This window comes from Dama dama, chromosome 20, assembly GCF_033118175.1.
Source record: "Dama dama isolate Ldn47 chromosome 20, ASM3311817v1, whole genome shotgun sequence".
Classification (NCBI taxonomy): Eukaryota; Metazoa; Chordata; class Mammalia; order Artiodactyla; family Cervidae; genus Dama; species Dama dama.
In genome coordinates, this window is record NC_083700.1 from 11,359,498 (window position 1) to 11,496,135 (window position 136,638).

Consider the following 136,638-nt stretch of genomic DNA (forward strand, 5'->3'; position numbering starts at 1 on the left):
AGGTTTTGCTCCTGTTTTAGAGTAATCATATAATTTACCCTACAAACCAGGATACTTTCTAAGAGTGAAAAGGGACATAATTAATAATTAGCCCAGGACTGCAGACTTAAACTTGGGTTGTCCCAGGAAAGCTGGACACAGAGTCACTGCATCTGTTTCAAACTTTGTCCTGCCCTTGACACATACACTTCAGCCTTCAGTATCAGCAGGTAACTTTGCCTCTGTACCTTTGCCTTGGTGCTTGCCAAGGGCTTTTACCTCTGAACCCTGAGCTGCTGCAGCTGCTGGACTTTGACACTCCCTGAAGGGAGTTCACGTGGGGAATGAGGCACTCAGTGCTCCAGGGAAACTGGTGGAACAGGCCTTTAGATAGATATTTTCAGGAACTGATTTCATGATCCCAATCCTTGCATCTCCTCATAGGTAGAAAATCACTAAATCCCTTCATGATGACATCAGCTCCTCCTGACTAGCAGAAAACGTTTTGTAAAATGAGTGCTTGATTGCATTGAACTCCCCCTTCACCAAAATCTTGTATGTTGACCTTCCCCCACTACCTCTTTGGAGAGCTTCTCAGAGCTCTCTGAGGTGCTGTTTCCCGGGCTACAGCCCTCAGGCGTGCGTGCTAAGTCGCTTCAGTTGTGCGACTCTTTTCCACCCTATGGACTGTGAGCCGCTAGGCTCCTCTGTCCATGGGATTCTCCAGGCAAGGATACTGGAGTGGGTTGCTGTGCCCTCCTCCAGGGGATCTTTCCCACCCAGGGATTGAACCTGCTTCTCATGTCTCCTGCTTTGGCAGGCACGCTCTTTACTACTGGTACCACCTGGGAAGCCCTCAGCCCTCATTTTGCCCCAAGAAAAACTTAACTCTCAGCTCTCACGTGGTGCATCTTTTTCAGTTGACACCTTCACTTTACAGAGAAAACGGAAACCGCCAGACAGGACTCCCCTTCACTTCTTGCCATAGACAAACCTACCTGCGTCTCTGGTCCTCTTTTCTTAGTATAAAGAAGGACCATTCTGCAGTCTAAGGCTGGTTCTTTCCTCTGGGTTCCCTGTCATATTCTGGGGTCAGTGGGGCAGCCCAGCTCCAGTGACCATCTCCTTTCTTTTCTGTAACTCCACTCCCCACTTTCTTCTCTTCTCAGCATTTAAGTATGTTCATATATCTCCCATTTAAAAAAAAAGTCAATAGCATAAACAACAAGGTCCTACTGTACCACACAGGAAGCATTCAATACCCTGTGGTAAACCATCATGGAAAAGAATATGAAAAAGAATGCATGTGTAGGTATAACTGAATCACTTCGCTATACAGCAGAAAATAACACAACACTGTAAGTCAATGCTAGCAATCAAGTTTTCCCTCTACCCTCTTTTCCCTTCCCCTCTACCCTTTATTTCTCCTACCTGTCAAAGTAAGCTTCTTGAGAGAGTGTGATTTCTAAGCTCTTGAGCAGGTCTGTGAAGCTCTAAGTGAGCTGTCTCCAGGGTGCCTCCGTGGCCCCCCCTCTGCCCTTCGCCCCCTCACCCTTGCCCCGACCTGGTCAGGGTGCTCTGCTCCGCTCTCTCCCACCCCAGAGATCCTGCCCAGGCTGGTCCCGCAAAAGGGACACTCTTTTCTCTTCTGGGTCACAGTGGCTCCTCTGGCTGCCCTCCAACAGTTTTCGGACTGTTGTGGTTCTCTCCAGCCACCTTCAAATGAATAATCTTTTAACCCTGACATTTAAAACCATCGCTGACTCAATGGACATGAGTCTGAGCAAACTCGGGGAGACAGTGAAGGACAGGGAAGCCTGGTGTGCTGCAGTTCATGGGATCGCAAAGACTCAGACATGACTTAGTGACTGAACAGCCACAGCAACAAATTTTAAAAGGTAAATATTGTATCAAGCACACAGGCAGCTCCCTTGATGGAACAGAAGACACACGTAGGTCTCAATGTGCTTTGCTGTGAGAGGAATTTATCTGCTAATGGCTCTGCTGTGTGGGTCCTAGTCTTTCCAGATCTGATGAGAAGCTAAGAGAAAGCCTGATCAAAGGTTTGACCCTTTATTATCCCCCCATCCTTTCATCAGAGCAGGACCAGCTTTTCACCAGTCCATGCTTTCCCAAGGCTGTTACATCAAGAGAATTGGGATAGGAGGCTTATTTCTCATTAACTTATTTCCTCTAAAGACCCAGGCAGAGGAGACAGGGCATTTAAGTTTGACTGCCTCAACTACTTTATCATATATAATTGTATAACAACCGAGGTTCAACCAAAATGGGACCTTTGGCAAGAACTTGGGTGGAGGTAGTCTTTCTGGGAGACCATCCAGGAAGCCAATATGAAAGAATGAGGAACATGAGATGGGGAAGGGAGAAAAGCCCACAAAAGTTGTGTTCGTGGTTGGTTATTGCTGTGGGCTGAAAAACCCTGAAAGAACAAGCCTCAGGATTATCCAATGGAAGGACAGGGAGGCTGGGGCATTTATCCATCAGCTCAGTGTTCCACTGAGTCCAGAGGTTACCTCTGGGGTCTGTGCATGCCCCTGCACTTTTTGGCCACATTGCACCTGGGCTAATGCAATTCCACTGCAGAGAAAACCCTGAAACAGAAAAGCAAAGGCGAAAACTTCAGGGTGGAGGGCACAGTCCTGGAACTGTCCACCACTGTGCTGCAGAAATCAGCTGGGTCAAAGACTGAGATAGGGGGTCCTCTGTGTTAGCTGGAACTCTCCCTGCCGTGGTTCACTGAGGTGTCCCTGGGACAGGAAAGGAGACATGAAAGGCAACATGGGGGGACCTCCCTCTGAAATTTACAACCAGGATGAAGGAGAACCTGGGTCACTGCTCTCGGAAACTCCCTCATCCATGGAGTGAGGAGCTCAGAAAGAGGTTTCCTTTTTTTCTATTTTATTATTATTATTGGCTGCACCACATGGCTGGTGGGATCTTAGATCCCCAACCAGGGATGGAACCTCTGCCCTCAGCGATGGAAGTGCAGAGTCCTCATTACTGGACCGCCAGGGAGTGCCAGAAAGAGATTTCTTTAGAAATAACTTTTCATTGTCATTCTGCATCTCATGGGCTTCTCAGACGGCTCAGTAGTAAAGAATCTGTCCACCAATGTAGGAGCTGCAGGAGACGCAGGTTTGATCCCTGGGTGGGAAAGATCCTCTGGAGGAGGAAATGGCAATTCACTCCAGTATTCTTGCTGGGATAATCCCATGGACAGAGCAACCTGGTGACTTACAGTCAGTGGGTTGCAAAGAGTCAGACACGACTGAATGAGTGAGCATGCACACACCCCACCTTATCCCCCAAAGGATAGACAATGCTATGTCTGACCACCAGCCAGAGGAGGGGTCTTCAGGGAAAGGACACCGAGAACTTTGATGTGCATGCCTGCAGGTGAAGAATTAAACCAGCTGTGGAGTGAGATGGGACTCCCATGAGGCAGCCAGGAGGGTGTGCTGTGCTATAGATCTCAGAATCTGTCAAGGCTAGGAATGTTTTGGTGGGCAACTGAGGACCACCGATGAGACACAGCCTACTGCTTGGTTGGCCTGAATGCCATACAATGGGGACAGCTGAAGGGGCGACGGGTGGAGATGAGATGTACAGCCAGATGTCCAGGGGCTGAGGAAAGACTTTCAAAGGATGACTCAGAATAGAGACGCATCCTTCCTGGGTCAAGAATAGAGAGAAGGAACCAGCAGAAACATGTAAAAACCCACAAAACTGCTCCTCAATGGAGTCCTTCTTAACCATCTGCCAGACCCACAGAGCACAAAGACGCCCAGCCAGATGAGAACGATTCCACCGCCTCCCCTCCCTGCCCGCCCTCCTGGAGATGGGGAACATGAATTGGGGGGGCAAGTTGAGGAGAGCAGAGGGAGGGGGAAGCTGAGCAGAGCAGGCTTCTCCCACTCTCCTGTGTAAGCTTTCAGCCTGAAACAGACATAAGCCAGGGCAAGCGGAGGCTGCTCAATTCTATGTAAGTTTGGAATTTTGTATATTACATGGGAAAGAAGTTCTCATTTCTGAACTGAGAGCAGAAAACCAAAGCCAAGGTTCTCATCGGTCACAGGGGAAGATCACCCCACTGAATAAGATTGAAGAGGAGTGAGAGATGGAGATGGAGCTGCATTTGGGTTGCAATCCATGAGCCAGAATGAAAAATCAGACTTCTGGAGCACTTGAAAATCATGTTTGGAGAAGGGCTTTCTCCACACTGAACTTGGAGGGCTTAGTGAGGGTGGGCTGGGGGTGGGAGGACGTGATGGAAATTATTTCTGTCTGCTCAATAAGTATAATGTACCGTTTATGGAGACAGGTTTAATCAGTCTGCCCATAGTTACCTTTTGTCTGATCAGCATATTCACTGTAGTGGCCATGAAGGTGCCCCTGAATCTCCTTTGAAGAGAGAACTCGTCTTCAGCTTCGAGGGGTGCAGTTAGCTGGCAGCCTCCAGCTGCAGCCCCTGTGGGACCCACGAGAGACCCATGCCCTTCCTGGGCAGCCCCAGCCAAAGGCTGTGCACAGTGAGGGTGCGGGAGCCCCACTCCAGGGCTCTCTGCTCAGCATCATGGTCCCAGGCCCTCCTTGCTCATTTCTGCTTCCTTCCACTTTTATCTTTTATGTTACCCTCACCCTCCCTCGCCCACACAGATTAAACCTCTTTCACTCCTAACTCCATCATCTGCTTCTCAGAGAACCTAACTCATATGCTCATCTTTCCAACTGAATTTTTTTCTTCTTTGCTTTAATACTATTTTTAAATGAGATTATGTTAAAAAAGTTTTCATACTCAGACTGAGACCTGATTTACCTTTTCAAAAAACCCCAACTCCCAAGATTTGATTATTATATAAATTGAACTTTAAGAACTGTCTACTTCATTCTTGTCTTCCCTTAGCAGATCTTACTCATCCTTGAGGTCTTAGCTTAAATATCATTTCTCCTCGAAAGCTTTTCCCCAACCCTCCTGACTTCAGCTTTGGTAAATCTCTTTGTCACAGGTTCCCCCAGTTACCCTTTGGTAAGACTCATCAAACTTGCGGTTACTTGGCTGTGGTCAGTTGTTGGCCTCTGCTATCCATAAAGCCATGATCTAAAATTCTTGGTCACTGCTAATCACGTAGGACTGTGCCTGGGCCATAGAAGCTACTCAGTAAACACCTAGCTGAGTGTCAAATCTGATAATCTAAGGTATGGGGTGTTGGCACATATCTGCCTCTACTGTGCCCTTCATCTGGAGGGCATCACTCTTGCTCCTGGTTACAGCAAGACTCATAGAATTGAGTATTAGAAGAAACTTAAAGATTATCCTTCTGAGCACCCATGGATGTCAGACATGTTGTAGAACATCCAACAATCCAAGACTGTCCATTCTTAGTTTGAATACGAGGGACAGAAATTACCTTCAAAGGCTACCCATTGTGTCCTGGATAGCTGTGATCATCAGATTTCCTAGCGCTTTAGTTCATTTCATATTCTCACAGAATGATTTCATATTTTTTTATAATATTGACAACATAGATGGGCTTTCCGGTCTAAACTGAGTGTTAGTCACTCAGTTGTGTTTGACTCTTTGCAACCTCATGGAACTGGGGGTTGGGGCAAAGAGTCAAAATTTCTCTTCCTATGAATAGTCTCTCAAATGGGAACCTAGCTAACTTGAAATAGAAAGACTTCATTTGTTCTTACATGCCAAAAGTATCAGTTGGGTGCTAAATGTGTCTAGCATAGGAATCAGCATCAGTAGGACATAGAGAGATGTTCCAAAATATGGGGTCTGCCTGGGGGAGAAAAAGATGTTTATAAGATCAAATGATCACAGCAACATAGGAACTGCCAAGGGAGATCTCAGAGTATCCTGAGAGCCAGATGACAGGGTTGGATAGAAAGCGCTTGAAGAGCTTGGGGAAGGTGGTATGTCTGGGAAGCCTGGGAATACAGGGGGCAGGGATCTAGGAAGGGCTCATTTAGAAAGTGGGATTTCAACTGAGTACTATGGACAGGAGACATGAGACAGTGGGTAAACCATCTTGCCAATCAGGCTCAAGAGAGGTGTCTTCCCAGAATGGACAGGGAGGGGCTTAGTGAGATGGAGGAAGTAAGAGGGCCGCGAGCTGGGTGAGAATCATTTCCTTCTCCCCAGGACTGGCGCTCTGGCTCCAGCAGCATCCTGTCGCTGTCTTCCTTATCGCCGTCAGGGCTGCCCAGGTCACACCTCCCAGGACCCAGGCCGCTGGCATGGGAGCACTGCCGTGGCTGCTCCTCCTCTTGCTGTCCCAGGAAGGTGAGACAGACTGGCAGCCCCAGGACAGGAGGATCTCGTTTCCTCTCTGTGCGCCTGTTCTGCTGGGCCTCGGGCTAGCAAGTCACTGCCTTCGGGCCTGAGTCCTTCAGCTCTTCTGGAGTAAAGAGGACGAGGGTGTGACTTTAGTGCAGGAAAAGAGAGATGAGGAAACCTGTGGATACAGAAGGGGAGCAACCCCAAGGACAGCAAATGGAGAAGAGAAAATTTGGAGGGTGAGGTGCAGACAGAAACCTTGGTAAGTGCTCAGAGTCAGGTGCAGCGAAGAGCTAGAGCTGGAAGAGGCAGTTGGAGGATGAGACGGAGTGTGGGCCACAGAAACTACTCAGCTGAGATCGAGACCACGGCCCCACTGCCAGTCTCAGCAGCCCAGAGACACCACCGGGGTTTTTTCCATCTTTTTGAAGTTTTATTTATTTATTTACTTACTCGGCTATATGGGGTCTTAGCTGCAGGACATGGGATTTTCACTGCAAGTCATGCAGATCTTTTGCTGAGGTGCACGAATTATCTCTAGTGGTGGCGTATGGGCTCAGTAGTTGTGGTACTCAGGCTTAGTTGTTCCCCAGCATGGGGGATCTCAGTTCCCAGACCAGGGATCGAACCTGCATCCCCTGCATTGCAAGGCAGATCCTTAACTGCTGGACCACCAGGGAAGTTCTAATCTTTTCTTTCTCTATCTGTAGCTGAAGGGTACTCTGGAGATGGTGTGGATCCTGAGGAAGTGGTTGGGATCCTTCATGAGTCCATCAGCCTCCCCCTGGAAATGCCATTTAATGAGGAGGTTGAGAACATCATCTGGTCCTCCCACACAAGTCTTGCCATTGTGGTGCCAGAGAAAGAGGGACGTCCGGCTACCATCATGGTGACCAACCCTCGCTATGCGGGCCGAGTAAACTTTCTGGAGCCCACCTACTCCCTCCATATCCAAAATCTGAGCTGGGAGGACTCGGGATCTTACCAAGCTCAAGTCAACCTGAGGACGTCCCAGGTCTCCACCATGCAGCAGTACAATCTACGCATCTATCGTGAGTTTACTGGGAACCATAGCGCTGCTTTTTCTGACTCTCCTGAGATTCCTACACAAAGGACCAAGGGTCTTAGGACTGGGGGTTATGGCTTGAGGGCCTGGGACTGGAAAGCAGTCTGTCTCCAGCGTGTCTGACCTCAGTGTTCAGCTGCAAGTAAAGTCACCTGGAGTAGCAAGGCCCTGGACTCTGAGCAGTGTCTGTGGATGTGTTGTGAAAGGGGTCAGGGGCTTTGCCTATAGACATCTTAGGAAGCCTTTCTGTTCCTATGAGATTTTGCATCCTGGGCATGAATGCCACCTCTCTCTATATATATTTTTAGGCTGCACTGGGTCTTCATGGCGATGAGCAGGGGCTTCTCTTGTTGCAGAACAGGGCTCTAGAACGCGGGCTCAGTAGTGCCCTGGTGCCCTGGCTTAGCTGCCACGCATCATGCGGGACCTTAGTTCCCCAATCAGGGATAAAACTCAAGTCCCCGGCATTGGAAGGTGGATTCTTAACCACTGGACAACCAGGGAAGTCCTGCCACCTCCATTCCTGAGCCTTTTATCCTCCTCTTTGATTTGAGGGCTAGTAATCAGGGTATCCTCTCTACTTGAACCCAAATTTCCTCTTAATGCTTATGACATTGACTAATATTCTACCTTGAATCGTGCATACACTGATTAAACTATAAGTGCCCTCAGGAGGGTGATAATATTTTCTAGGATCAAAGAGGCAGGACAGAGTTTGAAGGAAGGTGGGGTGCAAAGGTAAGAGAGAGAAGGCAAGGCTTTGGGGAAGGTAGAAGATGCCAGCAGCAGCTCCTTCATCTTGGCAGCTGCCTTGGGAACCACAGGTTGGATGGTGGCTGGATCTTGTTAGTTTGGCTCCTTCCTCATTTAGGTGAAGCAGGTCTCAACGGGCAGTATCAGTACCCCCGTGTTGAAGAATTTAGGAAAACGGACCTGGCCCTTGATTACTTAGAGGGTCTTTGTGTTTGTCCCTCATCTAGGACGTCTGTCACAGCCTCACATGACAGTGAACTTTGAGATCCCTGGGGAAGAAGGCACCTGTAATATGTCCCTGATATGCTCTGTAGAGAATGCGGGCTTGGACGTGACCTACACTTGGATATCCTGGGAAGACGGCGCTGATACAGCCCATGAAGGCTCCATCCTCAGAGCGTTCTGGAGGCCTGGGGACAAGGTCGCCTCTTACACCTGCAGGGCCAGCAACCCTGTCAGCAACATCACTTCCCGTCCCATCCAAGCTGGGTCCTTCTGTGCAGGTACCGGAGTCCCAGAGACAGCCCCTGAGCCGCTGCAGGGTCTCAGGGTTACCACACCCTTAGAGCCTAACCCCTCCCGTAGAGACTTCACCCCTGGATTGGGGAGGGGCCTCCCTTTTCCTCATGCTCCCAGCTTCCAAAGGTCCCTTCTAGTCCCTTCTAGGTTGAGATTACTCCCCAGATCACAATCTCTGAGATTCTGTGAATAGAATATACATTTCCTGAGATACTTGCCAAGGAACATCAACTGACAGTGAATCTGAGACCTCCTCCGGGGAATTTGGGGTGGGTGTCTTCCCCTAAATCCAGACCTTCCCTCTGGTGAGCCCCTCTCCTTGCCTTCCCTGCCCCAGATCCTGGCGACCCTTTGGAGAAGGCCTCTACTTCCTTTTGTCTTCTGGCCAAGGGACTGCTCATCCCCTTGCTTTTTGGAACACTGGCTGTGGGCTTCTGGTTCATCCGAGTCCAGACAAGAGGCAAAGTGCCGAGAATGAAGAAACTCAAGAGAAACAGAATGAGATTGAGAAAGAAGGGGCAGCCTGGCCCCAGCCTGAACTGAGGGCCCCTGGGGGACCCCTGTCCTGAGCATTGCTTCTTCTCAGCCCCAGGGAAACCTTCCTCTCCTCCCCAGGTGCATCTCTTTCCAGGGGATCAAGGGGTGGGTATCTCAAGGGCGTGCTCCATGCCGCATGCTTCCCACAACTGCTTTTGGAAAAGAAAGTGAGTCTAAAAGACCTCCTCACAATGCGGTGTTGGTATGTTATTATTCACGCCTAACCCATTCCCCACCAACACACATAACATTTACACTTCAGTAAGAATGGGGAGAGATTCCTTCTAATCTAAATGAAGCTGTGACTCCTGAATGGGAGATTTCAGGCACCAAGAACTCTGCATGAGAGTGGTATTATTCCGCTCTCAGAACAAGCCAATTCTTCTGCTTTCATACCCTCCTTCCACCCTGGCCGATGAGATCACTAAGTGACTCACCCACCCGACGTCAGTCTGGTGGCTGTCCTGCACGGGGAGCTATGAAGCACCCAGTGCAGTCTTATTCTGGGTCTCACTTGAGCCTGGTGACCTTTCCATCATCTCCCTGATGCCTGTTGCTCTGGGCCTCCAGTGCCTGCCCCCACAGAGATGGCAACTCAGTTGGATTAATAGCGTAGGTCTGGATACTTCCCTGGTGATCCAGTGGCTAAGACTCCATGCTCCCAGTGCAGGGGGTCCAGGGTTGATCCCTGGTCAGGGAACTTAGATCCCACATGCTGCAACTAACGGTTTGCAAGCCGCAACTAAAGATCTGGCATCCTTCAATGAAGATCAAAGATCTCATGTGTGGCAACTAAGATCTGGTGCAACCAAATAATTCAATAAAATAAAAATAAATATTTTTAAAAAACAGCAGAGGTCGAGACTCCTGACCTCTGTTTGTAATTGGTATTAGAGTCCTGTCTATTCCTTATCCATAGATTTCCATGTGTCACACCTTCTCTCTGGACTGTTGTCCTGGGTTAATGCCTGCCCCCTACACATATATTACCCTCTCTGCCCCCTGCTCTCCTGGTAAAGACCTTTAATTTTAGGTTCTTGCTCTTTCCCAAACCCAGTGATCAGTATGAATTCCTCACCCTATGCTTAAGTCTTGGTCATCCTCCCCAGATCAGATCTTGTGAAAGCTATTTAATGTAGCTGCCGTGGCAGGGTGCGGAGTGGGGGGTGAAATGGGGAGGGAACTGAAAGCCGCTCAGGCCACAGGATGTGCTGAGGGAGTGAGTGACCGGGAGGAGGGTGGTGTGGGATACTGCAGTGTCATGGTCTTCTTAGACCGGGACCTGGGGATTGGAGTCGACGAGAAGAAGGACGCAGGGGACCCAAGTCTCGAGTGAAACAGGGTCCTTTATTTGCAGAAATGCATGCTTATATATCTTCAATAAAATGATTACTCAGCCATTAAAAAGAATGAAACTCCACCAGTTGCAACAAAACAGATAATCCTAAAAGGTCACTAAAGGGAGACACTGAAGGGAATCCAAGCAGGTGCTCTTTCTCCTGATCTCAGTCCTGAGAACTGCATGCAGCTCGGCTCGTTCCTGTTTTCCGGGAACTGATAAGGAACAGAGTCCTTGAGAAATGGTACACAAAGGAAGAAAACAACATATTGGACCCCTTAAAGTTGAACGTCCCCTGACACCGTAGGGAGAGCCCTGGGTAGGATCCCAGGCGATCTGGGCCGTGCTCTGCCACTGGCCTCTGGCTTGGGACATGTGGTCCAGCAGATGTCCATGGAGGCACTGTTCCTTTCAACTAGAAACACGCCCTTTGAAGAGAGCAGGCATAGGTACAGCTGAATGGTGCTCCAAGGCTAAGGGAACGCCTTGCCTCCGACAGGGGCGGGATGGGCTAGGAGCCCCAGGGAATTTTAGAGGAGGGACTGAAGGGTAAAGACAGGGCTGTGGGGCAGAAGCCAAGCCGGACACCTCTCTGCGTTTCGCTTTCCCCTGTTAGTGAGGAGAAGGATACTGACCTCCACAGTGTGTCCCGAGAAAAAGGACGCTGAGACTGTGGAGGGGCAGAGGGACTCAGGGGGACCGTAGGGACCAAGGATGGCTTTAGGGAAAATGGGACACAGGGGACTTCCCGGGTGGGCTGGTGGCTAAGACTCCATGCTCCCAAAGCAGGGGGCCTGGGTTCCATCCCTGGTCGGGGAAGGAGATGCTACATGCCTCAGCAGTGCACATGGACCAGGCACTGGGGCACCCCAAGAGGAAGCCTCCAGCAAGGGGCATGGAGGAAACCAAGAGCCAGGGCTTCCAGGGGTGGAAAGGAAGCAGAACCAGGAGGTAAGCGGGGCTTCCTGTCTCGATTACTGGGCAGGAGATGGAGCCCTGTAGGGCTTGGGGAGGAGGTGGTGAGGTTGGGAAAAGAAAAAGAAAAAAGCAGAGTTTAGTTTCTAAGTCCACTCCCCAAAGAGTTCCTAAGACTAGCAACAGATCCACTCTATTCCCTGAGGGCCTGAGTCCTCGTCCCTCTGGAAGGCAGTCCCTGGCCTGAGTCTGGTTCTCTGTGCCTTGCTTTGGGCTGAGCAGTTCCATCCCCCAAAAGGCATGAAGATCTAGGACCAAACCTGCAGCCCCCAACTCCTCTAATTTCTTTAATACCTTTCTGGAAACTGAGTGGAAAAGGCCAATGGCCATCTTGCATACACGGGGGCAGGTCTTTTGTGGATTTCAGAGTCTGGCACAGGACATCAATAAGGGAATGAATGGTCCCTGTACAGTCAGCTGATGGCCTTCCCAAAAATACAGGGGAGCACCTCTCACACCCAGTCCGAACGGAGAAAGGCTGAGGTCCCCAACCAGCCCAGAGCACCTGGATGTAGAACATTCAGAAAGACTCGGGCCTCTCCCTCTACAGAAAACAAGGATAATAATCACCTGATAACACTTTGCTTTTTGCAAAGTTTGCTCTGTTGAAGCAGGTGAAAAGCAAACTGAGGATAATATTTAAGCACCGAAGTGTGAGGCACTGGGCCTGCTCTGGAGAGGCGGAAAAGATACTCTCTGCCCTTGGAACTCTTCGTGGGGTGTGTTAGATGTAATTACAATGAGGTGTGACAAGAACTACAGCTGAAGGTGAAGGCGTGATGGGAGTTGTCAGCAATGGTGTCCTGGAGGGAAGAGGAATAGAATTTTGACCTGTGACTACTAGTGAGTTCCCAGGGCAGGGAGAAAAAGGACTTTGTAGCCAGACAGAAGATAAGAAGAAAGCCATTGATAAGTGAACAAGCACCATGAATTCAAGGGACTAGGAGGCCACACGCTGCCGCCCTGTGATGAATGGGTCGTCTGGAGAGGCAGGCAGGTCTCCTCTGATAGGCTAAGAGCTGAGGTGTGGGGGCGGGGATTTAGGGATGAAACAAGACCAGCTCCACACCCTCATGGAGCTCCGGTCTCACTGGGTTAGAAAACAGGCACGCCAACAGCCACGAAACAAACAAAAAATGAATGGAAACTCTTTCCTGATCGGGTGACAGGACCAGTGTTCATAGCATACCGTCAGCAAAGTCGCTGGAATTGACAACATTGTCTAGTATTCCTGTCAACAAGTTGAAAATATGTGGGCTGGTTTAAGCTTTGGTAGAGTGATGCTAGGTAGAATCCTAGCAGACTGAACAAATTTTCCCAGAGAGTAATAATTATGGATAGGACTTTTTTTTCAAACCAACTTTCACTTCTGGCATGGTGAAGGAGCAAGTTAGGGTCAGGTTCCTTTTCTTACCAGAAAGCTGACAAGATGCATCTGAATCAGAGCAAAATGGTGATAATAATAAAATACAAAATTAGCATCCCTCCCAAAAGAGAAAAGACTATCTTAAACTTAAAAAAATTGAAAACCATTTCAAATCCCAATTTTACAAAAAGTTATTTTAATGTCCAAACAAAATTAACTTATCCTCAAGAAAATACTGGAGACAGTGGAATTGAAACCTTTGAACCAGAGATGGAGCCCATTCTAACACAGGGGAAAGAGATCTTTTGTATTAGTTGGTGAGGGCCCAAGATATAACAAACGTCACACTCCTCCACCATCTTTCCTAGGCATTGTACTGGCCTTGCTTTCCTGTTGCATTCACTCACATGTTTTCATTAGAGTCTCAGCACTGTTAGGTCAGTCTGCTACACTGTAACATTTGAAGCTGCCAGTTTGACTTTGCTGGAGGGATAGTGAGAGAAATCATTCCATTGCTCTTGCCTGCTCCCCTCCTTCACTCCCTTCCCACATTTTCATCTCAGGTGGCGAAAAGCACCTAGATCTTTACACCTGTAGAACTTTCCAGCAGTCAAGTCCCTGAAGATGGAATGAATTACTACAAGGGGTGGTAAGCTTCTTGGCCCAGAATGTAGTCAGAAAGGGAGGATGTGGAAGGGATACTGGTGTGAGCTGTGGTCAGACCCATCCTATTGGGTCTTCTTGGTGCCGAGGGTACGACTGGGAATCAAATGTCTGGTGCACTCTATGGGAGGCAGGAGTTCAGACTGGGGTGAGATTAGCATGCTGCTTTTAGGGAAGGCTTCCAGGGGAGCACCAGGACAGGCTTTTGTTGTTTAGTTGCTCAGTCGTGTCCAACTCTTTGCAACCCCATGGACTGCAGCACACCAGGCTTCCCTGTCCTTCACCATCTCCCAGAGTTTGCTCAAACTCATGTCCACTGGGACAGTGACTCCATCCAACTATCTCGTCCTCTGTTACCCGCTTCTCCTCCTGCCTTCAATCTTTCCCAGCATCAGGGTCTTTTCCAGTGAATTAGCTCTTCACATCAGGTGGAGCTTCAGCTTCAGCATCAGTCTTTCCAGTGAATAGTCAGGACTGATTTCCTTTACGATTGACTGGTTTGATCTCTTTGCAGTCCAAGGGACTCTCAAGAGTCTTCTCCAACACAGCAGGTAGAAAGCGTCAATTCTTTGGCGCTCAACCTTCTTCATGGTCCAACTCTCACATCTGTAGATGACTACTGGAAAAACCATAACTTGGACTATCCAGACCTTTGCCGGCAAAGTGATAACTCTGCTTTCACGCTGTCTAGGTTGGTCATAGCTTTTCTTCCAAGGAGCAAGCACCTTTAAATTTCAGATTTCTGGTAGGGAAGGAGTCATGACCCTGCATGCCCAAGACTGCACCAAGTTGAGGAAGCAGAGAAGGCTGCGAGGCTGACATGGAAGATGTGTTTCTGCCTGAGTTTGAAGTCCCCAAGGTGGGTGGGTTTGATGGAGCCTGGGCTGGGTTTCACTCCAGCTCTGCTCTGTGCTCTTGGGCAGGTTACTGAACCCTGTAGAACCTCAGTTTTCTTATTAGTCACACGGAGTTTTACCTACTTTACAGAGTTTCCGTACAGGTTACATAGGAGTCCTGAAGCATGTAGTCCAGGATCTGGCTCCCTGCAGGGGATCAGGAAGTGATCACTGATTTCATTCCTCCTCTCTTTCCCTCCGGACCCGTTTCTCTGGGTGGTTGGTGCTGGGATCTGACTTGGCAACCTCAGTCTGGGAGCGCTGCCTTCCCCTCCGCACACAGTGGGAGGCGCCTGGGCAAGATTTGGGAGCTCGCCAGTGCAGACAGGTATTTCCAGTCCGGCCAGAGAAGAATGTGTGGAGGTGGAGGTGGCGATGGGGATGGGGGAGGAGATCAGAGGGGCGGGGTGGATCCCCTGGGAGGAGGGCGGGGAGTCCTGCTCACTGCCTGGTGCTTCTGCCCCTCAGGCTCGGGTTTCAACCCTAGCTGCCGCATCTGCGGTTAAGCCCGTTAGGCGAAGGGAGAACATCTAAAGGTGGCTTACACAGGAAGCAGAGTGTGCAAAGAACCAGCTACGGGTCAGCTCCTGCGACCCCTGGAGCCCGGGCCTTGACCCGCTTAGCCTCTCAAGCTTGCAGCGGGAAGCGGCCGACCGATCCGTCTTTCCACGCTTCGTTGTATCGAGCTCCACCAGGGGGCGACCCGGGCCCACGTGCCACCGAGCCCTGCTCTTCCGAAACTACAACTCCCAGGCCGCTCGGGGGTCGCGCCCGCCTCGCCTCGCCTTCTGCTAGCTCCAATTGGCCGCCGCGGGAGGGGGGATTGGCGGTCTCCAGGGCGACGGGAGGCGCTCGGGGCATCCGAGGCGGGGAGGCGGGTCCGCCCCCTATTGTGTAGCTGGAAGAGTGAGGCCGAGCGGTGCGGAGCAGGTGAGGGCGGGGGTGATCTGGGGGCAATGGAATGGGGGTGCCCGCGAGGGGATGAACAGTGCGGGAGTTATGGGGGACAGGAGGAAGCGGGGGAATTGTGGAATTCTTTGGGGAGCAGAACTAGGGGAGTTCTGGGGAGTGAAGTGGAATTCTTGGTGGGTGGATGGGGACTCCGCGGAACTGGGGGAGTTCGGAAGTACTGTATGTGTGTGTGGAGGTGGGGGGGGCGGGGTTCGTTCTTGGTGGGTTCCAGACGCAAGGAGGAGTTCCAGGGGTCCGGAGACGGCAAGGGAGAAGAGAATTGAGGGCGGGGTATCAGAAGTGTATTGTGGGCCGAGGCAGGAGAATTCCAGGGAGGGAAATTCCAGGGAGGAGAGGATGGGAGAAGTGGGTGGGTGGCGATTCTGGGGGAGACCGGGAGTTCCTTGAAGCACGGAGGACCTGGTGCAATTGGAGATCAGGTGCAAAGAATGGGAATTGTGGAGGGGGGAGGGTGGGGAAGGTTGTAAGAAGTGGGGATAACTGGGATGGGAGAATGAGACAGTGCTGGGTGGGGAGATCAGGTGAAGACGTAGTGGCGGCAGAAGAGTTGGAAAGCTCTTAGGAAAAACAGAGGAATTCTGGGCAAACCTGGGTTTGCTAGGGTTTTCAGAACACTGAGCCAGGAGGGAACTGGGAGTTCTTATGCATTTAGAAAAAGATGTGTCTGTGACGTTTGGGAGAACTGGGGGCAGTGGGAAGCCAGGGGGATGCTTGCTGGTGAGTTATCAGGAGTTAGAGGTGCAGGGCCACTCAGTAGAGGCAGGGATCAGGATGGGGGACATGGGGGAGGTTTTATAGCCGGTCTTGACCTGTGAGGCCAGGAGCGGGGTGGAGGCCCATAGAGCAGAGTCCACTTGGGTCCACCAGGTCCAAGGCAGCACCACCCCACTGTGACTTCCCTAGGTGCTCAGGCCCTGGGGTTGTCAGGACCTCCTCCCCTCCAGGCTCCAAGGCTCACTTTGTACACCCTAGGGACTCTTGGGCTTTTTTAGCTTCACATGGGCCATGCCTCTGGGGTTGGGGAAGGGAAAGCCTGGCAAACCTTGGACCCCCAGGATGCCGGAGGGAGAGAAAATGGGAGGAACTTGGGTCATGGTGTCTGGCAAGACGGAGGGCTGCCTTGGCAGCATCAGGAAGAGGAAGTGGCACCAGGCGCCAGCCCACAAGCCCCGGGACTTGCCCAGACCTGGAGAATGCTGCCTGGGCCCCCCATACCAGCAGAGGGAGAGGGAGCTCCTCTCTCAAGTGTCTGACGCATTCACGGCTAAAGCAATACTGGGAAGGTTGAGTGGAGAAAGAGGTACAGGATTCCCAGCTTGCAGGGTTCACAGAGGCTGCAGAAATGAGGCAAGGATCTGTGTGGGCACTTTCTGGGGGTTTTCAACCCAACTTTGCCTTTGACTGACTGTGTACACCTGAGCAGGGTTCTCTGAGATCCTCATTGTCCTTATATGTGGAGGCCATAATACTGGTTCTACCTTGCTCTCTACTGCCTTATTAGCATCACGGCTAAGGAAAGAGGACAGAGAGGAAGCTGGGCCATGGGGGCTCTGTGTCTCCCATACTTAACTGACAAGTCCTTTTCCAACTACAGAGGAACCCCAGTTCCCTCGTGGCGCACATTTCCAAGAGCCTGAGTAAACAGGGTATCCCCAGAATTCCTCTGCTTTTCCTAAGATCTTTCCAGTCCTCTGCTTCCCACAGGTCCTTACCTGTCTGGTCTCCCCACACCAGCACTCCCTCACCCTTCCTCCACTCATCTGCGCTCCTCTTCCCTTTCTCTACCTTTGCTCACCTCCGGCTTTTCTCTAACTCTGGGAGGGGGGAGCGGTTCTTCTGCTTTCCAACATTGGCCCACTTTGCATGTTGCGTTGCATTTTGCATCTAGATCTGGTGGTGCTCCAGAGAACGGCTTCCTCAGGTGTGACGTGATCCAAGCCCTAACTGTCCAGAAGAGTGAGCGCTGATCCCTGTGACCTGATCAGAAGGACTGAGGGGCTTGCTGGGCTCTGCACGTCCCCGGGCCCCTCCATCTGGGCCCCTGTGGAGAGGAGGGGCCGGGCAAGCAGGCAGCTGGGCTATGGTTTGGTGCCTCGGTCTGGCCATCCTCAGCCTGATCATCAGCCAGGGGGCTGACGGTGAGCCGGACTCCCTGGGCTCCAGAACCCCCTGTTGACCTCGGGGTAGGGGGGTCCCCCTGGGGTTCTCTGTGAGGTCAGAGGAGGGGAGGAGCAGCTCGGGTTCTGCCAACATCAAAGATTCCCTCAACCCCTTCACTGAGGCCTGGGGAGCCCACCGAGATAGAGAGGGTGTCTCCCCTCCCAGTCCTGATTCTGGGTCCCTGCTGTGTCCTCATGCCCCCCCGTCTGCCCGCCCTGCAGGTCGAGGGAAGCCTGAGGTGGTCTCGGTGGTGGGCCGGGCCGGGGAGAGCGCGGTGCTGGGCTGTGACCTGCTGCCCCCGGCTGGCCGGCCCCCTCTGCATGTCATCGAGTGGCTGCGCTTTGGATTCCTGCTTCCCATCTTCATCCAGTTTGGCCTCTACTCTCCCCGCATCGACCCTGATTACGTGGGTAAGACTTGTCCTCCGCTGAGAGGTCGGGAGGTGTCTCCAACAAAGGTGGGCTGGGTAGAGTGGGAACAAGTCCTCTTCTTAACAGCTCTGTCCCTGCCCCAACCTCATCTCCAGTTTCCCTGCCTGAATGCTCCATAACAAGCATGGCTCTGCTCCCAAGCAATGTTCATTCACTGAAGGACTCATTCATTTACACACACACACACACACACACACACACACACACACACACACACACGGTCTGTTTAGAACTCCACATGGCCTGTTCCAAAGGAGATCCTGCAGCCCTGTTCCAAGTGTCCATCCTAATTCCCTAATCCCTCTTTCTAGAGCTCATCATGAGCCTCCCAGGCTCAGTCCTCTCTGGTCTGCCCCTACTTGGCCCTCTCCTGGCCCCTGGCTCTGCTATCTTCTCACTCCCTTGCCCTCCTCCTCTCCTACTTTCTTAAATGCTGGTTTGGGGGTTCTAGGTTTCTAGGGAGTGGACTGATGGGGCAGCAGGGTCAGGGGGGTCTCCGATCTGTCTGCTTCTCCATTGCGTCTGATTCTGAGTCCAGCAGACCTCATGCACAGCAGGGCTGGAGGGAACCAGGCTCCCCGAAAGATCAGCAAACAGATGGGGCTGGGCTGGGTCCCTGCTTCAGCTGGCTCCAACATGGACTTAAAATAGTGTATAGGCCTCCCTGGGGGCCTTCTTCTGCGCCCCAGCTGCTCCCTGAAAAGGCTCAGCTTCCTCCTAATCTCCGGGGAGCCTTAATCTGAGTGGTTTAGGGCGGGTCTCTGAGGGCAGAGTGTGCGAGAACCTGGGCTGGTGAGAGAGTCTGGCTGCCTCCTCATAGGGGAAGCCCAGGAAAGGCCACCTGGGCAGCGTCAATGGGGGCAGGGGGACCCCCTCCCTCTTCCCTCTTTCGTTTGAATCCTGGGAGAAGCCACAGGATTGGCTGAGCTGTCATCGCGGGGCAGGCTGAGCAGAGAGGGGAGGAGGCTCAGGCAGGTGGTGCAGAGGGAAGGGTTTATTTTCAAACTGGGGGCAGCTGTTGGCAAACAGCCTGGTGGGAGTGTATGTGTCTGCACAAGCCTGGGGGGAACCGCTTGGGAAAACTGATGAAAGTGGGGCGCACTTAGGACCAGTGGAGAGACAATGACCGGCCCCCCCCCCCCCCCCACCCCATGCTCCTGGCCTCTGCCGGCTGGGCTGGGGAGGGGCTGGGCTGAGGCTCACGCTGGGCTGAGGCTCACGGATGCAGACCGCTGCCCCACTGAGGGCAGGGTACGGGGCGGCTTTTCCTGGACCTCCTCTGGGTGGGGGTGGGAGTGGGGGAGTTGGGGGTGTTGATGTGCAACTCTCCTTCCTGCCCTCCCTCCACCCCCTTGTCTGGAAGGTAGCAACTCTCCTGTGGGTTTTCTTTTTGTCTCTGTGCTGCTCCTCTGAGCTGCACGGGCTGTGAGCAGTAACCTCAGGGGCTTTCTTCCTACCCCTGCCCTTCATGCCCACCCCTCCCCTGGGTCTGAAGCTTCTGGTCAGGCAGAGCTAGTCTGGGGAGTCAGGGCCCCGGGGAGAGGCCCCTGTACCCATTAACCCTTTTACTGCCTCCCAGTGTGGTTGGGCCTCTCAGCCTTTGTGCAGGGGACTCCGAACTGCAGTTGCTAGGCAACGGGAGGTGGAGGTTGCTAAGGACAATGCTGTCCTGTCATAAACCCTCTGGGCAAACGAAGGGGAGATGGCCTGGGACTGTGTGAGGCCCGTGGCCTAGAATGTGGGAGGAACCACGAGAGAGACTGTTTGGAGCCTTCAGGGATTACACTGAAGGAAAGGCTTCCTATCTTTGATGACTTTAGAATCATCTAGCTGAGGAGACTGGATTTATGGACTAGTGCAAAAGTAGTAAAAACAGTATAAAACAAACCAGGACTAAATCCTAGAATGAAATTAGCTGCTGTGTGTAAAGAACCCCAGACAGCGCCTGCATGGTGTGAAACCCTAGGTGTGAAGAGAAAAGAGGTCCACTTCCTCTATACCAGCTTTCCTGGGGGGGTGGATCTTAGATTAGCTCTTCCAATTCATGGGACCAGCTTTTGGTCTGTGACTTTCCTGCTGTATTTCTTGAGAGATTCAAGATACCCCCCATGGCAGAAGGGACACGAGTTTTCTCTCTGTCCTGAGTTTGATAAAAATCAGTTATCTCAAGGACTTCCCTAGTGGTCCAGTGGTTGAGACTCCATGCTTCCAGTGCAGGGAGCACAGGTTAGATCCCTGGTCAGGGAACTAAAATCTCACTTGATGAGCAGCCAAAAAAGAAATCCGTTTTCTCATCCTCCATTTAGAAGAGCCCCGCTCCCTCGAGTCCTCTCCCCTCACCACCTTTTATCCTTGCATCCCCTGGGCTTCCCCGGTGGCTGAGACGGTAAGGAATCCGCCTGCAGTGCAGGAGACTCAGGTTTGATCTCTGGGTTGGGAAGATCCCCTGGAGTAGGGCATGGCTACCCATTCCAGTGTTCTTACCTGGAGAATCCCATGGACAGAAGAGCCTGGTGGGCTGCAGTCCATGGGGTTGCAAAGAGTCGGACAGGACTGAGCGACTAACGATGTAACTCTCACTCTCTGCAGACTCGCCTCTTCCTGGAAACCTTCTGTCCACTTCTTGCTTCTTTGTTTCTTGGACTTCTGTGTGTGTGAACTTGCATTTGTACATGAGTGTGGTTTCTCTGCCTTTGGAGAGCTTGCAAGAGTGGGGACTGTGTCTCTTCCTTCATCTACATACCGCTGCGTGTGGAGAGGTCTGAAGACACTCACTTTGTCTCTACTGTAGGTAGAGGGTGGGCCTCCGGAAGGGGGACCCAGGACTCAGGAGGGCACAGGAACACCTGTTGCTGGCTAGCTTCCTGTTCTTCTGTGACACTTCCAGTCTAGCCATCCATACCTCACAGAGAAGTTAGGACATACGGCGTGCTTTACTGAGTAGTCTGATCAACGCACATTTGGAGCTGTTACCAACACACCCCGAGTGAGAATATACTGGCTAAGCTCAGGGATGAGTGCCCTGACCATCACTGGGTCCTCAGACCAGTGTGCAGTGGAGAGTATACTGCATCATGAGAAAGCAGGCCTGCCTGTATGGCAGAATAGCCATGTGATTTTGGAAAGAAGCTTAACATCAGTTCCTTTAATGGAATTCTTGAGAGGATTAAGTATGACATTGCCTGATATCCCAAACTCGATTTTCCTTCCATCTTCTTCCTTCTTTGTGGCACTTGAAGATCACTATAATGAAAAGTTACCATCGCATGGGACTTAGAAGAGGGCGCAGTGGGGTCTGCGGGGTTCCATGGCCTGGCAGGTTAGGGTTCCTGAGGAATTCCACTGGTGGGAGGAAGGGTGGGATCATGTTCATTGTTTACCTGAGAGACCCAGGCTTATCTAGGTGGGGATTTAGGCACCCAGCCCTTTAAGCAGCTCCACCCTTTCTGGAGAATCCCCACCCCTGCACCTTGTTCTTGGAAGAAAAAGGGCCCTTGCCTAAGATCCCGGAGCCAGCCTCTGCCTGATACTTCTCTCATTCCCCGGTGGCTTCAGGGCCCCCCAGGTTTTGATTCTATTTTAGAAAGATGACCCTAGAGGCAGAAAGTAAGCAGGTTAGAGGGGGTGAGTGCACCAACAGCTTCAGATGGTCTGGTACTAGGAAGGGCTAAGTAAAAGCACAGTCTGGTTTCATCTGTTTTGCATAACCCAGAATATTTAGAAAATGTTATTTGTCCTTATCAAAAGTCAAGGTGGGGTGGGCCGCTGATGAACATGGAGGCAGTGGGACCTCTTTGTGGGTTGTTGGCATAACCCAGGTGAGAGATGCAATCAGTTCAGTTCAGTTCAGTCGCTCAGTTGTGTCTGACTCTTTGTGACCTCCCTGTCCATCACCAACTCCCAGAGTTTACCCAAACTCATGTCCATTGAGTCTGTGATGCCATCCAACCATCTCATCCTCTGTCGTCCCCTTCTCCTCCTGCCTTCAATCTTTCCCAACATCAGGGTCTTTTCAAATGAGTCAGCTCTTTGCATCACATGGCCAAAATATTGGAGTTTCAGCTTCAACATCAGTCCTTCCAATGAATACCCAGGACTGATCTCTTTTAGGATGGACTGGTTGGATCTCCTTGGAGTCCAAGGGACTCTCAAGAGTCTTCTTCAACACCACAGTTCAAAAGCATCAATTCTTCTGTGCTCAGCTTTCCTTATAGTCCAGCTCTCACATCCATATATGACTACTGGAAAAACCATAGCCTTGAATAGACGGACCTTTGTTGACCAAGTAATGCCTCTGCTTCTTAATATGCCATCTAGGTTGGTCATAACTTTCCTTCCAAGGAGTAAGCATCTTTTAATTTCATGGCTGCAATCACCATCTGCAGTGATTTTGGAGCCCCGCAAAATAAAGTCAGCCACTGTTTCCCCATCTATTTGCCATGAAGTGATCGGACCAGATGCCATGATCTTAGTCTTCTGAATGTTGACCTTTAAGCCAACTTTTTCACTCTCCTCTTTCACTTTCATCAAGAGGCTCTTTAGTTCTTCACTTTCTGCCATGAGGGTGGTGTCATCTGCATATCTGAGGTTATTGATATTTTTCCCGGCAACCTTGATTCCAGCTTGTGCTTCCTCCTGCCCAGCGTTTCTCATGATGTACTCTGCATATGGGACTAAACTGAAGTGAAGGTGATAGAGAGGGAAACAGTATTTAGGAGGTAGAATCTGAAAGGTTTACTGAACAAGCTGATGTGAGAGTAAAGAAGATGACACCAGGTTTCTGGACATGTGTGATGGCGCTATTCACTGACACAGGGGAGAAGGGGTAGATGGCATGTCGTCAGGTGAAGGATGGAGCCAATTTCAAATCTTGAGCTCATTCATTGTTCAGCCATTTTATTTAAGCATCGTGCTGCCTGCCTTCCATCTACCCCACTTGGATTTTTTTTCTCTCTCTCATTTTGTAGATGAAGAAGCAGATGTTGAGAGAGAGGTTTAAGTGGTGTAGCCAAGAGGGTATATACCAGAGCTGGACGCTAGGTCTCTCTGGCTCCAGTGTGTGCCTTGCTCACGGGGCTGCACTGCCAGGGACCCACGAGGCTGTCAGTGGTGCAGGACTCTGCCAGGAGAGAATGCTGAGGGTGGGAGGGCGCTGTCTGCTTGCCCTGGGGCTGGGTGCATTGTGGAGCTCTATGAAGTCTGTCGGCCCCAGCCTGGATGCCCTGGAGCGTGAGGGGATGGGGTGAAGAGGCTGCTGACCTTGCTGCCTGGCTGGGCTGGACTCTGGCCACCCTAAGGCGCTTAGGCCGCTGATAATAACCCTGGCGGATTAGGGGCTTTGGTAGGCGAGGTCTGGATCCCTGCTCGGGCCCCAAACACTGCTGTGGCTTCCGGGGACAGAGTCCTCTGGCAGGAGCACTCCCAGAAGTCCCTTACAAAAAGAGCTGAAGGATGGGTAGATTCTGTATGAATCCAGAGGAAACTAAGTGCTGATTCTCTAAGCCCCTTCCCCAAAAGCCCAGGAAGCTGGGTGTCATTCAGCGCGGTGCCTTGTCCACCTGCTGCCGCTTTGGTTTCTCTTTGTTTAAGCTGGGTCCCAGCTGCTGAAAGACCGGAATGACCCGAGGGGCTGAAGGGAGGGATCTGCCCTCTGTGACCCCAACCCCATCTGTGCCTCTCTGGACCCCACTCTAGCAGGGTGACTGGGAGAGGCTGAGCCTGTTCTTCATGTCTGAGAATGACCAGTGTGATCAGGGGCTTAGGGCTCCCGTGCGGTCCCTTCAGCACCCTTGATCCAGGGCTGTTTCCTCAGGGCGTGTCCGGCTTCAGAAGGGGGCATCTCTCCAGATCGAGGGGCTCCGGGTTGAAGACCAGGGCTGGTACGAGTGCCGCGTGCTCTTCCTAGACCAGCACAGCCCCGGGGACGACTCTGCCAACGGCTCCTGGGTGCATCTCACCGTCAACTGTAGGAAGCTGGGGGCCGCTGGTGGAGGGGGGAGGCGGGTGGGAGGGGGAGGGCAGGAGAGTCAGCCCCACTCTGCTGACACCCCTTGTTTACATCCTACCCTGCCCGCCCCACTCCTGCCTTTTCCATTCTTCACATCTGAAACCGGTCAGCCTCCGTGGCTCTGCTGGGAACTTCCTCTCTCTTCCCTGCTCCTGCTTCCCTGCCCAGGGGAGCATAATGGATAGGGGATAAGGGCTAATTGAGCCCCGAGTGAAACAGTGCTCACATATATACAATATTTTGTTTTATCAAAAACCCCTTTTAACCCAGTACCTCATGTATTCTGTCTCAACCCTAAGAAGGAAGGAGGTCGTAATTACTCCCATTTCATAGAGGAGGAAACTGGGTGTGCCACTGATGAGTGGCAGAGACTAGAACCCAGGCCTCCCGACTCTGGAGGGCACCTAGCTGTCTCCCAGCTCTGAACACCCATCCTGCGCGCCGCTCCCTTGCCAGCTCTGCAGGCTGGTGCAGGGATGGGCCGGTGCGTCCTCACTGGGCCCTGGGTGCCGCAGGCAGCGTGGCCGAGGGCTGGGGATTCCCCTGAAGGTGGTCAGGCTGATGAGCCGCGGGCTGCAGCCCTGATCTGTCTCTCTGGTCCTGGGATGCAGCTCTTCGGGCTGGTGGCCCCCCCTGCATCCTCCGATGCCTCTCTCCTCACAGCGCCCCCTCAGTTCCTGGAGACGCCTCCCCAGGTGCTGGAAGTGCGGGAACTGGAGCCGGTCACCCTGCGGTGTGTGGCCCAAGGCAACCCCCAACCCCGGGTGACTTGGAAGCTCCGAGGACAGGACCTCGGCCAGGGCCAGAGTCAAGTGCAGGTGAGTCCTGCGGCTGGACAGTGTGGGGCAGCTGATGGCCTGGGAACAGACAGCAGGACAGAGGGGGTGAGGCCAGGCTGGGAGACCCGCCAGAGGAGGGGCTTGGCCCGGGCTTCTCCGAGCCTGGCCTGCTGCCTCCCTCTGCTGGCTGGCCTCGGAAGTGCAGGGGGGGGGGCGGTCTGCGGCCCGCTGTGGGCGAGGAGATGCCTGGGTCCCCCATCACTGACTCCTACTCTAGGTGCTGAACGGAACGCTGCGGATCCGGAGGGTGGAGCGGAGCAGCGCCGGGGTCTACACCTGCCAAGCCTCCAGCACTGAGGGCAGCACCACCCACGCCACCCAGCTGCTGGTGCTAGGTGCCGTCTCGGGGGAGGGCCGGGAAACTGGACGTACGCGTGAGAGGACTGGCCTGTGGCTGGGGATGCACACAGCTTGGGGGGCGGGCTTGGGCCTGAGGCAGGGGCCCTGGAGAGGGAGGGAGCTCCCAGTGCCTCTAAAACCAGCATCTTGCCTGTAAAAGAATCAGTGAGTGGAGATACTTAGTGCCTAGCAATGTGGTACAGCGGGAAGGGCATGGGTGCTGGTGTCAGACTATGAGCCATGGAACCCCCTTGACCCCTAGCTTCCTCATCTATACAGAGAAGTTCCTTTCTGCCTCTCAGGATTGTGGCAAGACTTAGGTTCAGCCGAGCACAGGAATTTGTGGTCAAGCCCTTCCCTTCAGAAGGAAAGCTGAAAAGTAGACTCTGCCTTCATAGAGCCCCCTATCGACCTGGGGAATGAGATGCAGAGGTGAAGCCCTGCTGTCCTGGGTGCTGTCGGGGAGGCAGTGCTGAGCAGTGGTGCCGGGTGAAGTCTGGCGTCGGGAAGGCCTGATGTGAATTTGCCTTCCCACTGATCGGGGGCAAGTCGCCTTACAATCTGTCTGCCTCTGAGCCTCCATGTCTTCATCGATGAAGTGAAGACAATAATTTCTAGCACAAAAGGCTCCTACGAGGATTAAATGAGACGGTGCAGGTCAGGTCAGTCACACCTGGCGTGCCTGTAGGTGTTTTGCAGTCCAGCTGGTATCATTACCGCTTATGCCTGACCACTCCTGCAGTGGGAGCCTGGACAAGAGAGACAGAAGTGGAGTCACGAGATGGCTTGGCGGGGCCTCTGTGGCCTAGTCAGGCTCTCGGGGAAGAGCATTCAAGGCTGCCTGGCATGGGCCCAGTGAGCTCCCATACTGACCTGAAGGAGTATGGAAGGCTTGATGTGTGAAAAGATGGCTGGCCAGGTGGGGTCACAAGGGCCCGCAGGGCTGGGTCAGGAAGTTTGAGCTGAATGTGCTGGGAGCCGGGAGCTGCTGTGGATTCTTGAGCAGAAGTGTTCTGTGGCCACAGTGGGCGGGCAGAGACGTTTTTGCATGAATGGCCGTGAATGGGGTCAGGGATTGCTGCAGCCTTCTGGGTTAAGGTATTGGGTACCTGGATTAGGGTAGGAGACACAGAGGTGATGTAGATGGTGTAGATAGATGGGGGGTGGAAAAGGTCATGGTGTAAAGGGTGAGCAGAGGATTAAAACCGATTCTGCCGCCCCCTGAACACACACACACACACACACACACATACATGGAAACTGGCTGAATGTGGCTGTCCCTGGTAGGAAAGCGAGCTAGCTGCAGCAGAGGAGGCACTTGTATTAAATAAAAGGGTTAGGGCCTGTTTCCATTCCTGAGGCCCTGTAGCAACCAGCCCTGTATTCTGGAGGGCAGACTGGGGAGAAAGGCGGAAGTGACCTCAGGGTTCCTGGGAAACTGGGCTGAGGCCCCTCTTTCCCCTGTGCTTCCCCCTTCCCAGGACCCCCAGTCATCGTGGTGCCCCCCAAGAACAGCACGGTCAATGCCTCCCAGGATGTTTCCCTGGCCTGCCGGGCTGAGGCATACCCTGCTAACCTCACCTACAGCTGGTTCCAGGACAGCACCAATGTCTTCCACATTAGGTGGGGCTCAGGGTGTGGTAGGGTGTGGTGAGGTGGGGTGTGGTGGGGTGTGGTGAGGTGGGGTGGGGGTGGGGACTGGTGGGCAGTCTGAGGAGCCCCTTGGCTGAGCAAGGCCTGGACCCCTCTGCCCCCGTGCCATACTGCAGCCGCCTGCAGCCCCGAGTGCGGATCCTGGTGGACGGCAGCTTGCGGCTGCAGGCCGCCCAGCCTGATGATGCCGGCCGCTACACCTGTGTGCCCAGCAATGGCCTCCCGCGCTCGCCCTCCGCCTCTGCCTACCTCACTGTGCTCTGTAAGCCCCACCCAGCTCCCTGGACAGACTGCTTCACTTCCTTGGGCCAGGCCCAGCTCCTCCCCTACAACTTGCCACTGCTTCCTCCAGACCCAGCGCAGGTGACCGCCATGCCTCCTGAGACGCCCTTGCCCGTGGGCATGCGGGGGGTGATCCGATGCCCCGTTCGTGCCAACCCCCCACTGCTCTTTGTCAGCTGGACCAAGGATGGGCAGGCCCTGCAGCTGGACAAGGTACAAGCCTGGGGCAGGGGAGAGAGGGCTTAGCTTGGGGTTATTCTAGTCAGGACAGCTGGGGTAGCATTTGATTCATTCAGTGACTGGAGAACATACACCTCTTTTTTTTTTAATTGGAGTATAATCACATTGTAATGTGTTGGTTTCTGCCGTACAACAAAGTGAATCAGCTCTATATATACATATATCCCCTCCCACTGGAGCTTCCCTCGAACCCCACCCCCCCATCCCACCCTTCTAGGTCATCACAGAGCACCGAGCTGAGTTCCCTGTGCTTTAGCGCAGGTTCCTACTAGCCATCTGTTTGAGAGAGAAACAAGTACTGTATATCCACACATATGTATGGAACCTAGAGAAATGGTACAGGTGAACCTGTCTGCGGGGCAAGAACAGAGATGCAGTCCTGAGACACGGGGGAAGCAGGGGAGGGTGGGACAACTTGGGAAAGTACTAAGGACATCCATTGTTATCAGGTGCTGTGAGGGGTGACTGGTAGGGAACCGGAGCAAAGAGACATCCATGCCTCGAGGGGGTAGCATGGCCACATGGACACTCTGCTGGAAGGCTAGCGAGGCAGGAGGCAGCGAGCACCTTCCTCTTAGGGCTGGTTGAGGACAGATCAGCAACAGCTTCTGGGATGCTAATGATGGCCTTGAAGGGCAGAGAGACATTCCATGCAGAAACCAGGGCCCAGAGGCAGGAAACAGTATAGTGCGTTTATGGCATAATGAGTCCTCCAGCTGGGTGGGATCCACAATTCCTGTGGGGACATGACTGATGCAGAGAATCTGGAAAGACAGGTTTGGGACCAAAAGGAGGAATATGGATGCCAAGTTAATATTACCTCATTCCAAGGTGATTGAGATTTTTTGTTTGTCTGCAGAGACAATAAATTCCTTGTGGGTTAGTATTGCATCTTTTAATCCTAGTCACCCCAGGGCTTCTGCAACTGTAGTAGTACTCAATAAATTTTTCCAAAGGTTAAAAAAAAAGTCAAAAGGCATTTGGAACCAGTGAAATTGCTTGAGCAATGGTGTGATAGCATCAGCGTGTCCATGCGAGCGTGCTCCCATGCTTCAATCATGTCCAACTCTATGGACTGTAGCCCACCAGGCTCCTCTGTCCATGGAATCCTCCAGGCAAGAATTCTGGAGTGGGTTGCTATGCCCTCCTCCAGGGGACCTTCCCCATCCAGGGATCAAACCCGCAGATTTTTTACCGCTGAGCCACCAGGAACGCTTATATGATAGCGTCAGGGCTGTGAGCAATTGAGTTTGTCAGAGAAATGAAGGGGAAGAGAGTGGACATTTGTGGTGCAGAGGCTGCTGAAATGAGAGTGTGGGGGAGAGGTTATGAGGCCTGAGTTAGAGGAAGAAGTGAAGATGGATGGAACAAAAGGCCTTCCCAGGAGGACAGAGGTGGGGCGTGAGACAGAGTAAGGAGTCAGATGTTCGCCTTTAACTGTACTAGGGAAGCCAGGAAGAAGAGCTGAGGTGGGGTGTAAGATAGGGAATGTAATCGTGGAGGGCTAGGAAGACAGCAGGCAGAGAACCTCACACGACTCAACCCCACGGGGTGCCATTCACACCAGATTCCCTGCAAGTGGCTCCCCTGGAGTTCCTCCCCTGGAGGAATCGAGTCAGACTCCATTCCTCTGACAAACTCCATTGCTCACAGCCCTAACACTATCATACAGGCTGCCTTCACACCCACTGGTAGTGGCCTCTCTGCAGGAAAGAAAATGGAAGGGTGGAATTCAGAGAGAGGCCCAGCCTAGGGGTAGGTTGTGGCAGCCTCTGTGTAGACATGGGTCTCTCCCGTCCACTGCTTCTCTCCATCTCTGGTCTGGCCTCAGCTGAGCTTCTCTTTCTGGCTGTCATCTCCTCTTGCTTCCAGTTCCCCGGCTGGTCCCAGGGCCCAGAAGGCTCCCTGATCATCGCCCTGGGGAACGAGGATGCACTGGGAGAATACTCCTGCACCCCCTACAACAGTCTTGGCACTGCAGGGCCCTCCCCAGTCACCCGTGTTCTGCTCAAGGTGCGGCTTGGGGTGGGGTTTGGGTGGGTAGCGGCAGCAGGTCAGGTGGCTGAAGATGCAAGGCTGGTACTGACACCAGGCTGACGGAGGTGGGTGGGACAGACACGTGGGGAGCGGGGCTTCCACATGTGTTTGCCATGGTGGCGGCAGCCGTCAGATGCCACAGTGGAGGAAGGTACCCTGCCCGCCCCAGCCCTTTAACAGGCTGCCTCCCTCTCTGGAGTGAAGAGAGTAGGAAGCAAAGGGGAGGGTGAAGGGTATTCTCTAGAGGTTTGTACATCTTCAGAGAGGCCTCTGCCCACCAGCCCTGGTCTCTCCCACAATGTCCTTCCAGCCCCCTTGCTGGGAACAGAGACGAGCTAGAGAGACACTGAGAGATGGAGACAGATGGGGGCCCCAGAGAAGGGGAGGAATGATCCTTAGACGGCAGTGTGAGAGGGCCCCACCCAATGCCAGATGTGGGTTGCAGGCTCCCCCAGCCTTTCTAGAACGTCCCAAAGAAGAATATTTCCAAGAAGTAGGGCGAGAACTCCTTATCCCCTGCTCTGCCCGGGGAGACCCTTCGCCTACTATCTCTTGGGCCAAGGTAAGGCTCCTGACCCCACTCCACCTGTATGCACACCTGTTTTCACACTCGCCACGCCCCTGCCTCTCTGTGCCTCTGGATGTTTGGGGGGAGAGGGGCGGTGGGGAGGAGGTGAGGAAGAGAGGGCTGGGTGGGGAGGAAAGCGGAGCTGCCCGGAGAGCTGAGTGGCGCCCTTGGTGAGGGGTGGCTGCGTGTGTCCTCAGGGCTGACCAGTGCTTCTGTAGGTGGGCCGGGGGCTGCAGGGCCAGGCCCAGGTGGACAGCAACAGTAGCCTCATCCTGCGACCACTGACCAAGGAGGCCCACGGACGCTGGGAGTGCACGGCCAGCAATGCTGTGGCCCGAGTGGCCGCCTCCACGAATGTCTACGTGCTGGGTTAGTGGCTGAGGAGCAGGCTTGAGGCAGCCGTGTGGGGAAAACGCAGGGGAAAGAATCGTTTTGGGGGCCCCCATGGGGATCTTAGGCGGGGAGCCCCTGGGATGATGGGTGGTGAGCGGAAGGCTTGGATCCCCTGAATTCGCCCTCCCTCGGGACCCGGACCATCATCCCTCCACTCCCCCCACCCAGGCACCAGTCCGCACGTTGTCACCAATGTGTCCGTGGCACCTTTGCCCAAGGGTGCCAACGTCTCCTGGGAGCCTGGCTTTGACGGCGGCTATCTGCAGAGATTCAGTGTCTGGTACACCCCACTGTGAGTGACCTGCCCCTGCCGTCCCTCTTCCCCCTCACCCGGATTCCTTCTGGCTCCCCTGACTCTTTCTCCCACTTCTCTGTGCCAGCCCTGCCCTGACTCAGCTGTCCGATTTTCAGAGAATCTCAGGGGCTCAAGGCGCAGGTCCTGAGACCTGGGGTGGTTGAGGAGACAGGAGAGGTCAGCTCTCTGGACTCCAACCTTCCTCCTCTTCCGAGTGCATGAAATGCCCCCCCCCCCCCACCCCCTTTCCTCCAGGGCAAAGCGTCCTGACCGAGCCCACCACGACTGGGTGTCCCTGGCAGTGCCCGTGGGCGCGGCCTTCCTCCTCGTGCCTGGCCTGCAGCCCCACACACAGTACCAGTTCAGTGTCCTCGCTCAGAACAAGCTGGGGAGCGGGCCCTTCAGCGAGATTGTCTTGTCTGCCCCTGAAGGTGAGAGAGCTCTTACCCAGAGCCGCAGACAAGGATGGGGAAGGGCTGCGGGGCAAGTCCAGATGCGGGCGGGCTGGGTGGGAGTGGCCAGAAGGGTTTGTGGAAGATGATCCAGACTTGACTTTAGGGGCTCTGGGAGAATAGCTGGGCACCAGGGGTTTGTGGAAGGACTTCCCTGGTGGCTCAGATGGTAAAGAATCCACCTGCAATGTGGAAGACCAGGTTCGATCCCTGGGTTGGGAGGATACCCTGGAGAAGGAAATGGCAACCCACTCCAGTATTCTTGCCTGGAGAATTCCAGGGACAGAGGAGCCTGGTGAGCTGCAGTCCATGGGGAACACTTCCATTTCCAGGGGATGTGGAGCAGCAGGGGAGGGGCACTGGGAATGCAATCTTTACATGCCTCTGTGTCCCCTTCAGGGCTTCCTACCACACCAGCTGCCCCCAGTCCTCCCCCGACAGAGATGTCGCCTCCCCTGTCCCCTCCACGAGGGCTGGTGGCAGTGAGGACGCCGCGGGGGGTACTCCTGCACTGGGATCCCCCGGAACTGGTCCCTAAGAGGCTGGATGGCTACATCCTGGAGGGACGGCAGGGCTCCCAGGGCTGGGAGGTGTTGGATCGGGCCGTGGCAGGCACTGAAATGCAGCTGGTGGTGCCAGGACTTATCAAGGTAGGTGTGGCGGGTGGGCACAGGGGCGGGGGGTGTCCTGCCAGTGGCCCTCCAGTCCCCTGCTACACTCCCCAAACCTGGGCTCACCCTGATTTGACCATCCTCAACTCCGCTTGGCTTTCTACTTCACCCGTACCTTCCAACTGCAAAGTCTTTCCAAATGGGCTTGGGGCGGGCAGTGCTGAGCCTTGACCCCCTCCTTGGACCCCGATCCCCAGGACGTTCTCTACGAATTCCGCCTCGTGGCCTTCTCCGGTAGCTATGTCAGTGATCCCAGCAACACAGCCAACGTCTCCACTTCTGGTGAGAACCCGGGAGCAGGGCAGAGCCCTGGGGACTGGGGGGCCCGGATCCCCTTGTGTCCATAGACACCGACCCTCCCTCGTGTCCCCTTGCCCAGGCCTGGAGGTTTACCCCTCGCGCACGCAGCTGCCAGGCCTGCTGCCCCAGCCCGTGCTGGCCGGCGTGGTGGGCGGGGTCTGCTTTCTGGGCGTGGCCGTGCTCGTGAGCATCCTGGCCGCCTGCCTCATGAACCGGCGCCGAGCTGCCCGTCGCCGCCGCAAACGCCTCCGCCAAGGTAGGTCACTTGTGGCCCCGCCCTCTGTAAGCACCTCCTCGGAGAAATTCCAACCCCCTGCAAGGGCCAGGTGTGTTCCCCTGCTCCCCACTTTCCCGGGCAGACGGGGTTGGCGTCTGGTGTTGAGTGAGGTCTGCGCCCTGGGCCCTGGTGGGGCTTGGTTTTTCTGTCACCTCTTGGCCTCTTACTCTTACAGATCCACCTCTTATCTTCTCTCCCGCCGGAAAGTCAGCTCCCCAGTAAGTGCCTCCGCTTCCTTGGCTCTCTTCTGCCTTCTGTGAGCACCTTCCTTTTCTGCACCGTGGGGAGGGGCAGGAGGGGTGGAACAGAGTGAGAGGGAGGTGAGGATGGAAGTGCAGAGGCCTCAGCCCGGGGCCGGCCCCCCCGTCGCCTGTGCCTTCCCTCCACCCCTCCACCATGTGGGTCCTTCTCTCCCTTGCTCTCCCTAGCCCTGCTCTGTTCTGCATCAAACCTCTCAAGGCCTGACGCTGGCTCCTGGGAGGGGGACTGGCCCCCTACCACAGACCCTGATCTCCTGTCCTTCCCCAGCTCTGCTCCGGGCTCGGGCAGTCCTGACAGCGTGGCGAAGCTGAAGCTCCAGGGTTCCCCAGTCCCCAGCCTGCGCCAGAGTCTGCTCTGGGGGGAACCCGTTGGACCCCCCAGCCCCCCTCTGGATCCTCCACCTAGCCGGGGGCCCTTACCCCTGGAGCCCATTTGCCGGGGACCAGATGGGCGCTTTGTGATGGGACCCCAGGTGGGGACCTCCCGAGAAAAGTCAGGCCTTGAGCAGTCTGAGCCTCTGACCCCAGCTCGGCGTCAGGCCAGGTCCTATGACTGCAGCAGCAGCAGCCCCAGTGGGATGCCCCAGCCCCTCTGCATTGCAGACATCAGCCCTGTGGGGCCCCCTCGACCGGCCCCACCCAGTCCTCTGCCAGGTCCAGGGCCCCTGCTCCAGTACCTGAGCCTGCCCTTCTTCAGGGAGATGAACGTAGATGGGGACTGGCTCCCCTTGGAGGAACCCCGGCCTGCTCCACCCCCAGATTACATGGATACCCGGCCCTGCCCCACCTCATCTAACCTCCAGCCCCTGGACTGCCACTCTGAGTCCCCCAGGGCAGCGCTTCCTGGGGCCATGGTCGGGGTCGGGGCCGCCCCAGAGCCCCCGTACACAGCCCTGGTTGACTGGACGCTGAGGGAACGGCTGCTGCCAAGCCTCCTCCCTGCTGCCCCTCGGGGCAGCCTCACAAGCCAGAGCAGTGGGCGGGGCAGCGCCTCCTTCCTCCGGCCCCCCTCCACCGCCCCCTCTGCAGGAGGCAGCTACCTCAGCCCCGCTCCTGGAGACACCAGCAGCTGGGCCAGTGGCCCTGAGAGGTGGCCCCGAAGGGAGCATGTGGTGACGGTCAGCAAGAGGTGAGGGCAGTCCCGGCCGAGCCCTGCCTGCCTTGTACAGATTCTCCCCACCCCTCTCCCATGCCCTCTGCCTTCCTGGCTCCATTCCCACCTTGGGACCAGGAGAGCCTGTCTCCTTTTGGAAGCTTTTGCTGAGGGCCAGGGATCTTCAGAGGAAAGCCGTGGCCCACCCTCAGCTTGGGGTCACCAGTTCAGGCTTTTCCGGCTGCCCTCTATTCCTCCACCCACACCACACACTTGTCTCATTTCACAGGAGGAACACATCTGTGGATGAGAACTATGAGTGGGACTCAGAATTCCCAGGGGACATGGAGTTGCTGGAAACTCTGCACTTGGGCTTGGCTGGCCCTCGATCCCGACTTGAAGCTGAGCCAGAGCTAGGTGTGAGAGCCTTCCAGAAAGGCAGGCACCCCTGGCCTCACTGTCCTACACCCCCAGCCTTAGGACTCAGCCTGTTCCCAGCCAGGCCCTCTCCTCTGACCGCCTCTCCTCTGACCTCCTCTGCACTGGCAGGCCCTAGAGAGCTTCGTGGTACTGGTGAACCCCAAGAGTTCACCCAGGGGACCTTAAGACATCTTCCTTTTGTCCTTCGTTTTGCAGGTGTGAAGACTCCAGAGGAGGGCTGCCTCCTGAGTGCTGCCCATGCTCCTGGCCCTGAGGCCCGCTGTGCTGCCCTTCGGGAGGAATTCCTGGCCTTCCGCCGGCGCCGAGATGCCGCTAGGTCTCGGCTACCAGCCTATCGACAGCCCATCTTCCACCCTGAACAGGCCACTCTGCTGTGAATGCCCTAATGTGAGACAGGGTGAAGGCACACGGACCCTGCAGGGGAAGCCCCCAGCAAGATCTTTCTCCAGCCGGGGATGCTGCCCCTGCCCCTTTGGTGCTGTCATAGACCCTGACAGTGGGCTTGCTGAGGGGTGTATGGACTGAGGCCCTTGAGTCTGGGGACTACCACAGTGATCTTAGGTCTACCTGTGTGTGTGTGTGTGTGTGTGTGTGGGTGTGTGGTGTTTGTGGTGTGGGTGAGGTTTTTTTTACAGGTAAATAAAGTGAAAAATCTTTCCATGTGTCATCTGCTTTGAATCTGAGAGGGAAGTAGGAAAAAAATCCCTAAACCCTAAAAAGTAAGGGGACTCTGTGAAAGAATGGAGATACCTTCAAGATCCATTCCCAAAGCATTTATTAAGTGCCTACTGAGGTCAGCTGCTGAAGACCAGCCATTGAGCTAGGAGCTGAGAAAGTACAAAGTTCACAAGACATCTTTGCTCTTGGGGGAATTCTTTCTAGTCAGTGAAGCAGGGAAATAAAGAAATAGTTACAGTGTGCTGTGATAAGTTCTGCGATAAAGCCGTCTGTTGGTTATTAAGGAAGCGTGAAGGAAGGAGTCTGCAAACAGTGAATGCTTACAGCTTGTGCTGGGACAGGCATGTCACAGGAAGTGAGAACAATAGCCAGGCACTGCCCTAAATTTTGTACGTGTACCGTTGAATTCTCTACCACTCTGTGGTAGGTAGTACTATTAGCTCTATTTTATAGACTAGGTGACTGAGGTGTTCAGTGCTTTAGTAGTCTGCCCCAAAGCCACAAAGTTGGTGACCGGTAGAGCAGTGAGAAGTCAGTCATCGGAGGGAGAGCATCTCAGGCAGAGGAACAGACTGTGTGGAGGTAGGGAGGAGTGAAAACACTTGGCATCCCAGGGAATCACCGGAATATAGGGGTAGGGAGGGCTGGGCAAGAGAGAATGGAAAAGAGAAAGCACTGGTTGTTGATGCGCTTGAAAACAAGTTTCAATGGGGGCTTCTATCATATATGAAGAACTCCACTGATGGGTATAAGCAGCGACTCCACCCCAGAGGGACTGCTCAACAGAAGCCTGAAAACAGGTGGGGGCATTCTTTTAACCCCCAAAGGATGCTCTTCTCCATCCTCAGAGACAGAAGAACTGCTAGTCTCCACTGAAGGCTCTTCTGATCCCTCCAGGATTAAGCAGAGGTGCCAGGTCACAGGGGAGGAAATGAAGGAGAAAGAAGTCAAGTCTGAACCCTGGGTCCCAAAGCGGATCACGCCCCTTGGGCCCTGGGCGAGGAATGACCTCACTGTTAGTTTCTGCCCAGGCTTGAAGAAGGTGGGGAGCAAGACCATGTGCGGGAGCTGTCCTGGCCTGCTAGTTCCACTCCTGCCACACCCTAGTCACTTGTGTCGGGGGAGTGTTTTCCTGTGCCTCCATTTACCTAACCACCCTATGTAAGCCAAAAGGATTCTTCCCACATAAAAACGCCCACAGTCGTGCGCTAACCTAGGCAGACAGTTTCCCACTGGGGCACACGTTTAAGGGCTCTGGGGTAGGGGTGGAGGTTCTCAAGGGTTGAGGCCACAGACTCCAGGCCCTTTAACTCAGGTTCTGATCCACCGCCCCTCTTTTAAGCACTGCCCTCCGCAGCTGCACTGCGGCGCCTTTAAACCCTCCCGGCCCTTGCCCCGCCCCTGGTCCGCCCCGTCCGAGGCGGGAGCAGGCTGAAAACCCCCGGCCCCGCCCGGGCGCTCCACTCGCGCTGCGGCCCCCGCCTCGAGTGCGCAACTCTCCGACCCACGTGAACCGTAAGCTGGAGGGAAGGGTCCTTGAGGGCGTGGGGGTGTGCGCGATCTCTAGAAAGCAAGAATCCCGAGCCTGCGGCTTGCTCCAGTGGGCTTGCGGATCGAGGGCTGGCAGGCAAGGGTCCGGTGACTGCCCTGCCCCGCCCTGGGCTGTCAGGTCCTTCCCCAGGCTCTGACCCCGCATTGTTGAGCGATGAGGTCAGGCGGTGTTGCTAGTGCTTAGACGGGGCGTTCGTTGGGATCGGAGACTCTGGGACTGCGCTCCGCTAGCCGGCTCCAGTCCCGGGTCTCGCTGGGGCGAGAAAAGGAGGGGGTCACGAATTACACGGCTGGCCCAGAGTGATGCAGGGTACAGGGTCCCGGCGCCCACCCTTGGCCAGCTCCGCGCCGCCGGGGCTTCCCAGGCGACCCTTCATTTCCTGGTTCCAGGAGCACGTGTGGGTGCTGCCTGCCCTCTTCGTTCCTGAAGCTCGTTTTTCTGGGACTGGCTGTCGCGAGTTGGGGCGAGGGGGCGCCCTGCTCGGGTCCCGCCGTGGCCTGGCCTTCTCGGATTTGGGCGGGGACTTGAAGTTCCAGTCCTCTCCAGGAGGGTCCCTCGACCTCAAGCATCTGGAAGGTGGCAGCCCAGACAGCGCCTCGGGGTGCGCTGCCTGTAGGAGGCGGTGTTGGGGGAGGGCGGCTGCTTTCCAGGCCTCCAGCCTCTACGGGAGCCGACGCCCCCACCTCTTGCCCCCTGCTGCTGGGAAAGTCGGTGGTGGCCGCGGGCGGGCAGGCGGGCTGCCCAGACCGCTGCGTCACCCCAGCGGCGGGCGGGGGGTGATTCATCCCAGTAACGGCCTAGGGTGTGGCGAGTGGGGGCGACTGTGGGGGGCGGACCAGCAGGACCGGAAATCGACTGCCGCAGACCTCCCCCACCCCCCTGGCCCGCGCGCTCTGCTGGCCTCCTTGAGTCTCCTGGAGCCCCTAAGGGTGATGTTCTGGGGAAGCTTGGTATCTGCGAGCAGAAAGAAGCAGGGTAGAAGTGAGAATGGACTGGTGTGGGGATCCGGGGCAGGAGACCCGTGGTCCTCCTAGTTTAGTGACTGCAGAGCACCAGACAGAGGGACAGCTCCCGGCCCACTTGCAATTTCTCCTTCCTAGTCCACAGGGAAGATTTCAAACTGCAGAGGAGGCCAAGGTAGGATGAGGCCAGCAGGGCCCTGCCCTTCCAGAATCAACAAATAAGCCCGTCCAAGTGCAATTCTTCCCCCACACCCCAGCCCCGCTGGGGACTGGCCTCTAATCCTCCCCGCCACCCCACCCCATCCCTTCTCCCCCCAGGATTTTCAGATATGGAGCTCTCTAGTTCAGAATGGGCCTTCTGTTGCCAGGATATTTCTTCTGAACTATTTCCTTGAATCTACATGTCCACCCCAACGCTTGTAACTTCCCTTCTCCACATGCTTCCCTTCCCTCCACAGCTGCTTCCCTGAGGAAGCGCTTGCACCTGTCTGTACCTGTGAAGTGACCCCTTCCCAAGGATCCCACTTCTGCTCCCCCTGCCCTGCCTCTGACCCCGCTGAGCGCCTCCTGACCACTTCTGCGCTGAGTGGATGTTTCTGCCCCGTGCCCCCACCCTGCCCCATGCCTGTGTTTGGTACACAGAAGCCATGGCAACGGCCCCCCCACACCCCTCCTCCCCTGCAAGCCTTGTGGCTTCCTGTTTGTGGAGCTTCAGCTTTCTCTTCTGCTCCCTGACTCTGAGAGCAAGGGGGCTGCCCCAAGGGGGCCCCTCAGTCGTAGGTCTCCCACCGCCCCAGCTCCCTGCGGCACTTCACTTTAGAGGCAAGGGATCCCACTTCGCTTTTTCAGGATAGTCTAAATGCCAGTTCTGGGTTGGGAAGTCCCCCTGTGTCCTCTCTGCACAATGAATGGAGAGTCCCTTTGTCTTCACAATTCAACACCCCAGCCCGGAGCCCTGGAATCCTCCCGCCCCACCCCACCCCCGCGTCCTCGGTGGGGTGAGGTAAGCGTCCCTGGTCCAGCCAGGGTCTGGGTGCGGCTGAGGGCTGGAGTGCCTTCTGCAGCCCCTCCCTTCTCCCAGCTGTTGTGACCTCGTGGGTGGGGGTGCGGGCTGTTCCCACTGCTGTCTGGAGCACCTCTGGAGTTCACCTTACTCACTGCCAACCCACCCCCCAAGCTGTGCGGCTGTCGTCTTCCCTTTGGACCCCCAGCTCTGGGCATTTCCCACACAGCTTCTCCCCACTCCAGCAGGCAGCTGGCTACCTTCCCTCCTTTAAGGGCGAGGCCGGGTGTCACTCGGGTGGGCCACTGCAGTCCCAGCCCCACGGCTCCTCGGAGGAGGCGGTCTGCTCGTGGGGGCGGGGGAGCACAGCTGTGGGCAGGCGGCCTCATGGCTCTGGCACCGCAGGGTCCGGGGCAGAGGCCCCGAGTGGAGCTGAGACACTGCAGCTGGAGCCCGTGACCTTGCCAGCTGTGTCCAGGCTCCAGCATTTAGGAGGGCTCTCAACGTCCACCCAGAGGTGGGCCTGGGGGGCTGAGTCTGTCCTACCCCTCCACAGGCAACAGCAGAAGGGTCAGGCTTTGGCCCTGCTCTCCCTTCGTAACCCTGGTGTCCGGGTTAATCATTCTCCTGTCCTTTCCTGGCCATAGTGATCGCTGGGCCTCAGGCCAGTTGGCTCCATGGAGACCCAGCCCTGAGGCCCAGGTGACCGCAGTGAAGCTGCTCCCAGAAGTGAGGTCTGGACAAGGGGCTGGGACAAGGGGACTTCCTGGTGGCAGCAGCTTCTGCCCCCTCTCCTTGCTTCCAAGCCTTCCTGTGCGGCAGGGGTCACAGACTCGCAGAGACAGTTGGGGCTGGGCTGGGGGCAGGGAATCTTGTCTGCTCTCTCCGCAGACCTCAGCCACTCAGCCGGCCTGCCCTTCCCCAGCCAAGTGTGTGTGTGGATGGTGTGTGGGTCAGGGCCCAGACTGATATTTATCTGGCCGGGCTTTCAGGCTGGGTGAAGTGGGGGTGGGTTGCTCTTAATGAGGTTTAAAAATAGCTGATTTATGGGGAGGATCTCTGCTGGAAATGGCAGCCCCATAAGTTGGAGGCAGAAAGGGCAGCCCTGTTGGAGTGTGGGGAGGGGAGGCTTGAGCTGGCCCCCGCAGGGACTGAGAAGTGTGAGGGGGTTTGAGGCAGCTGCTGTCCTTGTGACCTGCCCGGAGGGCCAGGGAGGAGGCCGTAGGATAGCTCAACCTGCTGTGTGCCTGACTCCATCCCTCAAGTCTGACCTGGCCTGGGGCCAGGCTGGGGAGCGGGAGTGTCTCCCTTCCCTCCCCTCCAATTTAGGTGCCTGGTCTGGGGCATCCTCTGTTCTGTACAGGCAGCCAGCTCTATTTCAGAGCAGAAAGAAAGGCCCATGGGGAGGAGACAGGGGCAGGAAACTGAGTCTCATCCCACTCTGGTCCTGGCCCCCCTTGACATGTGGCGTTCCAGGACAGGGCTCTGACTTAGGCAGCGAGGTGGCCGGTGGGGACAGACCGCCCACTACGAGGTGCGGTGCTGTCAACTCAGGCCAGTGGTCAGGAAACCAGCCCCCCTCCCCGTTCCTCCTGATTGAGGTCCTCAAACTAATACCACCCAAGGCTCCTGAATTAGGTCTTATTCCTGCTATAACAAATTATCACTAATTTTGTGACTTAAAGCAACATACATTTAGTATCTTGCGGTGCTAGGTCTCTCTGGCTAAAATCAAGATGTTGGCAGGGCTGCATTCTTTCTAGGGGTGCCTAGGGGAGACTCCACGCCTTGCTTTTCCTAGCTTCTTGAAGCCACTTGTATTGCTTGGTTCATGGCCCTGTGAAACTCCATCATTGACTTCCTTCTCATTCTCCCACTTTGACTCAGCTGCCTTCCTCTTTCACTTATGAAGGCCCTTGTTGTGAGTACATTGGGCCCCGCTGGATGACCCAGGGTACTTTCCCTATCTCAGGATCCTTAATTCAGTCACACCTGCAAAATCCCTTTTGCAGTATAAGGTAACATGTGCAGGTTCTGGGAATTGGGACATAGGCACCTTTGCAGGAGCTATTCTGCCTCCCACTCCTTCTAGAAAGGAAAAGTAGAATCAAGTAATACCTGATTTCTCATGGAAAGTCCCATTGCCTAGTGAAATCTGTTAAGGGCCCACTCAGACCTACGTCTCCAGGAAGCCCTCCAGGCTGCTTCTGTCCATACTCCTCCCTTAATTACTGCAGCAAACGGGCTTCCCTGCTGGCTCAGTAGGAAAGAATCCGCCTGCAGTGCAGGAGATTTGGGTTTGATCCCTGGGTCAGGAAGATCCCCTGGAGGAGGACATGGCAACCCACTCTGATATTCTTGCCTGGGGAGTCCCACGGACAGAGGAACCTGGTGGGCTACAGTCCATGTTGTTGGAAAAGAGTGGAGATGACCTAGCAACGTGATCTGTGTAGTTTAATATTCATCCTGTACAGCTCTTGTACTTAGTATGAGCTGCCTCTGTCTCTCGGATGGCATTATGTGCAACTTTAGAATCAACGATTTCTGTCTCTTCTGCAAGCCCCAGCGCAAATAGTGGGTGCTCAATGAAAGTGTTAGTAGCTCAGTCGTGTCTGACTTTTTGCGACCCCATGGGCTGTAGCCCGCCAGGCTCCTCTGTCCATGGGATTTTCCAGGCAAGAGTACTGGGGTGGGTTGCCATTTCCTTCTCCAGGGAATCTTCCCAACCCAGAGATCAAACCCACGTCTCTTGCATCTCCTGCTTTGGCAGGTGTATTCTTTACCGTTAGTGCCACCTGGGAAGCTCAATGAAAACCCAGTGGCTAATTGAGGGTAGATCTGTCTAGTCCTCTTAACTCCTGGCAGAGGTTCCCAAGCCACTCCATATTCTTTCCAAATCATTCTCCTTCCCAGACTGGAAAAGGCACAGTTGGGGTTAGAATGACCAGTTTGCCTTTGCTAAAGCTGACCACCCCTAATGAGGGGCTGAGCCGCCAATCCTGGCCTCATTTACCCTATGTTCTATTCCAGTGGGTTTTATACTTCACTGTAGAAGTGGAACCATTCAAATGAAATCTAATGGGAAGCCTCAATATAGTAGACAGGTCTGGTCATAAGGGTGGGAGAACCCACAGGGGCCAAGGTGAGACGCTCTCATTTGGCAGCTGTTCTCCCCTCTGGGACCCACCTGAGGGATATGGTGTGTGTCCCCGGGGCAGAGTCCCCCACTCCGCAGGCTGCAGAGTGCTCACCGCAGGTCTGGTTGTGTCCTCTCCCCAGCCCCCCACAGCCACTGCCGCCACCCTTCGGAATGGCCAACAGGGGACCTGCCTACGGCCTGAGCCGGGAGGTACAGCAGAAGATCGAGAAACAATACGATGCGGACCTGGAGCAAATCCTGATCCAGTGGATCACCACCCAGTGCCGCAAGGATGTGGGCCGGCCCCAGCCTGGGCGCGAGAACTTCCAGAACTGGCTCAAGGATGGCACGGTGAGAGCAGGGCGCTCCGGGAGAGCGAGAGTGGGCTGGGCCTGGGGGAGCAGGGATGGTCTCAGCTGAAGAAAGGAGTGCAACCCGGTCCCCACCTTTCCTGAGCCCGGGGGTCTCCATCATGCAGAGGCCCTCCTGTTTTCCTCCCTCCTACCAAGGGAAGTGGAAGCCTTAGGTAGCAGGAAGGAGGAGGAGCTCCAGGGGAAGAGCTGGGGGAGGTGTGTTCTAGTCAGTGATCCTTGAATAGCATGGTTCACTTTCTGGGCTCAGAGGCAGGGGCTGGGCAGGAAGGAGCCCGAGGCTTTCTCCAGGTGGAGTCAGAACTGTCCTCAGGTAGGAGAGGCACCTCTGTCGTTCTCTGGAGCTGAGGGTGGTGCACTGTGATCTGTGGTGGGCACGGCCTCACCTCTGCAACCTGCTGTCCTCCCCCAGGTGCTGTGTGAGCTCATTAATGGGCTGTACCCCGAGGGGCAGGCCCCAGTGAAGAAGATCCAGGCCTCCACCATGGCCTTCAAGCAGATGGAGCAGATCTCCCAGTTCCTGCAAGCAGCCGAGCGCTACGGCATCAACACCACTGACATCTTCCAGACCGTGGACCTCTGGGAAGGTGGGCCAAGGCCAGGGTCAGGGCACTGTTGTCCAGAAGAGCAGAGGTTGGCCTGAGCCATCTCCTCCAGGGAGAAGGGGCAGGTTTCTGGCACCCCAAGGACAGAGGGGAGTGTGGATGTGTGTGCATGCTCATTTCTTTGTGTTTTTATAGAGGAGTTGACCATGTGGGACGTTGGAATGGAGAAGAATAGGGAGATCAAGAGTCAAAGAACTTGGGGGCTGGGCCTGCTGACTTAGTGATAGAGATGGAAGCCTGGCTTTCAGGACCCTGGCCCTGTGGAGGCTAATACAGCCCCTCCTCCTTCCCAGGAAAGAACATGGCCTGTGTGCAGCGGACGCTGATGAATCTGGGCGGGCTGGCAGTAGCCCGGAACGATGGGCTCTTCTCCGGGGATCCTAACTGGTTTCCCAAGTGAGTATGTTGGGCAGCCCCAGCTCGGGCCAGCATGGCGATCATGCTCACTCCTGTCCCTGGGAAATGCCCATTACAAAGCACTTCCACATCCCTTGTCTCTATCCTCCCAACTTTCCTGGGATGGCAAGGGACAGCCCCTTTTGAGAGATGAGGGGGTGACTTCAGAGAGCTCAGTGCTCTCTGAGGCAGAGCGGGCACCAGCACTTAAGCCAAAGAAAGCCTGTGCTCTGCCCTGGGAGGGCACTTACTGGGGCAGCCTCCACCCCCCTCCTAACCAGCATTCACTTCCCACCCAGGAAATCCAAGGAGAACCCTCGGTACTTCTCGGACAACCAGCTGCAGGAGGGCAAGAATGTGATTGGCTTACAGATGGGAACTAACCGCGGGGCTTCTCAGGCAGGCATGACCGGCTATGGGATGCCACGCCAGATCCTCTGATTGGCTCTGCAGCCCTGCCCCTGCCCTCCGTGAATGCTTAATATATATGTGTTTTTTTTTTTTTTTTTTTTAGCATTGACATTCCCTGAGAGCCCCCGGGAGCTTTCATGCTTCCTTCTGCCAGGGTGGGGGCCTGACCTGTCTCCTCCGGGGGTGCCCGACAGTGGCCTCCCCCTTATGCTTACTAATACATTCCCTTCTCCAAACCCACAAAACTGGACCAACTGGCCTCTTTTCCCTTGGGACCAAGATTCGGGGGGGTGACCTCACCCCCTCTCTGCACCATACCTCTTCTCTTTCCTCTGGCCTCTTCCCTCTGAGCCCTGGGCCCTAACCCATTCCTTAGCTGGGAATCAAGGATGCTGCCTGACGGCCTTCTCCCCCAACAAGTATGCCTTGCCCACAGCTGTGGCTGCAGGGACTTAATTTATAGGGAGTGGCCTGTGGCCGCCGCCACCCCAGCCCCAGCTGGACTGCACTCACCACACTTCGGAGGCAGCCTGCCCTGGCAGAGGCCCCCAGGCTTCTCATTTTCCATTCCTTTCTGTGGCTAAGGGGTGGGGGTGAGGGGGCCTGGGAGGGAAGGCTGCTCACCATGGGCTGGGGCTTGAAGAATCTGAGTTTGCTGATTTAAATAAAGAATCTCTTTTTTTTTTTTTGGATGGATTCTGGCTGTGTCTGGGGCCATTGAACCAACTGTGGGGAAGGGAGGGATGTGGGGGAAGTATAGGCACTGCCTCCAGGGAAGAGGTTTTTGAGATGGAAGGTCACAAGTGTCCCCCCATCTTTGACTTCCTTCCCGTTCTTTTTCTGACTTGTTTAGGTGAGGGGTTGAGAAGGGACAGGCCCTCCCTGCTGTCTTCAAGTTAGGAGTCATGATACAGGATATGTGGGTAGTGTCCAGAGGGAGGGGGCCCCTGACCTAGCTGGGCCCTTCCCACAAGCAGAACGGCTGTCAGTCACCGCAGGAAGGTGGGGCCGACTGTCCCTACAGTCTTGAGTCCTGACAAGTGTCTGGGTTGGAGTTCCCTCCCACAGGCTTGATGCCAGCTCTGTTGGAGCTGGCCAGACCAGCGTGGGGGGTGGGGTTGCAGTGGTGAGGGTCTGGTGAACAGGGGCATGAGTGAGCTGGAAGGAGTTGGTGGTGACTGGAGGGAGAAAGCCTTGTTGATCAGACACTTGTGAGCTGCATGTTCTCGAGAGCCTAGCAGCATCTTCTGGATGGGTGGCCTTGGACCACAATTGTAAAATTTTGGGGTCGGGTTGTCCTGACTCCTACCCCTGACCTGGGCAAGAATGTTCCACCTGTAGTTTCCAACCCCACGGCCTTCCCATCAGATCTGGCATCTCCCTTGAGGCCCTGGGCCAGCCCTCCCCACTTCAGCTCCCACCCCCATCAGTCAGCCTGGCCTCCATTGTCCCTCTCTCCACTTTTGCTACCATTTATCTTTGTTTTCCTGAGGCGGGAGAAAGCTACAGCATTGTGCCTAAGGTGACAGAATGTGCAGTGGTAGATATCCAGAGACCTTCCATTCTCCTTCCTCCCACCCCACTGCGGCTCCCTCTGTCAAGAAGCACCTACTGTGTGCCAGGCCCTCCCTCTGCCAGGAAGCACCTACTGTGTGCCAGGCCCCAGGCCACTGCTGTGCATTAGCCATTAGCTCCGGGACTCTCCGCCTCATCCAAGGCCCAGCCATGGGTGAGCTAGTATTTGCTTGCCTGCTGCACTCCCTTGGGTTGTGGCACAGATAAGATAGGCTGCCGCCTATGTGCAAATTCCCAGGGAGTTAGCTCTCACTCCACCCCATTATCTCCCAGTTATCTCCCATTCAGGAAGGCTTTGTGGAATGCCAGTAAGGAAGAATGATGTCATTGCAGAGACATTGAATTCACTGATATTTAAACTGAAAAACCATTTGCGCTCTTCTCTGATTTAACTATTAATAGCTACAAATTATTGGCCACCAGCCTCACGCCTTTCTGGGACCAGCACACCACAGAGCCAAGACTGAGAACAACTGTGTTCTCCCAGCAGATTCCCATGATAGTCCATGAAGTGGATATTACTCTATTATTCCTTCATTTTGTTCCCAGATGAACACACTGGATCTCAGGACCAAGACCACATAAAGAGTTAGTGGAGGGACCGGGGTTTTGAGGGCTTCTCTGGTGGCTCAGGAAAAGATTCCATCTGCCAATGCAGGAGATTCAAGAGATACAGGTTCGATCCCTGGGTTGGGAAGATCCCCGGGAGAAGGGAATGCAACCCACCCCGGTATTCATGCCTGGAAAATCCCACAGACAGAGGAGCTGGCAGGCTATAGTTCATGGGGTTGCAAAATAGTCGGACACAACTTAGGGACTAAACAACCAGCAGTTTTGAATCCAGATCATCCTGGCTGGGCGCTTGCTGAGGGCTGCTCCAGCTGGGACTGAACTTTGAGAGGTGCTCAGCCTCCCTCCTGGCTGCAACCCCTACCCGCCAATAAGCTGTGTGAGGCCCTTCCATGTCTCTGCTTAATCCATCTCACTCTAGGTTCAGCTCCTTCCTTCTGGAAATGACCTCCACTGACAACTCAACACTTTGGTTTTCTGATGGCTTCATTCCAGCATTTTGTTCTATTTGAGGTCACAGTTTCATCCCTAATCCGGCCCCTCATACTTCCTGCTTCTCCATCAGGCCCTGGAGGCCAGAATGGGTCCCAGCCCTGGGACTGGAAGGAAGAACTTCTCTGAATGGCACCCCCTTTCCCTGCCATCTCCTAGCAGTTCATTCCCCATGGCTCTCCACACTGGTGTTCCCCAACACCATGTGCCTGAGGGTCTGTTCTGCTGCCCTGAACAATCTCCCCTCCCAGATGTTACCGCGGCTCCCTTCTCTCATTCGTTTTTGTTCAAATGTCACCTTCCAAGTACTGCCTTCCCTGGCCACCCTATTTAAAACTACACACTCCACCCTCAACCTGCACCCCATCATCCTTCCCTGCTTTCTCCTATCACCACCTGATATCCAATCAATTTTACTTATTTTATTTTCTGGCTCCACCCACAGAATGCATAGTCTGTAAGAGCAGGTTTGTGTTGGTTTTGTTGATACAGAGTAGTGCCAGGCATGTTGTAGGTGCTGGATAAATATTTGTTGAATGAATAAAGGAATGAATGAGTGAATATCACAAGGCCCTCATGCTCCCGAATCCCATGGCATGGTACCCAGTCAGCCTAGCGTCCCAGCAACCAACACAGCCTGTCATTGGATCTGAAATGGAACCAGCCTGTCTCTCAATTTCTGATGCTTCCTCATTGTTCATTTCCAAAAGGTAAAACCTGAGAAGGCAGTCCTCCCTACAAGCAGAGGAGTGGTGGTTGGGAAGGGGATGGAGAGTGATTTGTGTGCTCTGGGCAAATGGAAGGTGCACGGAGGACTTGGCAAGAAAAAAATGGGAGGAGGGCAGGGGGAAGGGGGAAGAGTCAACTTTGGTTCATTTACTCCTTGTGTTCAGCCTTGAAGTGGAAAACCACTGTGTAGGTAAAAGGAAAGTAGGCTTGGCCTGTGGTGGCTGACGGGAAGGAGAGCTGGAGCAGGGAGGCAGGGAGTAGGGGAAGGAGGAGCAGGAGATGGAGAAGGGGGAGGAAGAGAGACAGTGTGGCTGACCTGTGTGGAAATAACTCAGTTCTGCATGGTCTGTTCCCGTGTACTGAGTGTGCATCCAGGTGTGAGAATTCGCAGCACAAGGGCTCACAGGGTGACCGTGTGTGGAGGCTGCCAGTGAGCAGGTGTTTACCAAGGCCTGGGGACTAGAGGTGCGGAGAGGTGTGTGCAGGCAGAGTGTAAGCATCTGAGCCCTGGTGCATGGCTCCGCGGGCAACAGTAGGCCCGTTCTTGCCTGTGCAGCCCAGGGCGGCCTCTGAGAGCTTGACAAAAGTCCCAAGGATCGGAGAAACAGGGGAAGGGCTGGACAGTAGGGCCCCAGGGAGGGAGCAATAAAGGGCCTGGGATTAAATTTGTTGAAGAGAAGGCTAAAGGTAAATTAGTAATCGGCTCCTTGCAAAGAAGTGAGTTTGAGTCCCAGTGGCTGGGGAGGTAGATTAAAAGCAAATGCACTGAAGTTGCACAGAGAGAAATTAGTTTAAACAAGGAAAAATGATCCTCTTGACTCAGGTGTTTTAGCCTCTGGATTCTCTTAAGGGTCAGGAGGAATGCCTTCAATAATAGTACAAATCTCATCATTTTCTTTTTTTTTTTAGTTCTACCAGTTTGTTGCTACCAACCCATCTCCCTCCACCCTCTGCACGCATGCTCAGTCATGTAACCCCATGGACTGCAGCCTTCTGTCCATGGACTTTTCCAGGCAAGAATACTGGAGTGGGTTGCCATTTCCTTCTTCACAAATCGCATCTTCTTAACGTGGAAAATGGGCAATTCCGTCTGGAAACACTCATATATAAGCCATTTTTTTCATTCATGTATTCATTCCTTCAACAGTGCTTGGGGTTCTACCCTATGCCAGGCATAGGAGATATGAAGATTATTAGCACATGATCTCTTTGCTCAGAAAGTGCAGCCCTGTAGGGGAGATAAAACATGGAGATGAGCCAAGGTAATTCAGAAAGCCAGTGATGAGTGCCTTTGGAAAAATGCCAGTAGGGCTCTCTGGGAGGATCACTGGCCAGCCTCCCACCGTCCTGGATCATTTCTGGAGTGGAGGCTGGTGGCGACACCGCGGTGAGCTGAGGCTGTGTGTCTCAGGGACCCTCTCCCTGATCTGTCCGGAGGAGCGGGGCTGCTGCTTGCGGTTTGGGGGGGCAGTTGCCCCTCCAGAAAAAGGAGCTGTCAGTAGCTCTGTGGTGAGAAGTCAAGTCTCAGTGGAGGGTGAAGGTGCTGTTCTTTTCCCGCCTGGAATGGGGGTGGGCAAAGAGGTCCGAGTCAGGGTGAGGACCAGGGATTGGACCGGCACAGATCAGCATCACTGGTGGGGGGTGGGTGTGCAGGGGGGTCACACAAATGTTGCCCCAGGCCCTGGGGCTGTCACACCATTTCACCCCACTGTTGGCAGGCCTGAGTTTGGAGCTCTGTTTCCATGAGAGCTCGGTGTGGGGCTGAACCATCACAGTGGTGATGAGGACTCTGATTCACTACCGTTTTTCTGCTAGTCGCTGTGCTAAGGATTTAAGCTGTGTATTATATTTGTCCTTTCACTATTTCAAAAAATATTTATTGAGCACCTATTCAGGGCAAGGCATCTATGGATGGTGGAGGATACAGCAGTCAACAAGGCAGGTGTAGTCTGTGCCCTCGTGGGAGGAGCTAGAAGAGCAGAGCTGGTTGTAATATAATGGGATTTGTGGTGGGCTAAGGGGAGTCTAGGTGAGAAGCCAGGGGAGGGGACTTAGCATAGCCTCACGGGGAGGGACATCAGTGAAGATTTCTGGAAGGTGAGGTGTGAACTGAGGATTTAAGGATAACTAGAAGCATAAGGGAGAGGCCAGCAGTGATGAGGAGGGTGGTGATCTCAGCCAGGCTGCAGCATGGGCATGAGCTGGAGATGGGAATGTGCAGGACCAGACAGTAGAATGGGCGTGTTTAGAGGTGGGAGGGGTGGGTGCTGAGAAACGCACAATATCAGAGGGGCTTCAGTGTCAATGAATAATGTTGGACCTTTCATTAAGGGCAAGGGGGAGACACTGAAGGATTTTAAGCAGGAGGATGAGATGAGAGTTGGGTTTTAATTTAGCCAAATTCCTTAGGCTGCAGGGTAGAGAATGACCTAGGAAGGGTAGAGAATTGTCTAGAATTATCTAGTCAGTGAGGCAGGTTGACTCCAGGAGGTTACTGCAGCAGTCCAGATGGAAGTGAGAGCAGCTGGGTAAGGAAGGCCAGTGAAGATGGAAAGAAGAGACTGGATTTCCACATTGCTTAGTACTCTGTGCAGAGTGAAGGGGAAGAGGGAGCCAGAAAGACAGGCTTCTGGCTTCAGCCACTAAGCAAATGGTGTCTGGATCTGGGTCACGAAATACTATGGGCTGCCCTGGTGGCTCAGATGGTAAAGGATCTGTCTGCAATGCAGGAGATCTGGATTCGATCCCTGGGTTGGGAAGATCCCCTGGTAAAGGGAATGGCTACCCACTCCAGTTTTCTTGCCTGGAGAATTCCATGAACAGGAGAGCCTGGCGGGCTACAGTCCATGGGGTCACAAAGAGTCGGACACAACTGAGTGACTAACACACATGGAATATTATTCTCTCCCATTTTACAGATGGGGAATCTGTAACTTGCAGAACCCAGCAGGTGGCTGAACTGGGACTTAGTGGCAGAAGAAGTCCAAGTTAACTGCTCCCCCCATGATGGTTTGGTGGCTGACACTGGGGAGGGATTTCACTTGCAGCCGGCATGAACTGTGGTTTTTCTGTGGGTGGCAGCTGGGGCCACAGTGAGGAAGGGAGAGGTCAGGCTTAGGAAGAGTGCAGAAAGTTCAACTCTCTAGCAGTCACCTCTCGAAGGCAAATGAAGAACTGGCAGAACTGGCAGCTATAAAAAAGGAACTAACGGAGAGACCTCAAGGCCCAGCCCCTGATCCTGTAACTTGGGGTTTCTGTCCTCAAGGCTCCTTGATTTTTTTGGAGCCCACTGACAGCTTAGCTTTTCCCTCCAGCAAGAAAAACTACCACAACCACCAGGACAATATCTGAAAGTTGTGCTTTCAAGGCACTTCCATATCTATGAATTCCAGGGACAGGGAGCCTTGTCACCACTTGGGAAGGCTTGGATATTTTTATACCCTTTGGGGAGAAGAGAGAAACTGAAACCTAGAGACTGTAAGTGATGGTCCAGCGTCCCAGGGATTTTGAGAATAGAAATCACACCTCAAGTGTCTTTAGATGACTCCTGGTTCTCAGAACAGTAGTACCAGGCCCAGAAGGAGCTCATCCCAAGTTCATGGTTTTGAACTGGTTCTGCTTGCACTAGAATCCAGGTCTTCGGACTCCTGGTCACTCACCAGGTGTTGAAAATACCCATGTCAAGCATCCCTGGGGATGGGACTGACTGGAGAGTCCAGCAGACCCACAGGATGGTTGGAATGCCTCAGGGCCCATCCAGGATCTTCCCCAACTCTGCCACCCTCTAAGAATTGAAATTCCCTGGGGTACTGGTTGGAAATGCAAATTCTAGTTAGTTCTGTTAGGCCAGGAATCTGTGGTGAAGGCAGTGGGGGTGGTGCTCTGAATTTACAGTTTAAACTGGCTCCCCCTGTAATTCTTAGGCAGCAGCACTGTCCTAGGTGATTCAGAGAGAGAAGTTTCTCCAACAAGAAAACTGAGGTCTGAGCCAGCCCTGGCTGTGCCTTGAACTGGAGTTGCCTCCACCCCGCCCCCCGCCCTGTACTGTTTGGCGACTGTGGCTGGGTTGCCAGGGGAACCAGGCTGTGTAACTTCCTGGCTTTGGCGGTTTTCCCCTCCTTGGCCTTATCTCAGCGTCCGCCACCCAGTCCGGGCCCGTGCTGGTCACGTAGGAGGGGAAGCTGGTGCCAGGCATGTGGAGGCATACCCAGGGCACCAGGGCAAGGCTGACCCAAGAACGTGGGGGCAGGCAGGAGGGTGGAGATGAGATTTTTGAAGTTGGGAAGCCTGCAGATTTATTGACGACTTTCTTCTTGGCCTGAGAGTTGTCTGCCAGGGGGAATGTGGCCAGGTAGGGAGGTTAAGGGAATCGGGAGGGATGACCAGCATGAGGCTCTCTCTGGCACTGTTCTGCCCAGGGCGGGGAAGGCACCAATGTCAGAGGGTGATATTGCCCTACTGGCCTGTACCCTCTCATCTTTCCCTCCCCTCTTCTAGACCCAAGGACTCCAACCAGCCACAGGCATCACCCAGCAGTTCTCACTTCCGTTCTCCCCCTAACCATCTTCTTCCCCTAGTCTCACTCCACCACACTCCTGCCTTGGGGCTCACAGCCTTTCTCCTTGGCCCCAGATTACTTCTTGTCAAACTCTCTCCCCTGTCCCTGTCCCTCTCCCTCACCTGGTCTCTCAGGCTGTAGCAGGAGGGCTCTACAGTTTTTAAGAATGGAAAAGAGAGAGTTTTGAAGAAAGCAGGAAGGCAGTAAATTCCTGGTGGAAAATAATTCATGCATTTAAGTATTTATTTATGTTTTAAGCCATACTTTGTTTTAGAAAGACTTGAGGCAATTTTGAGAGTTCAAATATTCCAGGAAGAAAGGGGTTGTTAAACAGTCTCTCAGGCTTCCTTGCAGCTTAGAGGATTTACAGTCTGATTCCTTGTCGTGTTTTTACGACACTGAGGACAAAAGACATTCCTTCCTCCCCCGATATCCTCCTCCTTTGTGAGAAAGGGAAGAAAGCCACGGGCAGTATGCAAACTGACTTTTGAACCTGGTTTGCCCTTCACAGCCCCTCTCTTCTGGGCTATTATCCATCTCATAGATGAGGAAACAAGACTCGGGTGGTTGGGCAGGTCGCCTAAGGCCTCTCAGCTATAAGCGGCCGTGCTGGGAGTCAAACTCTGCCCGTCTGGCTCCCAAAACTTAGTCACCACTATCCTTCTTCACTGTGCTGCCTCAGGAGCACAAGTAATGGGGGAGAGCTCCCTCTAGGCTGCCCTAGATAGAACTGGGGGCTCTGAACAGCCTAGGAAACAGTCTTGCTTTAGCGAGACCGGAGTGGGCGTCCTAGAATTCCCTTCACAGGCAGGTGTTACCCCTAAGAATGGAGAAGCTGCCGCCACAGGAGGCAGGTCCAGAGGAGGGAAGTGGGGTCCTGGAGAAACGCCAGAATGTGCGCATATAGCAAAGGAGTTCAGAGAGAACAGGAGTGTAGCAGACGACCACTAACCCACAACTCCATGCACTGAACACAAAAGCTTCTATAGGAATGCAGAAGCCCCATCTTTTTTGCCCATTGTACATGTGTGGCCCTGCTCCCCACTATCCCTTGTCTAGAGCTGACAACTCTGATCCCTGTGCTCAGAAGTACAGGTTCCTAAATGCATTTCAAAGAGACAGAGAAAGAATCAGAGTCTCCTTTCTCAGGCTTTTAGGCAGGAGACACGTTCCACTGAGAGGCCAGACTTTTCATTTTAACCAAATGGCTCCCCTGGGTCCTGTCTCCCAGGCTCCTCCCATTTAAATGTGCTGATTCATCACAGAGTCAAAATTCTTATCCCTCTTGCCTCAGCCGACATGGGAGCATCTCAGGAGACTAGCCGGATGGGGCCTGCCTAATCCAGCACCCCAAGGCCCTGTGGGGTGAGGAGGAGCTACGGGAGCCAGCCCAGGTCTTGGGCTTTGCTCCCAGCCCCGAGGCACCCAGCAAATCTCTCAGCTCTGGGCTCCTGGCCAACAATCCAGGGTTTACTCTGAGACTTCACTGGGAGTGGCGATTGGTAGGAAGGGTCAGGCAGCCAGAGGTGGGGCTAGGATTGAGCAGAGAATCCGGACCTGCCCTCTTCCTCAGGCGATTGCAGCCAGCCGTTTCCCATTGTTCTCACCCCTCGGCTTGCTGGCCATGAGAATGCTGGACTCGGGCAGAGATGAGGAGGAGAGTGAAAAGAGAGCTTGGGGGCTGGAGTAGAAGGAGGAAAATCCCAAAGATGCACAGCAAGCAGAGAAGAGAGGAAGAAAAGGAAGGGAACAGGGGAGAAGGTGGAGGAGGGCAGTGAGGGAGGGGCTGGCAGAGCAGCTGAGGTTGGGAGGGGAGCGCAAGGGCACCTGCCCCAGTCCCATCGGACATGGATGGGCATTTGAGCCAAGTTTTGCTGAGAAGGGAAAGGTTGCCTCCCACTTATCAGGGGTGGGACTGCTGGGTTTTGTGAGGCCTGAAGTCTTGGAAGCCCCTTTTAAGAAAAATGATACAAAATTAATTAGAGAAGTAAACAATTAGAATAGTCACAGCAAATTATACATTTTTTAAAAAATCTGGCAAATACTGTAAGCATCATGACATCTGGAAGAATGACATAAGATTCGTATGAATTTCTCAACCACAAATTGACTCTTGCCATGGGTGCCTGCCATCCATTTCTGCAAGGATTAAATCACGTGCTGCTGCTGCAGCTGCTGACCCTCAACACCCCCCAGAAGGAGTTCAGGGCGGAGAGCAGAAATAAGGCACTCTGTGCTCCTGGAAAACTGGCAGGACAGGTCTTTAGATAGATATTCTCAGGAGTTGATTTTATGAGTCCAGTTCTTCTATCCCCTCATATCTAGAAAAACACTAAAATCCTTCTCAGTGTTGACTGTTTCCTGTGACTAGCAGAACCTTTCTGCAAAATAAACGGGCTTGACTGCATGTGTTTCTCCTTTCCCAAGATCACACACACATGACCTTCCCCTCTTCCTCTTTGGAGCAGGCTCTTGGAGCTCTCTGAGGTGTTGTCTCCTGGGCGGCAGTCCTCATTTTGCCCCCAGTAAAACTTAACTCACGATTCTCACATTGTACACTTTTTTTAAGTCAACAAATTCGCTGCCTGAAACAAGTGTAAAAGAGTTTTCGCCTTTACCTTTTTGTGGCTGCTTATTTTTTGTCCCTCCACATGTCAATGATTTTATAATATGAATATTACTTTTTATAGAGAATGGGCTTCCCTGGTAGCTCAGCCAAGACCTACCAGTTTTTCCTCTGGCCTGATTTTGATCAGCCCTTTCATTATTGACAGATTAGAATGTTTCATTCATTTCAGTTTCTTGTTGTATCAGTTTTTTGATTGCTGTCAAATTTGAGAAATCTGTGAAATTTCTTATATAAGTTGTAGGATTTGAGGAGATTGTTCAGTAAGTAATCTTAAATATTCTTTGAGTTGATGGCACTCATTGACCAGACTGTCATAAGTCCTCATTTTAGTGTACGAATGGGAATTTTATGCAGTCTCCATCAGTGCCAATCTTTTATGTCAAACCAACAAGAAATTTAATATTTCACCAATATATTCACATGATTTCCCCCCCTGGTTAGCTGGATTATTAAACAATCCAAGCACTTGTTTATTCTGTTCAAAATTTTTTTATTCCTCTTATTCCCAGGTGACTCAGAAGGTGAAGAATCTGCCTGCAATGGAGGAGACCCAGGTTTGATTCCTGGATTGGAAAGATTCCCTGGAGAAGGGAATGGCTACCCACTCCAGTATTCTTACCTGGAGAATCCTATGGACAGAGGTGCCTGGTGGGCTACAGTCCATGGGGTCAGGAAGAGTTGGACAACTGAGTGACTACCATTTGTTGGATTGCCTTTTTTGATAATCTGAAAATTTTTGTTTCAATTTGCTTCTCAATTTCAAAATAATTTCTACTGATTTCATGGTTCATTTTTATTACTTTTGTTTCATAAATCCATTAATTTCTTTTATTGAAATATAATTATATAACATTGTGTTAGTTTCAGGAGTACACTACAGTGATTCCATATTTGTATTTATCATGTATTTATCATTTGTATTTACCACAACAATTCATCACCACGTATAGTTATAATTTTTTTCCTAGGATGAGAACTTTTAAGATCTTTAACTTTCAAATATACAATACAATATTACTAATGATAGGCACCATGCTGTACATTATATCTCCAGGACGTTTATTATTTTTTTGGCCATGCTGCATGGCGAATGGGATCTTAGTTCCCCAATCAGGGATGGAACCCATGCCCCCTGCAGTGGAAATGTGGAGTCTTGACTACTGGACAGCCCGGGAAGTCCCAGGACTTATAACTGGAAGTTTGTATTTTTTTACCCCCTATTCTGTCTCTGACGTCACCAATCTGTTCTTTGTACCTATGAGTTCTTTATTTTTTAGATTCCACATATAAGTGACACCATATTGTATTTGTTTTTCTCTATTTGACTTATTTCACTTAGCATGATGCCCTCAAGGATGACCCATGTTGTTGCAAATAGCAAGATTTCAGTCTTTTTAAAAAAAATAATTGAATAATATTCCATTGTATATATACACACACCATATTTTCTTTATACATTGATGGATATTTAGGTTGCTTCCATGTCTTGGCTATTGCTGTAGTGAACATGGGGTTCATATATCCTTTTAAGTACTGTTTTCATTTCCTTTGGATAAATACTCATAAGTGGAATTGCTGGATCATGTGGTAGTTATATTTTAAATTTTTTGAGGAACCTCTATACTGTTTTCCAGGAGACAGGGATCAAAACCATCCACAAGGAAAAGAAATGCAAAAAGGCGGTTGTCTGAGGAGGCCTTACAAATAGCTGTGAAAAGAAGAGAAGCAAAAAGCAAAGGAGAAAAGAAAAGATATTCCCATTTGAATGCGAGTTTCAAAGAATAGCCAGGAGAGATAAGAAAGCCTTCCTCAGCGATCAATGCAAAGAAATAGAGGAAAACAACAGAATGGGAAAGACTAGAGATCTCTTCAAGAAAATTAGAGATATCAAGCAAACATTTCAGGCAAAGATGGGTTCGATAAAGGACAGAAATGGTAGGGACCTAACAGAAGCAGAAGATATTAAGAAGAGGTGGCAAGAATACACAGAAGAACTGTACAAAAAAGATCTTCACGAGCTAGATAATCACAATGGTGTGATCACTCACCTCGAGCCAGACATCCTGGAATGTGAAGTCAAGTGGGCCTTAGAAAGCATCACTATGAACAAAGCTAGTGGATGTGATGGAATTCCAGTTGAGCTATTTCAAATTCTGAAAGATGATGCTGTGAAAGTGCTGCACTCAATATGCCAGCAAATTTGGAAAACTCAGCAGTGGCCACAAGACTGGAAAAGGTCAGTTTTCATTCCAATCCCAAAGAAAGGCAATCCCAAAGAATGCTCAAACTACCGCACAATTGCACTCATCTCACACGCTAGTAAAGTAATGCTCAAAATTCTCCAAGCCATGCTTCAGCAATACGTGAACCGAGAACTTCCAGATGTTCAAGCTGATTTTAGAAAAGGCAGAGGAACCAGAGATCAAATTGCCAATATCCGCTGGATGATCAAAAAAGCAAGAGAGTTCCAGAAAAACATCTATTTCTGCTTTATTGACTATGCCAAAGCCTTCGACTGTGTGGAGCACAATAAACTGTGGAAAATTCTGAAAGAGATGGGAATACCAGACCACCTGACCTGCCTCTTGAGAAACCTGTATGGAGGTCAGGATGCAACAGTTAGAACTGGCCATGGAACAACAGACTGGTTCCAAATAGGAAAAGGAGTACATCAAGGCTGTATATTGTCACCTTGCTTATTTAACTTATATGCAGAGTACATCATGAGAAATGCTGAGCTGGAAGAAGCACAAGCTGGAATCAAGATTGCCGGGAGAAATATCAATAACCTCAGATATGCAGATGACACCACCCTTATGGCAGAGTGAAGAGGAACTGAAAAGCCTCTTGATGAAAGTAAAAGAGAAGAGTGAAAAAGTTGGTTTAAAGCTTAACATCAGAAAACTAAGATCATGGCATCTGGTCCCATCACCTCATGGGAAATAGATGGGGAGACAGTAGAAACAGTGGCTAACTTTATTTTTTTGGGCTCCAAAATCACTGCAGATGGTGACTGCAGCCATGAAATTAAAAGACGCTTACTCCTTGGAAGGAAAGTGATGACCAACCGAGATAGCATATTAAAAAGCAGAGACATTACTTTGCCAACAAAGGTACGTCTGGTCAAGGCTATGGTTTTTCCAGTGGTCATGTACGGATGTGAGAGTTGGACTATGAAGAAAGCTGAGTGCCGAAAAATTGATGCTTTTGAACTGTGGTGTTGGAGAAGACTCTTGAGAGTCCCTTGGACTGCAAGGAGATCCAACCAGTCCATCCTAAAGGAGATCAGTCCTGGGCGTTCATTGGAAGGACTGATGCTGAAGCTGAAACTGCAATACTTTGGCCACCTCATGCGAAAAGTTGACTCATTGGAAAAGACCCTGATGCTGGGAGGGATTGGGGGCAGGAGGAGAAGGGGACGACAGAGGATGAGATGGCTGGATGGCATCACCGACTCGATGGGCATGAGTTTGGGTAAACTCCGGGAGTTTGTGATGGACAAACTGGCGTGCTGTGATTCATGGGGTCGCAAAGAGTCGGACACGACTGAGCGACTGAACTGAAGTGATACTGTTTTCCAGAGAGGCTGTACCAATTTCCATTCCCACCAACAGTGAACAAGGATTCCCTTTTCTCCACATCCCCAGCAACACTTATTGTCTCTTGTCTTTTTTTTTAAATTAATTTATTTTTTATTGAAGGATAATTGCTTTACTAGCTCTTGTCTTTTTGATAATAGCCATTCTAACATGTGTGAGGTGATATCTCATTGTGGTTTTGATTTGCGTTTTCCTGATAGTGATATTGAGCGCCTTTTCATGTACCTGTTGGCTGTTGTATGTCTTCTCTGGAAAAACATTGATTCAGATCCTCTGTCCCTTTTTCAATCAATTTTTTTTTGACTGGGCTGTGTGGCATGCAGGATCTTAGTTCCCAGACCAGGAATCAAACCCATGCCCCTTCAGTGGAAACTCCGAGTCCTGATCACTGGAATATCAGGGAATTCCCTCAAATTTCTTTTGAAACTGCGTTCATGCTAAGTCGCTTCAGTCATGTCTGACTCTTTGTGACCCCAGGGACTGTAGCCCACCAGGCTCCTCTGTCCATGGGATTCTCCAGGCAAGAATACTGGAGTGGGTTGCCATTTCTCCTCCAGGGGATCTTCCTGACCCAGGGTTCCAACCGGCATCTCCTGCATTGCAGGCAGATTCTTTTTTTTTTTTTTTTTTTTTTGCTTTATAGTACTTTTTTAAAAAAAATTTTTTTTTTTTATTAGTTGGAGGCTAATTACTTCACTACATTTCAGTGGGTTTTGTCATACATTGATATGAATCAGCCATAGAGTTACACATATTCCCCATCCCGATCCCCCTTCCCACCTCCCTCTCCACCCGATTCCTCGGGGTCTTCCTAGTGCACCAGGCCCGAGCACTTGTCTCATGCATCCCACCTGGGCTGGTGATCTGTTTCACCATAGATAATATACATGCTGTTCTTTTGAAACATCCCACCCTCACCTTCTCCCACAGAGTTCAAAAGTCTGTTCTGTATTTCTGTGTCTCTTTTTCTGTTTTGCATATAGGGTTATCGTTACCATCTTTCTAAATTCCATATATATGTGTTAGTATGCTGTAATGTTCTTTATCTTTCTGGCTTACTTCACTCTGTATAAGGGGCTCCAGTTTCATCCATCTCATTAGGACTGATTCAAATGAATTCTTTTTAACGGCTGAGTAATATTCCATGCTGTATATGTACCACAGCTTCCTTATCCATTCATCTGCTGATGGGCATCTAGGTTGCTTCCATGTCCTGGCTATTGTAAACAGTGTGCAGGCAGATTCTTTACCATCTGAGCCACCAGGGACAAAAGCCTTTACCCTGCATTCCTTCGTCCCCCTTCTTCCTGAGTCAACCTCACACCTTTTCCTCAGAGAGGCAGCCTGGGTTGAGAAAAGAACACTAACTTTTGAGCTCGGACAGTTATCTCTCTTGGCCTTTAGTCTCCTCTTTGGTGACGGGGATAATAACCACCTCCATATAGATGTGGCTGTGAGAACTGGGTGGAAAATGTAGAGGAAGTATCCCAATCCACAGGGGACTGGTTACTTCATCTTCCTTCCTCTCTGGGCTCCAGGGAAGAGGCTGGGGAAGGAAGGGTGCCAGCAATAGGAAAGCCCAAACCCTTCCCCCACCACCCCTGGAGCTGGGAGGATTGTTGCTGGGAGGACAGCTACTCTTGCCTTCCCCTCCCTCTGATCTCACCTCCAACATTTTCAGCCTGCTCCACTCCCTCAATTTGTCCCGAGGATCCCAAAGAAACTAAGGTTGGGAAATCTGGGGAAGGAATGTGAAGCTTGCCAGAGTTGAGTCCTTTTAAAAACAGCAGGGTGGAGTGAACTCCAGAAACGTGGGCTGTGGAGAGATGTCTAGGGGTGGGGAAGTGGCTCATCGCACTGCAGTCACCACTTCTGTTTGGTCCAGGAGTTCAGTTTTATCAGTACTTGGTCGGATGGAAAGGATTTTTTGAGGCTAGGAGCAGGTATGGCTGGGGGGACCAGCTCAATTCTCTCCCTGCAGGTTGGGAGGGGGTAGGGTTTAGTCACTAAATCCTGTCTGACTCTTGCGACCCTATGCACTGTAGCCCACCAGGCTCCTCTGTCTATGAGATTCTCTAGGCAAGAATACTGGAGTGGGTTGACGGTTCTGTCTCCAGGGAATCTTCCCGACCCAGGAAATGAACAGGGGTCTCCTGCATTGCAGACAGATTGGGAGGCAGAGGTGCCAAACCAAACTGCGAAAATCGTAAAACTCCTAAAAAGCTTTCCAGAACAGTTCATACAAACAGGGAAGCGTTAAAAGGCGGGTTCCCAAAGCCAGGTCCATAGATTTCGATTTTAGATAGTCTGGTAGAGTCTACATTTTATTTTGAATAAACTCTCCCAGGTAATTCTGAGCTGGAGGTCTGAAGTCAACATTTTAAGGACCTGCTCCTTAAACTACATACATATCCTCACTGCTGGAAGTCCTTTCTTTGGTCAGACTAGACTCTGCTGTTTTGAAAGTTGTTTCGGGGGATCCTGCTTGCTTCTCTGCAGACTAAATTCTCATCAGGGTTTGGCTAAGCTCCTCACACTGGGGCAACGGTAACCATGGTAACCTAAATGGGGAGTAGGGGAAAAATCGTGAACCTGGGCCTGGCTCCTGGAGGCGCTGGCGGCAGTTAGACCCGGACCCATGCTAGGCCCTTGACAATTTGGATCCTGACCTAAGAGTTCAGCCAAAGCAAAGTGAAGAGCGGGGCGCACCAGAGAGGATCATTCTTTCAGAGATACGGTTCCCTGCTTCAGCGCCGGCGGGAATGGACACAGGCAGAGGTTCGGGTTCCTGAAGCCACTGCGCTCGCCCCTCCGCCAAACTGGAGCGGAGAGGCGGGGCCCGGCCGGGCCGGGGGCGGGGCCTGGACGTGGAGCGCGCGTTCTTGGTTACTATGGTAACACGTCAACACCCTGCGCGGAAGTGGTGTTGTGGGCGGCAGACGCGGTGGAGGCGCCGAGTTAGGGCGTGCGGCTGAGATGGTGAGGTCCCGGGTATGCAGGAGAACCTCGGATGGGGACCTCACGTGTTTTCAATTGTGTTGGGGTTCTGAGCGGGGACAATGAGGATCTGAGAGGGGGAGAGAAGTTGGGTGTGGGGGTCAGAAGGCCCAGGAACAAGGATGACAGTCCTAGAAGAGGCTAGGGAAGTCCGGAGGGGGATCCAAAAGAGAAATAAGGAGTGGGGTCGATCACGATTGGAAATGTAATCTGGGGCTGAGCCGAGGAGGTGGAAAAGTGCTGTCGCAATCCTCATCCCCCTCCCATCTGGCTGGGGATTGTGGGATGTGACGTGGGAAAACCACTGGTGAGGAGGCCAGATAACAGGTTACATTCTGCCTGTATGAACCTATGTGCAAAAGAGACACTGGATCCCCGGGTGGAGAGCACACCCAGGAAAAGGACAAGCCTTCGTCTTTGTTCAGTTGACAGGTGTTAGAGTTAAGTCAGGGAAACTCCACACCGCCCTGTGCCCACCCTGTTCCAGCCGCGTTCCAGCTCTGTCTTGTTGGATTTGAGCAGAACATCCAGGATCTCAGGACATCTGGCGCTGCAGTTTTTTAAGCGCTGCACTGTCTGTGTTCAAAGTCAGGGCACCATGTCTGACTAGTAGTGCCACAATGCGTAAGTCACCTAATGTCCCTGAACCTCAGTTTTCTCTTGTTAATGGGGCTCTGGGTCACTCACAGGTACTCAACAAACATTTGCAAGCCAATAAGTGAATGAATGAATAGGGTACCAGATTTGAAAGTCCCTGGAAAGGGATTGGGGCTTCCCTGATAGTTCAGTTGGTAAAGAATCCACCTGCAATGCAGGAGACCCCAGTTGGAGGGATTGAGACTGGTCTAGCAGGCCTGCAGTTCCCTGGGGTGGACAGGATGACAGGAGGGTTTGAAAGGACAGCATGCCTGGGAGAAGATAAGAAAGTAATGTCTGGGATCCAGGGAGGATGGTGTGGTCCCTGAGGGATAAGTGAGATGGGGCAGAGGGTAGGTGTTGGAGCCTTGGGTTCCTGGAAATAACCTTAGAATTTCTGGGTGCACACACGATGGCAAAGGTAGCTCCTTCAGTGTACTTGTGGACACACTTCATGCTCAGAGGTTACTCTGCTTTTCTGGGACTAAGTGGTTCAAATTCAGGGTCCCCAAGTTGGAGTTTCTAGAAGAGCTTTGTTAATGATAAAAGAAACAAATCTCCAGAGGAGAGCAGTTCCCAACTTCTGAGGACTTTCTGCAATGTTGCAGCGGGTGTCTCCTTTCACTTATGCTTTTTATGATGCATATTTATCCCTGGATCTCCATATTTATCTCCACCCGGGGATCTAGTGTCTCTTTTGCACATAGGTTTATGGTCCTGGTGCTGTGTCTGTGAGGTCCTAGCATCGCACTTGGCATCTAAGGGCTTACAGGAAGTGTTAGTTCTCTTTTTCTCCTCTTTTGAAAATGTCTTATCTCCAAGTCAAATGAATGAGTGAGTTGCACCTGGGTTAGACTTGTGGGCTTCAGCTCACCCAAATCAGGGACTCCCCATCCAAAGGCCACTCAGAGTGGGGCTTTGGTTTGTTGACTGAACCCTTCTGAAATCCCTTGGACAGGACAGGGCATATGGGTACCTTTGAGAAGTAGTGGGTCAAGTTAGTGATCTCTGACCTTTGGCAGGCTAGGGATGTGTGTGTGTGTGTGTGTGTGTGGTGCTACTTACTAGCTTTTCAGATTGGAGAAGTGGGGAGAGGTGATGGTTTGAGACAGGGTCACAGTTAGGCACACCTCTAGGACCCTTACAAAAACAATAAATAACATCCCCCAGAAAGAGGGACAGGGCCTTGGTGTTGAGTAAGATGTTGTCTTCAAATGGCAACCCACAGATGGCCAACCTGGTCATATTTGAGGAGAGAGATGACCTGAGTGAAAGGCAAGATGCCTGGTACATGGGCACCCCCACGTTCTTCGTAACCAAAGTCTACGGAAAAGGAGGTAGAATCAGGTCAAGAGCATGAAGCCTGTGGTGAACCTATGTGCGAAAGAAACTCTCGATCCCTGGGTGGAGAGCACACCCAGGAAAGGACAAGTCTTGGTCTTTGTTCAGTTGACAGGTGTTACAGTTCCATCAGGGAAACTCCACACTGCTCTGTTCCAGTCCCGTTCTAGCTCTGTCTTGTTGGAATTGAGCTGAACATCCCCGATCTCAGGACATCTGGCACTGTAGCTGTTTAAGGGCTGCAATCTCTGTGTTCAGAGTCAGGGCAGCAGGTCTACTGCTTTGTTTTGTAAAAACAGTGCCCCCTTCCCCTGTCTCAGCCATAAAAAGAGTTACCTTTTCAATGCAGATCATTATTCAATATGAGAAATACCTTAAGATGCTAATGCTCCCCTGAAGTTACTGTTAAACATTTTTGTGAACTTTCTTTCAGTGATACATTTTGGTTTCATAGGAGTGTTTTTATTGCAGTATTTGCTTATTTCTTATAATCTGCTTTCTTTCAAACTTGATACATTAGGGAGATCATCCTGTATCTATAATGATGTGAAAATCATATTCTGGTTAACCAGTTAATCTTTCTGCATCAGAGTCTCTCCCGGAGCCCCGAGAAGGGGCTGAATTCTTACAGACCTAGGATGGGATGCTATTTGAAGAGATAAGGAGTCAGCTAGGTCACCAAAAGAAAAATACAAACGTAGGGCTGGCATCTTTTTCTGTCCCAATCCTCATCTTCCCCAGTCATCCTTGTCTCTTCAAAGGTCTTTCCTTCCCTACCAGAGATGCCTTCCCTCAAGGGAGATGAGCACCCTAGGCACAGCTCAGCTTCTTGGGCATATTTATAATTTGTCAAGTCATGCAAGAAATAAAACCAGCCCCTCACCTCCTGGAAGAACCTCTTGGCTACTGCCTCTGGCCCCAGAGTGATCTAACTTTCCATTTCTGCTTGTTTCTTCATTTTTTCTAGTACTTTTACACAGTGACCTCCCTAATCCTTCTTGTTGCTTTTGGCAAAACTGGTTATTCTAACCCTGGTGTAAGCCTTGTGGCTTCAAAGTCAGCATTTCCCCAGTGAGGTTTCTCAGCCACCCAACCCCAGAGCTCAACGCTTCCTTCTGCTCTGCCCAGCGGCTGCTTTTCTGTGGTCATCATCTATTTTCCTTCCTCTGTTCTGACTTCGAGGCTCAGGAAGTCGAGTATTTCTTGTGTGACTTCCTCTTGACCTGGGTACCAAGGGCGCAGGAGGGAGGTGACACAGTCCCAGCCCTGGAGGATCCTACATTCTGGTGGACACCCGGGCCTAAAGGGAAGGCTGCAGGAGCCCTTGAAAAGAAACAGGAAAACAAATACAAAACAACAATAATGCTTTCCATCTGTGCTCCAAAGCCCTTTCACATACGTGATTTTCCCTGGCGCAGACCACATACGTGATGTGGAAAACGTGGGGTGGTGGTATATTCTGGAAAGGCTACCGTCTCAGTCTGGTCTGCAGGTCCCAAGAGGTTGTCTTGCTTGGTTTCATTCATTCATTCTTTATCAAATGCATATCGAGGTCCTACTACATGCCAGACTCTGCACCTTTCCCCTTAGAACTGACGCCATCTCTTTTGATCCTATGCTTTCCATCTTTTCAGGTTATTCCTAATGCTTTGCCTCAGTCCCACCTATTGTGGTTTCTATTCATTTCTTCTTCTTCTATTTTTGGTGGGAAGGAGAGCTGTTGCGCCCCTCTCTCCATATAATAACCCTTCAGAGTCTGTTATCAGGCATCGTTAGGGCTCCTGTATTTACCTTTTCATGAATTCAAGCTTTTCTGCTCTGCTGTATTGGGGCTGACAGAGCCTGTAAAGCAAGGCTCCCTCTGTGAGCCTTTTGTTGGCTGTGCCAAGCTGGGACGGAAGGGCACACACAACCCTGCTTGTATGGAATGGAGCCAGCCGGAGAATAATCTCCCGATTTGGTGCGAAAAGCTGACACAGGTGGAACAGGTGCTGCAGGGAGTTCTATGTGGTCACGGCAGATTAGAGGGAGCATTCAAAACACATCGTCCAGTGTTTCTTGACCTGGAATGCATGGTCATTTCCCTGTCCTCCCTGTCCCCTTGACGGCTGCTCATTCCCAGGCTTCGTAGACCTGACGCGTCCAGCCCTTTGCATCAAGGTCTTCCAGCTCCAAGAACTGCAGGACATGTGGGCTCCTCCAGAATGAGGTTTAGGGTAAGCCTGGTGTTGTCCCACAGTCCTCACAGAAACTGCCCCCTGGAGACAGACTTCTCTTTAGGCTGACCTTGGGGAATGGAGGTTGTATTAGTCAGGGTTCTTGGTTATAAACAACAGAGCCAGAACTCCAATTTAGAGAGAAGGGAATGTATGGAGAGAATTTTGGAGAGTGCACAGAACTCATGCCAAGGCTGGGCAGCTAGGCTTGGAAAATGAAAACACACAGGAACCGCAGCCAGAACTGAGGCCCAAATCACAACCCAGCACTGGCCTGGCAAAGACCCTTGATGCCACCCCCAGGGCTGGCACCTTCATCATGGCAGCTGCTCCTGGTGCCCTTATCAGCCTTGCCCCAGACACAGGGTGTGACCGCCACTGCTGCCTTTGTCAGAAGGGGTTTCCACGTTCCCCTTCTTACATCATTAGTTCCCTATTCATTGTCAGGCTTGGGGATCTGATGGCTCACCTACGTCCTTTACCCAGGCTTGGAAAGCAGCTATCTGATGTTTTCAGCCTCTACACTCAGAGATGATCCCTGTCTCCTTCAGCTCATTAGATGGGAGAGACAAGGCTCAAACCTAGAATAATACTGGATGGCTAAATACTGATTCGTGCATGTTGAAGGGGCTTCCCCAGTGCTCATTGGTAAAGAATCTGCCTGCAGTGTGGGAGAGGTGGGTTCAATCACTGGGTCAGGAAGTTTCCCTGGAGGAGGGCATGGCAACCCACTCCAATATTCTTGCCAGGAACATCGACTGTAGCCTGGCGGGCTACAGTCCATGGGGTCGCAAAGAGTCGAATATGAGTGAAGTGACTGAGCATGCGTGCATGCACATGCACATTCAAGCAGTCCTGGGAGTGCAAGAGCCTCGTGGTGGACACAGCTTCAGGGTGAACCTGGTTGCCTGATTGTGGCCGGCAGTCGTTCATCCACTGAAGTTTATCAGGCATCAACCGTGCCGGCTGTGTGCTAGGTACTTTTCAGCGTTAGTGTCCTCGGGTCCCTACGTAACCTTGTGAGATGTGGGGACACGGAGGAGGTCAGCTGTGAAGGGGGCTTGGTGTTCAGATGAGGAGGCTGGGGGTGATGAGGACCCTGTGCATTTCTGGAGAGGAGAGCCCCTGTGGCCTCACAAAAGACTGTGCTTGGGGGGAACGAGAACGGGGCTGACGCTGAATCATCCTCCTGCCATCCTGTGTCCTTCCGCCTTCCTTCCCTGCTGTGCAATGGCTTGGACTTCTTCAGCTCAGAAACCTCAGAAGTCCTCCTTCTTGCTGGGCTGGTGTCCAGGGAAGCCACTGCCCCTGTAGGGCATCTCCTGTGTTTCAGGATTTACCCAGGTGCTTTCCCATACTCCGACCCCACCTTCCCTCCGCAGGGGCTGGTGAAGCGTCTGCCTTGCCCGGGGTGCAGATGGCGGTCGGTACTGATGAGCCCAAATTTCTGCCTCTCCTTGCAGCCATTAAGCACAGCTGGCGTGCTGAGCTCCGCCTCTACTGCTTCCAACAGGTCAAGGAATAGGTCCCGCTATCGGACCAAAGCCCTGAGCTCCGAGGTGGATGAGAGCCTTTTTGGAGCTATCAAGGTAAGCCTCACTCAGTCCCGCCAGGGAGCTGTCCCCTGGAGGCGGTGACCTAACTGGCTAATGTTGCTCAGGACAAAGCTAGCCCTGGACAGGTCACCCCCTCTCCCAGGGAACTCTCAGACTGAAGGCAGTGGGGTCTGAGGCTCCAGTGGACAAGCTCAGACACCGTGTGGGGCCCATGTAAACAGGCCACTTGGTTTCCTCCACCCCTGAGGTCTTCACATCTGTGCAGCTTTTGAAGATCTGTTATAATGCTGAAGGGAGGCTCAACTGCTGAGCACTCGGTGTTTGCTATTTGCTCAGCGAAAGCCCTGTGATGGAAACTTTTAATAGTGCAGAGTAGAACCCAAATCATCCTTCTTTCCCAGTTGCTCAGCTAAAACAGTTACTTTGCTTTGGAAAACAAGCAAGTTAAGTATTTATTTGTAAATATCACCCAGTCTAAGAGGTTGATGACTAGAGGAGAGCCAGAGAGTTACCTGGAGTGATCTTGGTTACACATGACATTCAGAAAGTGGGAAGGGAGGAGAGAGAGAGAGTGAGACGTGGAGAGAAGAGCGCTGAGAGACTGAGAAAGAAGAGGGACCCTGGAGTTGTTAAGAGAGTAAATCCTAAGAGTTCTCAGCACAGAAAAATTTTGTCTGTTTTTTAAATTTTGTATCGATATAAGATGATGGCTCTTCTCTAAACTTACTGTGATTATCACTTCACGATGGCAAATCAAATAGATATGCTATACCTTAAACCTAAAACAGTAGGGTCGTCTAATCAAGGCTATGGTTTTTCCAGTAGTCATGTATGGATGTGAGAGTTGGACTATAACAAAAGCTGAGCACAGAAGAATTGATGCTTTTGAACTGTGGTGTTGGAGAAGACTCTTGAGAGTCCCTTGGACTGCAAGGAGATCCAACCAGTCCATCCTAAAGGAGATCAGTCCTGGGTGTTCATTGGAAGAACTGATGTTGAAGCTGAAACTCCAATCCTTTGGCCACCTGATGCGAAGAGCTGACTCATTTGAAAAGAACCTGATGTCGGGAAAGATTAAGGCAGGAGGAGAAGGGGATGACAGAGGATGAGGTGGTTGGATGGCATCACCGACTCAATGGACATGAGTTTGGGTAAACTCCGGGAGCTGGTGATGGACAGGGAGGCCTGGCGTGCTGTGGTTCATGGCGTCACAAAGAGTCAGACACGACTGAGCGACTTAACTAAACTGAAACAGTAGGTCAACTATGTCCCGATAAGACTGGAAGGAAAAAAAAAGTAGAGAAAAGGGAAAAAGAAGAAAGACACCAGTAGTGGTTTAAGTACTGGTGTGAATACCACTGGCTGCAGGTGGACCAGGGAGAGAAGAGTTGATGTCCACCCTTTGTTGCTGTGTTATGTCCAGTTCTTTGTGACTCCATGGACTGCAGCACACCAGGCTTCTTTGTCCTTTACTATCTCTGGGCGTTTGCTCAAACCCATGTCCATTGAGTCAGTGATGCCATCAACCATCTCATCCTCTGTTGCCTCCTACTCCTGCCCTCAATCTTTCACAGCATCAGGGTCTTTTTGATGTCTACCCTTACCCTTCACTCTTCTCACTGTGAATCAAAAAGGACTTTCCAGATTGTTCCAGATGGGAATCATTCTGCCTTTAGAAGCTGTTTCCTATTGACAAGGGAAAGAATCAAAGCAATTCAATTTCGCTTACAGTCATGTTGTTTATTTGTTTTGAGTCTATGGGGACTCTTCTAGCTAAAGTGAAGACAGGTTTGGAAATGGCCGACTTCTCCAGATTTAGTTCTGCTGGCTTGCCAAAGGGGGCGGGTGACACATCGCTTGTTCCCGGCTGTCTTTTGGGCTTATTGTTGGACCAGAGTCTCGGAAGCCTCCCAGCCGGCAGTAGGGGGCAGAAGTGGCCTGTGGCCTGACTGAGCTGAGCTGCTTGGAAGCAGAGATGGGCGCCAGGTGGCAGCAGAACTCCGGGAACGGGTATGCAAAGTGACGGTCTCCAGACAGGAGGGACCTCCACCTACGCCATGCCCCTGCCTCTACTCAGGATCCCAGATACTGTGTTCATGATAAATGAAATCCTCTCCTGTGTCAACAATTCCCTGAAACAGATGATTTCGTTTCCTTGTTATCTAACTCCTTCATGGTCAGAAAGTTTAAAAAATCTCATGTATCTAATTTGTGTTTTCCTTGCTGAATTCTAACTCACTGACTGCCTCACTATATTAGATTTAAGGGCAGATCCACCAGGCCATATTTCTAACTTCCCCCATAGGGCCTTTTTTGGGGGGGATCAAAGTATATGAATAATTTAAAAGGATTAAAAATAACAAATATCATAGATTGAATGTGTCTGTAAGCAGCTGTATGCTTAAGACCCTCAATGTGGTCCAAGAGAGCTAATTAGTTTTTCTTTTGTAAATGATGGAGGGAGAAGAACCAAGAGACCCCAGATTTTCCTCCCTGATGGTTTTAGGTTAGGAATGGACGCACACTCACAAACCTCTCCCTGGGCCCCCATCCCGCTGGGGGTATCTGCACGAGTTGTAGAGAAGCCTTGCTCTCAGGAGAGCCGGTTGGTACAGAGCACATCTGGCCACCACGCTGCTTGCTCAGTGCCCTGGCTTCTCCGGGTGGTCCTGCAGTCTGGGCTCCAGCTGCCTTCCCCTGACACTGGATGGGGTGGAGAGGCCACCGTCCACTAACCAGCCAGAAGTGGGGTGACCAGCTTCTAAGCTGTCCTTCCTGACCCCCCAGCCCCTGACCCAGAGTGACAGCCCCATCGTGCTGCTCCGAGATAAGCATGCCATTCGGAAAACTCTCACAGCCCTGGGCTTGGACCACAAGCCGGAGACCATCCAGCTCATCACCCGGGACATGGTCCGGGAGCTGATGTGAGTACCCAGGGCACGGAGCCCTTCTCCTGAGGACCTGTGTGGGGAGATGGGGAGCCCACCTGGTCTCATCCTGTCCCTGTGGACCCCACCTCTTTCCTATTCATTTCCTGTCTTTTGTTTCGTGGCTCCCATTTCTTCTCCATTTTGACCTGCTTCTCCCCGCCTGTATCTATTCCTGCCACTGCCCTCGAGTCCCAGCCTCTTTCTTCTGGCTGCTGTGGGTCCTATGGGGCTGGTAGAGGGTAGGTGCTTGGGGGAGGGGGTCCCTTCTGAGCCCTGAATAGTGCACTTGGTCGGGGAAATGTCCAGATGAGTCACTTCCTTCTGGCCGCGTCAAGAATCTGAAGCAAAGGAAAAACTGACCAGATGCCTAATTAGTCCCAGGGCTTCTTCCCAGGCTCTGAGGCCAGAAGAGGAAATTCCCCACAGCTCTGGGGTTCCTTTGGGATTAGCTCAGCACAGCTTCCTGACTGGAGCAGCCCCCTTGCTTGGGCCCCTCGCGTGGGGTTATGCCCAGCTCAGTCACATGAAGGGAGCCAGCCCTGTCCCTCAGAGGTTTAGCTCTTCTGCTGGCGCTCCATGCTCTAAATCGTTCTTGCAACGATGGCTCCACTCACTAAACACTTGAATTCTCAGAAAATGCATCCTGTGTCATGATCTGGGGAGGCACGGCTGGTCCACAGGTCCAAGAGCACTGTCTGGTCCGCTCTGGCATTGAAGGGCCAGATGCCGTAGTGGCCCTGCAGACACGCTGGTGGCCCCAGAAAGGGCTCCTTCTCTTTATTTATTTATTTGTGTACTTAGCTGTATCGGGTGTTGGTAGGGGCACACGGGACCTTCCTTGAGTCCTGAGGGATGTCAGGCTCCAGCGTGTACAGGCTCAGTAGATGCCGTGTGCCGGCTTAGTTGCTCTGCCAAATGTGGGATCGTAGTTCCCAACCAGGGAAGGAACCAGCGTCCCCTGCATTGCAAGGCGGAGTCTTTTTTTTTTTTTTTTTAAATTTATTTGTAATTGAAAGATAATTGCTTTACAGTATTGCACTGGTTTCTACCAAACATCAACATGAATCAGCCATAGGTTTACACATGGCCCCTCCCATTGAACATCCCTCCCACCTCTCTCCCCATCCCACCCCTCTAGGTTGTTACTAAGCCAAAGCAAATTCTTAATCACTGGACGACCAGAGAAGTCCCAAGGGCTCCTTCTTGGACCGGTCCAGTCCTAAAAACACGTTGGAGGCGAAGTCTCGGGTAACTTGTCAGGGTTCTGAGAATAGCATGAGATGCTGTCTCAGATTCACATCATTCCTGGTCATTCCAGATCCCAGGCTGCTTGGGGCCACAGCACCTAGGGAAACACACGGTCTTGGCTAAGCCTCAAGTCCACTTACTCGTTTGTCCACCTCCTGGACACCTCCCCCCAACCAGTTTTATGGGATGAGGTTTCACTTCCTGCCTCAGACCATCTGCGTCTCTTTGCCGTGTGCCTGTTAAACCACCTCACCCAGAAGCAGCTTTATTCCCACTCCCCTGCTCCATCTTTAATGTATGTCATCTGTTTGTAATCATTATAATTACCTATTGGTTTGTTGAATGCGTTGGGCAGCTAGAAAAGTCTGTAGACATGTCTCTGGCTATTGTTGATCAGAGATTTTAATTAATATTTAGGGTTCAAAGCTTCCCTCTGGGCTGGAGGCACAGGGATGTTTTTATTTCTCCCTGGCCTCTACTTCATCCTCGTCCAGCGTCCCCTTGCCCTTTTTATGTCATTCTTGAGGAATCATCTATTTTAAAAGTTCAGTTCGGCAGCTTTATTTTGAGTCCTCACTCTGTGCCCAGTGCCGGGCCAGAGACTGGGCTGCCCGTGGGGTTAGGACAGAGCCTGAATCCCGAAGGAGCTTGTGATCTAGCAAGGGAGACAGACGTTGCCCACAACACAGGCAGGGACAGCGGAGGGGAGGAGGGGGACTGTGCATGTGTACATGGGGGCCGGTGCAGAGCAGGTAACGCATGAACTTAAAATGTTCCTTTTTCAGCCGGTGATGCTGCTCTGCCCTTGCCTGAGACTGCTTCTCCCCAGTGGACCCGTTCTGCTGTCTCTCCTGCCCCATTCTCTGAGGCAGGATGGGCAGTGATGGGAGTGAGGTAGAGAGCTGAGCAGCCTGCAGAGTAGTGCTAAGAGCTCCCCACCCCACCCCCTGCCTAATTTTATTCATTCTTTCTGTCAGCATTCCCACCAAGGACCCTTCCGGGCAGTCCCTCATCATAAGCCCTGAGGAGTTTGAGCGGATCAAATGGGCATCCCACGTCCTGACTAGAGAAGAACTCGAGGCCAGGGAGCAGGCCTTCAAGAAGGAGAAGGAAGCCATTGTGGTAGCTACCCCCAACCCCATCTTTGCAGAGTGGGGGTTGAAGAGAAGGGCTGGGGAGAGGCCGGCCTCCCCCAAGACTGGGAGCTTTAGTTAGGGGACCCATGTGCTAAAGAAGATGTGTTCCAGAATAAAGATCTGGCGGGAGCAACTGTGGGGCCAGGAGAGGGGTGAGGACGCCAGGCTGGGAAACCTCTGGGCTATGGCAGTGTGACGGGGTGATGTGAAACTCATCTGAGGTCACCCATGGCAGCCAGGCTCATGCCCAGGGCACGGAGCCCTGGAGTAAGTCCCCGCTGACTGCAGTGTGGCTCCCGCAGGACACAGTGACCACACGCAAGAAGATCATGAAGCAGAAGGAAATGGTTTGGAGGAACAACAGGAAGCTCAGCGACCTGGAGGAGGTCGCCAAGGAGAGGGCCCAGAACCTTCTGCAGAGAGCCAACCAGCTGCGGATGGAGCAGGAGGAAGAGCTGAAGGATATGAAAAAGGTGGGCTCTCCGTTCTCCTTCCCTCATCTCTCTCTCTCTCTCTTTTTTTTTTTTTGACCTTGCCACTCAGTTTGCGGGATCTTAGTTCTCCAACCAGGGACTGAATTCATGCCTTGTGCAGTGGAAGAACAGAGTCCTAAGCACTGGACCACCAGGGAGTGCCTCCCTCCTCTTGTCTCTTATTCACACACCTGAAAGCATGGGCTAGAGACAGGCTGCAGGGTTGAAAGGTGAGGGGCTGGCCTTGGCCGGCGAGTGGGGTAGACTGGGTCAGGGAGAGCTGTGCCTCCCAAGTGCCGCTGTGTGACCTTCAGCTGGTCACTTGCACTCCCTAAGCCCAAGTTTCTTCTTTTGTGAAATGACGGTGGTGAAACGACTAAGCAGCATTATGAGGACGAAATATGCTAGTATATGGGAGATACTTTGTGAACTGTGGACTGAAAAATACATATTACTTGTATGTATCTGAGGTCACCCATGGCAGCCAGGCTCGTGCCCAGGGCACGGAGCCCTTTAGCCGGGATTCAAAGTATCTTTATCCTGCTAGTTCAATTCTGGCCACAGACGGTGGTGCAGACAACGGGGTTCTTTTTGTTGTGCTCAAAGTGCTTCCTTTAGCCGAGAGCATAAAGACCAGAGGCCCATTTGAATTCTGTTGTGTTACTCATTGGCATGTGGTTCACTTCCTGGCCAAATGAAACATGCTGACTCCCCAACCTCTTCATCTAGAGTTTCTGTTTCTCAGGTAAATCGTCTCTCCTTAATGCTTCCTTTTATTTTCCAAAGCTTTTACTCCACAGCTCTTATTGATGGCTCGTGAGTTTTTCATCTCCTTATGTGTCAGGTTGGGCTCTTCTAGCTTAAAAATCTAGTGGCTTGGCCTCTGCAAGAATGTTTATTTTCCCGAAGAGTAGAATGGGAGGAGCCTTCATTTGAGGTTCAGGGGTCCCTAAGGGTACCATGAACTTCTAAAGTTTTATGGAAATTTTGTGTGTATAGATGTAAGTGAATTTTATGGAGGAGAAGACCCATAACTTTCATCTTATTCCCAAAGAGTGATCCATGACCATTCCTCCTCTGCCCCAAACACTAGACCCAATACCCTGAAAGATGCTATTGCTTTTCTGGGCTTGTGAGCACACTTAATAGGATTCTGCTCCCATTTCTCCACACTCCAGCTTCCACATCCCTGTGGTGCATCACCACCGCCCCCCATCCCCATCCTTACTCCCAGACCGAGTACCACAAGTTCGATTCCCCTCTCCAGATCATCCTCAATGCTAAGTGCCATGCCATCCGGGATGCCCAAATTCTGGAGAAGCAGCTGATCCAAAAAGAACTGGATGCAGAGGAGAAGCGGTTGGATCAGATGATGGAGGTGGAGCGGCAGAAATCGGTTCAAAGGCAGGAGGAGCTAGACAGAAAGAGGAGGGAGGAGAGAATCCGGTAAAGAGGTGGTTTTGGCATTTCCCTCTCTAAGTCTTTTCCATATGTCTTTAGGTCCATATAGCCTTGCAGAAATGGAGGGCGTGAGAAATGGTCATTATCATCCTTTGTTATTATCACAAAACTTTTATGGAATGATTCAGAAAGCCACAGAACTTCTTTTTTTTTAAAAAAAAAAAACCTTTTTTTTTATTGTGTATTGGAGTATAGCCAAATAACAATGTTGTGATAGTTTCAGGGGAACCACAAAGGGACTCAGCCATACATATACATGTATTCATTCTCCCCTAAACTCTCCTTGCGTCCAGGCTGCCACATAACACCGAGCAGACTTCCATGTGCTATACGGTCGGTCCTTGTTGGTTATCCATTTTAAACACCGCAGTGTGTACATGTCCAATCCCAAACAACTATAGAACGTCTTAAGGCTTGTTTCTAAGATCACAACAGGTCTTTCACAATATGGCCTGATTCACCCTCATTTTGCATCATTTCTTGCCATCCATTCTAGGAGGCTTTCCTTCATGTCCCCCAGCATGCGAGGTCTTCATATAACCTCATTATTTTTCTGTTGTTCCCTCGGCTTTGAATACCCTCTCTTTCCTTTCTTCCTCTCCCACCCTGGAAAATGCTCTCTCTTCCTTCATAACGTGGCCTTGCTATCCCCTCCCCTGAGCAACCTCCCTGACCTCACTGGGCAAACTTCGAGCCTCCCTTCTCTGGGCCCTCTGCCCCGTGTTTATGGTCTGACACTCCCTTCCTTGTGCTGCGGCTCCCTGGCCCTCACCAGGCTGTATGCTCACTGAGGACAGGGCCCCTGTCTTCTTTCCGTAGCTTCTGACCTACCAGGATGTTTGGACTGTAGTAAATGCCTAATACAAGTTAGAATGAATCAATTCAATCCCCTCCATTTTGCAGGAAAGGACAAGTCCCGAAGCAGGTAAATTATAGAATCATAGTGTCCCAGATTTAGAATGCCAACCGTATAAAACAGGAATTACCCCTATAAATAGTCCTTGTTAAAAAAAAAAGTCCTTGTACCACACTGAATGACAGTTCTTTCTCCCCATTTGTATTCTGTTCTCTTGTGCCATTCATCTCTGTACTTCTAGCAGGTACCTGGTACACTACAATAGGCTCCCATGAAAAGTTTATTTCATGGCTAAATGGCTCTTCGTCTTTTGCATGAATAGTTCCAATAAGGGGAAATCCCTGCCTTTTTAGGCAGCTCTAATAATTTGACCTGGTCCTTATGTTGAGTCTAAACCTGCTTCCATGGAACTCTTTTTGCTCGTTGGTCCAGTGTATTTCACCTGGAGTCATGAAGCCGTTCAACAGTTCTATCTGAATGTCAATGTCATACTCCTTCCCATAGATGCTTGTCCTAACCTGTGTCTTCTCCCACTCTCCCAGCCTTTACTCATATATCATGGGATCTCGATGCTTCCAAGGTTGTTGACATCCCAATAACACAGAGGGAGTCACTGGCTGCACTGACTCTAGAATCTGGTTTCTCTGCTTTCTATTGTTGAGCAAGGGTGCTCCTGAGTGTAGAGAATTCCTCAGACTCAGCCCTGTACACCAGCAGCCGATGGTCTTAAAAGATGAGATTGGATCTAAGAAGGACAGTTAACTAACTAGGCATAGTAGATGGAGTGGGACAAAAAGATACATTGGGTGAGAGCAGATGCTCCGGAGAAAGGAGTTACTGTGGGCTTCTTGACTCTGGGGAATCAGCTTGGGAAGGTCGTTCCCTCTGATTACTCTGGGAAGTTTTGGGAGGTGGTAGGCTTTCAGAAGATCTCAGGTACTGAAAGGAAAAGGCGTCTTACGATATGGGCACACTCTTGGACAAACAAATGAAGGGAGGGAGTCTCAGGAAGGGTGAGCCCCAGTGTGAGGAGCTCGGAAGAGAAAGGACTGACCCTGCTCATGAAACATAGTGGTATTTAGGGGGCACTCGTCACGTTGTCCCTGCAACGCCTCCCGTCGTGGGTGTCATTTGGGTGGAGGTTAGAACAGAGACCTGGACTCCTGGTTTCTAAGACACTGTGGCACTGTTTCTTCCCAGAGGAAGACGGCACATTGTGGAACAGATGGAAAAGAACCAGGAGGAGCGATCGCTGCTTGCTGAGCAGCGGGAGCAGGAGAAGGAGCAGATGCTGGAATACATGGAAAAGCTCCAAGAGGAGGATCTAAGGGTAACAGGGCTGCACAGATCAGGCCAAGTTCTGCCAGCAACGGCAACAAAGCCCTCCGACACTGTGGGGTTGGAGGGTGTGGGCTGATGTTCCGTCAGACACATGCTCGTTTCACAACATCATCGCCATCAACTTTTTATTGCCATATGAGACACTTGTTTGGCTGAGGCCTCATGGGGATGAGCAGTGATTTGGGTACTGTCCCTGCCTTCCTGGGACTTGGGGTCCAGGACTGACATATCTATGTGACTGGACACACCAAGGAAAGATATTGCTGCATGCTCTGCACAAATAAACATAGGGATGTTTTATTGTCTTCCCTCAATTATCTTGGGATGTTGTACACTTTGTCCATGAACAGCAGCTGTCTTTTAGTTCCAGGCTCCCTGCTGTTGCCTCACCCAAGGTACGTTGCATCCCAGTGTCATTAATTGTGTGGACAAGCCAAACCTTTTTTCCTGTTAGCCTAACTAAAATTAGTAGGCATCTCCATTGCATAAGAAATGAATAACATACCTACTCAAACCAAGTAGGCTTAAAAAAAAGTCTTCTTCTATTGGGGACTTATTGGATCTTTTGCAATATATGAAAGCCCCTGGCTCAGAGAGGAGGTACAGTGGCCAGCATTTGGAGCATTTGTTCTTTTCCCCCTCAATTTTTTACTTTTGAAAAATTTTGCACACGTAGACAAGTTGAAAGAACTGTACCACACCCATCAGTGCTTCACCTATATTTAACGATTATTAATTCCATGGAGTTGCTTGTCTCTTTTAGATGTATATACATATTTTGTTATTATTAAGCTATTTGAAAGCAAGTTTCCCATATCTTGACACTTTGCCTAAATGCTTCCACTTGTATCTCTGAAGAACAAAGACATTGGCTTACTTGTCAGCAGTACCATTATCACATCCCCCCATCAAAATTTCGAGCCCGACGAAATTTACAATACATTTAATACAATATCATTTAATATTTAATCTACATTTGAATTTACTCAGTTGTTCCAAAAATGTGTTTTCCATGGTTTTCTCTCTTCCAAACCAGGATTCAGTCAGGGATTGAATCAATCAGGATTCACACACTGTATTCACCTAAGTCTCTGTTGATCTGGAAGAGTTTCCTTATCCATTCATTAATTTTAATAACACTGATATTTTGAGGTACTCAGGCCAGCTGATTTGAAGAATGTCCCATGTTCTGATTTGCCAGGTTATTGCCTAATGGTGCATTTACCTCATGGAACATGTATTCTTTTATTGTTCTCCTCTTCCCCCCTATTTATGATGACTGAGTCGTCATCTCCCAGTGCATTTGATGGTGAGGAGTGACAGGGGGCCTGGATGGGTCTCATGGGGACCTCATAATTATGAAGGCTTCTCAGAGCACCTGCAGTCTAAGGTACAGTGTGAGAAGTGGGAGGCAGATCACTGGATGGCTAGGGAAGATGAGGGGGCAGGCAGCTTTGTGAGCTGCTTGAGAAGGGGACCCACAAGGCCAAGAAGACAGACAAGACCTGGCCAAGCTCCTGGTTCAGGAAAGGGCCAGAAAGGACAGGTCTGGGGTAGACATGCCGAATACTGGAGAATCCAAATTCATTGTGGGGTATGGACATGGGTGGGCTCATTGAGGGGGCTTTCCAGATGGCTCAGTGGTAAAGAATCCACCTGCGATGCAGAAGATGCAAGTGACGCCACAGGTTCGATCCCTGGGTTGGGAAAATCCCTTGGAGGAGGGCATGGCAACCCACTCCAATATTCTTGCCTTGGAGAATCCCATGGACAGAGGAACCTGGTGGGCCACAGTCTATAGGGTCGCACAGAGTCGGACACAGCTAAAGCCACTGGGGACACACGCACGGGCTCACTGAGAGAGCTCCAGGTCTCACTGGGCCAACGGTTACTCAGGTGTTATGTCATTGTCCTTCTCCTGTCCTCCTAGGCACTCCCTGCGTCTCCAGGAAGTATTGTGGGGCAGAGCTAGAAGCCCCTGCCTCACCAATTTAGAATTGCATCAACTCTTTGCAAACAGTGCATGGAATTCTCCAGGCCAGAATACTAGAGTGGGTAGCCTTTCCCTTCTCCAGGGGATCTTCCTAACCCGGGGGTCAAACCCAGGTCTCCCGTGTTGCAGGTGGATTCTTTACCAGCTGAGCCAACAGGGAAGCTCCATGGTGGTGCAGGGGCAGTTTTTCCCACCTTGCTAGCAAGATGGAGAGAGTGTTGGGAGTCTATGTGGGGTTGCTTTGCAATGGCTTCAAACATGAGAAACAGGGAAAGTTCTCTGGTTTCTTGAAAATGAACCCGCAAAAACAAACCAAAAAAAGTCAATAAGCAAAAAAGTAAGTAAATGAATACATGATTATATGTATGTCATAGATTAGAAGTCAGCAGCTTTTCTAGCTTTGAGGGTCAGTGGGTTTAAATACTGCTTTAGATGGTAAAGAACCCACCTGCCAATGCAGGTAGACCTAAGAGACACGGGTTCGATCCCTGAATTGGGAAGATGCCCTGGAGAAGGGAATGGAAACCCACTCCAGGAATCTTGCCTGGATAATCCCACAGACAGAGGAGCCTGGTGGGCTACAGTCCATGGAATTGCAAGAGTCAGACGAAGGATGAACACTTTTGCTTTCACTTTGAATACCAATGTCAGGCCTGAAACTGATGGGGGAAAAAAAGGTAGGAAGGAAAGGAAGAAAGGGAGATGAGGAAGAAAGGCTGTGGAGCTGGAGCAGCAGGAGAGGGACTGTGGAGTGAGCCCGGAGGCTGGCGCGTGGAGACTGAGGGAATGCTTGCGGTCATGACTCGGGCGCCACACGGCCCTGGCGGGAGGCGGACGGCATTGTGCTTTGCTGTCCAGGAGGCTCCCTGGAGGAGGGGCCCTGAACAGGGCAGTGAGCCACTCTGGGGGAGGGCCGGCAGCGTCGCCTGGGATGCATTAGGGCAGAAGCTGGGCTGACAGGACTGGAAGACTAGTGGGGGTTAGTCTTTGAAGGAGTGGAGGCATCTGGGAGCAGTGTGGGAGGTGGGGTGAGTTGATGGGTAGGAGAATTTGAAGCAAGGAGTCCAAGCTTGAGAGGATAGGGAGGACCCAGCACAAGATCCCAGTGCCTCTCTGCATCAGGGCCTGGGGATGTGCTCAGCAGTGGTCTGACCCCCGGGGCTTTCAAAGGCTCCGGCTCATTTCTTCGAAGGGATCTCATCACTCATGTTGATGAGGACTCTGACCTCCATTACTCATTGCGCTTCTGAGATTTTTTTTTTTTTCTCTTTCTCACTTGCCTCTCACCCTTTTCCCCATCCTCCGTGCCTCATTATTGAGTATTTGCTGTTTTCCTCTCAGTATTGGGAAAGAGAAGACGTGTGACACGTAGTCCCTGTCCTCTGGCTGGGACAGAATGAACACTCAGGAAGTGGGTGGGACCCACAAAGCAGCATATAATCAAATCTCAGGAGGTATATCACCATCCTAGGTGCAAAGGAAGTTCAGGAATGCAGAGAGAATGAAAACTTGGGGCAATCAAGTCAGAGTTCCAGAGACAGTTGGAACTTTAATTAAGATAGACCGGGTTCCGAAATTCTGGGCTCTGGAGTCTATTAGCTCTATGGTCCTGGGTGAGCCACTTAAACTCTGGGCCTCAGTTTTTCCATTTGCATGAGAACGATAACAAGACCTAATTTTCAGGGTTTGGGGGTAGGTTTAGGTGTTAGAGGTAGGTTATATAAAGTTATATAAAGTACTTTCTGTTCATAAGAATAGACTTCCCTGAGATGTCCCTGGTGGTTCAGTGGTTAAGACTCTGCACTTCTACTACAGGGGACAAGGTTTCCACCCCTGGACGGGAAACTAGGATAATGTGGCATGGCCAAAAAAAGGTACTCAATTAGTGTAATACTTTATTGTTTTAATTATCACTATTGAACGCAGACCAAAAGTTTGGGTTAGATTAGGAGAAGGGAGTTGAAGGCAGGAGGAAAACATTATGAACGAGTGATAGGATTTTGTCTGACATGTGGGAGACCCTGGGTAGAATTTTAAGAGCCTTTGCTCCTTGAGACTGAACAGAGATCAACAGTGTCAAGGCTGCCACAAAGTCAAGGTGGATGAAGATTGCCAAGGCTAGACTGTTTGGCTAGAAGAGGTCGTTGATGACCCTGGAAAGAATAGTTTGAATCAAGGGCAGTAATGAGAGCTAGACTGCAGAGCATGCATCTCTCTCCCTGCCTCCATCCATGTCTCTCCATCTTGGTAGGCCAGTATCTTTCTGTCTCTCTTCTTCTTCTCTGAGGCTCTCTCCCTTTGGTGGCAGGACCTGGAACAGAGGCACCAGCAAAAGCTGAAGATGCAGGCTGAGATCAAACGCATCAATGATGAAAGCCAGAGGCAGAAAGCAGAGCTGCTGGCTCAGGAGAAGCTGGCCGACCAGATGGTGATGGAGTTCACCAAGAAGAAGATGGTAGGGACCCGCCTTCTGATGCCTGGGACTTCTGAGCAGGAATGGAATGTCTGTCTCAGGGAGGGGCAGGCGTGAGTCCCAAGTGAACGCAACAGAAGGCAGCCCTGTCATCAGCCTGAAAATTCACGTCGTTAGTTCAAGGGCCTGGCTTCTTTTTCCCTTTCTACTTGGCCAGTCTCCTTGTTCATTACCAGAGAATAGCCTGCAAAGGACACCCTAATTACGGTGTTATTATCCTTGTTAACACCTTTGATTGGAAGTTGAGATGAGGGTCAGGTTCAGGCAGGGAAGAAAATTAAAACTATTGGTGAAAGTGAAGATTTTGTGGATTCCTCATGACCTGGATAATTATATCTGCAGTAATTATGAGTCAGCTGCCCCATAAATTTCTTGTGAAAATTCCTATCTTGGGCATTCTTTACTTGGTGCTAGATTTGGAAAGCAGAGCCTTCCACCACCAGAACAAATACACTATGGAGCAGAGAGCAATGCATGAGAACAGTTCCAGGGAGATATGCAGCTCGTGAATGCATGGATTCTTTCTGGGGTGATGGCATGATTGGGGTCTATGAGGAATGGAGGGCAAAGAAAAGCTTTTAGACACGGTCTAGATGGAGTGAACATGGATTTCTGTCAGAAGAGAAGGGAGGAAAGTTACTCAGTTCCTCATGTGGTAGTCCTGTCTCCCCTCCTAGCTTTGAGCTTCTGTGATGACACCATACTTCTCTAAGGAAGTCTTACTGGGGGAGGGTGTAGATACAATTGGAAAAGGCATGTTGATATACCTCAATACTCCAAATGCAAACCACAGAAAATGAAGCTCAGCAAAGCTTATCGGTTCTGGCTTCTTCATTGAATGCCAGGTATATGCAGGCAACAGTGAGAAGGCAGGACTTGGAACATGGGTTTCTGCATAATAACGATCATACCACTACCATTTATCAGGTGCTTAGTCTGTGCACGGGGCTTCGTGTGTGTCGTCTCACCTAATCACTCACTTCTTGCAAACCTATTGACTGAGTGATGGAAAAGATCCTAAATGCCTGAGTGTCTTTCCAGTTATCAGACTAGGCTGAACGTACCTAGAATAATACCATGTACCTCATATGGATGTCAGCAACGTTCCTGAGTGGATGATGGTGGTGATAATAAGCCAATCACGTGTAGGAGTTGTGAATAGGTCTGTTGGCTGCAGCAGAGAGTCTCTGGTGGCTGTGATGGGAAGTGAGGTGGCGAGATGATGGAGAGCTGAGAGCAGTTGCTGGGGAGGCCTTGGACCTTGAGCAGAGCTGCAAGTGTGGAATGATGAGGAACTGCCCTAGATTTCTGACCAGGAGAGGACAAGGTATGACCTTCATACACAGAAAGGTCATCAGCAGAAGGAGCTGAGGGAGGTGGAGACTGGCAAAGGGATTGGGCTCTTGGGCATGACCACAACCCACCATGTCTCCAAGGATATCACAAGCCCCTCCCTGACCTCATAGTGGTCACCTCTCTTACAGCTGAGGCTGCCCCTAAAGGCTGCCCCGAAGGCAGAGATTGGTGGTGGAAGCCTCCAGAGTTCCCGTCCCTGCCATATAGGGCAACGCTGAGCAAAGAGACCAGCTTGACACACATCCAGCCATGCTCACGTCACAGCAGATAACTCACTGTGGTGCACAGAAGTCTGGACAGGTAGAACAAGGCTAAGGAACATTCCTTATGGGATGATCACATTCCCACCCAACTGAAGCCATTCGTCTTATGACTACTCCAGAATGTTGGTTGGGAAGCTGCATGTGGAAAGCTTTTAGGGATATGTCTACTCTTTCAGAGAAGTGGCAAAGGGAACTATTTTGATGGCTCACTCCTTAGGTAACTGCCAACCACTGGGGGACCGGACATCACATGGCTGGCCATTTGCCCAAGGACTAATGAGATAACTTCCACCTGCTGTACTTTATAAGACAGGCAGGAAGCCACAGTTATTATTTCTAGAAACTTGGCCCAGAGGCCTTGCAACTTGGAAATTGTGAAGTAGAGGACAGAGCATGAAGTCTGGGCTCACCTGTATGTGAATCTGTCCGGTGGTTTACAAGCTGTGCAGTCTTGGACAGGACCCTTGAATTCTATGAGTGTTAGTTTCTTCATATATAATATCTATCTCATGAGACATTGTGAGGACCCTCTGGGATATTACAGGAGAAGACATTTTGTAAGCAGTGAAGCATCTTACAAATGCTGATTAGTTTCATAGCTATGCATTGCTAGTCATGTTGCCCTACATTAAAAGGAGTCACACAATTATCCTTCAATTAAAAAGCAATTATCCTTCAATTAAAAATAAATAAATTTTAAAAAACAGAGTCAGGGAGGGGTAGGGGGCATACTGAACAGTCAGGGGCTCAGTGTCTTTCTGCAAGGCTGGGGCAGATGGGAGCCATTCTCTGAGGTCTTTTCTTCCTGGCAGGCCCGAGAAGCAGAGTTTGAGGCTGAGCAGGAGAGAATCCGGAGGGAGAAAGAGAAGGAGATCGCCCGCCTGAGGGCCATGCAGGAGAAAGCCCAGGATTACCAGGCAGAGCAGGTACCTGTTCGATCTTGGCTTCCCTCAGCCCCTCACACCCCTTAACTACTCCTTTGACAGCCTGTCAAATGGCCTCCAGGGTGAGGGTATAGAAGAGAGGATGCAAGATACCTCGACTTCAGTAGTTTGAGGATGGAGGGGTGGACCTGATCCCACACCTGTGGCAGCAAGCATTGAGGAGTGCATTACCTGCCTAACATCCAATAGAAAGTTTTTGCTGCCACATAAAGAACTTTCAACCCTAACTAACTATTGAAATGTGTCACAGGAGGAGGAAACTGTGGCATCTCCATCATTAGCAGTTTTTAAAATTAGAAGCAATTGCAGGACCGCCTGGAGGTGTTTGAGGTATAGGGGAAGAACTGGGATAAGCTGGTGGGGGGGTGGGGAGAAGGACAAGATGACCCTTCAGGGTATCTTCTGACCTGAAAATTCTATGACAGGTTTCCATTTGTTCTCTCGTAGCATAACCTTGTTGCTAGAGAAATTCCGGAGGCTTCTCGAAGCAGCCTGGGTCAGAGTCTGGAGCAGGCATCATCCTAAAGGGACCTGAGGGTGTTTTTGGTACCTTCACTGGCCTCCCCCACCCTCTCCTTTCTTAGGATGCCCTGCGGGCCAAGCGCAATCAGGAGGTCGCCGACAGAGAGTGGCGCAGAAAGGAGAAGGAAGACGCACAGAAGAAGATGGAAACGGAGGCCAAGCTGCGGAAAAGTCGGCTAGAACAGGTGGCTTTCAAGGAGCACACTCTGGCTGTTCAGGTGCAACGGGACCGGGATGAGTTCGAGAGGATTCTTCGGTAGGAGGGGCTGGGACCCTCGGCTTCCTTTCCGACCACCGTGGCAGGGATGGTCCGTAATGGGTGGACGGGTGCTTTCTTGCATGTCCATAGGCAGATGCACCGCCACCTTGACCGCGTTGGTGCGGGACATTCGACCTAGATGCGTGATTGAAATATTTCAAAGACACTTGAGCCAAGAATTTTATTAGAGAATGGAAATATATTAATAGCACCTGGAAGTGTTAAAGGAATTGGGGATTATTGGGGTTATTTACCCAGGAGCATTAAAAACATGAATAAAGATATAACTCCGGTCCCTTCTGCCATCCCCGTCTCCATGTTCCTCAGCAAGTTTGGGCAGAAACTGCAGCAGGAGAGGTTGAGGACAGAGAGAGAGAACTCACACACTCTGGGTTGCAAGTCATCAGAGCAGGGCTTTAAGGGAGGTCTTTGCCATTCATTTGATAAATATATATTAAGCATGTAAATTCAAGGCTCTGTGCTGGATGCTGTGGTCTTGATATTAGAGATGAATAAAACACCATCCTTGCCCATTCATGTAGGAAGGATGTTAAAGACTCATATCTGGATGGACTTCACCTATATGCATCCATCTTTCCTGCCTTACCAGCTTGTTATCCTTTTATTTTTGTTCTTTCTGTTGGCTCAGTGATAATTCCAGCCATAAGTGGAAGTTAAGTGTTCACATCTCTCACTGCCTCTGTCTCCCTCCTCCTCCCCTGAGGCAGCCAGCAGTCTCAGAGGCTCTACTTTCTACTAGTTAGATCTGCCACCACCAGACCGGGCCCCTGCAGTGTTCTCCTAGCTCTAACTGTTTTGGCCTAACTGGGAAAGACTCTCTTCTTACTCTGGTTCAGACTCTATAAGATTAAAAAAAGAAAAAAAAAAAATTAAAGGAAACAAACTGGGGAATTCCCTGGTGGTCCAATGGTTAGGACTCAGCACTTCGCTGCCTTGTTGGGGAATTAAGATCCTGCATGCTGCGAAGTGCGGCCAAGCTTAAACCAAAAGAAATTAAACAAATAAAGGAGACAAATGAAATTTGAATTGGGGCAGAGTGGTACAGATCACAGAAATTATGCTCAGATAGGCAGAGATTGAGTGGAGCAGCCCAGCTTTCTTGGTCTGCATGCTCTCGATCCTTCTTGCCACTGCCCCAGTTAGTTGCGTGCAAGACCAGGCCCCTGGGTCCCTGGGCAGAGACAGAACAGTCTATAGCAATTGTCGTCCTTGCCGGAGCCAAGGTCTTGGACTTGTATGGGACTGTGGACCCTCAGCCTACCTCCACTGGCTGTGATGCCCTTTGGCTTTGGAGCTCTCCTTGCCCTCAAGGGTCATGCCATGGTCTCTACGTACCTGATAAAGAAGGCACATAATGGCCTCCTTAATGGCCCCAAAGCTTCTGCCCCTGGACTCCAGGTCGCCTTTTAGATATCTGCCCTCCCCAGCCTCTGTGCTCCTGGACATCTGGGTTTCCTCTAGCAGTCACTGCTGCTGCTGTTGCTAAGTCACTTCAGTTGTGTCCGGCTCTGTGTGACCCCATAGACGGCAGCCCACCAGGCTCCCCCGTCCCTAGGATTCTCCAAGCAAGAGTACTGGAGTGGGTTGCCATTGCCTTCTCTGATTAGCAGTCACTAACACATGTTAATGGAAAGAAATTGAAGCCCTGCTGTTGCCACTGACCCATGTGTTCCTTCTTCGCTTTGTTTGCCTGGAGCATGTGGACTAGTCAGTTATTAAAGCTAGACCAGCCCTTTGGAGAAGTTCAATCTCACCTTTTGTTCTAGGTTAGCATCCGGACCTAGTGTCTCCAGGGCTACGTGACCACCATGGTGGGTGTCTCCAAGTGCTAGGAGCATCTCTGCCATGGCCAGCAATTGAGCTTTTCCTGCTTCAAAAGCATGGCCTCCTCTATGGCTTATATATGGACTTCCTGCTTCTGGACAGAGGGATGCCTTTAACTGTCAGCCTGTTGACTAAGCAGAAATAGCTGACCTACCCTACCCAGTGGTTCTTGGAAATGCCTGGCAGCTTTCAAAAAAGTACTGGTGCCCAGGGACCACCGCCAGAGATTCTCACTGAACGGGTCTGGGGTGAGGCCCAGTTTTGAAAGTCCCCAGATGGTGGTAATGCAGCCAGGCTCCAGGACCCTTGCCCCAATCCTGTGGAATGACTGGGCCCTTCCTGTTCAGGCTTCCGATTGCATGCCACCCCAGGGGCTGTCTGGTGACACATACAGGTCCCCCATTTCCACCCTGTTTCACATCATGTGAAACAATAGAAAACTGTTATCTATATAGGAATGTAATGGCAAGGCAAGGGGGAGAGTCTTCTGCTTTCATCCATGTGTCAGCAGTTTTCTTTTGATAAACTGAGAAGGCTCTGTAGAAGGTATAGAAATTTAGGAGGTATCTACATGGTGTAAAAGAGTTGCTGCAGGACTTTCCTGGTGGTCCAGTGGCTAAGACTCCACACTCCCAAAGCAGGGGGCCCTGGTTTGATTCCTGGTCAGAACTAGATCCTGCATGCCACAGTGTAGATCTTGTATACCCCAACTAAGACCTGGTGCAGACAAATAAATAAATTAAAAAAAAAGAGTTGCTCGGAGTTGAGAGGACACGCCATGCATGCTGGAGCTAGGAAGATGACTGGGGGAAGTGAGTCAATGAAGTGGTGCTCTTGGTTAGGGTATGAGTGACCTCAGTTGAGACATCCTGGCCTAAGATGATTTTACATTTTGTTTTTGATTACACTGAGAAAGAAATAAGATGTTAGCTCACGATGGCCTATGATTGCATTTCCTCTGAGATGTGAATGCATTTCTTTTGAGCTTTTCTTTTCTTTTTTTTTTCCTGAACATATCTGGTCTACATTAGCCATTTTCCCTCGGATGTCAGGGTTCAATTAAGTTTTCTTGTGAAAGAGGCTCCTGAAAGAAACTTAGAGTTGGAGCAGTAAGAGAAGAGATAACAGGCAAAGTTCCTTCTTCTTCCAGCAATTAAGGAGAGCCAACATCACAGATTTGACTCCTTTGAACTTCCTAAGCATCCTCTTTGTTGGTTTTGTTAATGTCATTATTACTGATAATGGCAGGGAAGTAAGGGAGAGAGGGAAAGATATCTCAGAACAAGCTGGAGAGGAGTCGGGCATTGTTACCAGAGAGCAGAGGAGGGCGATAGCTCCTGGTGGGGCTTCCCTGGAGGCTCAGTGGTAAAGAGTCACCTGCCAATGCAGGAGATTCAGGTTCGATTCCTGGTCTGGGAAGCTCCCACATGCCGCGGGGCAAGTAAGCCCATGTGCTACAACTACTGAGTCTGTGCTCTAGAGCCTGGGAGCTGTGACTGCTGAGCCCACATGCCTCAGCTGCTGAAGCCTGCCCACCCTAGAGCCTGTAAGAGAAGCTCGGCAGTAAGAGAAGCCACTGCAGAGAGAAGTCTGTGAGCCACGGCTAAAGAGTAGCCCCTGCTTGCTGTAGCTGGAAAAAAGAAAGAGCCCGAGAAGCAATAAAGACCCAGCAAAGCCAAAAATAAATGGATAAATAAATAGTTTCCAGTGGGTGAAATCCTGGGTGTAGGGCCAGCTGCAAAATCTACAGGGCCCGGTGAAAAATGAGAATGTAGATCCCTTTGTTCAAAAATTAAAATAGCAGAGCCTTCGGTCAAGCAAGGGGCCCTTCTACACATGCCCATGACATAGAGTCACATGCCCATGAACCTGGGCCTGGCTGGAACAGCCTTTGGGCTTGATCTCTGAGCCACAGAAAGGGAGGGCCTCCTTGGTCTCTGAAGCATCCTAGGGGAGACCACCCAGGAACTCCCCCAAACCCTTCCCTGGGTTGGGCCAGCTCAGCCTAGCCCATCGACAGCCCATGTCCCTCCTTCAGGGCCCAGCGAGAGCAGATTGAAAAGGAGCGGCTGGAGGAAGAGAAGAAGGCTACAGGGCGCTTACAGCACGCCAACGAGCTCCGGCGCCAGGTGCGGGAGAACCAGCAGAAGCAGGTGCAGGCCCGGATCGCCACCTTCGATGAGGGCCAGCGCCTCAAGGAGGAGGCCCAGAAGCGGCGTGAGCGCATTGAAGACATCAAGAGGAAAAAGCTCGAGGAGCTGAGGTGCGCTGGGGTCCCTTCCTCCCCAGTTGCTCTCCCCTTCCCCAGGGAGGCAGCCTGGATGGTGCAGGGTTAGGGGAACGAAGGGGTGGTGATCGGGGCGTGGGGAGGGCCCCCTGCCTGACTCCAGGCTCACCTGGGCTGTTGGCCTCTGAAGGTGGCGCCTGCAGAATGTTCTGAAACTGGGACGTCCTTGGTTGGCTCTCTGGGGAACTCCTTAGCAGGATGCTGGAGTCTTGACAGGGATGTGTTTGGGGAATGGGTGGTGGGACCAGGCTCAGGGATACAGGTCCCTAGGTTCTTTCAGCCTGCTTCTGCTGTCTCTTTGGTCCCCTCCCCACCACCCCCACCCCTTGTGCCCACCCTTTGTTTTCCCTGCAGGGCCACCGGCCTTCCTGAGAAGTACTGCATCGAAGCTGAGCGCAAAGCTAACATCCCAGCCAACACGTCTGTGAACTGAGGGAACCCCTCTGCCCCTCAGGATGCCTTCAAGGGGGCAGGTTCCTCCCCAGCTCTCGGTGTCCATCACTGCTGCTAATCTAGACAGTTCTGAGTTATAGATTAAATCTATTCTTCTCTAAGGAATAGTCCAGCTTTCTTGCTGTGGGGAATGTGGCCGCTATGGACTAAATGGGGAGCAAAATAGGTTACCGGGGCCCTGGGCTGTGGGCAGTATGATGGTCGGAGACAGAAATAAAAGGATGCTCCCTTGTGGTCAACCCTCCTAAGCCAGGTGGTCCCTTTGTCCTGGGGTCTCCTGGCTTTTTTTGTGACCCTCTGGCACGCTGACATCATTTCCACTTTCAGCTCAGTCTTATCTCTGTCCCCACTCCATGCCCAGCGCAGAGGCATTTCGTGGCAAGGAGCTAGAGATGCTGTCTCAGGGAGGGGCTGGGGCAAGGGCCAGGGAAGGAGGTGCCAGAGCTCTTACAGGTACGTGCCTGTGACTCAGACCGTGAGTGTTGAGAGGGTGATGTTTGAGCCTGGGGCTCACCCTCCTGCGTCAGCCCTCTTCTGCCAGAGCCCTTTCAACTCTGGGCAGTGTCCCCACGCAGGCACCAGCCCTGTCTCCCATCAGGGCACACCCTGCCTGCCCGGTCCCCTCCCCTGACACAGATGTCCCCTCACCCAAGTGGCCGCCTCCCTTTAGCCCCCCTCGCTCCAACAAGTGGGGCTTCCCAAAGCCATCTTTCTCAGTGTTAGCTTGCCTCACTCTCCCTCAAAATATTCTTTGTTCATTCATTCACTCGTCCAAGTATCTCTGAGGACCTGCCAGATGCTAGGTACATTTCCAGTGAACACAGCGAACCTGGTTCCAATCACAGAGAAGCATCTCATCTGTGTCAGTCAATCTGCTCTTGCTTCTCACCAGATTTCTTGTATCTTTAGCAGAGTCTCAGCCTATTTAGAAGGACTTGATGATCAGGCTCCCATTCTGGGGCTGTGTACTAGCTTCCAGGGATGGAGCCAGTTCCCTATTTTTGTATGCCTTTGCGGGAAAAGGGCCTCCACCCAGCTCCCATCACTATGGCAACCTCCCTCCCCCCTCAGTTTCATTTCTCCAATCCGGAGCCCGGTCTCGTCTCCTTTGGCGGGTCCTACACTGAGAGGAGGCCGAGGACAGCTGCCGGGCGCATCCCGGGTGTTTACAACACCAGGTTACGAGAGCCTCGGGCAAGAGTCCTTTATTCATAGGACCCAGGGAGAGAGGGCAAGCGGCTTCCTGTGCTGCCTCTGCCTCTGCATCTTCCCCAGGCTCCTTCCTCACCATCCCCACCAGGGAAGACTGCTGTCCCCTTCCTCCCTGAATCAGACGGGCAGCCTCACCAGCTGCGTGGGGAAGAGGCTTTCTCACCTTCCCGGCTCAGTTCCCCTAAGTGCATCCCTCGTACCTAAAGAAGTTGACCTCTTCCTCCCCAGGGGTCTTGTGTAGATGTGGTGCCCAGCCTGGGATGGGAGAGAGAGCATGGCAATGCCACTGAGACGGCTGGCCAACTTGCTTAGGTTTTAAGGATTTCTTGTCATTCAGTCGCCAACTCTCTGTGACCCCATGGACTGCAGCACTTCAGGCTCCTCTGTCCTCCACTGTCTCCCAGAGTTTGCTCAAATTCATGTCAACTGAGCCAGTGATGCCATTCAACCATCTCATCTTCTGTGGCCCCCTCCTCCTCCAATCTTTCCTAGCATCAGGGTCTTTTCTAATGAGTCAGCTCTTTGGACTGCAGTCAGATTTCCTTGTCATCCAAGGGACTCTCAAGAGTCTTCTCCAACACCACAATTTGAAAGCATCAATTCTTCAGCACTCAGCCTTTATGGTCCAACTCTAATATCCATACATGACTACTGGGAAACCCATAGCTTTGACTACCTGGACCTTTGCTGGCAAAGTGATGTTTCTGCTTTTTAATATGCGGTCTAGGTTTGTCATAGCTTTCCTTCAAAGGAGCAAGCATCTTTTAATTTTATGGCTGCAGTCAACGTCTGCAGTGATTTTGGAGCCCAAGGAAAAAAAAAATCTGTCACTGCTTCCACCTTTTCTCCTTCTATTTGCCATGACGTGATGGGACTGGATGCCATGATCTTAGTTTTCTTAATGGTGAATTTCAAGCCAGCATTCTCACCCTCCTCTTTCACCCGCATCAAAAGGTTCTTTAGTTCCTCTTCATTTTCTGCCATTAGAGTGGTGTCATCTGCGTATCTAAGGTTGTTAATATTTCTCCTGGCAATCTTGATTCCAGCCAGGCATTTCACATGATGTACTCTGCATACAAGTTAAATAAGCAGAGTGGCAATATACAGCCTTGTCCTACTCCTTTTCCAATTTTGAACCAGTTGTTTCATGTCCAGTTCTAACTGTTGCTTCTTGACCCGCATACAGGTTTCTCAGGAGAAAGATAAAATTCTTTAAGAATTTTCCACAGTTTGTTGTGATCCACACAAAGGCTTTAGCAGTCAATGAAGCAGATGTTTTTCTGGAATTCCCTTGCTTTCTTCATGACCCAGTGAATGTTGCAATTTGATCTTTGGTTCTTCTGCTTCTTTGAAACCCAGCTTGTACATCTGAAAGTTTTCAGTTCAGGTACTGCTGAAGCCTGGCTTGAAAGGTTTTGAGCATAACTTTGCTCCAATGCACTATGCACTATGTGAAATGAATGCAATTTGTACCATAGTTTGAACATTCTTTGGCGTTACCCTTCTTTGGGATTGGAATGAGAACTGACCTTTCCCAGTCCTGTGGCCACAGTTGAATTTTCTGAATTTGCTGACTTACTGAGTGCAGCACTTTTACCGCACAGTTAATAATACCTGCAGGGACCAGGGAGTGGGTCCTTACTTGTCCCAGGGGAGCTTCTCAGTTAGAAAGGGCCTTGGGTGCCTGGAGTTTGCCCAGCCCATCCAGCTCAGGGCTGGGAGGAACAAGCTCCCTTGGAGTGAAGGTCAAGAAGAAAGGGGCTTCCGTGCCCATTGCTAACTTCTGAGCCAGGTAGAGAAAAATGGCCCAATTTTGTGGGTTAAAAGCAAGGCCAGCACTTCCTCAGAACTCTTTGCAGGTGAAATGGAGCCAGTGTTGTGCTGTGCTGAGTCGCTCAGTCGTGTCCGACTCTTTGCGAGCCCATGGACAGTAGCCCGCCAGGCTCCTCTGTCCATGGGGATTCTCCAGGCAAGAATACTGGAGTGGGTTGCCACGCCCTTCTCCATGGGATCTTCCCAACTCAGGGATCGAACCCAGGTCTCCTGAATTGCAGGCGGATACTTTACCGTCTGAGCCACCAGGAAAGCCTGAAATTGGAGCCTGACAGATCCCAAAGCCTAAAAGTGAGACTGTCTTGACATGGCCTGGGGTGGGCAGCTAGAAGTTACATGACTGGGGTTTGGCTTTGGAGATGGGAGAATATAGCCACCTCTGATCAAGTGAAGATAGTTTGGGGGAATATCTTAAGAGTTCTCCCCTCAGAGTTGTCCCCTCTAGGGATTCTCTGAGCTGGCCCATGATGTGAGAGAGGTTTGATTTCTTCTCTCAGGATAACTGAGAAGCCCCACACAGGCTTCTGTGGCTTCAGGACTGGCCTGAGTCATCAGCAGGAATCTAGTCCCTAGAAGTGGAACATTCCTGACAGCCAGGCAGGCAGCTGTCATCTGAAGCCAGCTGGCTGCATTTGGTCACCTTTTATAAACCCTCCCACTTTCTCACTGAGGAATGGCAAGGGGGATAATCATAGGGAAAGGTTCCCTGGTGTTAAATGGGGGCTGGAGGGTTCAGGCTGCCTGATATGGTGGAAGAGCCAGCAAGGGACTGTAGTAAGCCCAGCTTGCAGGGGGGCGGGGGTGGGACACGGAGATAAAGAGAGCAAATTGAAAGTGTTTTGAGAACATAATGGATCTCCCCTCACGGCTTCCACCTGCCCCATTCAGGAACAACCAGCCGCAGACTTGTTACTTGATGCTGGACTTTTGGGTGGGCAGTGTTTTCTCCTAGGGGGTGGCTTCAACTTTCCCTCCTAGGGTTTGGGGGTAGAAATGAGCTCTGTGCACCCCTCCAAGCTGCTGTATCAGCTTAGGGGTCTCTGGGAAGCTGTGAGATTCCAAGCTGTGGTTCAGTGTGGAGGAAATCTGGGGGTGAGAAAGAAGCGCTCATTGGTGCATCGTCTTTGTTGATGTACAGATGTTAGAACCTTGTAAGGAAAAAAAAAAAGTGCCCAAGCTGTTAACTTTGTTGTACCTGAATGACTGTGAGTACCAGCTCCCTTTCTTCTGAACTTCGGGTGTTCTGGTTCTTGCAACATCAGACTGGGCTGGTACAGCCTGGAAAATCCAGTGGCTGGACGCCATGGTAGAGCACTGAGTCAGGCCTGTAGGCAGCTGCCTCCTGGGCACGTGTGCCAGAGCTCCTGGCTGGGCTCCACGCGCTCCCTGCCCCCGTGTGCCCACTGCCTGTGTCACGCTGCCCTGGCGCTGGGAGGCGGTCTCAGAACACGGCTGTGGCTGAGCCAGGCCGTCCCTGACTCAGTGGGGCCCTGCGGTGTCCTGCAGTACCCCCTGGAAGCCTCAGCATCCCCGTCAGTGACTCCGGCCACCTCTGGGCATTAACTGGTCTCAATAAAAGTACTTTGAGTAAGCTCAGATGAAAGGGGCTCAGGATATTTCAAAGCCAGTCAGGGCTTCTGGGGTGAGGAAGGGTGGCGGGTATTGAGGTGACAGTTGGGGGGAGATGCTGGAGCCTCAGACAAGAAGTCTGGGCGGAGAGTCCATGGAGCACCTCACTGTTTTCTCACCCATCCGTCCCCAATGCTGCTCTCGGGGACCTAGGGGCCTGGGAGAGGACTGTGGAGGACGGGTGGCTTACTCCAGACCAGAGGTCTCTCTCACATTCTAGGCTGCTGCCAAGGTGACCTGCCCCCCTTCCCCTCTCTCTCTCTCCCTCTGAGAGAGATCCTGGCAAATCACACCAAGGTTACCTGGAAGAAACTCATTTCCAACATCACAGAAATCTAGAGTCCCAGAAAAGACGAAGTTATTCTTGATTTGACTGACTTTAAATAGCTTAGACCTTCCCTCTGTCCTCACTCCCCAAGCTCCCAACCTCCCAGCCCTGCATTTCTTCCCACATTCTCCACGTCCTCTTGGGAGCAGGGTAGCCATCACCTCCCTGCGCTTGGATGACTTTGAGACTATGACAGGAATAGGGTCCCTGGAAAGAAGAGTCAAGGGGCTGAGTGGGAGTGGGGAGTTGGAGAAACTGCCCAGAGCTCATGAGTTTTTTGTACAGATCCTGGGAAAGATTGCTTTGTCCCCGGGGCTAGTGGGAGTGAGAACCAAATCATAGAAGGTCAAGGCTGGAAACGACATCCAAGACTCTTTTATCCTGGAAACTTCTTTGTAAACTAATCAAATGGTTGGACCATCTGAGCTTGCACACCCTAAGGGCTATTCATTACCTCATAAAGTGAAACCCAAACTGTCTTAGACCAACCCCAATGCTCAGAAATTTCTTAACATGGAGTCAGTACATGTCTTTCTGACCATCCTCCGGGGTCCCTAGTTCTGCTTCTTGGGACCACATAAAACAAGTCCACGTTTTCTTCATGATGCCCCTTCAGATATCTCCTACCCCAGCTACTGTGCAGCCTGACCCCCTGGGGGGAAGCGTGTGCAGTTCCGGAACACAGTGTTCTTCTGAGGATTTGGTAGGGGGAGAGAGAAGCATGTTGGAGGGAGGACGCGGGGAAACTGGGAAACCTTCCATTTATCCCCTGGGCCCGGCATGTCGCTCTCCTGACAGTTCACACTCCCACCATCCCAGGCAGCCCTGGCCAAGCTCTGTTGCCTCTGAGCCCCACCCCCTGGCGCCACCTCCTGCTTTCCCAGTGTCCAGGCAACAGGAGACAAACAGGGAGGGAAGAGTGAGGGCTGGTCGGAAGGGCTTAGCGGGGAAGGCCTTGCAGCAGACACACACCCAGCTTTGCTCTGCTACCTGAAAGCTCCCCACAGCTTCCCTGGCAGATTCCAGGAACACAAGGCAAGCCTGGAAACCACTCAGGAGCGGTGGGCAAGGGGAACCACCGCTCCCTCTGGGGATATGTGTTGGGGAATCCAGGTGGTAGAACCCAAGGCAAATTTTACTTCTACAAAGTAAAATTATACTTTACCGAAGTATAAATACTGATACTGAAGCTCAAAGTCCCATTGGACATGTGGGGTAATCATCACAAGGTCTCTCTCTCCCCACATGCAAACATACACGGTCCAGGATGATCCGTCTTCGTTGCCTGATTTATCCTGGGGGTCTGGCTCTGACCCCAGGGGGCACTCGGGCAGATAGGGTAGAAGGTCTCCAGAGGTTCATTTCTCAAGGATCGTGCCTTCTCACTCCAAAAATACCATCAGCTGTCTTTTCCAAGTTCACTCTCTTCTCTGCTGTGTCTGCCAGGGCTCTGGTTTATTTTTCAAGGACTGAAATACTCTGCCGGCCACCTCTTTCCACTCTCAGACAAACCAAGCACATCCTTAGTTATCCTTCAGATAGGCGTTAAAAGGTCATTTCCACCACGCCAGGAGGTCTTGCCACATATGATGGGAGGTCATCAGCCTGTGATAGGAGCTGGTGCCCCTTCCTTTGTCTGTCTCCCCCTCCAGACTGAGCACTCTAGAAGACAGAATTTTGTTAACCGTTGCTTCCCCAGGGCCTAGCCACTAGGCCCGGCTGGTTTGTTGAATGGATGAAGGTTCTGCAAGAAATGGTTGATCTCGTTGAGGTGAGTTCTCTTTTATCCTTGAGGTCTCTTAATTCTTCTTCAGGTTTGTCATCAGGGATTCACATAGTCTTTCAAAGTGAATTCTTCTTTCCCCCACTTGTTTCCTTGATTACAATCCAGTTTTAGCGTTTAAGCAGCCTCACTTTGCTAAGATACTCTGCTGATAAAGTAGGTTAGACCACTCCTTTCAGCGATGGGGACAATTTCGGGGCTGTCTGCTCTTCTGACTCTGGGTCAGCTCCAGGATGTCTCCTGCTGGCAGAAATCTGGGTGTATCCAGGCTCCCTCCCAGGGTCCCTGTTCTTCTGAAGTGGATGAGCAGGAATCACTGAGCCTTGGGAAGCCTGAGCTGAGGCGTAAGGAGACCCTGGGTGTCACATCTCAGAAACTCTTGCCCACTAGCCATGATGGGGGCCTCAGTGTCTAAACCCTAATTTTGTTCCTGAAACTGAACCTCATGAGTGGATCTTATCCTCCTCTCTCTGTGCTCGGTCGCTCAGTCATGCCCGACTCTGTGTGACCCCATGGACTGTAGCCCACCAGGCTCCTCCGTCCACCGGATTTTCCAGGCAAGAGTACTGGAGGGGGTTGCCATTTCTCCTCCAGGGGATCTTCCCGACCCAGCGACTAAACGTGCATCTCTGGTGTCTCCTGCATTGGCAGGTGGAATCTTTACCACTGAGCCACCTGGGAAGCCTTTTCTAAACTGTAACTGTTCCCTGTCTGAGCTCGACATGCTCCCATCACAGCACCTCTACCACCTCTGGGCACCTCCATTCTTCTCGTCCAAGCGGGACCTCACCTGGTGGATCTCCGACACCAAACCTTCACTGAGAGCTGGGTGGAAAGGCAGTCACCGCTGGGGTTCCCGGGCTTCTCTGTGACTGCATACCAGGTGCCTCTGTCTGCCCCCTCTGGGCGTGAGACTGTCTGTCCCATGGCTCTCCTGCCACCAGATCCTGTCCTCGGAGGTTTTCTCTGCTCACCACTCCCAGGGCTACTCTTTGCTCCCTGGATGTCACAGGGGTGAGCCTGGGCCCTGGAGGGGAGATGGGGAGCTTGAAGCTGAGCCTAGGAGGCCTGGGGGGAGGGGTTGGGGATAGGTCCAGGCAGTTGAGGGGGAGCGCCTGTCCCTCCCCACGATGTTCTGGGGTTGGGCTGCCCCTCCTCTCAGAAGCAGCCTCTGGGCCTCTCTAGGTCCTTGTCCTGCCTCTTCTCTCTGCCTCTGTACTCCTGTTCATGCCTTTCCAAGTTTTTGTCTTAGAGTTTCTGTTTCTGCCTTAGAAAAGAAGCAAGTACAACCCAGTCTGGTGGGGTGTGTGTGTGTGCGCACACAATAGAGGGGCCATTCTCCCCCAGGGAGCTACGGATTTCTCAAAGAAAAACAAGGGGCCCTTTTGGAAATCGGGTGCTCTGTTCCAGATTGTAGCCTGGATCCTCTGCCTCCTGACCCTCTCCCAACTTCTGGATGGGCCACCTGGATGGCATCTGTGTTCCCTGCCCCCTTACTAACCACTGCCTCTCCCAATCTCTCTCTCTCTCTATGGGGGCACACAGGGAATCCCAATACTTCTCTGGATCTGCCCAGACCTTTATAGGACCTGAAAAGGAAGTGGGTGGGGCAACGGGATGTTTGGGGTGGAGACTGGTGGGGAAAAGGGAGGGAAGAGTTGGGGGAGGGGGCCTCGTCCCCCAGGATGAAAGTCACAGAGAAAGGAGGGCTGTGAGCTGGTCCCAGAGGGAGGGGCTATGGGCTGGACTTGTGCTTTGAAAATTGAGCAGATACCCCAGTGCTACCACTCCAACACCACCCCCCAAAACCCTTGTAGGGCTCAGGGCGCAAGGCAGGAATGCCGACAGCTTCTTTTATGGGCTCCAGATTGCAAGGAGGTGGCAATTAGCCCTCAGTGGGTCAAAGGGGAACAACAATGTGTCCTGCCTTTTGAGACTTTGAGGAGCCCCTGCATGGAGACCTCAAAAGTGGCTGTTCTCCCAGGAGCATCTAGGTCCTTGGTCTTCCCCAGTGCCCATCTCCTCGACTTCAAAACCAGGAACACCCTCACCCAAGTAAAATTGCCTCTGACAGACCCTATTGTCCAGTTCCATTTGGTGTCAGAGCCCCACTCACTGATATAACTTCCTGCATCCCCTCCCCAAACGCCCCTCTGGGAGCTTGACCAGATGGTGAGCTTAGGTCATGGAGCAGAATTTAAGAAGTTGTATTTCTTATGGGGTTCAGTTGCTTTATATCTTTCAGATGGGCGTGCATGTATTTAGAACTCTTTCCAAAATTTTGAAACCCTGATGAACATGTGCCACTGGTATTCTCCCAGAAGAAAGGAATGAAAATTCTAGCCAAAGTTAGATTTAATGAATGGAGGCTGAGGTCTTTCTATATCATAAATACAACCTCATTTTTGATCCCCATGAACCCTCTGTCCATGTAACTTTAACCCAAGTTTTAACTCTAACCACAGCCTATTCTAACTCAAATCCCAAACTCAAGTCTAACCCAGCTGTAAATCCAATCCTAAAGTAATCTCAAGCCTGCCTTCAATTGTATTCCCAGGCAAAGCTGTAAATGAAACTAAAACCCTGTTCCTTATCAAAACACGAATCCCAGCCATAAAGCCTAGCCTCAGTTCTAGCTGAAGTTCTATCCTTAATCTCAATGTTAACTCTCATCCCAACCTCAAATCTGACCTCAACCTCATTCATCATTTCACCTAACCTCAACCTTAATCTCAGCTCCAGTCTTCTCTCCAACTATAACAGTAGCTAAAATTCAGAATCAGTAGTTAAACTCCAGCCCTACATTTCAGTCTAAAGGAACCACAATCTTACTCCTCTCTTTTCAGACTCCCTCTTCCTGGCCCCACCTGTTCACCCCTCCACCTATCACTGACTTTGCCCACGGGTGGGTCTAGTAACCCACAGGGTCACTGTGCCCTTTTCTTGGTCCACTCTGGACGGAGAGTCAGGATGCCTGCTTGTTCTCCACTTAGGCCCTAGCAGCATCACCTAGACTGAATCTTCGTGTTTTTCCAGACCTCTGTTTCCCCATCTGTAAAGTGGGAATAATGATCGGTGCTCTCCAGAGTGCGCAGGCCAATCCCATAATCCTTAAAGTGAATAAGGAAATACGGACATTTACAGTGTAAAACTCTTGGGCCCTGGAGCACCCTGTTATTGTTGGGAGTGCAGCGGGGGGGCTGGAACGCAGAGATTCCCGCGTGGACTCCTTGTGCTTCCTTATTGTTCTGTCTTGTTTTTCCCAGAGGGGTGGGCCCTGGCAGCGTCCTGAGCCCCGTGACTCTCTCCAAGACTCTTCCCCATCCCCTTCCTGGGCCCCTGTCAGCGATGGGGCAGGACCCTTAAGGCTTTGGAGAGGGCTGAATTGTTGAATAAAGCCACTCATGGCTGGGCCCCTACCACTGTATATGGGGCAGTCCTGGAGTCTAGGGGAGGCCCAAGGCCTGTTCTGGGACACCCCCCCACCCCGCCCCAGGACCAACGAGCAAGGGCTGGCCCTCCATTTTCTCCCCCTGCCCAGCAGGACTTCTCATCTCAGCTCCAACCTGCCTGGAAAGGTGGGGGCTTGGTCACCCTGATGGCCGTCCATGTCAGGAGGGTCCCTGGTCTCCCTGGGCACAGAAGCAAGGGCACCATTCGATCCCTAAAAGAAGGGTGTACAGGGGGCTTGGTACTCCTCGACAGACACTCTGGGGAGGGGTGTACAGACACAAATGCACACCCCTTCCCCTGCCTTCCTGGCGCTCATTTCCCCAGCAGCCCCTCACCCGCCCGGCCGCTCACCCCATGCCCTCTACACCCCCGGGCCCTCTCCTCTTAGGCCTGACTGAACTGGTTTTAGTTGTGTGTGGGAGGTGGGGGGCTGGATCCCCGTAACACACCTGGTTCTATAGGGGTTCCCTGCACCTGGGGTGACCTTGCCTCAGGTATGGGTGCAGGGCACAGCTCCAGAGGGGGCAGCCAGGGCAAGACTCCTTCCCTCCTGCTCTCGGCTCCGGAGGCCTGACACCCTTTGAGGTCCTGGGTCCCTTTCATCTGGGGCCTCTCCTCCAGTCCCAGGAGGAGTCCTCCAGTCCCTCCCCTTCCCTGGTTCCCTTTCCCACAGGTCATGGCCTGGGTGGGAGGGGGTCTGCAGGGTCAGGGAACGAGGAGGGGGTGGGATTTGGAAACCTGCGTGTCAGACACAGTGCCCTGGGGTCAGCGCCAGCCTTCAGCTCCTGGTCACCCCTCCATCCCCAGCCTGGCTTCCCCTTCTTCGTATCCATTTCCCTGAGGGAAGAGGCAACAAATGAGTGGTGAGGGGTGCTCCTTGGACGCCGTAAAATTGGGCGACTGTTGTCATCCCAAGGATGGGGCCAGGAGGAAGTGGAAGTTTAACAGGTGCCTAATTACAAGTCCCGCTGGCCGCCCTGCGCCTCTCTCAGGATAGGGAAGAGCTTGGGGAAGGGCTGGGTGATGCCTGGGTAGGCCACTCTTTGTCACCCTGCTAATTAGGGCGCCTGGGACTCCTCCCCAAGGCGGGGACCAGGCCCCCTCCCTCCTGTAGAAATAACTCCGGCTGCTCCCCAGCAGGGCACTTGCTGCACCTTCCTGCCATCCCCGGGCAGCGTCTGGGCCCTCCGCTCCCCTTCCCTCCACCTGTCCCCACACACCCACAGCCGCCGGCCTGCAGCCACCGGCCACAGGGATCCCAGCCCAGGCGGAGGAAGCACCGAACCGAGAGACATGGGAGTCCGAGGAGCATTCCACCTTCTGCTCGTGTGCCTGAGCCCAGGTATGGGGCTGGGCAGGGGCGGGATGCCCAGCTGACGCCGGATGCACAGGAGAAAGGCAGTGAGGGGCGCACAGAGGAGCCTGGAAGGTGCGCTCGGATTCCCTGGCAGGGTGCTGCCCACCCTCGCCCTGCTGGGCTGGGGTGTGGATGTTGCCAAGGGGACCTCTCCCCAGGACAGCCCTGCACTTGAAGGCTTGGGGCATGTGTTCTTGGATGTCTCTTCGTTGTGTCCGTGAACCTGTGGGGCTCACACACGTTCGTACTTGCTGCAAATGGGAGCATAGGGCTCCCCGGGAGTTACTATGGGAACTGGGGGTGGGGGCTGAGGAGGAGCCTGGAAAGATCCCCTTTCCATTGGTCTGTGTGCTATTCCCAGTGGGAGGGCCTCTCTCCCACCCCACTGGCCTGGAGAGGGCAGAGCCTCAGGCTGGTGAATGAATGGGCTGCTTCCAGCAGGACTGGGCCCCTGCGCTGTGAGAGTGCCAGGGTAGCCCCCAGCCCCTCCAGGGTGAGCCTGGGGAGGGTGGGGAAGGTGACTCCCAGAGCCCTCTCCCTGGGACACGCCTGGAGGGCAGGGCTCCGGACTCGACATCGAGGCTGCCAGCCCAGGACGGGGCAAGTCCTAGCAGGAGCCCATCTGTGTGGGCATCGGTGGACATGGCTGAGATGCTCTCGGGGGTCAGGGTGCAGGCTGAGGGGGCACAGGGGAGGAGCTCAGGGAGGGGGGAGCATGGGAGTGACTGCCTTTCTGCAACACCTGCAACACCTTCTCTGTCTGGTGGGAGCTGGCCTGGCAGAGCTTACTGTGGAAGCTGTGCTGTGGGGACCTGGCACATCTCTCTGTGTCGTGTGTATACCTTTTGTGGGGGCCGCCGTTTCTCCCCTCCCTTCCCTTCTCCCCCCTCATCTGCAGAAGGAGGGTTCATGGCTCTGGAAGCAGCTTACAAATTCACAAAGGACTTATAAGCTGAGAGTAGACCCGGCTATTGAGGCATCTGCCCTCTTCCTTGGCAAGCCTGTCGTGATTTCCCTGCCCCTCCTCCGAGTCTCTGCACCCAACTCTCACTCCTTCACTCTGGTCTTCTTCCCTCCCCCCAGCTTCTCTCTCTGCTCACATTCCCTGGAGGTACTTCCTTAGCACCACAGCAAGAGGAGTGAAGGTGAGACACCAGGAATGACTTCCCCAGGAGAGCAAGAGGGTGCAGAAAGGCTGGGAGGAGGTTGAGAGAGATTTAGGGAGACTAAAAGGCTAGGGTGAGGCTCCCTGGCCTGGGACAAAGGCAGACACTCAGCCTAGGGCAGGGTGGAGACACTCTCTTTCAGCCCATCCCTCCCTCCCAAGCCCCCTGCCCAGAATACTTACCCTCCTGCCCGGCTGGCTCCCAGGGTGTGGAGAGTATTCTCTGGTGGGTTGCTTTCGACAGTCCTTCCCCAGGGTGGAGCCTCTGTACTCCACTGAGTTCTGGCTCATCTCTGGCTTGCCTTGTGCCAGCCCAGGACCTGGCAGGTGGTGTTAGGATCCTTATCTCGGGAGTGGGCTGGTGTTAGCATGGCCTGGGGCTAGGGAAGGCATCACCGAGTCCCGTTAAAGGCCCGGCAGCAGCAGCGAGTCTGCCTGCTCTGGGTTACCCTGGAGGCTTGAGCAGGGGTGGGGGGTGGGTTCAGGGCACGGCTGATGGCCCAGCTGGGATCCTGAGGGGCAGGTTCAGTGCTGCCTGCGGTGCTGCGGATGTTGAAAGGGCGCCTGCTGGCTCTCTAAGAACCAGACTAAGCTTCTGTAGCTTAGTCTTGAATGAATGTACATGCGGGATTGCCAGTGTATGCAGTGGGTGTATCTTCTGGATTAATATGTACCTGTGTTTGTGTGTAGTTGTGTGTCTGTGTGTCCGTGTGGATCTGACAGTGTCTGTGCGTATAGGAAGGTGGGACTCCATAGGTAGCTATCTGCATTTTGAAGGCGTGTAAGAGTGTGTCCATGTGTTGGTCTCTCTGGCTGTGACAGTGTGTGATCGTGTGTGTGTGGGATGCTCTCTAAGCATGCAGGTGGTCCTGGGAGAGAGCCAGAGAAGGGCAAGAGCAGGATGGGCAACCGAGATGCCAAAGGACTCGCTGATTCTTGCAGAGTGAGCCAGGCTGGCAAGGGGCCGAGGGCAAGGGGGAGGCCGGAGACGGAGGCAGCGTGCTGCCCGCTCAGCCAGGGTTGGGGCCCCTTGGGCACCGCTCCCCCCACACCCCAACATCGTGTTCCTCTGTAGGTCCAACCGGTTGGGGCTAGCACCTGCCTGGGGCTTCAGGGGAGGGAGGGAGAGACCAGTCCTGAGCTTCCAGATCCTGGCTCCTCACCCCAGGCTGACTCACTGAGGCTAGGGCTGGTAGAGTGGGAGGGGCCCCCAGTGGAGCGAGCCTGTGGGGGCGGCGGTACCTGAGCCACACAATCACGCAGGGGGCAGGACGCAGAGCATACAATGCCACATGCCTTCATGCAAGGCTCACCCGTCCTGTGCTACAGACGACTGCGGCCAAGGCCTCAGCACCACCGTTCACGGTCACACACAGGTGCAGCCAGGCTCCTGGTCACAGCTGCACATAGGCACCCACTATCACTCAGAGCACTTACACAGCCAGGCACACACTGTCACACAGGCACACAGCCACAGACATGAACTGGCATACACAGACACGCAGAGACTACCCATTCTTCTGCTCCTTGGGCCGGAAAGGGACTCCGGAGGTCATGGTGTCCATCCTCCTGCCTCTGGACATGACCACTTCACTTGGTCCAGACAGAAGTGGCCTTTAACCAGCCAGTCGCTTCCATCAGAGCATTTAACAGCTCGACGTGCTCCATGCCTCCACACACAAGCACACACACGCTCACAGACACAGGGACTGTCATGTAAATATAGAAGCAGACACTCTACCTAGTCATGTGCATAAATTTCCCTCCAGTACGCATAAGCAGCCACAAACACTCAGAAACACACAATGTACATATGTGGACATATCCACACATGCATATATAATCATGCATACATACAAGCATTCATATTTTATTTTAAAATTTTATTTTGTTACTTTTGACTGTGCTGGGTCTTCACTGCAGAACACGGGCTTTTTCGAGTTGTGGCGCATAGACTCGAGAGTGTGTTGGCTCAATAGTTGTGGTGAGTGGGCTCAGCTGCCTCACGGGGTGTAGGATCTCAGTTCCTCGACCAGAAATCGCACTCATATCCCCTGCATTGGAGGGCGAATTCTTAACCACTGAACCACCAGAGAAGTCCCATATACAAGCATTCTTAACAACTATATATATATACAATATACAAATAGAATAGTTGCAATTCTACACAATTACAGAATACAGACATGCTAACACAAGTCGGCACAGATATGCCGCGATCAAATCATGCACACTCTGAGAGCAGGCCTTGCTCCCTGAGGAACCCCCACTGAGGCCCGGGCCGCCACTGACAAGGCATGGTGGAGAGAAGGGGGCTGCAGCTGATCACCCAAGCCCTGGTCCCGCTCCCCTTACCCCGTCTGGCCTGCCTGTGTCCTAGCGCTGCTGTCTGCTGTACGGATCAATGGGGATGGCCAGGAGATCCTGTACCTGGCGGAAGGTGACAATGTGAGGCTGGGCTGCCCCTACATCCTGGACCCTGAGGACTACGGTCCTAATGGGCTGGACATCGAGTGGACGCAGGTCAATTCAGACCCCTCACATCGGGAGAATGTGGTAAGTGCTGGGCACATGATTCCCCTTACTCCACACTTCATAGTATTTACTTGTTGGGCAGCTAGCACACTGCAGGGCAAATAAGAAAACCAAGCCCTTGAACTTTCCCCAAGGCTTCTCAGAGAATGGGGCAATGGGGAGGAGCTGTGTAATTTCCAATCAAGCCAGTCAGTCAGGCCACCTCCTCCCACCCCTCCAAAAGGAAGATGGGCACTGTCCTGGCCTGACCTTATACTTCCAGCTCAGACAGTCTTTGAGTATCATCCAGCTTCTGCGTGTGCCTGTGGCTTTATTCATCTCATCCCATTTAATCCTCACGTGCCCCTGGGAGGTAGCTATTAGGCAGAGTGCCTGATTTCAAATGATCTCACACATTCTGTTAAAAGTCAGTGGATCAGGCATTATCATTCCTGTTTTTCATCCAAGAAAGCTGAGTCTCAGGTAAGTTTGGTGAATTGCCCAGACAGCCAATCTACAAGGGCTTCCTTGGCTCTGCCTGTCTCACCATCTCTGTTTTCTTCTCTTCACAGTTCCTTAGTTACCAGGACAAGAGGATCAACCATGGCAACCTCCCCCACCTGCAGCAGAGGGTCCGCTTTGCAGCCTCAGACCCCAGCCAGTACGACGCCTCGATCACCCTTTCGAACCTGCAAGTCTCCGACACAGCCACCTATGAGTGCCGGGTGAAGAAGACCACCACGGCCACCCGGAGGGTCATCATCACTGTCCAAGGTATGAGCAGACTCCTCTGGGATCCCCTTCCCCAGACTTCAGAATCAATGGTGGCTTGGCCATCCTGAGCCTGGCTCTGCCTCTTGGCTGGGCCCTGGCTCACAACTGCCCTCTCCCCTGTAGCACGGCCTGCGGTGCCCTTGTGCTGGTCTGAGGGCCACTTTACACATGGCAATGATGTCGTGCTGAAGTGCTTTGCCAATGGGGGCAGCCCACCTCTCACCTACAAGTGGGCCAAGATCAGCGGGCATACTCACCCCTACCGTGCCGGGTCCTACCATTCTCAACACAGCTTCCACTCTGAGCTCTCCTACCAGGAGTCCTTCCACAGCTCCATCAGTCAAGGTGAGGGGGCCTTGTAAGAGGGGAAGATGGGGACGCTGGGTCCTGCTGGGGCTTCCCTAGGTCCTCAGCAGCACCAACTGTGGGAGACTCCTCCTCTGAGCCTGTTCCAGAAGCTGCTATAGAGGGAGGAAGAGAAGGCAAAAGGGGAGAGTCAGTCGAAAGCAGTATGACTAATTTGGAAAGAGCATGGTTTCAGATAGAGCTGGGTTTGCATTCTGGCTGGACCATGACTGGCAGCAAGGCTCAGGCAAGTGGCTTGACCTCTGTGTGCCTTGGTTTCATTCTACAGTACATGAAAAGGGAAATAAGGGCTATCCTCCAAGGGCATGTGAGAATTAAATGGGATGAGGTGTGTAAAGCTGCCGGCACAGAGAGATGCTGACTGGTACTCACAATCAAAGACGATCAGAGCTGGAAGGAACCTTAGAATTCCTCTGGTCTAACCCGCTCCTCACAGTACAAATGAGGAGACTGAGGCTCAGGGAGGGGGCATACTTCCCTAAGGTCACAGAGTGAAATCATGGTCTCTTTCCTGTTGCTGGGAAAGGGGCCTTCGTTGGCTCTCTTTCAGCAGGGGAAGGTGACTCACCTGGACACAGCGGGGTGGACTTGTGTGTGTACACACACCCTCCTTCCATGAGCCATTCCGCAGTGGTCTAGGCTAGGGTGAAGCTCTCAAAGACCCGGCCCCTTGGCCTCACCACTGCCCTCTGATGCTCCTTCAGTTTCAGGCCTGAACAACGGTGACCTAGTGTTGAAGGACATCTCCTACAAGGATGATGGGCTGTATCAGTGCACAGTGGCCAACCACGTGGGCTACAGCGTGTGCGTGGTGGAGGTGAAGGTCTCAGGTGGGTGCAGGCAACGGCCCCTCGGCCGGGAGGTTTGGACGGGAGGAACCTGGGCTGTATTTTGGAGTCTCAGCAGGCTCAGCCTTATGGGTCGCATCAGTGCATATAGCTCTGCCAAGGTCACCCTGGGAGCCCTGGGAGAAACATGCAAATATGAGGAGTTAACTTGCCTCTCCCCATATATTCCTCACTGTGTGTCCAAGGGCCCTGAGACCCCCTGGGTCCCCTATTCTTTTCCACACAGAAGCCCTGTGCTTGCCACTCCGGGTTAGCCAAGCAACTGCCAGGCTGCAGAAAGCCTGACTAGTCTCCACTTTTCTCCCCAGACACCCGGCGCATAGGAATCATCATCGGCGCAGTGCTGGGCTCTTTGCTCGCGCTGGGCTGCCTCTTGGTGGGCATCTGGGGGCTCGTCTGCTGCTGCTGCGGGGGCGCCGGGGTCGGCGGCGGCTCCCGCGGTCCCTTCGGCTACGGCGGCGGGGTCGGCGGCGGGGTCGGCGGAGGGGCCTGCGGCGACTTGTCTAATGAGATCAGGTAAAACCTGATGCATGCTGCATGCTGCTGCGCGGCAGGGGACCGGCGCCCTGCTTCCTCTCACCCCTGCCTGCCACCAGCCGGCTGGGACCCCCACCCTCACCCTGCCTACCATCGCCAAGGAGTGCTGGGACCACAGCATGTCAACCGGCCCCTCATCGCATGGCTTTTCTCTTTCCCCTTCCCCTGCCAGTCTTCTCTTCTGCTCTCCTGCCCTCCATCTCCCTCGCGTCTTTGCACCTCTCTTGTCTTGTCTAGACTGTAAGCTCCTGGAGGGCAGGGCCTGTATTTATTTTTTCACTTTTCCCTTGTATCGCGCCGGTGAGAATTCTTGGACATGCTTACTTAAGAAGAGTTCATTAATATTAAGAATAGTGCTAATAACTTATATTAGGAACAAACTAGAAATAAAAACAGAACAAGCCTAGTAGTGCTAATGATTGCAATGCCCTGGGGATGGAGAGAAAGATGGAGAAGATTAAGAGAGGAGAGGCGAGAAGAGAAGGAGAGAGAAGGCAAGGTCAGGATTAAGGAAGGAAAGAAGGTCAGGGAAAGCAGCTCCTTCTGGATCTCCAAGGTTCCCTTTCTGTCAGAGCGGGTGGTTCTGTGAAAACCTCAGAAGGGGACAGGAGGGCGCCTAGAGGGGGCGGCCTGCCCTGCCGTGGGCTGTCCGGACACGTGTGGACCAGCCCCGTCCGGAGGAGGATGGGGACGGTGGCTCCGGGAGCGCTGCGGCGCCGCGGGTCCAGGAAGGGGCAGAGAGGAGAGCAGGTCGAGGCTGAGGCTGAGAGGCGAGGGGAGGCGGAGGGAGGCGCGGGAGACGAGAGACTGCCAAGAGCCCCCGGCTCTGCCCAGGCCGTGCCCACGCCGCGCCGCGGAGGAGCCCGCTCACCCGCCCGCCTGTTGTTTTCCACAGAGAGGACGCCGTGGCGCCCGGGTGCAAGGCCAGCGGGCGCGGCAGCCGCGTCACCCACCTCCTGGGGTACCCGACGCAGAACGTCAGCCGCTCCCTGCGCCGCAAGTACGCGCCTCCGCCCTGCGACGGCCCGGAGGGCGTGGCCCTGGCGCCCCGCCCCGCCCCCGCGGCCGCCGCCTGCGAAGCGGGCCCCTCCCCGGTCTACGTCCAGGTCAAGAGCGCCGAGCCCGCCAGCAGCGCCGCCGAGGGGCCGCTGCAGAGCAAGGACGGCCTCGTGGTGTGAGCGCGCGGCGCTGGGCTGCGCCCCGGCTGGGAGGGGGGCGCGGGGCTCTCTGCTCGCAGCTGGGGACGCGCTCGGGCCGGCGCCGACCTCGGCTGCTCCCGGCCGCGCGGCGGCTGGGGGCTGAGGACGTTTCCCTCGGGAACTGAGTCGAGCGGCTGAGCCTCCTCCTCTAAACGTGGGAGAGGGCGGGAGAAGGCAGAGAAAGGCCATCCGGGGCCTCTCCTCATCCTCGGAGCCCCAGGCTCGTGGAGAGGGAGAGAGGAGGAAGTGTCCGAGAGCGCACGTGGCCGGAGGCCGGTGTCCCCAGCCAAGGCAGAGAGCCCCGGGGGCTGGGTGGGTGGGGATCTGGACTGAATTGTGAGTGTGAGATCTGAGCTCCGAGGCGGCAGTGTTAGCACAATAAAGAAAATGTAAGATTCGAGACTGAGGTGGCTGTGGTTCCACGGAGGTTTGGGCATGGGGTCAGGGTGGTGGGCCGTGCTCAGGGGTAGGGGAGAGGTCGTTGCTTCCTGTTGTCCAGCATCATTTCCTCAACATTTCCCCCTTCCCCTCCTTGATCGGGAGCCAGAGCTGGAAGGGGCTGTCTATTCCTACCTTTCCCTAGGCAGATGGAGAAACAGACTCTTCAGGCTCGATTTTCAATCCAGAATCCCGCTTTTCTCTTTTATTCCAGAAATCAAAAGAGGAAACAAGGAACTGTCAGGCATGACCTCTCTGAGTACTCCCTGACCACTAGCAGCATCTTTCTTCCTTCTCTCACCTACCAAATCCTGACTCTCTGATCTCTCCCAGATGTATGCCATCCTTCTCAACTACTAGGAAAGGTTTCAGAGTCCTACTCTGGGGTAGAAAAACTAAATTCATCTAACCTAGCCCCCTTTTTAATGGAAAGGGGATTGACATTTATTGGGCACCCTCCGAATGCCAGCTGCTTTCTGATATTTCGTCTTATTTAATCCTGTGAGGTGTAGTATCCCATTATATAGATGAAGCAACTGAGGCTCAGAGGTATTCAGTATCTTAGCCAAGATCACAGGTAATAACAGGTTTTGGTCCAGGTGTGTTTGACTCTCAGACATCGTGCTCTTTCCCTGATATTTGAATTCCTTCTTCTACATTCCTGACAAAAGATATTCCAACCTCTTCTCGAATACCTGCAGTGGCACCTTCCAAATCAGTCCATTTGACCTCTGCCTGTCAGAGGTATCTTTCTCCTGTTGAACTCAAATTGGGTCCCCACATCGTTTTTATCCCTTGGCCCAAGTGCTACTCTTAGTGAGCCCTAAGCATCACAGTCTCAATTCAGCTGCCCCTAATGGACCAAGTGGCCGTACTCCATACTGGATGACTGCAGCAGGAACACAACTGAACCTGTGTCTGGCTTAGGGGTGGAGGCTCTTCTGAGGAGCATAGTACTTCAAGGTCACTCTGCTCTACCTGCTTTTGCCCAGTCGCCTGCCTCTTGAGAGCATAGCACTTCCTTTTCTTTCTTTCTTTTTTTTTTTCCTCTTTTTCTCTTAAGGAGAAGCTGGGCTCCTGAAGTTTTTCTGTTTCTACCCTGTGGCCATGTGAAGTGTGGGGAATGGATGGACCTCAGAGTTTGTTGATAGAGGAAGCCCTGAAACCTTGCTTTGTTGTATGTAACTAGGAAACCCTTCTTGTTGGCTTGGGTACTTGCAAAAGGGTGATGGCATCTCTGGTTCTGCCTTGATAGAGTTTGGGAAGAGAAAGGAGAGATGATACTTACCTGGCAGGGGAGACACCATGATCACGAAGGTGGTTTTCCCAGGGTAAGGCTTATCCATTGCACTCTGGATGTGCTGCCCCTGTGATTTACTCAAATGTGGGAAACTCGATTGCATAATTTGTGCTAGTGGGGCGACTGCATTCACACTTTCTCCTGAAGAAAAACAAAAGAAAGGAGAGATGATGGTGGAACAGAGGGAGCCAGGGAGAGATGTCTTAGAATGGGGGTGGGGGGTGGAGGGTGGGATTGGGGGGAGGTGGGGATTCTTGAGGATGGATGGGGACACAGTGGGAGGGAATAAGGGGACTAAGTGAGGGGAGCAGAGAACTGCAGGAATCATCCCTCCCTCATTCATTTGGAGACATTTAACAGCACCTATAGGATGATTTGTTCATAGCGAGAACTTCAGTAGGATGCTGGGCCTGGCACATGTTTGCCCTAAGGCTGGGGATTGAATAGGGTGACTTGGGGAGGGCTCTCCCAGTCTGAGACCCTCCAGCTCAGCTCCCTACAAGGAAGTGAGGTACAAGGCAGCTGGCTGTGCAGGTTGTGTTGAATGACATCATCTTCCCCATTCCAGGAACCAGGGAGCCATGCTCAGACTTAGCCTTCCTTTGAAGGGTGAGAACAACAAGGTGCTGGCAAGAAAAGCTCATTAAGAAGCAGTAAGAGATTTTAGAGAGACTTTGGAAACAACTTTCGGCAGGGTGACTCAACAGGGAAGCCCAGGAAGTTCCTAAATCCCTAAATAAATGATCACTGCACTCATCACCTCTGAGTGAGAAAGGATGGGAGTTTCTACTCTGAAGGTTTGGCTTCAGGGACACCTTGGGCTTTTTCATTTCTCCTGCTTGAAACCTTGTCAGTATTGGAGAACATTTATGGTGGTAAATGTTTATGAGTGGTTTTGGGAGCGAAGTTGAGCATGTAGGGGGCCAAAAGGCCCTAATGTGTATCATTTGCTATTGCCCTCATGTAAATTCTCCCACCATGGCTGACTTCAGGCTGTCGATGTGATGTCCTTGCAGTGGAGTCAGGAGAAATGTACACTATCACACCATCTCTGCAGAAGTAAATAACCTCAAGAATTAAGATAGTCATGAACTGCAGCAAACTAATTGGGAAAGGATGAATTTTGACTGCTTATCTCCTGTGTCTCAGTAGAATTCATTTAATTGTAAATTTTTATACTTTTATTTGTAATAGTGGTTGCATTTAACACCTGACTCGCAAAACTTAGGCAGACCGTGTCTGCAAGCAGGCAGAAGGCTGTGTACACAAATGTTGTTTCAAGCGAGGGAATCAAGTGCAGTCTCAAGTTTTCTCTTTTTTTCCGGAGACACACACAGCACCAAGTCAGTTGTCCTCATCCCACTTCCTAGTCCTGCCTTTTGGCATCCCAGCCTTGCCAAAACTGAATTCTAGTTTCTCTAGTCAATGAAAAATTATTCAGATAGTTTATATGTCCTTGGTAACCATCAACAACATAACTTACCATCCACATATCTTCCGTGACTGGCTCTCCTAGAACATCCAACCCTGAGAAATCTACTCACGGGACATCCTGAGTCCTTCCTGACTCAGTTGCCTCTCTGATCCTCTGATTCAGGTTTTAGGAAGTCATTCTCTAGTCATCCTCTCTTAAGTCCCCAAAACGTAACTGTGTGAAATCCCAGTGATTTTTCTTCTGTGCTTCTGGTAGAATAACTATGCTTGCTGCCCCATTGCATTTCAATTACTCAAGGCCCAGTCACACTGTGTGACTCTATGGAGGGATTAATTGTTTCCCCTGCTTCCCTGGAAGCAAAGGAGTTTGGAGAGCTAATTACTCAATCACAGCCTAGGCAGCATTCTTTGGGATGTTTAGTCCTGCCCCCTCTGCTTCCCAAGGGAGCCTCAGGTGAGGCTCTGGAATTCATGCTCTTCATCCATCCAGTCCACCTGCAGGACTCATTTCATTTATTCCTGCTGTGTGGAGACAAAATGGATTCCATTCAGTTTCCTGCAGTTATATTAGAAGAACACGCTGAAAGGGAAAGAGCGTTGAGAGACGTGAAACGGTGCAGGCGAGGAGATGGTGGTGGTTTTGGAGGATCTAGAAGAACATGGGCCGGATCACTGTGCCTGCCAGCAGGGAGCAGACAAAATAGCCTTCTGCCACCCATCTGCCACCTGTGGCCATTGCCCTCAGCAGCCTTCCTGGATTTATTTTACTTATTTTATTCCAGGTGTATTTTAGAAGGACAGCAGGATGGAACACTGTTAGGGAGGAGACCAAAGCCCTTGACAAAGGCAGGACACTTAGCAGAAGGGGATGAAGGTGAAACTGTTGAACTTATTTTTATAGCAACTGAGTGTGAGGTGATGGTGGACCCATATTGGCTAGCTTGGGGAGAAAAGAAAGAAAGGAAGGAGGAAAAAAACTTGTAGTAAATATTTATGATTTAGTCATGCCTATGTATGTGGTATTGGAGAAGACTCTTGAGAGTCCCTTGGACAGCAGGGAGATCAAACAAATCAATCCTTGTTTGAAGGAAATCTATCCTAAATATTCATTGCACAGACTGATGCTGAAGTTGAAACTCCAATACCTTGGCCACCTGATGTGAAGAGCTGACTTATTGGAAAACACTCTGATGTTGGGAAAGATCAAGGGCAGGAGGAGAAGAGGACAACAGAGGATAAGATGGTTGAATGGCATCACTGACTCAATGGATATGAGTTTGAACAAACCCCGGAAGTTGGTGAAACCTGACGTGCTGTAGTCTATGGGGTCGCAAAGAGTTGGACACAACTAAGCAGCTAAACAACAACATGAGAAAAAGCCCTAGTTTTAGAGTCAGCCCTGGGTTCCTCATTATTAATAAGTTCCTAAAGCCTCAGTTTCTTCATCTGTAAAATGGAATAGTAAGAGGCTATTTTGTGTGACATGGTTTTAACAGAGCCTGGTACATAGTAGGGGCTTCCCTCATAGCTCAGTTGGTAAAAAATCTGCCTGCAGTGCAGGAGATCCTGGTTCGATTCCTGGGTCAGGAAGATCCACTGGAGAAGGGATAGGCTACCTACTCCAGTATTCTTGGGCTTCCCTTGTGGCTCAGCTGATAGTCTCCCACAATGCGGGAGACCTGGGTTCAATCCCTGGGTTGGGAAGATCCCCTGGAGAAGGGAAAGGCTACCCACTCCAGTCTTCTGGCCTGGAGAATTCCATGGACTGTATAGTCCATGGGGTCACAAAGAGTTGGACACAACATAGTAGGGGCTCTGCAAATGGTTGATCCCAAGCCCCTAGTCCTCAATATGTAATTTCAGAGGAGGGCAGACCTGGAGGCAGCTCATGGAGAGATTCTGAACTCTTGAAAGGAGTAGATGTTGAGAAAAGAGGTGACACAGCCCTGCCCTCAGTGGAAGCCTAGTCTGACAGATGTGAGAGGATGACAGGACATCCTGTTAACCACACAGAGGTCGAGGTTGGAGGCTGAGGTAGTGGGAGGTCCACTGGGATGGGGAATAAGGGAGGAGAATGAAGCCTTGGGATTGAGTCTGGAGACGTTCACCATCTAGGGGATTAGGTGAGCAGCCCAGGGACCGGCAAGTAGTAAAGCAGGAGAGCCAGGCCCTACCTCTGAATCCTGGAATGCATGTGCACATATTTAATATTTATGGCAATCCTCCTGAGTAATAGTGATACTAATAATAACAGGAAGCACCTGAAACACAAGCTCAGCAGGGCCTGAGCCAGGCCTGAGGGTGAGCTTCCAGGATCATCAGGGCCACCTCCCGGGACCAGGGTGTGCCTCCTATGACCTTTCACGTCTGCCTGCTCGCGGCTCCTGGGAATCGGGCCACGTTGACTGCCTCCCTGGGCCCAATGCAGACTGTGGCTCGCTGTGAAGGACTGATCTGATGGCCCCTCCAGCAGAGTATTCACACAGCTCTCCCAAAGCTGAGGAGGGACCCTCCCAGCAGAGGGCATGGAGATTTTCTTCAACATTTTCAGGAGAAGCAGCTCCATCTTGAAACTGAGCCCCATCGGTGCGCTCCAGGCCCCACCTGCTGCCTGTCAGCCCCCACAGACACCTCCTGGTCAGGGCACCCCTCCCCGCCGCCCACCTTCTGCCTGGATGCCTCTTGCAGCCATGGGGTGCCTGCCCTCCCTGCTGGGACTTGCCTGAACTTGCAAGTGCTCCCCTTGCAATGCTTGGATTCGGCTCCCAACCCCGGCTAGGTCCCAACCCCCACCTGGACTCAGTCCCTTGGTAGAGGCTGTTTTCCTTGCCTGTAACCCTCTCTTCTTCTCACATCCTCTTTCTCATCCTGCATCAGTTCTTCAGAAAGGCGGCCTAACTGTGTCCTGTTCTATGACTGCAGTCTCCCAGATAAAGGGAAGTGGTGCTGACTTTGCCATCTCTGGCCCGTCCTGGGAATGTCCTGTCATCCTCTCACATCCGTCAGACTAGGCTTCCACTGAGGGCAGGGCTGTGTCACCTCTTTTCTCAACATCTACTCCTTTCAAGAGTTCAGAATCTCTCCATGAGCTGACATGCCTTGAACTTAGTGTGATGAATGACAGTCAGACAGTCAGCTCCTCCCCCAACTTGGGGTGACAATAGCCAATGCCCCCGATGACTTCAGGGGCACGTGATGGAGAAAGCCACAAATATCCCCCCAGATCCTTCTCCAAAGTGCATGTGAAAACTGTCCTCCCTAAAAGGGCCTGGAAGCCAATAAGCAGAGTCAGGCAGGACCTGGGAAATCTCCCACTGATGCTGCAGGCCTCCCTGGACCAGGGCAAGTGGACATCAGGCACGGCTCTACCGAACAGGTCAAGGTGCCCCTGTTCCTTGGACTGACAGGCTTTAGGAAGCTCTTTCCTGTACAGTGTGCAGGCTTCCCGTTCAGTTTATTAAGGACTTGTGGAAATAGATTCCTGCAATTAAAAAATTGAGCAACAGATTCTTGGGCATGAGCCTGATCTGCAATGATAATATTGTTCCTGTGGGGAAATAAGATTCCTTCCTTTCAATACCCGTTAGCCTTTCTAGGAATCTATCACTCAGTTAGAGAAAGTGAGGAAGGAGGGTGGGAATCATCTCCCAGTTGGCCCCTTCCTTTCTATCTATCCATCCATCTAAAATGGATATGCCCAATGACCTCTTTTCAGTCCTGAATGGCTGTGGTCTTTCCTTCAATTGCATACTTGGCCGTATACTTGTGTTCCTGAGTGTGTAGAGTTATATATAGTTATACCATCCCCTAGATTGTCTCTAATTGTTGAATACATTGTACCTTGAGAACTGCCTGTCCATTTATCTTTATATCAAATCTGAATGTATGGCCAGTATATACTTAAGGTCATTGTTTGAAAAATAATGTAAATAAAAAATAGTGTACCCCAAATATATAAATAAAATCGATATGCCTACAAAACCCAAATTTATCCACCCAGGCCAGGCCTCTCTCCCACACTGCACACTCCCCTACCTACTTAGATATGTAACAGACATCTCAAACTCAGCATGCCCCAAACCCTGCCCCTGATCACTTCCCCCAGCATCTTGCCCACTGCAGTTGATAGCCACTATGTCTTTCCTTAAAACCTTTTTTACCCTCACCTGTCTCCCCAACACATCCGATCTGTTAGGAACTGTCTCCCTTCAGAGTGGATCTGACACTGACCAGCCTCTTGTCCACCACTGTTATCTGCTGGCTCCCAGCCACCATCATCTCTTGCCTGGGTTACAGCGATAGTGACTCCACGCATCCCCCCCGCTTCCCCGCTTTGTCACTTGCACTTCTTCTCAATGGAGAAGCCAGGGTGACATAGAATCTTCCAACTGGGCACTTTTGGCTTCCTTGCTGAGGGCATGTCTGAAGCGTGGTCACTTGTCCGCCTGTATGTCCCCAGCTTCTGCATTAACCACTTAGCGCATTACAGCTTACTGTGTGTCAGTGGTAGGACCAGGGCATTAAACCCTTCCAGGATCTCCCAGCCTCCCTAGGGAGATCATGAATCCATTTGGAAAAATTGAAGAGTGATGCACATGACTATTGATTCACTTTCATGCAAAGCTGGGAGAGGTGATGCTCTGAGATCCCTTGAAGGAAGGTTTCTTAGAGAAGGAGTGCAAAACTTCGATTGGAGAACAAGGTGGATAAAGGGATATGTTCTAGTCTGGGAGGTAGGGGAAGAACCTGCAAAAATGATCAGAGTGCACGAGCTTGTCGGATTCAGGGACAGGTAAAGCCTGGGCCTGTCTGGAATGGAGGGTGTGGGCTGGGGCTGCCAATTGCTGAGTCATCTCCATCTTAAGGACTCCCAGGGTGGGGCTGGGGGCAGGGGCGGTGGTCTGTGTGTCAGCGGCTATGCTCCCCAGTAAGGGGTGTGTCCTTCTCAGCGCTCCAGACTGAGGGCCTTATGTCTTCTGCTGAAAATGACCATGAAGCCTCATCTGTCCAACACTCCAGCTTCCTCTCCATCTTCCCAGACTTCCCCGACTTTCTTCTTAGCTTTAGCATAAAGAACTTGGCTGACCCAGTTCTCCAGGAACGAGGCTGTGCTGTGACGGCAGCATTAAAGCCATGTCGGTCCCCCGAGAAAGAGAGGCAACTTGGTGAGGAGATGTTTGTGTGTCCCTCAAACTGGGTGCTCAGACAGTCTCAGAGGAGACTGTGTGTTGGGGGAAGGATTTTTACTGCGGCCAGTGATGATGGCCAGATGGCCACAGCTTCAAGGGATGGCGCACAGCAGATCACTAGTACCCTCCTCTCCCAGCCTAAGAGCATCCCGACCCCAAGGCCCTGACTCACGCTGCCCCCAACTCTTGGCCTCCTTTTGCCTAGGTACCCACTGGCCCTTCGGAAAGATAAGGATCATTCCGGGTTCAGAGCACTAGGTACCCAAAATGGTCTCTGCGTTGACCCTGCTCCAACTCTGGGGCTGAGAGCCCCCTGCTGGCAGGCACTGGTCTCCATCCTGGGAAGCTCTCCTTTCCCCCAGCCAGCCTGATCTGAGGGGGCTCCTCTCCAAGTCCCCTTTCCTGTGCCCTGCCCTCCACCGCCCCCACGAAAGGATGCCCTGAGCTGGTTGGTGAGACTGATCTCTGCAGGACAATCATGGTGTCTGGCAATGACTCCTGTGGAGTGAGTGATGAGCTGCTCTTCTCTGACCAGGACACTGGCTCTGCTTGGAAAGGCTCTCCTGAGACCTCATCTGGGCTCCCCCGGGACAATCTAGGTGGGACTCTGAATGCTGTAGGGTGGGCTGCATTCAGAGTGTGTTGGGGTCCAGGGTGGCCCCTCATGGCCAGTGAGGCATCTCCAGCTCACCCTCATCATTATCAACCTCGAGTCTTGAATGTTTCAGGGCTTTCTGGAGTGAGTAGGCAGGACTCAGGCAGGTGGCGGAGAAACAAACCAGGACAGGATCAGCCGGGGCAATCTGTGCCCAGCGCCCTGTGGGAAGCCCTGTCTGCTGAGATGTCTTACCATCCCTACAACCTCAGGTTTGTGTTGGGGTCTAGAATGTAATTCTGGATCTGAATGGAGGAATTTACTAGTTACAGGCATGAAACGGCTGTCCTGAGAGGGAGTGGAGCCAGGGAAGAGGGATCAATGGCTTCTCTTCCTTAAATCAATTTACATTTAAATTATAAGTTTACGTTGTTTGAAATTACCTACATTTGAGCATTTTATTTTCACATGATTTCACACAATATATTGTTCAGCCTCCAAATGTCTTGTTCCTTTTAAAGTCCTGTTCCCTGATAATTAAGGGACAATTAAGTGAAGAAAGTGAAAGTGAAGTCGCTCAGTTGTGTCCGACTCTTTGCCACCCCGTGGACTGTAGCCTACCAGGCTCCTCCATCCATGGGATTCTCCAGGCAAGAATACTGGAGTGGGTTGCCATTTCCTTCTCCAGGGGATCTTCCCGACCCAGGGATCGAACCTGGGTCTCTTGCATTGCAGGCAGACGCTTTAACCTCTGAGCCTCCGGAGAAGCCCAAGGGACAGTTAACTTCCCCCTAAACTTGCCCTTCTTTCTGTATTTCCGGTTTGGGTAAGTGGCACCTCTGCCTGCCTTGTTCCTCAGGTCAGTCATGAGGTACCCCTCACATACCCCAACATCTTGTGGTGGCTCAGACAGAAAAGAATCTGCCCGCAGTGCGGGCAACCCAGGTTCAATCCCTGGGTCGGGAAGATCCCCTGGAGAAGGGAATGGCTACCCACTCCAGTATTCTTGCCTGGGAGATCCCATGGACAGAGGAGCCTGGTGAGCTACAGTCCATGGGGTCGCACAGAGTCGGACACGACTGAACTATTAACACTTTTCACACACTTTGCTCTAGCTCCTAGATATTTCTCTAGTCCATCCACTTCTCCACCCAACCCCCTGCGCTTGTGCACCTCAATTCCAAGCTGTCATCGCATCTTGCCAGGATCCCTGCACTAACTTCATCTTCTCACCCTCCTCCCCCCAAACCACTCCTCCCCGTCCCTGCAATCCGTTCTTCACAAGGCCCCCAGAGGGAATTTTTAAAAATGTAAGTCTGGTTAATGTAAGTCTGATTATGTCATTTCCCTTCTTAAAACTCTTCAGTGGCCTCCTTTTACTTTAAGAATTAAATTTTAAATACTACCATGTCCTACCAGACCCTGCGTGCTCTGATCTCTGCTGTCTTCTCCCAGAGGCCCCCTTGTTCATTACTCTCCATCCTTCAGACGTTCGTATATGCCAAGGTCTTTCTAGAAGGGTTTCCAGCTCTCTTATCCTCTGCGTGAAGGACCTCCCTACTTTGCATCACTAAGTCCTGTCCAGGCTGGTCTCAGAGGGAATGTCCCTCCTCAGACAGGGCCCTGGGGGTTGCCCCTTACCAGCTCTATTCTTCTCCTTCATTATTCTTGCTCACAATGTTCAGTTCTTTTCCTCTCTAGAGCTCAGCACAGTTTTAATTAAATATTTGTGTGTGTTTGTTTCATGTCTCTCTCTCTCAATTAGATGGCAAGCTTCCTGGATGCAGAACTCTCTGTCTGTCCTACTCACAGCTGTATTCCCAGCATCTCTGGCGTGGTAGCTGCCCACAAGAGAGGTGCTGAGTGATGAGCTGGAGACACATGGCTCAGTCCTGCAGGAAATTAGGGGCTGTTGTTCCGCCACATGATTCCAGAACAGTTTGATGCTGCAGTGTGAGCTGGGGCTTGCTGTTCATCATGGGGTGGCAGGCGGAGGGTCTCAGCTCAGGAGCTGGATGGGAATCACAACAGGAAAAACTGATTGTGGTCCAGTGGCTAAGACTGTGAGCTCCCAATGTAGGAGGCCTGGATTCAATCACTGGTCTGGGAACTAGAGCCTGCATGCTGCAACTAAGATCTGGCACAGCAAATAAATAAGTAAATAAATAAATAGAAAACAAAGTCCAGTGAGAGGGATCCCCATATTCAGGCCCACTGTTAATTTTTGTAATGATAAATAAAGCTAACAAATAGTTACATAAAACATGTCCTATCTTCTTCCTTTGACACCTACCTATACCTTCAAAATGGCCTGGAAGGCTAGAAATCTTGGACTGTTGGGGTTTCATATCAGAACTTGGAAGCATAGGAAGAACTGGCCCTTTGCCCCAGAACCAAGGCCAGCTCACTCTTCTGTTGGGAGTTTTAATCTTTAGCGAGTAACACGGGAACAGAAAACAGGACAGATTTATTCCATGGTATCTCCTAAGAAGGTGGTCCTGAGGCCTACACTCTCCAGGGCCTCCTGGCTTCATCCTTTCCAAGGCCAGGTTGGTCAGGATTTTCTTTAGTTCTCTGAGTGCTATAGACTGAACGTTTATATTCCCCCAAATTTGTAGACTGAAACCTAATCCCTAGTGTGATGGTGTTTGGAGGTGAGAACTTTGGGAGGTGATTAGGTGCTGAGGATGGAACCCTCAGGAATAGAACTGTGCGTGTGTGATCAGTCGTGTTCAGCTCTTTGGGACATCATGGACTGTAGCCCACCAGGCTCCTCTGTCCATGGAATTTTCCAGGCAAAAATACTGAAGTGGGTTGACATTCAGCAATAGAATTAGTGCCCCTAAAAAGAGACCCCAGAGAGATCCCTCACTTCTTCTGCCATGTGAGGACACGGCAAGAAGACAGCTGTCTGTGACCCGGGAAGTCTGGGTCTCACCAGACACTGAATCTGCTGGTATCTTGATCTTGGCCTTCCCCGCCTCCAGAAACATAAATCAGTTTCTGGTGTTTATAAGCCACCTAGACTGTCGTATTCTTTTATAGCAGCTTAAACTGACTATGACACTGAGCTACCCACAAGTTTCTAATAAATTCTTTTTCCTGCCTTAGTTAGAACCAGAGTTGGTTTCTGCTGCTTGCATCTGAAGATAGCATCCCATTATTCTTAAATATTTTGAAGAATGTGGTTTTTTAAATGCTACATGTATTACATTCACTTATTTGGCTGATATCCTGTTGTTTTGTGCTTTCCTGCCGATAGCATTATTACTTCTGACCCATCTCTCTTTTTCAGTTCTGATGCATTTCCTGAGCACATACTTAGCAAAATGGCAGAAGCAGGCAAGTTAGAGTAAATATTCTTTATAGGAAGCATGACTTGTTTTTGACACCTTGGTAGAATCCTTTCATCATACATTTTCCCCACTGTTTACTCATTCATTAACTTAGAATTTATTCTTAAGACTGGGAGGAACTTAATGTTGTTGGGAGGATCCTATGGTTTGTCTAGGGCAGGAATGGCATCTTGGCTTCCAGCTTCAATTGATAGGTCAGAGTTACATGAGTGTTGCATAAAGACTCAGTGGGAAAAGCGTGTCATAATTAATTCTCTGGATTTGACATGGTCATGGAAGGCAGAAGTCTGGATATATGTACCACGTATTTGTCATTCCCAATCTAATGCAACTTCCCACCTCCTCTGAAAAGTCTCTGGTCTATAATATTACTCTGAGATGGTTTCTGCTTCAGCATGTTCATTGGAACAGATCATTTCATGTTTGGATTTCTCCATTTGTTATTAAGTTCTTCCCTGGGAGTATGGTGCAGGTAAGTGGCTCGGCTGATTTAGATAACCTAAAGCTAACTCTGACTCTGCCATCTACTAGTTATGTGACTCTAGAGAGTAACAGTCTCTTTGGGTCTTGGTTTTCCACCTGAGAAATGAAAAACTTGAACTGAGTAACCACAAAGTTTCCTTCCAGGTTTAAGATCCTATTATTCATATGAGTCAATATCTGCCTCACAGAGACATGTTCCATGTGTTCACTTACACAGCCAGGCTTCTGTAAGAGCTCTTCACATATTGGCCTTGAGTTTTCTGTTCTTGCTAAACATGACCAGTTTCTTTAATCATGTCTGATATGATGAGGTTTCTAGACTTTTCACCATTCTGGTTATTCTCTTGTGGACATGAATTTTCCAGTATCGCCCTGGAGGTGTGGCTCCCAGAACTAGACCTGGGTTAGTGGTGCAGTGGGGTATCTCCACTCCTTACCTGTGTGCTCAGCCTCCTGGCCAATGGGACCCACGCTGACCAGTGCACAGCCCACTAAAACTCCCTGAATCCAGGGCTATATGATGTGTTTTAGAGGCCCTCCTTCAAGCTGCCTGCAGAACAGATGCAGGGGGCCATGGAGTCATATCTGACCAGAGATGGTGCTTCCCCCAAAGACCAGTAAGTAGCCAAGTGCTGAGAACTGAACACGTGCTACTTCTTGATAAACACAGAAGAAAGATTTGCCAGAGATGGTGTTAACGTTTGCAGTGGTTGGTTTTAATTGATCAGTTTTTAAAGTTGAAGTATAGTTGATTTATAATATATTTCAAGTGTACAAGACTGCAATTCAATATTTTATAGGTTATACTCCATTTAAAGTTATTCTAAAATAATGACTATACTTTCCTATGCTGTATGGTATATCCTTGTAGCTTATTTATTTTATACACAGTAGTTTGTACTTCTTAATTCTCTACCTTTATCTTGCCCCTCTCTCCTTCCTTCTCCCCAATTTTTTTTGTTTTTTTTGGTTGTTGCTCTTTAAATGAGGCATTGGGTGCTCATATCTCCACTGGTGAGAATGTGTCTCTGGCCCTTCGCTTTTGCCATTCTGCTCCCCACACTCATTCTCTCTGACTTTGTGGCACATGACTCCTCTCCTTAGTGGTTCTTGTATTTACACAGAAGGACAGGTGCGAAGGCTCTTGCTCACAGGAAATACAAGGAGAACAAGGAAAAACAAATGCAGATTTGGAGAGGATTCTGCTTTGCCCATGAGCCTACTAGAGATGACGATGCCAAAATCATTCTGGGAGGACTCTGACCCTCAAACAGAAGAGGGCCCTCTGGCTTCCTAACCCCAGGGACAGGATGTTCTGAAGACCACAAAATCCCAAGTGCTGTGGCCCTGCACCATCACCCTGGCCCTCCCTTTTCCTTCGCCTCCCCCTTTTGTTGACCCAGTTGCCCTGGCCTCTGCTCTGCTCTTTGTAAACCCCAATCATGATCCCACTTCAGGGCGTTTGTATCTTCTGCTTTCTGGAATGTTCCTTACCCAGCCACTTCGTGGCTTACTCCACTGCATTTGGACTTCTGTTCATACATCAGCCCATTTGTTCTCTGAGGTCCCCTTCTCCCCAACACACCATTCTCTTGTCATCTACTCTGCCATCTACTGTCTTAATTTTTTAACAAAGCCTGTCCACACGTGAATGTGCTTACTTGTATTATCTAGAATATAGATTCCATGAAGGAAAGACATTGCTTTATTCACTACTGATTCCCCAGTGCCTTGAAGTGTACCCAGCACATGCTGTGCCCTCAATATTTGTTCTTATGTGACGTCAACCCCAATGCTGATCAACACAAACACTCTTCTCACAGAAGTGCTTTGAGGTTTTCAGTAGCTGGTTAATTAGTCCACTGGTGGGCAAGTGAGTCACCGGGGATGGGAACCTCTGTTGATTTGAGCAGCATGTATTTGTTCAAAGGCTCTGGTGTACCACTCTACAAAACCACCACCTACGTGAAGTCACCAAGGGTTACTGTGTGGAGGGAGAACTGTGAGCTCCACCTCATCCAGAGCTGCTCTGATCTGAGGCGAGGCCCCAGAGATGAAGGCAAGAGAGAAGGCGAGTGGTGTGCGTGTGTTTCCCCCATACAACCTCCGTGGTTCATTGCTAGGCCCTGGGCTTTCTCTTTCACATCAGTTGTAGAGACCAAAGCCAGTTTTGCATGACTCAGTGACCAGGCAAGGGGAATGCCCCTGGGGGGCTGGTGGGAGCAGTATTAGCTGCTGTGGCCATAAGCACCGTTCATGTGGACTTGGAAGAAGGTGATGAAGGAGAAGTGGATGCAGGAGAAGCATGAGGTCTAGGTGAAGCTGTTGAGCAGCAGAGGACCTCTGAGCAGAGCCAACAGACAGGGAAATTCCAGGACCAGTTGAGTGGAGGAGTGGTCCTGTGACTCTAGAGTCCAGTCGAGCTGACCATTTGTCCAAGGTGAAGTGACTGCCCAGGAACTGGGGAGAAGAGGGAAGCTCCTTGCACAGAGTTGACATCCTGAGAGGAGGGATTGAAGCATCCCTGGGAAAATACTTCAAAATCTACCCCTGTTTCTTCAATGCTTCCTTCCTCTATCATCAAGACTTGAGTGAGGTCCCAGAAAAAAGTCCTGTTACACCTGGGAGGAAGTAACTCTGAATCTTATCATTTACTAATTCCTAAGTGTCATGTACAGTTGTGAGAGTTGGACTATAAAGAAGGCTGAGCACAGAAGAACTGATGCTTTCAAACTGTGCTGCTGCAGAAGACTCGAGTATCCCTTGGAAAGCAAGGAGATCAAACCAGTCAATCTTAAAGAAACTCAAACTCTGAATACTGTTTGGAAGGACTGATGCTGAAGCTGAAGCTTTAATACTTTGGCCACCTGGTGCGAACTGGAAAAGACCCTGATGCTGGGAAAGATGGAAGACCAAAGGAGAAGAGGGTGACAGAGGATGAGATGGGTGGATAGTATTACCAATTCACAGGACATGAACTTGGGCAAACTCCAGGAGATGGTGAGGGACAGAGAAGCCTGGTGAGCTGGGGTCTCCAAGAGTCAGAACTGACTTGGCGACTGAACAAGAAGTGTAAGTTTAGCTCTTCAATTCTTTTTTTTGTTTTTTCCAGTGACCGTCCTCCAGAGCTTTTCTGGATAGAACTGCTCAGTGGCAGGCTGTGTTTTGCAAAGATGGCTGCACTAATACCTTCCATTCCACATGAGCTCCTTTCGAAGTGACCTTGAACATCTTTCCATTGAGTGGAGAGTCCCTTGAACTTGGGTGGATCGTCTGCGCTTGCATCTGAAGATGAACATGACAGATACAAGGATGCCTCAGAACACTTTCCCTCCATAGTTTCCCTTCTGCTTAGCTTTTCCTGGATCCTCCCTCTCTTAGTGTCAGACAGAGACACTCATTCTGAGCTGAGCTGCTTTTCTTAAAGTTGTGCAAGAACTTCCTGTTGGCTGGGCAATTTTTTATTTTTTGACTGTGCACAGCCTACGAGATCCCAGTTCTTCAACCAGGGATTGAACACGTGCCTCCTACAGTGGAAGCATGCAGCCCTAACCATTAATCTGCCAGGGAAGTCCCATGGCTGGGGCAAATTTAATCCCTCTTTTTCTGATCACTGTGCTAGACAGTGAGGAGAGAATCTCAACCCCTCCTCCCCACCCAAGCTCCTGCAGGAGGCATGATAGTCAGCCTTGAGGGTGAAGATGTCAATTAAAACTATGTTACCTGCAAAATGTCACCCATCCCAAGCAAGAGATGTCAACCATTCCTTGATCATCTAGAACTGTAAATTACCTATGAGGACCATGAATTTGGATGACCTGCAAGTCCTTCAAGGCCAGAAAGAGAAACCCTTGATCCCTATTTCTCTTCATCAGGTTCTAGACCTTTTCTTATGATAATTCCCTGGCTTGGGGGAACCATTAGGGTCTCAGATAACAGGGGCTGGGGTTGGGACTGGAAGTGGGTGATTTTTCTAATGTCTTTTAGAGGCTGGGACCCAGGCTGGAGGTAATCCTTTGATGCTGGCTGGTTAATAGTTGTATTAATCTTCTAGGGCTGCCACAACAAGATACCACAGAATGGGTGACTTACAGAAATTTATTTTCTCATTCTTGGAGATTGGAAGTCTAAGACCAAGGTGTTAGCACCTTGGTTTCTCCTGAGGCCTCTCTCCTTGGCTTTCAGAGGGCTTCCTTCTCTGTCCTTCCACGGTTTTCTGTGTGTGCATGTTTCCCGGGTGTCTCTCCCTCTTCTTGTAAGGACACCAGTCATATCAGCTTAGGGTCATCTCAGTGACTTAACCTTAATTATCTTTTTAAAGGCACTATCTCTAAACACAGTCATATTCTGAAATATTGGGGGTGGGGTTTAGGATTTCCACATGTATTTTAAAGGGAACAAATCCATAACAATACTTCATGAACAGTGGAGGGGTAGTGAGTACTATGGATAATCAATCTATGGATCCTGGAGAATTTCTGGTGCTCTTGAAGAGATGTCCTGCTAGGCCCATGTTGCCCAGAGTAGGGTCAGAACATGTACCAGGAGAGAGAGAAGGGGGAGGGTGTGGAAGGTTGTGCCAACTGCCCAGGCCACTCCTGGGAGGTGATACAGGAGTCTCATGGGAGGTCCCAGGTCCAAGGTGGTTTCCAGGCACCCGCTACATTCCAGACCATCATGTGGCTAGGCAGTGCTCATGATCCAGGCATTGCTCACGGCAGACCCTACACGAGGGGGCTCTCTGTCTCTTGATCCACTTCATCAGCACAGACATCCTTTTTCTTCTTCCCTGGCAAGGAGATCAGAAAGAAGGTAACTCCTCCAGTGTTTGTACCCAAGGCCCCTGAATCCTAACTGTCCTGGTCCAAGATCATCTTGGGCAAAGGGATATCTCTCCTGGTTTTCTAAGACCCTGGAAAAGGAGATGCTTCAAGGATAGGAAGGTCTTCCTAACGTCTAGTCTTCCTCTGCAACTGCGGCTCACATGTAGTTGTAGAAGGCAGAGAACCTTAGAGCTGGGACAGACCCAGTTAAATGACTGGCAGAAGCCACACGACCGAGCCAGGGCTGGCTTCCAGATGCCCTGAATGCAGCCTTTCCACTTCCCAGACAGTTGAATTCTCTCTGCCCCTTCTGGGTGGACAAAGCTGCTCTTTTCTGAGCCTCGAAAGCATCAGATTAAGTGAAAGAGATCAGTCACAGAGGACCACACAGTTTATGATTCCATTTACATGAACTGTCCCGAATAGACAGTCTAGAGACAGAAAGGAGATTAGTGATTGCCTGGGGCTGGAAAGGGGGGTTAGGGAGAGATGGCCAAGGAGCTTGGGAATTTTTTTTTGGAGTAATGAGAGTGTTCTCAAATTGAGTGTGGTGATGGATGCACAACTCTGTGACTGTAATAAAAGCCGTTGAGTTTTACTCTTTAAATGTATGAATTATATGATATGTGAGTTATAGACCAATAAAACTGTTAAAACAAAAAGCTGCTCTTTTCCTGGCTTCTACCTTCTTATCATGAATCTTGGGGACTCTTTGGGCCAAAGGGCCAGGCCAGACCCTCTCAAGCGGAGACAGGGCCCCCGGATGGAGTGTGACCTCAGCTGTCCCCTCCTCCCTCCTTTGCTAGTGGAAAGAATATGCTGGAGCCAGCTTGGCGGCCCAGCTGCATGCTCAGCCACTGGCCAAGACTCTTGCCTTTGAGGACACAGCCACTATAACAGGGTCTTATGCCTCCTTCTCCTTGCTGGCCCACTCTCTCCATCCTGGGACCAGCCCAGACAGCCTAGGATGGACATATCCAGGAGGCCCAGGTCAGCAAGGACAGTTCTCTGAGGGGCAGCACATCCCAGGACTGGCCGTGGACCTCAGAACCCAGAGCGCCTCCTCTCTTCTCCTGGGAAAGGAAGCCCTGTGAGCCCCCGCCCAGAGAGGTGCTTCTCTCAGGGAGCATTTCCTAGGATGGTTGACAAGGAGGGGTTGAGTCTCATCTAGACTTACACCCAACACAGCTTTATCGATACCAGCTGTGTTCCAGGAACCCTTGCTAGGTGCCTGGAGGTGACCCAGAGTTTGTTTTTCGAGGGCTGAGAGCTCCACGGAGAGTGAGGGCAGTAGCTGCTGTGACTGGGGTGAGCACTGGAGAGTCAAGGCGGAGCACAGACCCAGGCTGGGTGTGCAGGAGGAGTTCCAGAAGGCTTCCTGGAGGTGGCATGCCTTGAGGATGGTGGAGCTGACTGCCAAGTGAAGAAAGCAAGCTGGGTGGGAAACCATGGAAAGTATTTTCCAGACAGAGAGAGTAGAACGTGCAAATGCCTACAGAGGCACTTGAGAGAGTAGCACATTGGAAAACTGCTAAAGGAATTTCAAATAGTCCAGTCTGAAGGAAGACCAGAATATTCTATGGAGAGGGCCAAGAGATGATGTGGGAGAGGTAAGGAGGGCAGAGCATGTGAAGCCTAAATAAGAGGAGGTCCGAACTCCGCCCTCCTCCTCCACAGACCTGCTTCCTCCACCCAGCCCTGGCCTCCACAGGACTCTTACCTGACCAGGGGCCCCAGTGCCAGGCAGACAGACCAGCCAGGATCAGGAGCAGCAAGACGGGCACCACCACGAGCAGCACGTCTTTGTAGGAGGCCCGCCCTGGAGCTGGATATGGAAGCGATACAGTCATGGGGGGACCGGAAGCTTCACCAGCCCTCAACCACGGCTCCCCTGCCCTCAGCATACCTGCCTGGCGGTGGCAGCTCTCCCAGGGGATGACTGTGGCCAGGTCCCAGCTGACGGGGTTGGAGACAATGCAGGAATAGGCCACGCCTTTGTCTCCTGGTCCTAGTGACACTCTCAGCACCTGTCCATCCGTGAAGAGGCCACCCGGCTCCATGGCAGGGTCCACAGCTCCCTCCCGTCGCCAGCTATAGGTTATGTCACTGATGTTGGGAGCCCAGCAGGACAGGAACGCTTGGCAGGTCTTGGGGGGCTGAGCATCCCCTGATACAGCAATGAACACTTTGACCACGGGTCTGGGCACTGCATCTGGGCAAGAACAGCAGAGCCGACATGGGTTAAAGGGATGCTGTGCGTACGGATCCCACAGCTCCAGCTCTGGGATCGATGCAGGGCGAGAAGCTGCCTCTGACTAAGTCTCTCCAAAACCTTGTCTTTCTCCCACTGCCCACAGGACAGAAGCTGAATTCCTAAGTCTGGTATTTAACATCCTTCATCAAATAGTTGATGTCAACCTTTCCAGCTGTACCTCCTGCTGATCCCCTCCTTACCCATCTCGATTAATTTCCTGTTCTCCAAATGGGTCATGCTCTTCCATATCTTCCTTATGGCTCAGCTGTACACATATGCCTTTTGTTTCTCATCCTTCTAGAAAACTCCTGCCCATCCTCCAAGGCCCAGTGTGGACACACTGCCTACTGCTCTGATCATGAAGCCTTCCCTGATACTCCAGGTGTGGCTCTGAGCCTTCCAAGCACTTGTGTATCCCTCTGTGTATCACAGTGTTTCCCTGATACATGGTACGTCAGTCAGAGAGACCATAAGCGTTTATTAAGGTAGGCACAAAAACAAACAGACTCCTGGACTTTTGGAGCTTTTGGAGTGTGGTGAGGAAGACAGGCTAACGAGTGGTTATGAATAACTAGGAAAATTATTACAAGAATGCAAAGTGCTGTGAAGGAGCGGACGAGTGGGTAGAAGCTCTGCCTTGTTATTTCCATAACCCTCACTCTCAAGGTGCTAGGCTACCCGGGCCACTGGCCAAATTGGTGTCCTGGGGTCCAGACCATGGCTCCCTTCCACCATATTGGTTGATGAGTAGATCATGAGTCTCATGGCAATGAGTGCCGGTGGGAGACCATTCTGAAGACAACGGGAGGGCTGTCTCTGACAGCATTCCAGAGTCAAGCAGAGTAAAACCTCATTAATGCCAGCTCAATCTGGTGGGATTTGTGATATGAAAAAAGAAAAGATTTGCTGGGTGCGCTAATAGTATAAACAAAGATTACAGGGGGGGATATTTACACTACTTAAGAGGACAAGCTGCATCCAAACACGATCAGGCACAGTAGAAACACCCATTGACATTTCTGGTAACTGATCTGCTAATTCAAATCATTCTCATCCATTGTCAAAGCAGAGCTCCTAAGGACGGCTGCTTGGCAGCTTTGTGCAATTAGTTCTAATCACGCTATGTATTTGGAAGCAATAAAACAGCAATTTCCTTAAAATCTGTAATTCAGATGCTGAGAACAAGGCATTTGAGAGCTTAGTGGTGTGGGTGCCGCATGTATTATCACATTCTGCGTCCTTATTTCACATGTGCGGCAGCTGAGACTCAGAACAGGGGAGAGGCTCCCTGCCTGCCTGAATAGTTGTGAAGGTTGTTCACTGAGCAAGAGCTTTGGGCTCAGGGGTAACAGGTGAGAGGAGGGTATTGAATTTCAGCCGGAACTTGGCTTGCCAAACAGTGCAGCCTGGGTCAGGGCAGTGGGCATCTGTTTCGTCCCACGCTAGCAGCCCAAGGGGCTCACCGAGTGACGACCCCGTTATCTCCCTCTGGGCACGGGAGGGTCTCTCTCTTTCCCAATTTGCCACCTCCTCTCCCTCCCTCAGTGTTTCCTTTTGCCCAGCTCTCACTTCTACTCTCCGTTCTTCCACTGGGACCGTTCCTTTTCCCTGTTTCTGTCCAAATTTCTGAGGTTTTACTAAAATAGGGGTCACTGACATCTTTTCCAAGCCACTAGGTAGATGAATAGGAACTCTAAGGCCATTTTATCTTGACAAGCAAAAATATGGTGGCCGTGTAGAGGTGGAGGCGGTGATGGTCGGACAGGTGATGGTGGGGTGATGGAGAGGGGGGTAGAGGTGGAGGCGGTGATGGTGATGCAGGTGATGGTAGGGTGATGGAGACGGGGGTAGAGGGGGAGTGGTGATGGTGGGACAGGTGATGGTGGGGTGATGGAGAGGGGGGTAGAGGTGGAGGCGGTGATGGTGATGCAGGTGATGGTAGGGTGATGGAGACGGGGGTAGAGGGGGAGTGGTGATGGTGGGACAGGTGATGGTGGGGTGATGGAGGGGGTGTAGAGGTGGAGGTGGTGATGGTGGGGTGATGGAGAGGGGGTAGAGGTGGAGGTGGTGATGGTGGGACAGGTGATGGTGGGGGTGATGGAGAGGGGGGTAGAGGGGGAGTGGTGATGGTGGGACAGGTGATGGTGGGGTGATGGAGAGGGGGTAGAGGTGGAGGTGGTCATGGTGGGACTGGTGATGGTGGGGTGATGGAGACGGGGGTAGAGGGGGAGTGGTGATGGTGGGACAGGTGATGGTGGGGTGATGGAGAGGGGGGTAGAGGTGGAGGCGGTGATGGTGATGCAGGTGATGGTAGGGTGATGGAGACGGGGGTAGAGGGGGAGTGGTGATGGTGGGACAGGTGATGGTGGGGTGATGGAGGGGGTGTAGAGGTGGAGGTGGTGATGGTGGGGTGATGGAGAGGGGGTAGAGGTGGCGGTGGTGATGGTGGGACAGGTGATGGTGGGGGTGATGGAGAGGGGGGTAGAGGGGGAGTGGTGATGGTGGGACAGGTGATGGTGGGGTGATGGAGAGGGGGTAGAGGTGGAGGTGGTCATGGTGGGACTGGTGATGGTGGGGTGATGGAGACGGGGGTAGAGGGGGAGTGGTGATGGTGGGACAGGTGATGGTGGGGGTGATGGAGAGGGGGTAGAGGTGGAGGTGGTCATGGTGGGACTGGTGATGGTGGGGTGATGGAGACGGGGGTAGAGGTGGAGTGGTGATGGTGGGACAGGTGATGGTGGGGTGATGGAGAGGGGGTAGAGGTGGAGGTGGTCATGGTGGGACTGGTGATGGTGGGGTGATGGAGACGGGGGTAGAGGGGGAGTGGTGATGGTGGGACAGGTGATGGTGGGGGTGATGGAGAGGGGGTAGAGGTGGAGGTGGTCATGGTGGGACTGGTGATGGTGGGGTGATGGAGACGGGGGTAGAGGTGGAGTGGTGATGGTGGGACAGGTGATGGTGGGGTGATGGAGACGGGGTAGAGGTGGAGGTGGTCATGGTGGGACTGGTGATGGTGGGGTGATGGAGACGGGGGTAGAGGGGGAGTGGTGATGGTGGGACAGGTGATGGTGGGGGTGATGGAGAGGGGGTAGAGGTGGAGGTGGTCATGGTGGGACTGGTGATGGTGGGGTGATGGAGACGGGGGTAGAGGTGGAGTGGTGATGGTGGGACAGGTGATGGTGGGGTGATGGAGACGGGGTAGAGGGGGAGTGGTGATGGTGGGACAGGTGATGGTGTGGTGATGGAGAGGGGGGTAGGGTGGAGGCAGTGATGGTGGGACAGGTGATGGTGGGGTGATGGAGAGGGGGTAGAGGTGGAGGTGGTCATGATGGGGTGATGGAGAGGGGGGTAGGGTGGAGGTGGTGATGGTGGGACAGGTGATGGTGGGGTGATGGAGACGGGGGTAGAGGTGGAATGGTGATGGTGATGCAGGTGATGGTGGGGGTGATGGAGAGGGGGTGGAGGTGGAGGTGGTCATGGTGGGACTGGTGATGGTGGGGGTGATGGAGAGGGGGGTAGAGGTGGAGGTGGTCATGATGGGGTGATGGAGAGGGGGGTAGGGTGGAGGTGGTGATGGTGGGACAGGTGATGGCGGGGTGATGGAGACGGGGGTAGAGGTGGAGTGGTGATGGTGGGACAGGTGATGGTGGGGTGATGGAGACGGGGGTAGAGGTGGAGGCGGTGATGGTGATGCAGGTGATGGTGGGGTGATGGAGAGGGGGTAGACGTGGAGGCAGTGACGGTGGGACTGGTGATGGTGGGGTGGTGGAGAGGGGGTGGAGGTGGAGGTGGTCATGGTGGGACTGGTGATGGTGGGGCGGTGAACGTGGTTGAGGTGGTGGTTGGTAGTGGCTGTGATGGAGGTGGAGGTAGATTTGCTGGAAAGAAGTGCTCATCCATCCCCCAGTGGATTCAGTCAAACCAGCTGAGATGCTGAGAGCAACTTTACGAATGACCCTACCAAACCCAGGTAGAGCAGAGGAGCTGCTCAGATGAGCCCCGCCAACTCAGAGTCATGATAGATAAAAGGAGTTGTTGTTTTTAGCCAGTAAATTTGGGGATGGCTTATTTTGCAACAATACATAATAAAGAGAACCCACGAACGATATAAATTTAAAATCTCTCAATGCAGCTAAAAGAGTTCTTTAAAGAGATATGAAATAATTCTATACTTTAATTAAAACTGAAATTTTAATTTAAAATGTTGTGTCATAGTTTCATTGTAATATTTATGTCTCTTTTCCGTGGTGCATAAAATAATGGCACATCTTATAACCTGATATCTTAGAACTGATGACTTGAAGGCTAAAGAACCTGCTTGTCAATGCACGAGATGTAAGAGACACGGATTCAGTTCCTGGGTTGGGAAGATCCCCTGGAGGAGAGCATGGCAATACACTCCAGTATTCTTGCCTGGTGAATCCCATGGACAGAGGAGTCTGGTGGGATCCACGGGATCGCAAAGAATCAAACAGGACTGAAGGACTTAGCACACACACACAGGCTAGCCTCTATCTTAGATGCTGTCTCGACTGATTTTACCTTTATTGGCATTTACATGGTAATATTACTATGCTGGTTTTACAAGTGAGAACAGTCAGTGTCAGGCAGCTAAGTATTGTGTCTAAGGCTACTGAGATAAGAAGACAGAGGTAGAGTTCTGACCAGGGCTGTCCCACCGGTGGCAGAGCCTGGCTGCTCCAGCCAGAAATTCACGTGGGAGAGCCCCAGGAGTTTTCTTACCTGTGGGCGTGGGGGAGCAACTGTTCCCTGAACCAGCCGTGAGGTCAGAGGCCAGAGGTTTCTAGAACTCCGCTCTCCCCAGTTCCCAGGACTCAAGATGCCTTTCCGGAGTTGGATGGGAAGGCGTGGGGCAGAGGGTCTGCATCAGGCACACTCACCGTACACCTTGAGCTGCAGGGTCTGGCTCCGGGCCCGACCCTGCTTGTCCACCAGCAGCACGGAGAAGTTGCCGCTGTCTCCAGACTCCAGGGGGCGCAGCTCCAGGCTGAGGTTGCTGTGTAGCTGGGCTCGGCCCAGGAAGCGCGAGTGGTACAGCGTCTCTGGGGAGCCCCGGAAGAACGTGGCCAGGAGCTCCTCTGAAGGCCAGACGGATCTCCAGATGGCCTCTCGGACTTGGAAGCCGGGAGGGTGATCTGCCACCAGCAGCGCCGAGCCGCCCACCTGGCCCTGCACTCGGGCACTGGCGATGACCATGGGGAGCAGTGCTGGAAGGACAGAGCCCTGTCACTCTGCCTGCGCCAAACCGTCCCTCTCTCTGCACTCCGCTGAGCTGCGATGGAGCAGACGGCCCCTCTCTCCATGCCCCCTCCACCCAAGCTGAGGGTGCACTGTGCCGGGGCGGGAATAAAGCAGCGAGGAAGGAATTCGGTCCCTGTGCTAGTGGAGCTCTGACTCTTAAGAAAGCAGTCTGCCACAGTGGCAGAAAGGGGTGCCCTGGGAGAACATGGGTAGGGTGATAGGGTGAACTTGCCTGGCCTTGAGGAGCTCAGAGAAGTGAAGGTAAGCTGAGACTTGAAAGAGGAATGGGAATCGGCCAGGCCAAGCAGAGGGCAGCCTGCAGTGGGGATTGGGAAGTGTTAGAGGCCGAGGAGCAGCGCAAACAAAGGCCCGGAGGGTGAGAGAGCTCAGTGCACCAAGGGAACTGAAAGCAGTTCTCTGCAGGGGCAGTGAGAAATTGCACTGCAGCGTCTGCAGGAGCTAGGTCATGCAGGGCCCCGAAAGCGACTCTGGAGTTTGGGCTTTATCCTTAGAGTGATGGGGAGCCTCGGATAGGCTTTAAGTAAGTGAGTGACATGATTAGATTCATGGTTAGAAAGACAACTCCCGCAGAGGTATGGAGGATGCAGAGGATGTGGGGTAAGACCGAGGCTTTGGCTACTAATCCCAAGGAGGGTGATGGAAACGTACCATGGAAGGGAGCAATGGGGATGGGCAAAAGTGGGAGGGATGACGTGGGGTTAAGGTGTGTAGTCAGTGGGACCTGGTAACAAATTAGATCTGGGAGTGAAGGAGTGAGGAGTCAAGGATGGCTCCCAGGTCCTCGGGACCCACTGGGTACCATTCTCCATGATCCAGAAGAGAAGGAGAAATAGAATGGACATGAGAAGGCAAGAGGCTGTTTTGTTGGGAACATAACCGCGTTCGATGTGTGTGGGTGACACCTCTGTTTGAATTCCCACTCTGACTCATTTGCTGGCTGATTTCTGCTCATCCTTGAAGCATTCCCGCCTCCCCAACCTCCCCTATTCCTCACTGCTGTTTACAAACTCTTTGTGTTCTTATAGCAGCCTGGGGCCACCTCTACAAATGCTCTTATCCCTCTATGTTACCGCTTGTTTACAAGTCCCACGAGACCCTGAGTTCCTCTTCTGATCTTTGGGCTCCTCGTGACCACTGCTGTTTAGGAAGAGGATGCAAGAGAAGCCAGCATGATGAAATTGGTGAGGACTTCCCTTGCGCCTGACTCAGGGGTGGGCGCAGGGGTGCAGAGCAGAGTAAGTGCAGATAGGGAACATACCCAAGTGTTGGGAGGTTGGTTAGGAAGATGTATTCTGGATGACCACTCAGCCAGTCACTGTAACTCAAGTCCCCAGTCCCCAGTCCATCTCACTGCCCTGCCAGCCCCAAGCACCTCTCAGTCCGAACGGGAGATGGCTCCAGAGTTAATGCACATTGGAGATGCCACATCCAGCGTGTATAGCATTGGATGTCAGTCAAGACTCCTGTTCTATCCTACTCTAGCTCTGCCATGAATGAACTGAGCAATCTTCTGGGGCACTCTCCTCCCTTCTGTCATCCCATCCAGAAAACAAGGGGGTCCATTCAGTCAGTGGTACTTTCACCACTCAGAAAAATTATTTTAGCTTCCCAAGTCCAAGGATTTGAAAGATTTTCAAACCTAACAGATTCCCTCTTTGGGGCAGGACTTCCTTCGCATGTTTAGAAATGTTGACACTTGAAGATTTTTGGAGTCAGGAACTCAGGTGGGAAACCCAGGAAAGTCGTCTCAAAGGCCCTGCGAGTCTCTGATGCAAACAGAAGAGTCTTGAGTCTTTGCTGCACCCCACGACTCTCATCCCCTGGCCTAGCACTGCTGGCCTTTGTCACATTGACCACTTGTTGACCAATCAGGGGTGGGGGGGGGTGTCAGGCATCAGACAGAATGCAAGGGGTGTCACCCAGTGTTGAGGAGACCTGAGGTCTCTTCTGACCTCACACTGTTATCGGCCACCCGGAAGCTGCATGCACTATATTAACTTGCTTTTGCCTCTTACCCTCCTCGGTGTCCACTTCCACAGACCTTGGGGTGGGGGCTCAGTTCTCCCACAGGCAGCTGGAAAGACCTCCTTAGACTGCAAGAGCCCCACTCTCCCCTGCTCCCCTCAGACCATATTCAGAATGCTGCCAGACCCTCACGTTCTCACCACCATATCTAACAAAACCAATGGTCCTACCAGCTTCAGTTTTAACCTACCTGGACCACAAAACAGCTCATGTCTCATGGGCACAGAGGCTCCTTGTGCTTCCACCCTTCTTCCCAAGATCCTGTGTCTCTTTACCCCTGCCTGGCTTTCAAGGCTGCCCAAGAACTTGCTTCCATCTTCCCTACCCCTCCTCAGCTCCTGGGTTCTCTCTTGGAATGGGGAGGGGCCTTCAGTTCTCTGAGGCTAGGCCTGCCCCACTTACCTTTCCAGAGAAGAAGACTCCACAGAGACCACACAGCCATACTTCAGCGAGGCAGACAAACTCCCTCGACAACCTAAATCCAGAACATCCCAGGTCAAGTGGATGCACAGAAGGAGCTGTGGTCCTTCTGGAAAGTCCCATGTTCAGAAGGAGGAATCTTGACTCAGAACAAGATGCCCCAAAAGTGAAAATATCCAGAGGAAAGTGGAAGTTGGCCTCAGACTTAGCTGGGCTCTTTCAGGAGCCAATTCTTGTAAGTCAGCCTCTTTCAAATGCCTATGGTTAGCTAAGGCAGACGGCAAGCGCCCCCGCACAAGCCAACATCCTCTTCACTGACTCTCTCGCTGGGCAGCTCCGCATCCCACTCTGCCTGGCTGCCCCTGCCTTTCCTGTTGAAGCCACGGAAAACCCTGTAAACTGCAATTCCTGTTGTCACTTCTCCTCTGCTTAAAATTCTTCCATGGCCTCCAGCTGCCCTCAGGATTAAGACTAAACTGTTGGCTTAGGATACAAGGCTCTCCTAAGTCCGACTCCAGCCTGCTTCTCCAGCCTGGCGTCCCATGCCCTTCCGCCCTCCAACCACGCCAAGCAGTGCTACCTCTTCTCAGAACTGCCAATTCCACACTTTCACGTTGTGCCCAATCCTCCACCAGGCAAGCTGTTCCATCCACCCTCCTGGACTTGCTGTGGTTATGTGGGCTATGCAGCTGACCAGACTGCCATTCAGGGCTTCCTGACCACAGGCAGTGTGGGGAACCTTCCCTTCCATGTGCTCAGGGCATGCCTGGTCTTCTATTATCACTCTTAACACATTGTCCTGTAACAGTTTTCTCATCTCCATAGACTGTTTACTGCAAGGTCTCATATTCATTTCTGTGTTCCCCTTGGTGCTGGGAAAGTCACGAATGCTTTGGTGTTTAGTTGCTAAGTGGTGTCCTATTCTTTGTGATCCCATGGACTGTAGGCTGCCAGGCTCCTCTGTCCATGGGATTTCCCAGGCAACAGTACTGGAGTGAGTTGCCATTTCCTTCTCCAGGGGATCTTCTTGACCCAGGAACCGAACCCACATCTCTGCGTCTCCTGCATTAGCAGGCGGTTTCTTTACCACCGCGCCACTGCATATCGGGGGATATGAGTCCAGACCTTAATGGATGCTTAATGAGTATTTGTTAAATGAGGGCATGGATTCTAGAGATGGTTACATATTTTGCTTCCTGAAAGACCTACAACTCTTCTTTGAGAGGATCTGATTATCTCCCTGTTAGAGATGGGGGAGTTTGAAGACCAGAAGGAGGTCAGCATCTTTCCGGGGTCCCAGAGAAGCAGAGCTGTGAGCTGAGATTCAGCCTTTGGAGCATGGTCCATTCTGCCAGTCACCCCATCCTCACTACCTTTATCTTTTCACTTCTGAAGGTTACTTGGTTTCTTGAATCAAGGAAGGTTTTGCAAGAAGATAAGGAAGATCCCTGAGCTTTCTGAGTATGGCTTGTGGTAGCTAGTCCTGCCTAGCTTCTGACCTGTCAGTCAAATTGGACACTCTGCTCTGGACCAATAAGGAGGCAGATGTGGTGGCGATGAGCAGGAGGATTCTGGGACAGGCTTCCAGCCCTCCAGGTACTCACCACCGAATGGTAGGAATAGCATATGCCTAGGAAGGGAAGACCCACCACGGACAGACATGGGTCTGGGCAAAAGAGCAGCACAGATAGTCTACCTAACGTGATCCAATGGACTGTAGCCCACCAGGCTCCTCTGTTCATGGAATTCTTCAGGCAAGAATACTGGGCCTGGTTGTCATTTCTTTCTCCAGGAGATCTTCCTGACCCAGGAATCGAACCTTGGTCCCCCACATTTTGAGCAGTTTCTTTACCATCTGAGCCACCGTGGAAGCCCCTGGTGGGCAGGGGCTGCTTCCTTAAAAGGACAGATCTGAGCTGCATCTTGAATATGGACATACTTTGGATAGACTGAGAAAACAGGTGGGCCAGAGGTTGGGGTCGGGCTGGGGCTCTGAGCATGAGGGGAGAGCAGTGTGTAAGGCTTGACGGTGGGGAGGTCCCAAGTAGGCTCCAGGGACAATAAAGGACCAGAAGGGG

General features: G+C 51.9%; 6 protein-coding genes and 1 non-coding gene across 11 annotated transcripts; 6 read left to right on the forward strand and 1 right to left on the reverse strand.

The window, feature by feature from the left end:
• The first annotated feature begins 6,122 nt into the window (after positions 1 to 6,122).
• On the forward strand, positions 6,123 to 10,046 carry SLAMF9 (SLAM family member 9). Its single transcript, XM_061119809.1, is given in 5 exon segments — positions 6,123 to 6,295; positions 6,996 to 7,024; positions 7,026 to 7,335; positions 8,330 to 8,605; positions 8,959 to 10,046. Coding segments are annotated over 5 exon segments (873 nt in total). The 5' UTR covers positions 6,123 to 6,243; the 3' UTR covers positions 9,165 to 10,046.
• A 4,658-nt stretch (positions 10,047 to 14,704) lies between these two features.
• IGSF9 (immunoglobulin superfamily member 9) lies at positions 14,705 to 34,751 on the forward strand. Of its 3 annotated transcripts, none has more exons than XM_061120411.1 (21): positions 14,705 to 14,725; positions 17,258 to 17,507; positions 17,751 to 17,939; positions 23,773 to 23,925; positions 24,631 to 24,785; positions 25,024 to 25,141; positions 26,627 to 26,768; positions 26,915 to 27,060; positions 27,151 to 27,293; positions 29,193 to 29,333; positions 29,803 to 29,919; positions 30,144 to 30,294; positions 30,487 to 30,610; positions 30,869 to 31,044; positions 31,465 to 31,714; positions 31,918 to 32,018; positions 32,116 to 32,292; positions 32,489 to 32,531; positions 32,842 to 33,702; positions 33,956 to 34,083; positions 34,303 to 34,751. In XM_061120411.1, exons 2-21 carry the CDS (start codon positions 17,450 to 17,452, stop codon positions 34,482 to 34,484), a joined length of 3,555 nt encoding a protein of 1,184 aa, XP_060976394.1. In that variant the 5' UTR covers positions 14,705 to 14,725; positions 17,258 to 17,449; the 3' UTR covers positions 34,485 to 34,751. The 3 variants fall into 3 exon arrangements, with proteins under 3 accessions (XP_060976394.1, XP_060976393.1, XP_060976395.1); XM_061120410.1 differs by lacking the exon at positions 14,705 to 14,725 and adding an exon at positions 14,836 to 15,327; XM_061120412.1 differs by lacking the exon at positions 14,705 to 14,725 and adding an exon at positions 14,837 to 15,327 and having other exon boundaries at positions 31,465 to 31,715; positions 31,934 to 32,018.
• Positions 34,752 to 36,193: 1,442 nt separating this feature from the next.
• On the forward strand, positions 36,194 to 43,914 carry TAGLN2 (transgelin 2). Its single transcript, XM_061120413.1, has 5 exons — positions 36,194 to 36,300; positions 41,582 to 41,792; positions 42,225 to 42,399; positions 42,711 to 42,813; positions 43,113 to 43,914. The coding sequence occupies exons 2-5, from the start codon at positions 41,613 to 41,615 to the stop codon at positions 43,252 to 43,254; spliced, it is 600 nt and encodes a 199-aa protein (XP_060976396.1). The 5' UTR covers positions 36,194 to 36,300; positions 41,582 to 41,612; the 3' UTR covers positions 43,255 to 43,914.
• A 16,408-nt stretch (positions 43,915 to 60,322) lies between these two features.
• On the forward strand, positions 60,323 to 87,951 carry CFAP45 (cilia and flagella associated protein 45). Its single transcript, XM_061119810.1, has 12 exons — positions 60,323 to 60,355; positions 66,030 to 66,155; positions 68,910 to 69,046; positions 71,278 to 71,422; positions 71,739 to 71,909; positions 73,177 to 73,355; positions 75,427 to 75,556; positions 79,869 to 80,015; positions 82,465 to 82,578; positions 83,181 to 83,374; positions 87,261 to 87,485; positions 87,864 to 87,951. The coding sequence occupies exons 1-12, from the start codon at positions 60,353 to 60,355 to the stop codon at positions 87,940 to 87,942; spliced, it is 1,650 nt and encodes a 549-aa protein (XP_060975793.1). The 5' UTR covers positions 60,323 to 60,352; the 3' UTR covers positions 87,943 to 87,951.
• An 11,542-nt stretch (positions 87,952 to 99,493) lies between these two features.
• Positions 99,494 to 106,939, forward strand: VSIG8 (V-set and immunoglobulin domain containing 8). The gene is made up of 7 exons (XM_061168384.1): positions 99,494 to 99,542; positions 103,103 to 103,278; positions 103,809 to 104,010; positions 104,134 to 104,355; positions 105,087 to 105,206; positions 105,533 to 105,740; positions 106,657 to 106,939. Exons 1-7 carry the CDS (start codon positions 99,494 to 99,496, stop codon positions 106,937 to 106,939), a joined length of 1,260 nt encoding a protein of 419 aa, XP_061024367.1.
• A 1,739-nt stretch (positions 106,940 to 108,678) lies between these two features.
• LOC133041893 (U1 spliceosomal RNA) lies at positions 108,679 to 108,842 on the forward strand. Its single transcript, XR_009689441.1, has one exon. It is a non-coding gene; the product is annotated as a U1 spliceosomal RNA (small nuclear RNA).
• Positions 108,843 to 123,839: 14,997 nt separating this feature from the next.
• Positions 123,840 to 134,751, reverse strand: SLAMF8 (SLAM family member 8). Of its 3 annotated transcripts, none has more exons than XM_061120415.1 (5): positions 134,543 to 134,751; positions 131,734 to 132,060; positions 126,485 to 126,784; positions 126,299 to 126,403; positions 123,840 to 124,544 (listed from the first exon to the last, which is right to left on the reverse strand). In XM_061120415.1, exons 1-5 carry the CDS (start codon positions 134,580 to 134,582, stop codon positions 124,480 to 124,482), a joined length of 837 nt encoding a protein of 278 aa, XP_060976398.1. In that variant the 5' UTR covers positions 134,583 to 134,751; the 3' UTR covers positions 123,840 to 124,479. The 3 variants fall into 3 exon arrangements, with proteins under 3 accessions (XP_060976398.1, XP_060976397.1, XP_060976399.1); XM_061120414.1 differs by having other exon boundaries at positions 126,485 to 126,790; positions 134,543 to 134,733; XM_061120416.1 differs by lacking the exon at positions 134,543 to 134,751 and adding an exon at positions 132,327 to 132,444 and having other exon boundaries at positions 126,485 to 126,790.
• Positions 134,752 to 136,638: the final 1,887 nt, after the last annotated feature.

Coding starts and splice junctions, on each gene's coding strand:
- IGSF9 (XM_061120411.1), top strand. CDS start 17,450: ATGGTTTGGTGCCTCGGTCTGGCCATCCTCAGCCTGATCATCAGCCAG. Junction 29,334..29,802: donor TCACCCGTGTTCTGCTCAAG/GTGCGGCTTGGG, acceptor TGTGGGTTGCAG/GCTCCCCCAGCCTTTCTAGA. Junction 32,532..32,841: donor GCCGGAAAGTCAGCTCCCCA/GTAAGTGCCTCC, acceptor GTCCTTCCCCAG/CTCTGCTCCGGGCTCGGGCA.
- TAGLN2 (XM_061120413.1), top strand. CDS start 41,613: ATGGCCAACAGGGGACCTGCCTACGGCCTGAGCCGGGAGGTACAGCAG. Junction 42,400..42,710: donor GACCGTGGACCTCTGGGAAG/GTGGGCCAAGGC, acceptor CCTCCTTCCCAG/GAAAGAACATGGCCTGTGTG. Junction 42,814..43,112: donor GATCCTAACTGGTTTCCCAA/GTGAGTATGTTG, acceptor CTTCCCACCCAG/GAAATCCAAGGAGAACCCTC.
- CFAP45 (XM_061119810.1), top strand. Junction 66,156..68,909: donor GCCTTTTTGGAGCTATCAAG/GTAAGCCTCACT, acceptor CTGACCCCCCAG/CCCCTGACCCAGAGTGACAG. Junction 80,016..82,464: donor AGTTCACCAAGAAGAAGATG/GTAGGGACCCGC, acceptor TCTTCCTGGCAG/GCCCGAGAAGCAGAGTTTGA.
- VSIG8 (XM_061168384.1), top strand. CDS start 99,494: ATGGGAGTCCGAGGAGCATTCCACCTTCTGCTCGTGTGCCTGAGCCCA. Junction 99,543..103,102: donor GCTCGTGTGCCTGAGCCCAG/GTATGGGGCTGG, acceptor CCTGTGTCCTAG/CGCTGCTGTCTGCTGTACGG. Junction 104,356..105,086: donor CCACAGCTCCATCAGTCAAG/GTGAGGGGGCCT, acceptor CTTCAGTTTCAG/GCCTGAACAACGGTGACCTA.
- SLAMF8 (XM_061120414.1), bottom strand. CDS start 134,582: ATGGCTGTGTGGTCTCTGTGGAGTCTTCTTCTCTGGAAAG. Junction 132,061..134,542: donor GAGTCTTCTTCTCTGGAAAG/GTAAGTGGGGCA, acceptor CTGTCCTTCCAG/CACTGCTCCCCATGGTCATC. Junction 126,791..131,733: donor CCTGCAGCTCAAGGTGTACG/GTGAGTGTGCCT, acceptor GTTCTTGCCCAG/ATGCAGTGCCCAGACCCGTG.